The sequence below is a fragment of the Stegodyphus dumicola genome, chromosome 7 (genome assembly GCF_044657685.1).
Source record: "Stegodyphus dumicola isolate Sdum_Otavi_A_Nest chromosome 7, ASM4465768v1".
Classification (NCBI taxonomy): Eukaryota; Metazoa; Arthropoda; class Arachnida; order Araneae; family Eresidae; genus Stegodyphus; species Stegodyphus dumicola.
Window position 1 is genome coordinate 14,863,915 of NC_140774.1, and position 144,179 is coordinate 15,008,093.

A 144,179-nucleotide genomic window follows, 5' to 3' on the forward strand; every position below is an offset into this window, starting at 1 on the left:
ACAAAAACAAGCAATTCGGACAACGGGCAACAAGGCAGAGTTTTTGGTGCACAAAACTGAAAGCTAACTTTTGGTCTCACGCGGCCAAAAACACTGAATATGCAGAAACTGACTTACTTTACTGTTCTTTTAAGTTTCAAACGCAAACAAATATGGATGCTATGGTAAACAAAAATTAGGCTTAGCCGCACTTAATTTTAAATTGTTGATAATTCTACAACTATTGCATGCAGATAAATTAAAGGCATAAGCAGCTTAACCGGAAGATAGGAATAACATAATTCAATCATTTTTAAAGCAAAAAAGCACAATTTACCAATAAATAAGAATAAAAAAGTTGAGCTCACGAAGCCGATATATATAATATATGTATTTGGTGCTGCCAATTGCAACCAAAAAGAGAGATGGACAACCACGTGTTATAACACTCCTATATACAAAATTTCAACATTCTGAGGCTACTCGTTTTTGAGTTATGCGGGATACATACATACATATGTACGTACGTACGTCACGAAAAAATCTGTTCTGAATCCATTAAATCAATTTTATAATCCGTTTGGGGAAAAATAGTCCTTTATTCTGTCCTTACGTACAGATGTCACGCAAAAACATCGTTAAATTGCATTCGATAGTGGTCAAAATGAATATTTTCATTGAAATATGATACCCGGAATTTTTCGGGATTACAATACTTCCTTTACTTCGTACAAAGAAGTAAAAACGGACGATCTTGCACTGTCTTTGAGAAGGAACTGACTAGAGTGTGGGAAAAAAAGAGCAATTTACTGTAAGGTAGGGAGGATTTTTTTAAATTTAAATACACGGAAAATTTGTAAGTTATTTTACGTTTATGAACCAATTGTTATGTTCTAAGTCTTTAATATAAGTTCTCCTACCGTATTCCTCGCCAGAATACAGATGAGGTGTGCGGTTTTCATCTGACAGCTTTGAAGGTTTAAAAAAGAACTTCTTGCAGCCACTTCTTCCTAGCGTCTTGCTAGCCGATGCTTCCAAATACGTATCGGTAATTATCTAATCCAGCTTAAGTTATTTGTTTTATAGGTAGACTTAGACTACGTTACCTACACTGAATTTAATTTTTATTATATTTCTTTAAATAGCCGCAAGTCGGGAAAGTTCTATCTGCAGCATAAGCTCTTCCTGCTGTGTTCAGTTTGAGAGAACTAAAATGGTTATTTTAATCCTCCTTAGTATTGAGTGACTGGTTTCAGACCCAGTGACAACTCGCTTTCAGTCTGATATGGTCTCCAGGATTTTATTACAAGCTTCCAGTTACAGTAGGACCCGATAAATATCTGTTACTGAATTAATACATGCGAAACGCTTTAAAAATGTAATGTGAACATTAGTTAAACAGTACATGCAAAGGCTCTTCGCTGTCCACTTGTGTGTCACTGGGTCTTCTGACACCAAAATTGTGGCGTGCGTACGGGTTCGTGGTGGATTGAATGCACGCAGAACCGATGACAGCTTCATAAAATTAATTTTTCCAAAAGAAACACTTTATAATTCTGGATTTTTTCACGGAAGTTCTCGTACAGTTCTTCACAGTAGGACAAAACACAATCAGTAGTTACCACTTCACACTACTAATAATGATAAACACAACGCAATGCAAAGCTTGCACGAAAATCTCTCAATACTTTGAAGTCAGCTTTGAACTGAAAACTGAGAACTGATGCTCTTCTGTCTTTTATAGTTTGCCCCAAGCCAGTGAGAAAACTCTAGTACCTTACATTTCGGGAATTTACTGGAAAGCATATTTGGTTAAAAGTACAAATAAGGGCCGGATACGGTTACAGTGCCCCATAGGGATCAATTACAATTATTCAATTACAACATCAATTACAATTAGTTATGCAGGGACCGGATCCAAATGTCGCCAAATGTTTGTCAATTTTGGCCACTTCTGGCTATTTCCCGCCAAATTTGGCATCAACAATTAGTCGCAAAAACCATCGCCAGCATAGCGATATCTTGTCCATTTAGGGAGATAGACATTTACTCAGCGTTAAATAGACTTGTCCCTGGATTCTTATTTTTCCAGCAGAGCACCGTCTCTTTCAAACTTTTCACGCTGCATTATGGAAAAAAGTAGCACAATTTCACATATAATTTCACTAAAATTATTCACATATATTCGTAATCCATAACAATATAATACTTTACTACTGGTCTTTTGCGCGAAGCGCAATTTTATCAGCTTAGATGAAGTTTGGACCCTTAGAAGTTTGGACCCAGCTTAGATGAGGTTTGGACGCTTAGAAGTTTGGACCCAGCTTAGATGAGGTTTGGACCCTTAGAAGTTTGAACCCAGCTTAGATGAGGTTTGGACCCTTAGATGTTTGGACCCTTAAAAGTTTGAACCCAGCTTAGATGAAGTTTGGACCCTTAGATGTTTGGGCCCAGCTTAGATGAAGTTTGGATCCTTAGGTGTTTGGACCCAGCTTAGATGAAGTTTGGACGCAGCTTAGATGAAGTTTGGACCCTTAGGTGTTTGGACCCAGCTTAGATGAAGTTTGGACCCTTAGGTGTTTGGACCCAGCTTAGATGAAGTTTGGATCCTTAGGTGTTTGGACCCAGCTTAGATAAAGTTTGGACCCTTAAGTGTTTGCACCCAGCTTAGATGAAGTTTGGACTCTTAGGTGTTTGGACCCAGCTTAGATGAAGTTTGGCGCGTGCCATTGAATGTTACTTGAAAGTTCGTTACGTAGTAAAAGAAGCTTGAATAGATGGAATACTGAGAACTGGTACTGTCTCCAGTCTTATATAGTTTTCTGCTACCGCCGAGAAATTTCCAGTACCTTCGATTTCTCGAAATAAGTGGAAGGTATATGAGTACCGGATACAGTTACACTTACATGTATGTAAATCAATTGGAGTTATTCAGTCACAATATCCATTACAGTTATACAGGGACCAGACCAAAATGTCGCCAAGTGTCGATAAGTCGCCATATTTTTCCGGAAGTTTGGCTACGTGTGGAGATGTTTCGCCAAATTTAATGACGAAAATTACTCGCAAAAACCATCGCTTCAATTTAGCGAGATATTTATTCATTTACCTCACTGTCAAATAGACTTGCACGTGAAACCTTATTTTCCAGCAGAGCTTCATTTTTCAAGCCTTTCATGTTACATTCTAAAAAGATACTACAATTTCACTAAAATTATTTGCATATATAGAAAGTTAGTAACAATACCAATAAAATGTTTAAAGTGATAAATAGATAATTTCGGAATATCTATAATTTACGTCTTACAGCAAAAATCAGTTTCATGGATAAGTGTCCTTTTAAGTGTACAGAAACGGGTTCTACTTTTAAATTAATTTACATTTTAAGAGCTAAATCATTTTTATTAAGAAAAGACGGAAACGCAATGTACAGAATTCTCATGTCTTTCGCATAATTCTGGCACCCGCGTCTTCCTGTTATTTCGGTGCAGAAAACTGAAAGTTTACTTTTCGTCCCACTCTGCAAAAAAACGCTGAAGGTGTAGAAACTGAATTCTCTATTCTAAGTTTCAAGGCAGATTTTCCGGTGCACAAAACTGAAAGTTTACTTTTGGTTCCACTCGGCAAAAACACTGAATGTGCAGACACTGAATTCAATATTCTGCTAAGTTTTAAATGTAAACTATGGCTGCTATTGTTAAAAAACCTTTAGGCTTATCCGCCCTTAAACAAATTTTAATTTGTTGATAATTCTACAACTATTTCATGCAGATTAATTAAAGGCATATTCAATCATTTTTAAAGCAAAAAATACACAATTTACCAACATATAAGAAAAGCTGATCTCAAAAAGCCAATATATATATATGTATATGTATATATTTGGTACGGCCGATCGCAACCAAAATGATACGTGCACAACTACATGTTATAACACTCCTACATATTAAATTTCAATGTTCTGAGGTTACTCGTTTTTGAGTTATGCGAGACACATACATACATACGTACGTACGTACAGACGTCACGAAAAAAATCTATTCTGCGTATATGAACTGCTTGTTCAAATGAGGAGAGAAATGACAGCAACAAAATTGACTAGTTTTCACCATACTTTCCAGACAAACTTTCATCAAGCTATGGATTTCACTTTGACAGGGAAACAGAATAAGTTCATTATTTGGCGTACTTTCAGGCAATTTAATTACATGGCATCAGATAGCTGTAGGCAGAATAATGCAGCTGAAACTAATAGTAGCTATTTGTAGAATATGTAAATCAGCATTTATGACAATTAAAAACTCACACCGCCCAACCGGTATAGCCAGCATCGTTGACTGTCGTGCCGAAGGGCCCGGGTTCGAGTCCCGGAGAAGGCATGAATGTTTACTGCATTTTATTTTATTTCGCCAAGCTAATAGTGTTACAATTTATAGAAATGCTGCGATTGCAGCAGATTGTGTGCAAAAGAATTTGCAGGCAGCGTAAGAGAAATACAAAATTTAGAAGCAGACGATATTTTACTTCCTTTTACGAAGCAAAAAGGAAGTATCGTAATCGCGAAAAGTTTCAGGCAGCATATTTCAACGAAAATATCCATTTTGATCGCTTTCGAATGCAATTTAACGATGTTCTTGCGTGATATATGTGCGTAAGGACAGAATAAAAGACTCTTTTCATCCAAAAAAATTATAAAACTGCTTTAAAATGAATTATGAAGAGAATTTTTCGTGGCGTCTGTTCGAACGTACGTATCTCGCATAACTCAAAAATGAGTAGCCTCAGAATGTTGACATTTTGTATATAGGACAACTATAACATGTAGATGTGCACCTCGTATTTTGGTTGCAGTCGGCCGCGCCAAACGTATATAAATATATTTGTAAATATACCCACTCTGTTACCCGGCTCAGTGATCCCAGTTTCTTTACTCTTATATGTTTGTAAATTGTACATTTTTTGCTTTACAAATGATTGAATTATGTTGTTTTTATCTTCCGGTTAAGGTTTTTATGCTTTTAGTAAATCTCTACGCAATATTCTTAGAATTATCAACAATTTTAAAGTTGTTTAAGTGCCGCTAAGGCTTTTTTTATGGCTGCCATTGATTGTTTACATTTGAAACAGCAGACTAGTAGATTTGTTGCCAATCTAGAGAAACTTAGCTTCGCAACAACAAAGATAACGCCTTCATTTATTATTGCGAATTAAATCGTGCTTAATCCTTTCTGGAATTTTTTCGAGGAAATAAGTGTTTAAGATTTACTTCGTAATTTAAATACAGATATTTTGAGTTTTCATGTATTTTTGCCTTGTCGCGAAGTGAAAACTGAATTAATTGAATGAGAAATATTCAATCGTCTGTGAAAAACTGTTTCTCTTTTGTTTTATTTTCTTAAGTTCTTTTATACATTGTTCTAGCTTTATTATAGTATTTGAGTACAACATGTGGCAACAATTAGATAATTCTTTAAATGATATAAATTTTGTGCATTCTGAGTTATAATATGAACGAAATATAATACTGTTAAGTGAACCTAGCGCCGGAGTGTCGGTATTGTAAACAAATAGAGTGAATTTTAAAGAATGCATTTATTCTATTGTGGTTTATGCGCTGTCGGCGAAGTAGATTTAATTCAATCCAATAAGTTTAAACGAAATGCAAGAAAAAATGCGTATAACTTAATATTCCGTAGAAGGAAGTCGTGGTGTACAAATCCAGATTTTTATGATTGGTGTAGTTGTTAATGAATTGTCAAGATTTATTCATCCAACTGCTAATTCAGGATACTTGAAGATGTTCTCGTTTAGTGCATTGATGTAGTATTCTGAGACTATTTTATGGATCGATGAAGAGTTTACTGCAGATACAGACGATCCTATTCTTATGATGGGATATTTCAATGTAGACTCCAAACGAAATGAAAAGTCATCTGATTTTATGAAACATCATTTTGATCACAGTATGGTGCTAAGTAACTATCCAAATACATTTGGCAATTCATTTGTAGATTTGACATTTACCAGGAATATTACTGCAGACATCTCCGATTATGTATCTTATTTCTCATATCATCGACGAATTTTACATAGAGTCATTTTGAATGAATAAATGTAATAAATATAAATAAAATAAAATAAAATACATTGTGTGTGTAAAATCTTTTATTTATTTTATCTGGTCTATAACATCCTCACACTTCCATTAGTGATCCTACGCATTAAACGCCAGCACTTCTTTAAACTAAAAGAGAAACGTTCCATCAGCTTTCTATTTCAGTTATTAATAACTTCAGTCTTTTGAATTAACAATCATATTACATAATTTAAAAACTGTTTAGTTACTTTCATTTTATTCGTAACAAAGCACAGCGTATCGACCTGAATTCACGGTATAAATTCAAGACAGAAAACGGGTACAATAATGTCCCCTATTTTAAGAACTGTGATAAGCATGACAGATTTCAATATATGCGAACTTTATTTACTTGTTGTATTATTTCGCATTCGGAAATGAAAATATGGATAAATGAAAGTACAGGTGAAAGTAGTTGATAAATAGTATATCATTGTAATTCGATTAAGGAATGACAGAAAATATATTTTTGCATTTCTAAGACATTGTTTCGTCTAATATTTTCCCACCCTTTTCGCATTTTTGTTTTAGAGGAGAAACAAATAACAAATAGGGTCTTAGCCTTTTGAGGATTGATTCACCATCTGCTGAAATCTGCTCTATGCGATGCGTTCTTTTATTTAACAATCAAATTCTGCAAATAATGAAACAGATTTTCTGTAATATAATATCATTCATACTTTGAAAAGCTAGATTTGTATAAATAAAAATGTACACATTGCACCTAAAAGTGAGACAGTTCTATATTTCCCATTCTGCTGGGCCGATTGCCAAAATTTAACTTGGTATTGTTTTTCCACGTTTCGAAAGTTCGACTTAGGATATATATAAGATTTATATATAGTATACCAATGTTTTTCCATACTTCGATTCTACAACTCAAGTGAAGCCAAAGCACCAAGTTTTGTAAAAATTGCACGAGTAGTTTTTAAAAAATTAGATCTAAAAAATTTAGCTCCTCCATGTTAATTGAATTTGGTATATATTTATTAATTTCTCTTTTTACATTAAACTTATTTGATTCTTAATTTCATATTTCGAAATTTAGCTACATTCCAAATAAAATTCGTCCATTTATTATTATTTATTTTTAAAATTTGTATATTTAAATAATTTTTACAAATTTTTGAAAAACTATTTTGTAAAACTTTTAATATCATCTTAACGCAGATGTATTTCTAAGCATACGTGCAAAAGATTCAGAGTTTGTTATTCATATTTCCTAAGATATACGTGAATTTGCATATTGGCGCGTCTTGAAATTTAGCATATTTATTATAAGCGGTAATAACGCCCAATACTGTTTACTCCCTTTGTTAAAATTATTTGAAAGTAATGAACTCGTGCACAATGAAAAAAGTCTGATGTATGCATCATATGACTTCCTTGTACGAAATATTAAATTATACGCGTTTTTTCTTGCATTTCATTTAACCTTATTCGATTGAATTAAATCTACTTCGTCGATAGCGCATAATCCGCAGTAGAATAAATGCATTCTTTAAACTATATTTGTTCACCTCACATTTTCACTATATTTGTTCACCTCAGCGACACTCTGGCGCTAGGGTCACTTAACAGCGTTACATTTCGTCCATATTATATAACTCACAATGCACAAAATTGATATCATTTAAAGAATTATCTAATCGTTGGTACATGTTCTATTCAAATACTATAATAAAGAAATTAAGCAAACAAAACAAAAAAGAAACAGTTTTTCACGAACGATTGAGTACTTCTCATTCAATTAATTCAGTTCTCATTTCGCGACAAGGCAAAAATACATAAAAAGCCAAAACATCTGCATTAAAAATTACGAATTAAATCTTAAACACTTATTTCCTCGAAAAAATTCCAGAAAGGATTAAGCATGATTTAATTCGGCACAATAAATGAAGGCGTTATCTTTGTTGTTGCGAAGCTAAGTTCCTCGAGATTGGCAACAAATCCACTATTCTGTTGTTTCAAATATAGACAAGCAATGGCCGCCATCAAAAACATTATTAGGCTTAGCGGCAATTAAACAAATTTAAAATTGTTGATAATTTTAAAAATATTGCACACAGATTTACTAAAAACGTTAACCGGAAGATAAGAACAACATAATTCAATCATTTTAAAGCAAAAAATGTACAATTTACAAACATATAAGAGTAAAGAAACTGAGATCACTGAGCCGGGTAACTGAGTGGATATATATATAAATATATTTATATACGTTTGGTGCGGCCGATTGCAACCAAAATACGAGGTTCACATCTACACGTTACAGCAGTCCTATGTACAAAATTTCAATGTTCTGAGGCTACTCGTTTTTGAGTTATGCGAAATACGTACTTACACACGTACGTACGTACATACGTTCGTACAGACGCCACGCAAAATTCTCTTCAGAATTCATTTTAAAGCAGTTTTATAATTTTTTTGGAGGAAAAGAGTCTTTTATTCTGTCCCTATGTACAGATATCACGCAAAAACATCGTTAAATTGCATTTGATAGCGGTCAAAGTGGATATTTTTGTTGAAATATGCTGCCTGAAACGTTTCGCGATTACAATACTTCCTTATTACTTCGTACAAGGAAGTAAAAAGGTAAGGGAAAGAGGTTACCATAAATTAAGAAGTTCGCCAAGTGAATTATTCTTGGCGCAAACTGAAAAAAAATGCACCAAGATAAAAATTTACATTTCTCCAAAAATGTCTCCCTTAAAATTATAAAATTTAATATCTAGGCATAAGTTTAGTCGTAGAATCGAAATATGAAAACCGATTGATGTTTTATTTCAGAAAAAAGAACGATTTTGTGTAAAATACCTATTTTAGAACAATGTTATATATAAATCTAATATACAGGGTGATTATAATTAAAGTTTAAGTTTAAAAACGCTATAAAAAAAGAACCACTGATGAAAATGATGTGAAATTTGAAAGGAGTATTATTGAAGAAGGCGGAAAGCGTATGGCAGAAGAAAAAATTTAGTTTCAAAAGTTAGCAACAGATGGCGCTGAAAGCGGCAGAATCACGACGAGAAACGAGAAATTATTCGTAAAACAACGGCTAAGGTGGAAGTTACACATTAAAACACATTGATAAATTAAAATTGTTGAATACTTTTATTTGCATGACTGTACATATCACATCGAAAGGGACAAATCGGTTTCAAGAGTTTTGCGGCGACATACCGCATAAGAACCATTCATCAAAGAAGTTCGGAACTGTCGCGAGACTGGCGCAAAACATGTTCAGTATGGTGTCCACCGTTGTGTGCAACAAGTTGAAAGCGAAAAACAGCATGTTCCACAACGGATCGCAGTGTCTCCGGGGTGATGTTCAGAATGTGTTGCGAAATGCGTGCCTTTAATTCCGCTGAATTTGCAATTGGAGCACGGAACATAACATCCTTCAGATATCCCCACAGCCAGAAATCACACGGAGTAAGATCAGGCGATCGGGACGGCCAGGCTGTAGGGAAATGACGGCTGATAATTCGAGCATTTCCGAAATGGCGCCTCAGCAGCTGCTTCACGGAATGTGCAATGTGCGGAGGAGCGCCATCTTGCATAAAAATGATTTCATCCACACATCCACGCTGTTGCAGAGCTGGAATCACGTGGTTGCGCAAAAGAGACGCATACCTCTGACCAGTGACGGTTGCGGTAACAGGACCGGAAGCACCCGTCTGCTCGAAAAAATATGGTTGTAGGATGAATGATGCCGTAAAACTACACCATACTGTGACCTTTTCATGATGAAGTGGTACGGGGTGCGTTGCCAGTGGATTTTCTGTTGCCCATATTCGACAATGCTGGGTATTCATGTATCCTGTCAGATGGAAATGGGCTTCATCTTCATCTGTCCACAAAATTTTCCACGGCCATTCATTATCCACTTCCATGCGAGCCAGGAATTCTAACGCAAACGTCTCCCTAGCTGTCAGGTCAGACGGAAGCAACTCCTGCACATTGCCAATTTTGTACGGATAGCATTGCAGGATGTTTCGTACAATTTTCAGCACCGTGCTCGTAGGCCTGTCCAATGCTCGAGCAATTCCTCGTGCACTGCACTGTTGCACACCACCGGCCGACCCCTCCTGTAATGCTGTGGCCACTTCTTCTACCGTCGAGTGCACTCGTTTTCTCCCTCTAACAGATTGCACATCAAACGAACCTGTCGTTTCGAATTTTTGCATCATTTTCTTTAGACCTACCACACTCATTAGACCAACGCCTTCTTTTATACCCTTCAGTGTCCTGAATTTTTGCAGAGCTACTCTTGCACAATCATCATTCTTGTAATACAACTTTACCAGCAGAGCGCGGTCCTGCAGTGAAACACCCACGGCGAACGTCTGAGACGCGAAATGAGGAACAGCCTGGTACCTGGCAGTTTTATAACACTGAAATTTAACTAACATTTTAATTTACGTCTTCTTCCGCTTGCAGCGCCATCTGTTGCTAACTTTTGAAACTAAATTTTTTCTTCTGCCATACGCTTTCCGCCTTCTTCAAAAATATTCCTTTCAAATTTGATGTCATTTTCATGAGCGGTTCTTTTTTTATAGCGTTTTGAAACTTAAACTTAAATTATAATCACCCTGTACTTCCTAAGTTGAGCTTTCGAAACTTAGAAAACGTAAGCAAGTTAAATTTCGACAATCCATCCAGTAGAACGGAAGATGTAGAACTGTCCCATTTTATTGCGCGCGAGGTGTACATAAATAATTGCAGTTTCTGTATTGGACAATGGTGCTACTGGCAACTGTCGTGCAACTCGTATGTAGAGGGTGGGAAACTGTACTTGTTGAATCCAGATTGTGTAAAGTCCGTTTCGTGGAACAAGGTAGCAGTAAGGTATGCACTGGGTATTGCTTATATTTGTTTATCAGGAAAGTAGTTTGCGTATTGTTGACAGTTATTAACTATTAATGAAAGACAAGGACACAGCCTATTTGCCATAAAGTATTCGGTTTTGCCTCACGTCTGCCACTATTAGAGTGGGTAGAGCGCTCTGCAGGAAAACAAGTGCCCGCAATGCGTGAGAAAAACCAAATTTCTTTCAGTATTACCTAATATATATATATATATATATATATATATATATATTGCTATAATGGCGGGCCCTCAGCCGATTTCGTCTTGGCCACTACTAAGGCCAGAGGTGGTGTCACTCTATTATGGAGACACTTAATGGGTGGGCTACCTTTCCCTCCTACGAAGGAGCGGACAGCTACAAACATGCCTTCTCCGGGATTCGAATCGGCTCCTCTAACCATTAACAGAGTTGCTCAGCAGAAATTGAAAACAATAATTGACTACTGTACTAGCAATTCCTCTTCTGACGCTGGAAGATAGTGTTCATAAGTCTATATAAGCTAGTTCAATATGTCAGCAACAGAGTATGTGATACGTATATTCAATATGTAATTTTGTATTTATGCTGTGCCAGATTCTCATACATAAAGTTCGTACTGTATCTGAATGCTGTAATGTATCTGTACATGTTTATATCTTTTATTTGTGGTAATACTAATTTATACTAAAGATCACGCGTACCTCAATGGCATGCTTCTTGTAAACTTTAACTATCATGATAATGTATATGTATGGAAGTATATATCAATATGAATGAGAGTATGTATACTTTTATTTGCTTCGGAATATTTATGTATGTAAGTGTGTGTATATCTGTATATGAGTTGTCATTTATATGTATAATACATATATTTTGATTGTACTCTTTTTCAAGTGCCTTGTATGCACATGTATATGCTTCTTTGTACATTGTTGTACTCTTCTTCAAGTGTCTTGTATGCACATGTATATCTCTTTTTTGCATTTTATAAACGCCGTCTGCTTAGCCGGGGCTGTTCAGGGCTGCGGCCTGGTAGCTAGTGGTTGACTCCCGCCGAGTTGGTAACCAATTCTGCATGGATATATATATACCTGGGTCGGAAGTCAACTCAGCGGTTTAGCTACCCTAACCACTATACCGTCTGGGCGACGTATTACCTAATATCTGCAATCGTTTCTTCATTATTCATCTGGCAATATACAGTTATTATGCTGTAGATTACATGCTTAAGTATGAATGGTACTATGGATGATATTAATGGTACTAATGGATTATATACATAATAATATGCAAACAAAAGTACAGTAATGTAAATAAGCAATAAAATACAATATAAAACACGGAATAGAGCACACTGTATTAAGTGCATAAGATAAATTCTGTGCTAATGGGGCAGTTCCCTATCTCTCCTTCAAATGGAACGATTCACGAAATTTAACTTGCATTTTTGATGTATCGAAAGCGCAACTTAGGATAAATATTAGATTTATATATAACCGTTTGGTATATGTTTATTAATACATCTTTGTTTATTAAACTTTCATCATTCCTTCCTTCAGAGTTCGAAATTCGGGTTTCAACAAATAAATTAAGCAGATATTTTATTATTTGTATTTAAAGTTTGAATTCCTTAGTAATTTTCATAGATTTTCAAAAATTTTTGAATTATATAACCTATGAAATTTTTACCATCAGCTTAAAGTAGATGTATTTCTAGATACACTTGCAAAAAGAAGAGCTTTTTATTCAACATTATATATTGGCGAGTTTTGAAATTTGTCATATTTGTTATAAGAGATAATAATGCGCCAAATGTGTTGTTTTAAGCACGTTATTAAAATTATTGGAAAGAATGATCTGTTTTCGTTTGGTTTATTTGATTACGGCAAAGCACTCGAGGGCTAACTGTCTAAGGAGAGGGATGCATATGTGTGGGACTTTTTAAGGGAATTTCTTCGTATACATGTTACATACAGTTAAAACCACGAAATTTCCCATTCTCAACCCGTTTGCGGGACGGGAAAATTTGAAAGAATGAACGATGCAACCCTTTTTTCATTCATGCACTAGGAGAGGGAAAAGATAATAGGTTATCATAAATTAAGGATTTCTCCAAGTCATTTAATCTTGGCGCAAACTGAAAAACATACGCCAAGATAAATGTTTAAATTTCTCGTTAAATTTCTCACCAAATTAAAACAAAAACAGTATTTAGGCATAATTTGAGTCCTAGAATATTGAAATATGGAAAGAAAATCGGTATGCCCTTTCAGGAGACGTCTGAATTGGATTCAAAATACCTATGTTAGAACAATGCTATATATAAATCTAATACATATTCTAAATCGAGTTCTCGAAATATGAAAAACACAAATTAAATTTCGTCAATCAGCCAGTAGAACGAGAGATATAGAACTGTCTCTTTTCTGGAGATTGTACAAACAGCTCACACATAGATATATGAGTAAATTAATAAACGTCTTTCTTGATAATGCATCAGTATTAGTTAGAGAACTGGATAAGAAATGCGGGATGATAATAATAATAATAATAATAATAATAATATTACTATAGTCATAAAGCAAAAGATGCATATAATTAGCATGTGGCAATTATACAAAAGTTCATGTGCAAAACATGACACATGAATTCATATGTCCATGAGTGAAATTACATCTGCTCATTTGCCTTTTATTCTAAACAGATGCTATGATATTTTATAAATAGATTCGTAGTTATTGCTTCGTGTAATCATTCCATATAAACAAGAAGAAAATGGCAATTTATTATAAAAATTTACCATACCCAGCACTATAACGTAGCTGGATATATCTCAAAGAAATCTCGTATATCAAGCATTACCTCCACGGTGCACGAAAGTTCCTAAAACCGTAGGTTTCTAAAATCATTCTCAAAGTCAGCACTAAAACACGATTCAGCTAACTATCTTTTAACTGCTAATTTATCCTAGTTCTCGGAGTCGTATTTATATAGTGATCACAGGCACGGGTATGATGTAGCAAGTATTCGTAGAAGCTTTGCTCGTAGTTTTGAAAGTGGGTTTTCTAGAATTTTCCTAAAGATCTTAAAAACCAACTTAGCAGCTTTTTGCTGCTAAGTTGGTATTACGTAAATAATATTTACCAGCAAAACTTTCCACGTCTCAACAGGAAGCTTTTTGTAAATAATGTGGTATTCGTCACGAACTGATTCAAGGAACCGATTCACGTCACTGAGCGAGTAAACGTCTGATTCGCCAACAAAGAGCCATAGCTCTGTTAGAGTTCGGCCACCGAGCGTTCTTGTTGGAAGCGTGCTCCGATTTCCATTTTAGGAGAGAAAAAAATGTTTATCCACCCATAGTAAAAATGATTCTATCATTTTCCAACGGAACTACTCTGATATGCGCCCTCCAGTCGCCAAATTTCTCGCCAAACATTTTTGGAGAAAATCTTCACACTGCCATATTACTATCTAAATTTTTTTGTCTACATTTCCAACTTTAAGCTTAAAATGTCTCCAAAAACGCGGTTTTCGAACATACAAAAACTACGTTTTGAGCACACGATTTAAGCTAAAAATCCGAAACAAAAACAAAAAATTTAGATAGCAAAAACGTAACGTTTCTAACCAAAAATATTTGACAAGAATCCATGTACACAGCGACACGTTTTAACCTTCAAAAAATCTACGAATGGCACAATGTATGCAACGAACGAATCTACGAACTACGCACACCTCGCTTTAATAAATTATAAATAAATTATAAATAAATAATAAAAATTATTTCCATCTTCGTTAACTGTTCTTTGGTTCACCTCTCGTCCCCCGATCGATTTCGTCAAGGGGAGCGGTGAATCATTAAAAAAACTGTATTGAGTTCAGTGAGCGAACGGTTCTGATCCGATCCCAAAAAGAGTGGTTTTGCATATTTCTAGTATCTGCCTATATCTCACCCTCCACTTAGGCAATGTATAAAATTTAAGCGTTATTTGACTCGGAAATGAAAGATCTGCAATGTCACATAAATAAACATCATGTCCACAGTTTCGATTAAACACAAAATAAACACTAAAATGATAATTAAAAATCAACAAATAAATTAGCAACTAACTAAAACAATACGTAGTTTAAACCGCAGACTGGCTTCCGTCCCGGATATATCTGGGTATACCCATACGGAATCACAACAATACAGAAACAAAATACGTTCGGAAAAAGATTTACTTATTTACAAAATTTTACACTATTGTTATAATATTTCTCGCCATTTAACAGCTGTAAAATAAAACAAAATTATCTCAGTAATTAATTGTAAATCTCAGTTTCCTCAGTTGAAAACATCAGTCTTATGAAAATATACTCCCTCAGGGGGCTCACTTTTGTGAGTACAGGTGTGGCAATCCCGAGGTACCCTAGCCCTTCAGGGGATCATCTTCTTGGTGAGACGGGTGTCACGATCCTGGAGCCCCAGTGATCTGTCCTCTTTTCCGTCTCCTCTCCTCTTTGCTGGAACTTTTCCCTTCTCTTCTCCCTCGTGGTTTCTCTCTGCGGAGTTTGGGGCTCGTCACAAGAGACTGGAACAGCCCTTGTCTCTAGTCTTCGAGTGGCGAGAAAACTGCCCACGTGTTTGCCGTGCGTGGAGACCCGTGTCGCTGGAAAGGAGGGTCCTGGTAGTTGAGGGGCGAGGTACTGTCCCCAACACACTACTTTGGCCTCTGCTTCAGCTAAACGGGAGGCACCTTAGTCGTCCTCACGGGTGTCAATCGGCTGGTCACTAGTCCTTGTGTCAGTGGCTTGGGGTCAAGCTCTCGGGAGTACCTGCTTTCGGGAAAGCCGACTGTGGGGCTTCAGTTTGCGTATAGGTCCGGCTAGCCCTAACACAGGTATCTGTGTTCCCTTGTTGTGCTCCGTGGTGGGCGGGGCCGTCGGACCCGAATTTTTCTTTTTCAAATATGGCTTCTCTTTTCATTCTAAAAAAACCTGAACCACATGACACCAACAAAGAAATAGAAATTGTTGATAAATCTATTAACAAGAAGATATGTGCTGATGAAAATACCAAAGATATTGACGTTACTGACAAATCCATTACCAAGAAGATCCGTACCGATGCAAATGCCAAAGAATCTACTGAAAATCCTCGCTTCCTCGTTGTCTCTAGTCCTTCTGGTGAACTGCAAAAGATGTCTCTTTTTCTCGTAAGCAAATACATTCAATCATGCATAGGTGAGCTAAAGAACATAAAGCGTCTCCGTTCTGGAGACCTGCTTATTGACACCAAACCGGCCACCCAGTCTGCCTCTCTTTCTCGACAAACCAAACTTGGAGAAATATCTATAACTGTGTCAGCACACAAAACACTTAATTCTTGTAGAGGTGTGATCTCGGAGATCGACCTTCTGTGTGTTTCAGAAGAAGAGTTCGTCTCCGAGTTAGCTCACCAAAATGTCTGTGGTGCTAGGCGGATCAAGATGCGAAAGGAAGGTAAGTTGATTGACACGAAACACGTGATCCTTACCTTCAACACGCCTGTTCTGCCTAAGAATATTAAGGCCGGATACTTAAATTGTCCTGTAAGACCTTATATTCCTAACCCTATGCGATGTTTCCAATGCCAGCGTTTCGGCCATTCTAAGATGTCTTGTCGTGGCAGTCTCACATGCGCCCGATGCTCACAGATTGGCCACGATTCTGAAAATTGTACCGCTGCGCCTTCGTGTATAAATTGCAAGGGTCAGCACCCAGCATTTTCACGCCTGTGCCCAAAATGGAAATCCGAAAAAGAAGTACAGACTCTTAAAGTTACCAGGAACATCTCGTATGCTGAAGCCAGAAAACTAGTTCAAAGCACACAGTTCCAACAAAACAAATCATATGCCACTGCCGTTAAAACAACACGTAGCATTGCCACCCAAACATCAATAGGCATGCAGACTGTATCAAATAAAACCCAACCGAACACATCCAACAAGAAAACGGAAAAGTCAACTCATTTAATACAAAATAAAGGAACAGTCATTCAAAGTAAACCCAAAACTGCCACAAAAATGTATCAAATAAAAATAGAAGTTCCAGCAATAGCTCTTTTGATGAAATGATTTCTGAATCTGCGGATTCAGACACTATGGAAGTAGAGGAGGGTCCAGAATTTCCCAGGCATCTACTTCCACGAAAAATCAAAAAAGAGCACAGAAAGAACAAACACCAGTCATAATGGCCACCCTCGTCTCATGGAACTGTCGCGGTTTCTACCGAAATTTGCTCGACATCAAAGCCATAATTAATGCTTATCATCCTGTATGCTTCGCAATACAGGAAACAAATCTAAAACCCGAACAACAGGCAAAACTTCGGAGGTTTTACTTCGTCAGGAAAGATAACCTTGCAGTTGAGCGTGCTAGTGGAGGTGTAGGTCTCCTCACCTCACTGGATTATCCCTCAAATGTGCTTTCTTTGACGACATCCCTCCAAGTTGTCGCTACTCAAACAAATTTTGATATTGTTGTTACAGTCGTTTCTCTGTATTTGCCTCCAAATCAGCATATTGATCAGCAAGATTTAAATGGTCTTTTAGAGCAGCTGCCTGACCCTTTCATCATAATAGGAGATTTTAACGGCCATTATCCGCTCTGGGATAGTAAAGATACAAATTGTCGAGGAAGACAAATTGAGCAGATGATCGAAGATCATAGCCTTTGTCTCCTGAATAATGAACAGAATACGTACTTCCATGAGCCTTCAAGGACATTCCACGCTCTCGACCTTTCCATCTGTTCACCATCTCTGCTGCCATTTTGCACTTTTAGTGTCGGAAGTGATCTCTACAACAGCGATCATTATCCCATTCTTGTGTCTCTTGCACGAAGAGGAGCAAACCCCATTTCTAGACTCCCTCGGTTTATACTAGATAGGGCAGACTGGAAACTCTTCTCTTCCATTGCAGAGCTCACAGATGAAATGGTAGAAGATGCGCATATCGATGATGCTGTTGATGCTGTTACTATTATTGAGGCAGCCATGCTTTGCATTCCTAGAACATCAGGAAAAATACGAAAATATTCGAAACCATGGTGGAATCGCGACTGTCATGAAACACTGAAAAAACAGAAAAAAGCATGGGGTATTTATCGTAGATATCCTACTCTGCGAAACCTCATAGCCTTTAAAAGAGCCAAAGCAAATGCACGCAAAGTAAGAAGGCAGAGCCAAAGGAATTCTTGGATTTCATATGTGTCGTCAATAACATCCTCTACGCCTAGTAAGCGGGTTTGGGAAAGAGTTCGAAAAGCATGCGGAATATATAAAGACCACTCACTTTCCTTTTTGGAAAAAGATGGCCGAGTGATTAGCTCCATAGAAGAAATTGCAAATACTATCGGTGAGACATTTGCTGCCGTTTCTTCCAGCAGAAACTACTCACCTGCATTTCTCTCTATCAAGCAGCACTCTGAAATAAATCCCATCGCATTCAACTCTACCAAATCTGAGCCTTACAATAGAGCATTTACTATGCTGGAATTAAAGAGAGCTTTATTGCAGACACATAAGTCTTCTCCGGGTTTTGATCACATAAATTACGAAATGCTAAAGCATCTGTCCTATAAGTCACTGAGTGCCCTTCTCACTCTTTACAATAGAGTGTAGAAGGAGCGTATTTTTCCCAGTGCATGGAGGAGAGCTGTTGTCATTCCTATCTCCAAGCCAGGGAAAGATCCAAGGAATCCCTCCAACTATCGGCCAATTGCCCTTACGAGTTGCTTATGCAAACTGTTTGAAAAGATGGTAAACAGCCGCCTAGCCTACTTCTTGGAAAAGAATAATATTATATCGCCTTATCAAAGTAGTTTTCGAAAAGGGAGAACAACCGTAGATAACATGCTCCTCTTAGAGACATCCATTCGAAAAGCTTTTGTAAGAAAAAATCGCCTTGTCTCAATTTTCTTCGATATAGAGAAAGCTTATGATAAGCCATGGAGATACGGTATACTTCGCGATCTTCACGAGAGTGGCTTGCGCGGCAACCTACCAATTTTCATTCAGAATTTCCTGAACGCTAGAACTTTTCAAGTAAGAATTGGCTCTGTTTTTTCGGATGTTTTTCAACAGGAAGAGGGTGTGCCTCAAGGCTGTGTGCTTAGTGTAACCCTGTTTAGTTTAAAAATAAACTCAGTACTAAAAGAACTTCCTTCCACCATCTTGGGATCTCTATATGTTGATGATCTGCAGATTAGCTGTCGAGGGGCAGACATGAGATACGTAGAGAGGCAGTTGCAGATAGCTCTGAATAAGATCCAAGAATGGTCAAACAAACAGGATTTAGTTTTTCCAAACAAAAAACTGTGTGCGTGCACTTTTGTAGGAAGCGAGGTCTCCATCCTGAGCCTGAGTTATATCTGAATGGTACAATTATTCCAGTTGCGCCCGAAGTAAAATTTTTAGGAGTGACGTTCGACCAGAAATTGACTTTCCTTCCTCATGTTTTAAACCTGAGAAAGAAGTGTCTAAAAACACTAAATATTTTAAAAGTGTTGGCGAACACCTCCTGGGGTGCAGAGCGTTGCTCCATGCTTCGCATTTACAGAGCCCTTGTTCGCTCTAGACTGGACTATGGCTCAGTAGTTTACGGATCCGCTCGGTCATCAGTTTTGTTAAAACTCGATCCTGTTCAGCATCAAGCTCTGCGGATTTGTTCAGGAGCTTTCAGAACTTCTCCTGTCAAGAGCCTGTATGTTGACCTGAACGAACCATCACTTTATCTGAGGCGTGAGCAATTGTCCCTATTGCAATATTTTAATATTCTATCACAACCTGAACATCCCAATAAGCTGTACTTACTTGATGATGTGTGTAACACTTTATTTGAAACACGTCCATCCTGTGTTCCTACTTTTCCTTTAAGAGTTCGCCCTATCATTGAGGAACTTTCCCTCTCTGATATGCGCCCCCAAGCAGTACAGAATTTTGAATTCCCACCTTGGAAAAATGCACGGATTCAGCTTCTTGATGTTTTCAAGCATCACGTCAAGGCAAGGACCAATGACATCATTTATAGACAACTCTTCGCTGAGCACAGGCACAAATATAGCAGTTATCTTCCAGTTTATACAGATGGATCCAAGTCAAAAGATCATGTCGGGATGGCATTTGTAATTGAAGACCACATGGAGAGCAGACGCTTGCACCATGCCTTCTCGGTCTTAACATCTGAATTAACTGCAATATATTATTGTCTTTTGTACATCTCAAGGCTCTGCCACAAAAAGTTTATAGTTTATATAGACTCCTATATTGCACTGAAATCTTTAGAAGCTTTTTCTAACACTCAAAACCCAGTCATGGTGGATGTGCTCAAAATACATATAAACCTAACGAGTCGTGGATATGAAATCCTGTACTGCTGGGTTCCCGGTCATGTGGGAATTATAGGGAATGAGCTGGCAGATATCACAGCGAAATGTGCTGTTGAACTGTCCAGTCGCCTCATCCCTTGTGGAGACATCTGTTGTGTTGTGAAAGAGAAGATACGAAAAAAATGGCAGCAATTTTGGGATGTTCAGCGTCAAAACAAGTTAAGACATGTAAAGCCTAGAATTGAGCATTGGGATTTTGCTGGAAATCGTAAAGAAGAAGTTCTTTTGACTCGCCTCAGAATTGGTCACACAAGAGTGACACATGACTACCTTTTAAAAGCAGAGAATGAGCCTGTTTGTTCAAATTGTAATGTTTGTCTGTCTGTCCGTCATATTTTAATTGAGTGTCCATATTTTAATAATCTTCGTCAGAAGTATTTTAATAGCTGTGACTTACCTCTCGACCGTTTAATCGGAAGGGAGGTGAATTGTAATTTATTTTATTATTTAAAAGAGTCTGGCTTTTATCACCTAATATAATTTGTTTTGAAGATTGTGTCTTGAATTTTAAATGTGTGGTTTTAACTTCTTTTTATATGACTTCATCCTCTGGATTTGATACATTTGTCTACTTGTTTTTATTTATTGTATTTTAATTTCATCAACTGTACTCACCCCATCTCGCGTTTGGCGCACTATAATCAATTTTGGTTTTGCGCCATAATCTCTCACTCACTCACTCACTATGAAAATATACAGTTTTCCATTTTCTCGGAGAAGTCTTAATAAGTTAATAAATGAGAAACAGGAAAGTATCCCATTTATTTCAGAAAGACAATTTCCGTATAATAAGACTTCTTTTTTGTCAACGGTTGTATAGTAAGATACGAATGCATTAATTAGGAATTCTTTATAAATCTCAGATTCATGAAACTCATAACAAAACAAATCCTAATATTTTTCTCACGTCCGTTTCAATAAAATCTCTTTTACCAGCTGTACATTACTGAAGTTTCTGTTTTGATTAAAATAACACTTTTAAAATATTTTTTTTACTTCAAATTTAAGCGGATTTTAAACAGATATAGCGTTAAAGCTCTTGTAATGAAAAATAAAGAATTCACGTAATAATATTTCATTAAATTTTCTTTTCAAATATTGAATAAAAACTGAGAACGGAATTTTCTTCTTTTAGAAATACAAATTTCAATTAAATCTTAAACTTAAAATGTTTATATGTAGGCGGATGGCTCTTGTTTTTCAAGATATCCTTCGGAATGCAAGCTGTCAATATGTACGAATTTGGAATACTTCTGTGATTTCTCATTCGGAAGCGAAAGTTTAAGCGAAATTGAAAATGTTTTGAATCAATATATTCTTATGCCGTCAATATTATAAACTGGGATTGCTCAGAAAATTCTCTAAACGATTTCTTCCGATGATATATTCTTTTTTGTCCTCTCTGAGAAGTAAATTCAAACTCTTGGGTTTATGTTTTTTTCCATATATTTCTGAAAAAATCTCTTTTTTCTGTTGATAAATAATTCGGTTTGCAAACGTAAATCAAACTTAAATGACAGGTTTGATTTTTTTTATAAAAAGTATTTTCTTTTGTACATTTATATTTTTATTATGTTTTTAGTTTATCATATATATATATATATATATTCCTTTATAGCAAGGAAGATATTTCTGTTATAAAATGCTTGACTGTTTCTTTTATAGGCTGCCTGTTCAAATCTGTTGCTATTCAACAAAATGTAAGATCTCCAAATCTTTTTAATTTAACCTGTTTTTATTGATTAAGAAACTAAGCAATTTTAAAGCAATAGATGCATAATTCTGAAGAATATTACTTTTACTAATTAATCAGATTTATTTGAATGAAAAATATTAAAATACAATTAGTTTTATAATAAATTAAGAAGAGTAAAAGAAAGGGATATCTAAAACTCTAAAAGGTTTCAAATTTTAATGTTCGCCCAAAGGGCTCTGTTAGAGCTTAATATGTTTTATCAATAGCATATATCAATATGGATGGCTCAAGTAGAATAGAAAAACACGTCTTTTGCTTATTTGGAAAGTGAAAAAAATGCGTAATGTTGTGGATTCATTGGGTTATTTTGATACTGGAGACGTGAAAACTGAGCAGCACCTTCGCCGGGACTCGAACCTGGACCTATTGATTGGATTATTTAATTATGGCAAACTACACTAGGGCTATCTGCCTAAAGGAAGGGATGCCTTCGAGGAGGACTTTCTAAGGGACACTGGCTCGTATACATGTTGCCCATGGGGAAAACCACGAAAACGCCCATACAGCCAGCCCGTTCGCGAGATTCGAACCTCAGACCGAACTACCAGTGTTCAGCGTCTTTACCGCTCGGCCGTTGGTGGGCCTCCTGGAGCTCTTGAATACGCGATACGTGTGCTAACTGTTACACCACGAAGGCATGCTGGAAGTAGGGAGAAAATACCTTATATACCCCCTTTAAAGAGCGACTGGGAATGATGGGACCCAATCTCCAAATTCTCTTGTAGAATCATCATCCACCACCGTTTTTATTTCGGGCGCCATTGTAGAGACATTACGCTCTTCGAAGCAGGAAACACGATAAATGAGCACTGCCCTTGCCGGGAATCGAACCTGGACTTCTCGAATACGCGCCGACTGTGCTACTATTACACTACGAAGGCATGCAGAAAGAAAGAATAAAATACCTTACAATATAGTTTTATAAAATGTTTTTAATTATATATATCATGAATTAAATGAATTCTATTGAAGTCAATCCGCTTAAAATTTCAAAAAATAATATTCTTAAGAATTATATTCGTTGGTTTTAAATCGCCTGATTTATTAATCAATAACAAAAAGATTGCGGCCAGAAGGTAAAGTGGTTACTGACTCTAACTGTCGTACCGAAGGGCCCCAGTTCGAATCCCGGAGAAGGCCTGGATATAATTTGCCCGTGTCCTCATAGAAGGCAACAGTAGCCCACCTGTAAGTGCTTCCATAATAACAAAACGCCGCTTCCGACCTTAACAGTAGAGAAGGACTACAAACGGCTAGAGGCCACCATTGGAAAAAAATAAGACAGATTAGATTGAAAGATAAACTTACATTTTGCTGAGAGGCAGCACACTCGAATAAAATGTGAAACAACATATTTTCAGGGAACAAAATTTAAAGTAAATCAATATAAAATCGTGTTTTGAGAGTAATAGTTATTTTGGCTAAAATGTATTTAATTGTCTGTACGTGTAAGTAAAAATACTAAATATCTTTTAAATTACTTTATGTATTTTTTTAACTCTTTAAGCATGCGGAAAATAAATAACGTTCTTATGTTAATCTATACGTATATTCATATAATATCCAATAAAAAATTCAAAAATTGCATCTGAAACATTACTATTGAAAATCTCTACTGGTAAACCATATTAAACTTTAACAGAGATCTTTTTAACAACCATTAATATCTGCAACCTTTTCAGATATTAAAAAAAAATATGTTTATTTATTTTAGTAAAATTTAGCTATGCATGATTTTGCGCGTAAAGTCCTAATATAAAATACTTTGATTAAAAACATAAAAGTTTTTATGTCATCAGATAAAATGAGAAAACCGCTAACTACAACTATCTATCCACATTAAAATGAATAAATAAGTTACAGATAAAAGACATAATGATTTAAATAAAAATATTATACGCATTTTTTCTAACAACCACTAGGAAAAATTTTAAGGAATTTTTGATTAACAAACTCAACGATTTCAAAGCGAACAGTGGCAACACTGCGCGGTGTACGGTAAAATACATTTTTCTCCAGCAAGCGAGACTGTCTATCGGTTTGGTTTAGTTTGGTTTATTTAATTATGGCACATCACACTACACTGGTGTACAAAAATTAAGGACGAAGTCGAAAAATTAGCATATCAGCTGAACGAAGAGGCAGAGCGGACAGAAAGACCAATCAAGAGATTAAGTAAGGTGATGTACGGTAGCACATGCGCCGATATGCAGGTAGACGTAATGGAGGAGTATCTGAGTAGTATAAAGCATGTTGTCGGTGTAAGATCAGTATTTCTGGCAAAGAGATTGCACGCCGTATAGCAGTTAAAATCACACCGAGTTGCTGCCTCAGCGAGAAATGGCAAATAATCAATCTGTTAGACGACATCTGGATGCTTTTAGCCTAGGTCGAATGATTGGGAAGTTGGAGGAAGGCCGCAGTGTGACAAGTGTGGCTGCAGAGATCGGAATTGCTCACAGCATCGTTTCACGACTTTGGAGACAATTTCAAACTACAGGAACAGTTATCCGGGGGTTTAGTAGTGGTCGTCCACGAGGAACCACACCCGCAGATGACCGGTATATTGCCTTACAGGCCAGAAGACACAGGCGGCAGACAGCGGAAGAAATCGCTAGACACACGACACAGGCGACTGGACGACCGATATCGCGTTTTACCGTGGCCAGAAGACTGCACGGTGGTGGTCTGTTTGCACGCCGCCCTGTACGGTGTGCACCTCTAACGCCTGCCCATTGGAGAAGGCGTTCTCTGTGGTGCCGGGAACACCGGAATTGGAGAGACAATGAATGGGGACGAGTACTCTTTACAGATGAGAGCAGATTCAGTCTGAGTAGCGATTCTCATCGCATACTCAACTGGAGAGAGCGGGGAACCCGCAATCATCCCTCGAACATCATTGAAAGGGACAGGTATGGAGGTGGCGGTGTTCTCGTTTGGGGAGGCATCATGTTTGGTAGTCGCACAGACCTTCACATCTTCGACGCAGGTTCAGTCAACGGGACCGTTATTGTAACGAGATTCTTCTTCCATATGTGCGTCTTTTTAGAGGCGCTATGGGTCCGCAGTTCCTTTTCATGGAAGACAATGCACCATGTCACTGCACAGTAGCTGCCGAACAGCTCTTAGAGAGTGAGGATATTGAACGTATGGATTGGCTGGCACGATCTCCGGATCTCAATCCCATCGAGCATGTATGGGATTTTCTAGGCAGACGCTTGGCAGCTCGTACCTTACCACCAGAAACGATTCCGGAGCTTCGATTGGCGCTGCAAGACGAATGGGCAGCCATGCCTCAACAACTCATTGACACCCTCATTCTCAGCATGGGCAGACGCTGTGAAACCTGCATAGCAGTCAGGGGAGATCCTATTAAAGACCGGATGTTTCTTGCTGGACACCCATCACAGGGATGTTTCGGCCTTCAGTCGCATTGTGTTCTATGCTACTTTTTCAATAAAGCTTCTTTTTATCCCTCTGATTTCTCTTTTAGTAAGTGTTGCTTACATTACTCATGTTCTTACGTGTTGGGGATCTTACGGTATTAAATGTGTTGATTTGGAAAGCTTTTGTACAAAGTTATATTGAAAAAACCGTCTCGTCCTTAATTTTTGCACACCAGTGTAGGGCTATCTGCCTAAGCGGAGGGATGCCTTCGTGGAGGACTTTCTAAGGGAAACTGGCTCGTATACACGTTACACAGGGGGAAAACGCCCATGCAGCCAGCCCGTTCGCGGGATTCGAACCTCGGACCGAACTACCAGTGTTCAGCGACTTTACCGCTCGGCCGTTGACTATCTATCGGAAAATTTAAAGATGTACTATTTTTAATTATTTTGTGATTTTGCTGTTGAATCCAATTTTGTGTGTTGTAAGCTCCGAGAACGGGATATTTAATAAACAATGTAAACAACACACGAAACGTTAATAATAAAAAGATAAAAAAATGTTTCGTAAAGCCATCTTAGTAAAAAAAAGGTGAAATAAGAAAAGCCTGAACAAAAATAAAGTAGAAATATACCAACAATTAACTCTGCATCGGGAATTATAAATATGAGTGTAACACCAGGCTGGTAAATTGTGAGCTCACCGAGAGAGTAAAGAACCTTAACAAACACTTTTGGGCTTACGTTAAAATCTGAAATATTTCAGATTTTTTTATTACGTATTTTTATATATATATATTTCCTTTCTTTTAACCACTAACTAACTATAAAACAGCAATGAAAGACGAGATCTTTATCCAATTAAATGTTCTGCTTATAACGTTTCCGAAAAAATTACTGATGCCATGATCTTAAATTAATATACTAATATATATAAAACGTATGTTTCATCTTATAAACTTTCACAAATTATTTGTGAATGACCTTCCTCTTCGTACAAGAAAATTAAACTTTCTCATGAAAGCAAAAACGTTAAAAATAATGTTCTCAAATGGTTTATAGTAGCAGTATTTTTGACATCTGCCAGTGACCCAATTAAATGATTTGTTAGTTGCAAGTGGCAAACATCTGCATACGAGACGTGAAAAGTAGGCCTTGGTGAGTTGATCAAATAAACAGCGAAATAATTTCCTGTAAGGGAAACGTGTAAGAGGCTACGTCTGGAGGCATAGTTAGGAAAATATGCCCATTTTATTTGACTGGACGCGTGCTAATTATATGGAGCTTCAAGTGCATGTCGCTTCTCGAAGTTCGTCGTTAATTTCAGAAAAATTCTGAAAACTGCTTTTTAAACAAGAATTGTGTGTTAAAACAAACTTTATTCTCGAAAATACATGGATTTGCTCTTACAGCTGGAACATGAGTGGCAATTAAAATTAATTCTTTTACTGAAGTGTTTGAAAAGAACTGATTTCAGACGAGACGTCAAAGTCTGCAGTAATTTGTTTACAACGTTTCTTTTTGAAAAGTTGCTTTTAACGAGTATCGAAGTTAGTTTAACTTTGTCAAAGGAGGATTTAAGAAAAACAAATGTATTTTCTAGCGAAGTAAGTGATAAGAGATTATTTTAGAATTCTGCTTTTCAATAAATTTCAATAAAATTACTCAGTATGCTTTGGAAGAATTTTAAGATCCATAGAAAATAAATGGGATAAAAGTAAGAATTTGACTGCTGTTGTTATCAAGGAAAGAGTTTTTAGTTTCAGCCTGTAGGATAAGTAAAGATAAAATAAACTTGTGCTTTTGAGGTATATGTTCAGTAAGAAAAACTTCTCAAAAAACCTACAAGAATTGTAATTTGAAAAGAATTTAAAGAGAATTCTTTTGGTACAAATGTTCTCTTAAAAGTTATCGCTTACTAGAATTTACGTGTTTCTGTCCTTCAGTTCTGAAAACATTTTGCTGAAATAAGGATAAATAGTTCGTGTTACGTTTTAGGAGAGTTCAAATAATAATTTTAATTCTTTCATATTTTACTTTATCGGAAGTAATATTTTGCGCTTTTTCAGAAATATGTTCTTTTGAAAAAGAAGATATAAACTGCAATTTTAATTCGTACCATAAAAATACAAGAAACGACCCAGTGGTGCAACATTTCGGTTTCAGTATACGTGTTCTGATCCACAAACAGAGCTGTTCATCCATCAACTACGATGCCCGTCCAGGAAACTTTAGGCAAAGACAATTATTTGTTTATTAACGCCACTTCCCACTTCATACTAAACGTGAACCCTGGAAATTATTTTCGACACTCCAATTTCATCAGTGCCGTTTTTGTGGCTGCCTATGTGTTTATTTTCGTGTTGGGGTTCGTTGGCAATGTCTTTGTGGTAGGCGTTGTACTTCGAATTCGGCAAATGAGGACTGTAACGAACTATTTCATCGTGAACTTGGCTATTGCTGATATGCTGGTTATTCTTTTTTGCATTCCTGCTACGTTAACAAGCAACCTGGTGACACGTAAGTACATTTGCATTTACTCAGTATTAAATTATAAATTTGTTATTAAACCTTTCCTAAGGAAAAGCACCATTTTGGGGAAATAATTTATAAAAGTATGTTCGATAAAGATGACTTCGGTTAAGTAAACGGAAATTTCTAATAACATTATCTCTTGAGTGCAGTAGATTCAACACTGGTATAGGAGGTAAACTCAGTAATATGGTTATAAACGTTTTACAGAACTGTTCCCAACCATATTACCGAGTTTACCTCTTATAGCAGTATATATATGTAATATATAATAAAATATGATAGCTGCTTTAAAAATAATTGTCGATCTCAAAATTAACATTCTAGACTTGGTGCTCTCCCCCTAAATTCAGCTGTTTTCCCAAATTCGAAATTTTTCTATGTTATGTAACGCTACTGGGAAAGAGTAATTAAAACTAATATTAACCAATCATAGTTTGTTTCTAGAATCGCACCTACTTTGGTATAAATACATCTGACGAGCTAATTACCTCATTATTCTGCTAGCTTCCACCTTGCTAATATTTCCTCGCTTCGCTACTGTAAAATGCCTGAGTCATTTCTTGTTCAAAACCAATGTACAGAGAAAATTATCACATTTTATTATGATTGAATCATAGAAATGTATCGGATTTCATTATGATTGGATAAATATCTACGGAGGTGATTTCATATGTGTGAAAATAAAGATTGTGAATTCGTCAAGTTCATGTTTTGTTATCTTCGTCTGTAATTCTTCACCATAAGCCACAACGACTCCAAGCTCATTCCTCTTCTATACTTTAGAAATATTACATATATAAGTGATTATGAGTAAATTAATAGGCCTAAATCTTGTGCTAAAGTTGCTAAGTAATAAACGAAAACTTTATTATTAGAAAACTTTTTTTATATATTATCTCCAAGGAACAGACATTCAATTAAAACCATGAATTATTATAACAAAAAAAAATTAGTTAGTACTGTAATCAATATTTTAAATTAGTATTATCTAAACTTTTAGTGCAGTAAAATCCATGAAGTATCTGTAAAAAAAATTCTGAATCGAAAAGATTTTGGTATCGAAAAGATACCAATAACAAAAGTAAAAATGTAAGTAATGAAAAAGTCATTGACTGCAGATTAATTGACTTGTCAAGGGGAACAAATCAATCTACTTTCAATTTACAAAAACTAAATAAAGTGAGAGTGTTTTGTCTTTTTTTTTCTAAGTAGGACCAAATTATATTTCTACTACAGCTAGAGTCACTAACAATACTCAATTAATAGAGATATATTAGTCCATTTAAGCCAAAAGGACTATCATAAACAAAATAAATTTAGTAAGATTATCTTTTCAATTTAAGTAACTCGTTAAGAATATAGATAAACGAGATCCTCACTGTAGAAAAAATATTCCCCGACACTCTTTTTAAACGCAAATTCAAAAGTAAAAACAAAACTTATTCATTCTTTAAAATTAAAATGTTAAATACAAAATCAAAATTAGATTAAAATTTACATAATATTTTAAATTTAATTTAATAAAGAATAATTATTTAGGTATTTTAAGATCAATGTTAGGAAGGAAATTAAAATTAACTTATCTGCAGAATTTAAAACGAAATGTTTGGAAATGTAATTGTACTCAGTGATGGAATGTAAGAGGGAAGGATTGTCGTAAAAAGTGTTGTTATCTCTTTATATTTTCCCAGACAATTTTTGGAGGTAATTCAAAAAATATTTGAGAGCAAATTGAGGAAGCAATTATTAAATTTATAAATAAAGACTTTTCTTGACGTATTATGGCTTTAAATAAAACATAACTCGGTAATGTGGTTCATGCGGATATTTTATTAATTGCTTATTTACAGAAACATCATTCATTGTAAAACCTCTGATTAGACCCTCATATAGTCTCTTAACAAAATGTGTCAAATAATGTTGTTAGTGTAGTTGTTTTTAACACTGACTGGCAAGGCCGTACATAAATGTCCTAGAATATATTTTGTGATTACTATAAGAACGTATATATACGTGCATCTTAAAATACGGGTATAAAGTAACTCGGGCATTTTGACATTAAAATCAAGAAAATAATTCTTTCTCATGGTAGTTTTGGAAAATTTGTGCTTTTTAGAGAAGGGCTGCTTAGAGGGTTTTAAACATAAAAACAATGATTTGAATATTCATTATAAATCAGGAAACCAGATCGAATATTTTGTTAATTGTTAATTTACTGATAAATTACCCATTATCAAAAGTCTACTTAAGCCCTGAATAAAACTTGTTAATTAAATGTATCTCAAAGAATGTTGATCGTGAAAGTACAGAATAGTTGTTTATAAGTATAAAAGAAATGTATTAGAAGTTTGGTTTTAAATCATGAAAGCATAGCTAATATTTAACTAATTATTAATTCGCTGAAACATTAATCCATGTTAAATAACTATTTCTCCCCTAAAACAAAAGCCTTTTAATTAAATTCCTCTTACGTGCACGTGAACATTTGAAATGTTTGTTTCTAAATAGTGAAAACATGGCGAATATCTTTCGAATTGTTTATTTACTGAATTAAATATATAGCCATCTAATCAAAAAAGCCTATTAAGTGCATCTGAACGAAATTTACGCATAAATGTCTTGAATATATGTTTTTAACTTATGAAAGCATGGCGAAAATGTTACTAATTGCAAACTTACAAAGGTGTCATTTTTATAAATTTGTATGTGGTCCCTCAAAAATGACTGTTAGAGGCGTAAGAACGAATTTTGCACATAAATATAGTCATGGGATGTTTATTTAAATCACAAAATCAATACTAATATTTTATTACTCATTAATTTCCTAAAACATCTCTCACCATTAAATTTGTAGCTAGCGCCTAAAAGTATCTATTAATTAGGTATTATATCTCATGGAAATTTGCGTATAAAAAGTAAAGAAACGTTTCTAAATCATTAAAGGAAGCTGAATATTTTACTGTGGATAAACATACTTGCTAACCACTAGCTTGCTGTAAGAAGATATTTTAACAAATAGATTTTTATAGTTTGATTTTTATGAATTTCATTCATGTATAGTATCGGAACAATTTTCACATAATTTTAATGTTAGGATTAATATTTGAAGACATAATCAGTTCATTGCCACTTTTTCGAACATCTTGTATTGCTAAAAGAATGCAATATTTTCAGTGTCATGTCACATTTTTTACTCGTTTCCCGTGACCTACACAAAATAGTTATTCTGTTCCGCATTAAGTAACAAGATTTAGATCCCCATAGCGGACTACATTTCTTTAAGCCTTATTTAATATTGTGATCGCATTCAATATGTATGTTCCAGCCGCCATGAAAAGCTTAAATTAGACATAAAAAGATGAAGGTAAAACTATGATAGTTGAGGTGCAGCCTAAGTGGATAGGAGGGACTCAATTTGTCTTCGACATGCTGTATCGCAAAAATTGATTTTACAAGGAAAACTAGATAGTTGGCGAAATTCTCTTGTCATTTTACGTCAAAATGATGGATCTTTAACTTAAATGACAATTTTCTTTTCATGTTTTAGTAAAAAGATAATACTTCCTGTAAGGTTTCGGGTTCTAAAATTATTTCGCCCTTTATATTAACAAGAAATATTCGATTTAAGTATGAAACAGTTAAGGATGGTTAACATCAATTTCGTATATGCTAAGAATTTTGATAGCGAAATACAGCTTAAGAACTTTTATGAATCTTCGAGCTTACGTATATTCTACATTGCAAATGTTTAATTATTATATGATTCGCATATATAATGTTTCAATGATTTACGTGCTAAAACTCAAAACTTCAGCTTTCTGATCTAATACATAAATAATACAACAGCAGATTTTCCTTGCTATTATATCTATTCGTATAACAATTTCATTATTATAAAGCAATTACTTACTGATGTTACCGAGAATGATCTCGAAGGCAAGTCAAAAGATTATATACCCTGCCTGTTGTCTGTACGAGGAGTATCTTGAGTACGGCTTAATGATTTGAGTTCAGAGATTAGCTTAGTGATCGACCGAGTCGGGAGCTGTACTTAAGCGCTTTACCGTGAAGCTGTCTTTCCCGTTATAGCCTGAAGGCTGTGTTGATGATTGTTTCAGCGTGTTAGTCATAGTTTTTGAATGACTATAAACGTATTTTTAAAACTATTCTGAGTAGTATTGGGTAATAAATTGTGCTTTGATTCTTCATCAAGTGTTGTCATCAATCATTCCAAATCCACAAACCCGTAGAACCCAACCATATATATACATCTTATAAAAGAAAAGAACGTGAGATTAATTATTTAAACAATTAATTTATTTATGGCATTTATATCAACGGATACACTTTATAAAGAATGACTTTACATACACAGTCCATATATACAGGGTTATCAAAATTAAACTTCCACAACTCAAAGGCCTGTGCAGAGTGTTGTATGGGTCATAATGTGATGAAATTTTAAAAGCAGACACATCAGATCATGCGCTCGAGATTTCTTAAACAAACAAACAAAAAAAAAAAAAAAAGTACAAGAAGTTGCCAATAGGTGGCGCTGAAGGAAGATCAACAAGACATTCTACAGATGTTCTATATGTGTGCCGTGGTTCTCCACAACTTTTTCCATTCGCAAAGCAATGTGTTCTACAGCGGAACGCAGTAAGTGCACATTAATTCCACGAACATGTCGAATAATTGCGTGTTTCAGATGTGCCAAGGTTGATGGGTGTTCTCGGTAGACTCGATCCTTTAAGAATCCCCTTAACCAAAAGTCGCATGGCGTGAGATCAGGCAAGCGGGGAGGCCAAGCTGTAGGGAAACAGCGGTTGATCACACGTGCATCGGTAAAAGTTGCCCTTAACACCTGTTGAACGCAGCGAAGAATATGGGAAGGTGCACCATCCTGCATAAATATCGTGTCCTGGAGGCGGCCACATTGTTGCAGTTCAGGGATCACAAACCTTGTCAACATGTCCTGATACCGTTTTCCTGTGACAGAGCAGGTTTTTAACCCTGTTGGAGTCACCTCTTCAAAAAAACAAGGCCCAATGACGAATGTTGCAGTGAAACCACACCATACAGTTCCCTTTGGAGTGTTCAAGGGCACTTGATGGATTGCGCGCGGGTTTTCACTTGCCCAAATGCGGCAGTTGTGCGTATTCACTTCACCATTCAGGTGAAAATGGGCCTCATCCGTCCAAAGGATGTTCCACGGCCAAGCAGCATCGACTACCATTCTGGCAAGGAACTGCAACGCAAATGTTTCCCGAACTACAGGATCGCCGTCGGACAGCTCATGACGCCTATGGATTTTGTAAGGAAAATAACCGAGGATTCGATGCGTCACACGCCAGAAGGTCGTATAGGGCATATCAACAGCACGAGAAACAGTTGGCACACTGACAACACCATGTGGCGATTGGCTAGTGGGGTCCACGACCGCCAAAGCAACGTCTTCTACGCGTGCAGATTCCACAACCTGTCGTCCTCTACCTGGTAAAACTCCCAGCTCTCCCGTTCTTTCGAACTTCTTCATCATGTCTCGTAGAGCGCGTGGTGTCATTGGTCCTCGGCGTAAGATCTTCAGCCGACGGAATGCTCTTATCACTGGAGTTCTTGTCATTCTGGTAGAAACTAGAACTAGTCACTAACAGAGCTTTGTCTTTCAAAGTCGCCATTGCATCAGCGAGCTGGAAACAACTGCCTGTGCAAGGCCTGTCTTCCACTTTTGTAGGGCTCGTCTTTTGGATACGTTGCGCAGAAGCTTTATTTCTGCAAATCACGTTGCTGCAACATGCACATTACTAGTGTTACAGCGCCACCTATCGTCAACTTCTTGTACTAATTTTTTTGTGTAATAAATCTCGAACGCATTATCTGAAGTGTCTGTTTTTAAAATTTTATCACATTATGACCCATACAACACTCTGCACAGGCCTCTGAGTTGGGGGAAGTTTAATTTGGATAACCCTGTACTTTCATTTTATTCTCCCTTTCAACAAACTCATATATATTAATAAGCAAATTCTTTAACACTTAAGGAACTATATCACAGCCAATTCCATTATTATAATGAGCCATTGTCTTTCAGTTTTTATTATGTGTTTAGTATTTATTTAGAAATGCCTGGCGTTTGCCTTCTAAGCCATTAGCCTCTTTCGAGCTCACAATTTTTCTTGGTAGCAGAATTAAAACCTCGAAGTGCAGAGCACGTATTTAAATATTCTATTTAGATTGAAAAAAAGAACCCTTTAAAGAATTCCTTTGCATCTATTTGCTGTTATTAAAATTTTTATTAATTAGTGTTGTAATAAATTCAAATTTCTTTGAGATTTCCTGCTATACCATCGAAAAGAGCTAATTTAGTAAGTTCGCATTAAATGAACGCTGTTTTTATTAAATAAATGTATTCTGACTGCCCAAAAATACATTTTCCTCCTACGTAATATAATTACACGTTTATGAAACATCACTTTTATAAAAATACTTTTTCGATAACCCCTTTCAATAAAAGGATTAACTTTATAAGCATAATTTAACTATATGAAAATTTTTAATGCGCCGTTACCAAGATTTTATTTGTTACAATTTTAATTAATCTCATTTTTGCAAAGAATGTTTCCCTATCTTTCGCAGAATTTATTTGCAAACCTGGCACTAAATGTTTTCACTTTTTATCACAAACGTACGTAAACAGGTAACATAGTTTTTTTATAGCAACTGTCTTCAAAAATGTGTCTTTGAATATTTGTGTTTCCTTTCCTGTTTACCTGAAAATGGCGATGGTACTTACGTATGAACGTAACCAGCTTCAATTTGGCGATTTTACACCGATGAAAAGCGTAAGTTACATATCGGGTGCATATTGGTAGTTTTCGCGTTTTCTTTTTTTTTTTTTTAACATTACCAAACTATGTTTATCGATTTAACGATACGATGTTTATCGATATCGTTAAACGTTATTAACATATGAAAAGAAAGCATACTTTAGCAGTTTAAAATGCAAATATGAATTTTTAAGGAATATATGATACATTAAAAAATAAAACATCTACATTCTTCTTCAAATCTTTCTGTAATTTTTTGGCGCTGTTCTACTCCCGAAGTAGATGGCGATCTGTTTTCGTTTAAAAATCATCAGAGAATTTCAGAGACTCGACTTCGTACAACCCTCGGCAACAAAGGTTATTGAGGAAACGCATTTCCCCGTTTTAGAATTTTTAAGAAAATTTCTGTATTTTTGCAGAAATTTATCGCAGTTTCTTTCATTGCTGGCAACTTTTATAAGCTTGTGCTTTAAACTAAGCTTAAGGCAAAAATGGTCAAGATTTGCTTATAAAAATTTTTCAAACTTGGAATACAACAAAAAAAAGAACGCACACCAAAATGGCGACGTTGCTTGAGTGAAGGATTGTTACGAGGATAGTTGGGTGAAGAATTGGTTATGTGCATGGCTGCCAGAGTTTGGCACATTCTGAAAATCTGGCGAATTTTACTAAGGTGATTGCGTTAATGCGTAAGTACCATGGTGATAATCATATCATACTGAATGCGATTTAGTTAACACGTTATGTGCAGTAAATATTTAACATTACGTATACATTATCATTTACGTTATAATCTAAACAATACTAAATAATGAAACATATAGCGTAAGCAATGGTGGCGAAATCGTGCATCCTGGAGAATCAATTCACGCTATATGTTAGGTCTGTGGAATGTACAGTATGTTAACTGAAAAACTATTTACGCATATGGAATACCAAACACCTATGTATGTTAAGATATTAAACAAACTTATGATGATTAGAAATGTCAGTATATTCAAAGTCGGAAATACTGTCGATAATGCTACATATTTTTAATCTAATCTCGGTTGGCCTGCAGGAGTTCTAACTGATCTCGTAGGCTGCATGTGGCTTGTCAGCTAGCTGTCGCAACATCATATATGCATTCAACGGAGAGAGGAAGTTTACAAATCATTTGCATCAAAATGCATATGTGTGGCTATACTCGTGATTGCCATATGAAGAAATGACTGGGCATATTTGGGTTGCTGCACTTCACCATGCTATTTATTTCCCGTTTTCACTTAGCGTTTCTTCCTTTTAATTACGAACTACTTATTTTATTTTCGACGACTGGTTTTTAACCCTGGTAGATTTCGAATTACTAAATTAACGTATATTGCAGTAGTAGGTATGGAGTTCGAATTTACTTCAATTTCAGAAAACTCGTCTCCTAGGAACGAAGACTGTGTTTTTTGTTCTGGTGGTCTCAGCAAATGTTTCCCTTAAATATGGAAAATGTATGTAAATACGAAAAATGGAAACAGTGTAGAAATATTTGACTGATATTGAAATAAAGGAATTCTGGAAAACAATCACCGAACTTTAAATTGGAGTTTCATTTATAAAAAATTGCATGTAGCTTCAGAACTTCATCTTCATAAAAAAATATATATATATTCTACTCTTTTTTGTGTAAGCATTGCTTTTGGCAATTTTATTGGCTTTAGAGTATGTTAATTTTAAAATATTACTCAGTAAAATGCATAGATTTTGAACATGGACAAAATATTGAGGAAGATTCGTTGAAATTCCTTAACCCTGTTAAGTCACTGTGTAACTGTACTGGAACATAAGGCTCCGTTCAGACGGTGGTATAAATGTCATAGAAACACAGCCATAAGGCTCAAAATGCGTTCGCAGCAGCGAGACTGTCTAAGTCGTAGCGAATTAGAGAAGCTAAATTTGCGCATGCGTGGATATGTATATTGCTTTCCCGCTCAACAGATTTTGCGCATTGACTCTGATTGGTCGACTCTTATACCAAGTCGGCATAAAGTTAAAAGCTTCGAACTTTATGCCAATACCCCTAAACTAGTTTTTATGACGTAGCAAAGTCTGGTTATCTAGATTCGAAACACGGCTTAAAGCTTTTATGAAATTTATACCACCGTCTGAACGGAGCCTTAAGCTTCATTCAGATGGGGGCGTAAAGGGCATAAGTGGTTAAAGCCGAGCTCCGTTGCCAAGGCAACCAGTCTGTGCTACGTCACAAAATCTGGTTTAGGGCTCGTGGCGTAGTGTTCAAAGTTTTCAAACTTATGCCGAGTTTGGGATAAGCATCGACCAATCAGAGCGAAGATGAAACGAAGCGGCGTTCTACAGAAGATTTCGCTGTCACAAAATAAGTAGAGCGCACGCGGGAAGTCAATCGAACAGGAGAACAGCGCAGGAAAGTTGTAGACACATCCACGCATGCGCAGATTTAGCTTCTCCCATTAGCCACGGCTTACACCCCGTTCTCGCAAGTGTGAACGGAATTCCCTTTTTTTATGCCCTTATGACTACGCCTCTATGCCCTTTACGCCGCCGTCTGAACACAGCCTTACAGACTTATGCGCAGTGTTTCTGAACTTTTCATTCTTACAGAACCCCTAAAATAACATTCATTTTTTAAGGGTCCTGCATAGCTAAGTCCTAAAACTCTTGCGGATTTTAACTAATTTCAAGTGAACTCCCGTATAAGTATTTCATATGAATAGTCATATATTTAGATAGGATTAGCTTATTTATCATAACTGCTTGCAAATAGGAAGTTTTTGCGAAAATGCTAGCGATTTCCATATGAAGCTTGCAAATTCTCACGGAAAATTATAGCTCGAGGGAACTCTGGGTGATAAAAGTTGGTTCAGAACATACGATTCAGATGCAGTTAATAATCGATTATCCGAGAATGAATTAACCATAATGCGGATCAGCCGAACATTGCTTAAGGGGAGATAAGTTTTTATAGTGAAGGGTAGAAAAATTAACTCTTACAAACCAATAGTCCACGGAATACAATCCACGGAAAGTACAAAAGGAAACGTGTTGATTATTAGCGATGGTACCACATGATCTTAGACATTTATAACTTCTTGTTGTTGTTGACTAATGCTCACTGTTTGACTCATAGTCAACCGAAGCCGACGAAATTTGTTGTGCAAGAAGCGCAAGATTACGCCTGTCTTTGGCAGCAACCTCGAGGACCTTACACGAGATAGTGCAACTTAGTTCAGTTCCGTCCGTAATTTTGATGAAGAGCACCCCGGGCGGACGGATCCGAGGGTATCCTACCACTAATCTCTCGAGAGGACTTTCGGCTCGCCGCATAATTAGAGTGCCCCCATGCCGCACGGATTCTATACATTTACAAACATTTAGCGGGATTTGAACTCAGGCTCTTCTGCACGGCAGTCAGCGATGCTAACCGCTATACCTGTTGGGCTGCGTCATTTATAACTAGATCATTTCACTTCTGTTGCTGCTTATTCTTCGTTTATTTGTAATGTGTTTCTCTTATTTCTAATGATGATTCAAATTACACAACCAAATGAATTAATCTTCCAAATTCAGAAGCTTAAATACAGGTAAATTGTTCAGAGTCTTTTTTTGTTAATTATAACAGAAATTATTTCTATTTCCTATGTTTTTAATTTGCTCTCTAATTAACTGCGAATTTCAAGTAACTGTAATCTTCGCACACGGTATTGCGATACTGAATCTGAAGTAAAATGCAGTTTACTGACGTGACATTTTTACATTGCTTCAAAAATAATCATTTGTGTTAGAACTTGCATGGTAAATTAAACCATCATGCGTTTTAAAAAATCCCTGATTATCTTCACTTGTAAAAGGAATTCAAATCTCAGACTTAGATATTGCGAATGCTTTAAATCTACAATCTCTCATGACTTCGGAATTAAAACAATACCACTGCTTTTGATTGCAGACTTAAGCTCAGCTTTTAAATGCATGAATTGTATAAGCTTATGGTTTAATAAGCACAATATCTGTAGTTTCTGTAGCACTGCTTACTTGCTTAGGAATACGAGACCATAATAATTATATCCTCTCAAACTGGAACGAGAGCTCCAGTAATCAATTCCCATTTGAATTTCAGAGATTTCGATTCGCGTCTCGGCAATATTGACTTAAACAACCTATGTACACTAGTAACTGAAACAACATCGCTACTCTTGATTACGTTTCTCTCCTATTGAAAGCAAATTTATTTGGTAAAAGGTAACCAAGATCGCGCAATGTTTTAAAATGAGGGTTACATTATGAAACGAGTTTTCAATGGAATATAGTTTCCATAAAATAAATTTAAACAGTTACTTTTGTTATTTTCATGCATTACGTGTTATTTGTTCGGCGAGTTTCGAAATGTTGTTGCATGCATACGGGTTCGTAATAGATTACATGCACATAAAACCAGATAATAGCTTGACAAAATTTATTTTCACAAAAGAAACAATTTACAGAATCTAGAATTTTCCACAAATGTACTCGTATAGCTTTTTCTCAGTATGACAGCGCACAATCAGGAGCTACCGCAAATCTAACTCCGAACTTAAAGCTGCGAACTGATGCTGGCTCCGGACATACATAGTTTTACCTCGGCCGCCGAGAAATCTCTAATACCTTCCATTTCTCGAAATTACTGGGGGGGGGGGGCATATTCGGCTAAAGTTACTCGTATATACAAGTATCAGTTACAGATATTTAATTACAGTTACACAGGGACCGTACCAAAATGTTCCCAAATGATTCTCAGGTTTGGCGACTTAGGGTCATTTGGCGACAAAAATTAGTCGCCAAGCCACTGTTAGCTTGGCAACATCGCGCCAATTTAGCAAGGCGGCCATTTACCTCAAAGTTAAACAGGATTACCCCTGTTACCTTTTTTTTCCGGCAGAGCTTCACTTTTTCAGGCATTTCAGGTTACTTTTATACAAAAGATGCTACAATTTCATATATAATTTCACTAAAATGTTTTTGTATATATACGAAAGAATATCAACAGTTATAATGTTTTCTGTTTCTTCTTGTTTCTGTGCGCGCATAGGTAACGGTTTAAACTATGATGACATTTTTGTCACTTCTGTAGAACAAATTCTGTCGATATACATAGGTATCGGATTTTGCCCTGATGTTGCAGAAATTCACTAGACTTTTGAAGAGAGTAACGCGAAAATTCAACCGAGATTCGAAACCACTCATCTTTGAAATTTAGCTGGGCGTGTTAAACCACTCGTTCGAGAAAGTGTACATGTATATGAGATGCCAATAAATATACATTTATATATGTGTATGTGTGATGCATATTTTAGTTCTGATAAATATGATTGCAGATAGCACCTGCGTTAATGAAATGAAACCAAACAAAAATCAAATAACTTTTAGTGAAAGCAACACATACGGTATCTGGTTCGTTGCGTCTTTAGTTGTATACGCTATTTATGTTATAATTAGCATTAAATAATGTTCCTGAAAACGCGAATGGTCAAGATTTAGAATTCAAAGTACCATTGCTAGTAAATATGCAGCATTTTCTCAGTATCAGAATCTCGAAGAATCTGATATCGATATTATCTAACGATATAATGACGAAACTGTATTCCTGTATAAGTAAATAGTCAAGAATCAGAATTCAAGATAGCGTTGCTGTTAAATATGTAGCTTAAATATATTAAATATATCAATAGTATCGGGAACTGGGGTCACAGTCGTAATTCTTATAACTCACATTAACAGCTCAATCAGTGAATTTGAAATGCTAAAATTTCTGAAAACAAGAGTAATTATACTTTTGCTTCAAATTTTCCTTAGATTTCTGGATAAAATTTAGATATTTCCAAAGGATAACATACTGCTTTAATTCGTTATTATAAAATGGACTGAAAATCATTTTTAAGACTTTCCAGATTGTTATTATCTTTAACAGTCATGCAATATTTCCAAAATACTTCATAAATATAATACTGCGAACAAATGATATTTAGTTCAATACACTGGGCGCACTGCCGCCCGGATGGTATAATGGTTAGGGGAACCTACTGCGGTTCGACCTGGGTTCGAGTCCAGGATAAGTCATGGCTATATTTGTCTATCCCTTGATAGGAGACAACGGTGGTCCACCTATCATATGCTTCCATAATAAAGCGGCCACCACTTCCGGTCTTAATAGTGACCAAGCCTAAGTCTGTTAAGTACCCGCTAATGGGGAAAAAAATGGCTGCACTTTACGATATGGCATGTTTCTGTTATTTGTTCGCATAACAAGGAAGAAAGACATCATCAGAAAATTTTAAAACTCCTTATAACCAGTAGATAGTACATGCAAATTGCCAATTATTATAACTTATATTATATAATTAAAAAATAAACATGCCAATGGAGCAGTTTTAAAAGTGGGTTTCTTATGATGACTGCTTAGCGACAGTAATTGGACAAAAAGTCTCTTGTCGAAAATAAATCCGACAGTAGTCGTTATGAACTTTGTTTACAGTAAAATAATTGCAAAATGGCATTTGTATGCTTATAAGATAGACCATAACGGTTGTGCAAGTTCACCATTCAAAGAATAATTATACTTTTAAACTTTTAAAGTGACATTGCAGAGGAAAGCATCATTGTTAAAATTTAGAAAGGATTGGATGTCGACAAATGATACTTTGTAGTCGTAAAGGAGACCTCTTTAAAAAATTATTAATATTTTTCGCTAATTGCTTTAATTTATGGGTCCACCAGCGGACGGGTGGTAAAGTCGCGAACACTTCTAGTTCGGTCCGCACTAAACTATTGCAGTTATATAAAATAAATTCATATAATAATAAATTACGCGCTTTTATCTATAGAATGACATATAATTGTAAGGATGTATTAAAAAATAAAAAATTTTCAGGCTATCGACCCTTTTTTAGACTTCCATAAATTCTCCATGTCTTTTTAATAACAGGGCATAATTTCAAACATCTTTTAACTTTATCGGTATTATCGTATGTCGTTCACTAGATAACTATATGTAAATTAAGTATACGCTGTTTCATAAAAATAATAAAAATTTGATTTACCTTGCACTAAGTACTCAAGTTTTGGGAAATAATATGTTTTGAGAAAAATGCAGTATTTTTATTATTAAATCTTAACTTAAATACATAAAACACCCCATATCTATAGACTACACCTTCCTTTGCTCAACGTTAATCTTTTTTTCTTTTTGTAAACAACCTATTTGTTTTTTCTGGCAATTTTTACTTAAATTGTATAACAGCCATATATGCCTGAAATTTAAGAGTTCGTAATCACATCCATTGTTAATAAATTTCCAAAACATTGCATTGAAATTCTTGTTTGTATAACAGCCATATATGCCTGAAATTTAAGAGTTCGTAATCACATCCATTGTTAATAAATTTCCAAAACATTGCATTGAAATTCTTGTTTGTATTTTATGTTTCTCTTTAAAATCCCTTTTATAAGAGCTTCTGCTCACAAAATTTCGTACATGCAGGTTTAAAAATATTACTCTAGAGTCCATTTTCCCGTTTTCCGCCATAAGTTAAATCTATGGGGCTTCTTGATTACAAATACATTTTAATGGAACTGAACACACACCAAATACACATACGACACACAAAATACAAAATGCAAGATATTAACAGAAAACTGCTGATATCTTACATCTAGCCTTGAATTTTAATTCTTCTTGCCAACTCTAAGAAAGCATTCCGAATAAGTCTATGTATGATCAAACTGTATATTGTTCTGATTTATTGCTTTATAATTAATTTTTTGTCAGTTCCTACATTAATAATATGCCTTGACTGGATTTTTGTATTTGCTTGCGTATGTTCTTCTTAATGATGCAGCTCGCTGATATTTGCACCAAGTGTCTGGTCCAACTGAGCACTAACATTGCATAAGTTGTTTTGTACTAGAGAAAGTGTGAAAAAATGCAACAATTATAGCACTTTCCATTCTCTGATAGTACCATAGATTATTTTAATTGTAACTGTATAGAAATTTGGAGTTTGTCAATAAAGACATCCGTTACTGAGCGACATTGACCGGTCCACAAGGACTTCTTTTTTTCTCTTTCAATTTTTAAGCTCAAATTGGCTCTTCTGAATATGAGCTATGCATTCAAATTTAGTGCTACTATTTAAACATAAAATATATTTCACATCACAAGTCATTTCCAAAAAGGGCTCTACTCTTATATGCGCCCTAAGATCATCAAATGTGGCTATATGTGTTCTGCGCTGGATTTTGGCGCGATTCCATGGTGTGTAATGGTTTGGTGGACGATGTTGTTTTCAAGGGAAACGTGCTCATACCACAGTAGGTTTGTATAGCAACCCTTTTGACGTTGAAACTTAGCTCTTTTGCTGCAGTGTCGTGCGTGTTTTGAAATGGCCTATGTTGTAATGATAGACGTAGTGGGAAGGTTTCAGTCGCGTATTTTAGATTGTGTGGAAAGTAAATTTAGTATTAAAAAGTACGATGTTGGAGTTGTTAACAGGTGTTTTGTTCATGGGTGTGTTTATGAGGATCGAAGGGTATTTTTGGAATTTCTGTAGTTCTTTTAAAACGCAGTGCGAAATGCGGAGCTGCTATGAGAACTCGGACGAAGAAGGTCTTGTGTGGATTTGAAGTTAAATGCTTGCTGGTAAAGTATGTGGCTGTAAGTGGATTTTAAGATTTGGATCGTAGTTTTCGTGTAGTAAGTTAACTTTGAAGGAAGTTTTTATCGTTACTTTCGAAATTTTGAATCGCAGAAAGACATGTAATATAGCAAAATGGTGGTACTTTTGTTCACAGACGTTGCATGACTGGCGAAAATTTATTAACGAATGTATTATGGTAAGTGCATTTTATTTTACTGTTTTTATTTTGTAGAATGTTATGCTCATTGTTTTTTTTACTATGAATTTCTGTTCTTATTGTTTTTGAATTGTTTGTAATTTTAGTTATTTTCTTCACTTGTGCGCTATGCCTCTAGATTGTGCAATTCGTAGATATATTTAAGTTTAAACAGAATGCTGTGTACATGGTATTCTTTGAAATTTATTTTGTTAATTTATTATAGCGAGGTGTGCGTAGTTCGTAGATTTGTTCGTTGTCTAGATTGTGCAATTCGTAGATATTTTTTAAAATTAAAACATATCGCTGTGTACATGGATTCTTGTCAATATTTTTGGTTAGAAACTTTACGTTTTCGCTATCTAAATTTTTTGTTTTTGTTTCGGATTTTTAGCTTAAGTTGTGTGTTCAAAACCGCGTGTTTGGAGACATTTTAGGCTTAAAGTTCGAAATGTAAACAAAAAATTTAGATAGTAATATGGCACCTGGAAAATTTGTTGCTGCATTTGGCGACTTGAGAGCTCATATACGAGTAGTTCCCCAAAAAGTGCCTTTCTGCTGAAGGGCAAATTTTTAATATTGGTTCATTGGATGGGAATTTTTCATTAGCATAATCTTCGATTTCTTTCGCAATCCGTTTCATAAATATATTATATTCCGTATATTTAAGTTTACAGATTTTTTATCACCCCTTACTAAACCTTTAACTGTAGTATTATTAAAAACAATCAAAACACAGTATAAATCTAATTTCAATACGCAATGTTTCGAATGAAATTTATTTTCCTGTGGAATTGTATTGAAACTAATATACAAGCAAAGAGAAGTAAAAATCGATTTTAGATAAATTTAACATTTGGGAATTGGTATTATTTTATTTATATCACTTTCTGAGAGGCTTGAAATCGGAAGTATAAATAAATAAATTTGATATAAATTCATTATTGGAACTTACATTTTCAAATAAACATTTAAAAAAAGTTTTATAAACATTTCTGTTCTGTTTGAAAAGGATATGCTTTATCATGGTTTTCGACTATTATTAATGTGAATATGAAAGAATTCCCCTTATAAATATCTCGACAAAAGCATGCCTTCCCACAGGGGGACAGCCCTCGTATGCTTTTCCACAGTCGGTTAAACAAATATTTGAAGTTGCTGGTATGTTGAGAAAGAAGCGATTTAAAATTTCATTCTTTTTACTCTTTATTTTAAACTCTGCCCTTCTCTTGTAGTTTTCATGGTTTTCGTTAAATTCAGTTTCTGACCACGAACTCGAGGAATCCAATTTGGGTTTAGAAAGGAATTTTTTACCCTCTAAACAGGATCGACGAATTTGAGATCTGATATATTCTATTCTTTCATTCTTCTTTCTTCTGGAATCGCCAATTATTTGTTTGAAAATATCACTAATGTATATTATATATAGATAAAAAGGAATGTATGATACTTGTATCCATAAACGAGATTTTGTACGTATCTTTACCTTTTTGTTACAGCAAATTTGCACCTTGCGGTGTCTTTGTGTTACTACTGTGCAATTATTTTAGTCCTGACTATTAAAAATTGATGACTGATTATAACTAATTAAAAAAAACTCGCAAAAGTAATTACTCTTGTTTAAACATGCCACTACATTTATCTACCGAATAATAACAAGTATTTTGTAAGAAATTGTAAGAATTTAGAAATGAAATACAGGGGATTATCGACTTACCTTACCAAGTTTACGTTCATTTTGGCTTATTTGGCTACGGCAAAGTTGAATGCTTTCGTGGAAGATTTTCTAAGAGAAACTGTCTTGCATTCACGTTTCACATGGGAAGACGCACGAAACGCCCATGCAGTAAGCCTGTTCGCTTGGAATCGAACCAAGGTCGAATTACCAGTGTTCAGCAACTTAACCGCTAGGACATATAGGTAGGCGCCAAATTCTTAACTTCAGGATGTCAGTAAAAGGCTACACTGGAACAGTGAATTAGGAACGCCCTCACTTCACGAACAGATTATTTGGATAAAAAACGCCTCGGATGATGAAAGGTGTTTGGAATTACCAATACGATATTCAAAGGTGTTTTGAAGTAACCTACGCCACATAATTAACACTAAAGGACATCTGGAAGCATCGTTTTTAACTACTTAACTTTCATTAACCCTGCCTGGTAGTAAATAATTTACAGAATCATCAGTAATTCGATCGAGAGAAAATTGTGGCAGAATGAGACACAGACTAAGATTTTGAGAGATTTGTGAGGACATTTTGGTACTTACGTATTATTCCGTCTACCATGAAACTGTAGTGAAGCAGCACAATTTTAGCTCTAATTCTGGATTAGTGTGAAGTACCAACACACTCGTAACGTTCGTGCTTTCATTTGATGTAACACCGATTGATTCTCGACAAGCCACGTTATATTTTCCATGAACAAGATACAAATTAAACGCTATTGCAGTACTCTTTCTTGCATTTTGAAATTGATGCTTAAAATTTGGGACCTGCGTTCTACAGAATAGCAAGTACTTCTTTGTTCACTTGTCTTCATACTATCATATTGTAGAAAGGTCCCATCCGAGCGGCATCCTCCAGCGGCGAGCGATAAAATCGCTGAAAACTGGTAGTTTCGACCTGGGTTCAATATCAGACGAACGAACCGGCTGAATGGAAGCTTTCGTGATTTTCTCCACTTGTAACGATGTGTATACGAGCCAGTTTGCCTTAAAAAGTTCTTCACGAAGGCATTCCTTCCCTTAGGCAGAGAGTCCTAGGTGCTTTTACCATAATCATACTATTGGAGAAAATAAAACGTCAGGAATTATATGTTTAAATAATATGACTAAAGGAGCAGTGGATATGGGTGAGGAAATGTCAGCCAATTATTCAATTGCCAGAATAACAAGGAGGTGGGCAGTGGTAATTTTCTTTCCTGCACTAAATGTTGCTGTAATAAATGCTTGAATTATATTACATTCAACTGTTAATCCACCAACCAGAAACAGTAGTCTGTTTTTTGAAGGACTTAGCGTTACAAATAATGAAAAAAAGTATTGAACAAAGATCAGAGATTAATACTTTTCCAAGAAATTGACGTACTGCATGCAAAACAAAAGCAGAAGTTTCGACGAAGAATTAAAACGAATACATGAAATTCGAAACAACTAAGTATGAAAGATGTGATAAATTTTTTGCCCTCGCGCCAAGGACAGAAGAACGTAAATGCAATGTTTAAAATGTGAAAACATTCTGTGCCAAGAACACATGAATGTATTTCGTTCAAAGTGTGAAGACATAAAATAAGCATGGTATATTAGAGTTGCAATGAAACTTAGAGGCATGATGTTTATTTTTTTATTATTTTCATTTATCTTAATTTTAACTGTAAGATTATTTTGGAAATTAACTTTTTGAAACCCAATTATTATTCACTTATTTATAATACACGAGAACAAAAAAAAAAAAAAAAAAAAAAAAAAAAAAAAAAAAATTAAACTAAATAATACTATTTTTATTGTATTTTAAATATTGGGGTATGTGACACCCCACGCGCCCACTCTAGTAACTTTTCTTGGTGCGACTTCCGCCGGGTTAAGTAGTTTTCTTCCGCCCACCTGGAAATTTCTAGTACCTTTGATTTCTCGAAATTGCTGGAAGGCATGCACTGTTAGTAACATGGGGCTGGATACAGTTACATAGGATCGTATCTAAATGTCGCCGAATGGTGGCCATACTTGTTGACGATTGGTGATTTCTCGCCAAATTAGTCACTAAAACCATCGCCAGCTTGGGCTATTTACCTAAATGTCAAATGAACTTACCGCTGCAATCTTCCTTTTTATGCAATGCTTCGAATCACGAGGCCTTTCATATTACACTATACAACAGATACTACAATTTGTGTATAATTTTACTAATATCATTTACGATAAAATTATTCAAATTTTGGATAAATTCAAACAGTTCAAACAGTTTTTGGTAATAATTTTCGTTAGAGTATTTTGTTTGGTTAAAATGTTACAAAACAAAAAGTTCCTTTTTTTTAAGTAGCAAAAATTAAGTTTCAATTTTGTTATCTGTATTTCTTCTAAGGTAAAAATGAGTAAAATAATAATTTTAACAGTATTTTAGAATACAATGGATCCTCTTATGGGCACCATTTCTAAAAGGGATCAGGAAGAAATTTTACTGATAATATCAGTATACCTTGTCAGTGATAATTATTACATTGTTCTTTAAATTAATCCTTTCCCACGCCGATAAATTTTAACGAAGGTAATTTTTAAAGTTAAATATTTTATGAATGAATTAAATCTTCGACGGGGAAAAAAGAAGAAATAATAATTAATTACTTTCTTTAAAATAAAACTTCAAATAATTGCCTGCGTGTGTTTTTAAATATTCGTAGAATCTTCAGTTTGCATTTTTATATGATTATTATTATAGAAGTAAATTCTGCATGCTAAAAAATTATGTGGGGTTTTATTTGATCTGGCTATGTTAATTAGTCTCAAACTCCATAATAGAAGCGATATGAATCATCGCTATCTCTAAAATGAAAACAAGATCCTGGATAGGTTTTAATAACCTTTTATTTAAACAGAAATAGGCCCACCAGGTGCCGAGCGGTAAAATCGTTGAAAACTGGTAGTTCCGACAGGGGTTCGATTCCAGGCGAACAGGCTGCTTGCACAGGCTTTTTCGTGGATTTCTCCACGTGTAATGCATATACGAGCAAGTTTCTTTTGGAAAGTCCTCCACGAAGGCGTCTCTTTCCTTAAGCAGACAGTCTTAGTGTGCTTTGCCATGCTCAGCTAAGCCAAACCAAACAGAAATTAGAACATAAATGCACTTTGTTATGCTATCAATATCAGCCACAGTTCGTAGTGATGTAACTAAACAGAACAGTCAAATCCAAGCTAAACATGGAACAACATTCAAAGAGTAACAATTAAATTTTACTCTGAGGTGGTACAGTAATTCTAACTGAAGCATGAAAATCAAGGTGTCCGCAACATTATATCGCAAAGCCAAATAATTACAACTTATCACAGCTGCTAAAAACTAAAAATAGCGTGCATTCGCAGTCAGAAATACGCTCCGCCTTAAATCCCAAAACCGCAGTTTAAATACTAGCTATCTCCTTTATATTCTGGTTAGGAAACGTAAAGATTAAGTGTAGATCCAAATCATAAGAACTGATTAGTTTAAAATAGCAATTAGAGTTACAAATTAAATAACAATTAGATGAAATTTTATTTAAAGTTTGGGTTACTTACGTATTATACTGTTTACCGTGAAACGTTTACCCAAGAAGAGCGATTTATCGCCAGGTATGGCATGTTAAAGCATAGCATAACAACAAACTCAAAGCATAGCATAACAACAAACTCAAAGCATCTGCACATTCGTTTGATGCAAATCTGATTAATTAAGCCTTTGGTTTTAATAGAGAAGGTTATAAATTAACTATTATTTCTTTTCATTTGAGAGAAAAGATTCAAATTTTTGGGCCTGTCTTCTATAGAACAACAAGCAGTACATTATATTCAGAGTTATGGTATCCTTTCATCAGAATTGTATGGACACAATATGGCGGACAAAACCATAGGTTGCGGACAATTACCTGAGGGAAGTTTGTAGCCAGCGTACTAAACAGAGCTTGCACTAAAGTCGGAGCTTCTAACAAAATAGTGGAAAGCGGCGAAGTCTTTTTTTTTTTTTTTTTTTTTTTTTTACGAAGCGCGAAAATTAAGTGGATCGAATATTGATTGTCTGTTAAATAAAGTTGCATCAGCTTTTCAGAATTCCGCAGGAAAAATTGACGCAACTTTGGCGGACCTCTGCGAAATTTCCTGGTGTAGCCAAGTTTCACGGCCGACGGGTAATATGCAAGTACTAAAGATTATATTACATAACTTTGGTTATAAATAAGCCTCGCTAATTTAAAAAAAAAAAATGTGTGCCACCGTTGTAGAGATCATTTGGTGTTTTTGAACAGAAAATCTGAAAAATCAGTAGCTGCTTTACCAAAATTCGAATCGCGGATAATCCAGTTACTAGCTTTATGAACTAGAACTTCCACTGCGAAAACATGCGCGGAAGGAATAAGAACTTCTTATTTGCTGTTCAACTTAAAATGGAGGGAGTGTGAGACCCTGTCAATGAAATCTAGTTGGTGACTGATAATCGCCTATTTTATTTGTTTTCGGGAGTCACTGTACAAATTTAAATGGACAATAACCTTAGTCAATCTTCTAGACCGCCAGATGAATTCTTGTTCCTCCTTTACGTGTTGATATCAGAATACGAAGTAAATACAATATAAAACAACTAAGGATTCAAAGAATCTTGTTGTGTTGGGATTTATTTGTCTGACAGTCTGATCTCATTTGTCAGAACAAGCACACGAAATTCATCGTGGCAAGAAGAGAAAGTCATATATGCTCTCTTTGCCACAAGTCATGTACAAGTCATATACGCACCTGTCGTTGGCAAGAACCTTGAGCACCATATAGGTGATAGCACGGCGTCGCTCAGTTCCTACCCCCCCAATTTTGATAGAAAGCATACCCGGTGGGGACGTTTCCAGGGTCTCCCACCCTTCCTTCCCTACCACTAACTTCAACTTTTCGAGAGGTTCGCCACATATTTAGTTTAGATAGCCCCCATGGCGTAATAACACTGTACACTGAGTAAAAAAAAAAAAAAAAAAAAAAAAAAAAAAATATCTATATTTCCCGTTCTACTGGGACGACGAAATTCAAATTGCGTTTTTCATGTCTCAGAAGCGCGACTTATAGGATATATAATAGATTTATATATATAGCATTGTTCTAACATAGGCATTTCGACACAAAATCGGACGTTTTCTGAAAAAACATACCATTTTTCCTATATCTCGATTCTATGACTCAAATTATGCTTAGAAATTAAATTTTATAAAATTTGGTGCGGCATTTACGGAGAAATTCAAAAATGTATCTTGACACAGTTTTTTTTTCCAGTTAACGCCAAGGATAATTCACTTGGCGAACTCCTTAATATATGACAACTAATTTTCCTTTGCCTTCCATTATGTTGGAGCGGAAAAAAGGCACCTCGTTCGTACCTTTTTACATTGTGCATGAGCGGTAAAAAAAGTCACACCACTCCTACTTTCAAATAATTTTAGCAAAGTGTCTAAATCACATTTGATGTTTTATCGCTTTCAACAAATATGCCAAATTTCAAAACGCGCCAATATATAAATTCTCGTATATCTTTTCGTAAATTTTGAATAAAAAAACTCTTAATTTTTTTGATGGAATGCTTGGAAATACGTCTGAAAGTGCAGGACAGATCTTAATATAAGTATATAAGTGTGTATGTGATTATGGCAAAGTCTCGAGGGCTATCTGCCTGAGGGAAGGGATGCCTTCGCGGAGGACTTTCTAAGGGAAACTGGATAGTATACACGTTACACATGGGGAAAACCACGAAAACGCCTATGCAGCTAGCCCGTTCACGGGATTCGAACCTCGGACGAACTACCAGTGTGCAGCGACTTTACCGCTCGGCCGCTGGTGAGTAATATGTGATTATGAAAGCTGTATAAAAGAAGAAAAATTCTTGCATATTCGTCAGGCAGCATACGATGGGCACCTGCTTGAGGAAAAGGATGTATAAGTAACAACTTGTTAATTAAAATAAACCTTATTTAGTAAGGTGTAACATAATGCAAAACGAAGAAATGTTTTTCATAGGAAGCATGTTAAAGCGTTTTGTGGAAATTATTCTGCATTGCTTCTTTCCTAAAATGCATCCAAAGATAGCGCAGTTATTCTCTCAGTTGTCTATGAACATAACATTGAACTCAGAAGGGATTTAAGGCGAACATGTGCAAAATATTCAATAAATCACACGTCATCTACATGTTTTCTGTAGATTTCAAACAAACGATTTCAATCTTATACTGCAACCCATTTTAGAAAAAGGTATTTGGTTGCGTAGCTATTTTTAGCTAATCTTTGGGGCGTAGAGAAAGGACCTGTCAATCATGAAAAGAAAATTCTTACCAGAAGCATAAAATATGGAAATATGAAAATTTAAATGAAAAAGAAGAATGAATTTTGAGTGAAAAGAAGAAATTTTCCGCTCAAAACCGCATCATGATGAGGTCGTAAAGGGATTTCGATCAGTTCGTATGTTTTTAGAATGGAAGTTATTATACTGCAGAGTTTCTCAGATCCAATGTTGACTGTTTGGGACTATCAAATATTTATGATGCAAATTTGAAAAATTCTTAAAATAAAGTCATCTGAAGATGTATTGTATAGTTATTCCGATTTGCAAATTTCCATAATAGAAATAAAAAGAACTCGTTTTGGAGATTTAAAAACTGATATATTTTCTAATATGCTTCTGTTACTGTGATTTTTTAATAAAAGAATTTCACTTAAGTATGAAAAAAAAAGATGTATACAAATAATGGCACTTACTTTTTGCCACTCTTGATTTTAAACACTATCATTCTAAATATTTTATTCCACGTATTAATGAAAATAGTCTTAAACGAATTTATAAAACACTACGCTGAAAATTTTCAAATGCTTTTCTATGCTTAGTTTCCCCCCTTACTAGCTGCTTCCGCGGACAACGGCCTAAAATAGTTATCAATAAAAATAAAAATATATGATGATTTTAATGAGTCCAGCTAGTGTAATTTTATAAAAAGTATTTAATATTAATTTCTTGTACGAAGTAAAGGAAGTATAGTAATCAAGAAAAATTTCGGGTATTATATTTCAAAGAAAATATACATTTTGACCACTATCGAATGCAAATTAACGACGTTTTTGCGTGACATCTGTACGTGAGGACAAAATAAAGGACTCTTTTTCCCGAAACGGATAAGAAAATGGATTCAGAAGATATTTTCTCGTGACATTTGTACGTATGTATTAATCTCGCATAAATAAAAAATGTGTAAACTCAGAACGTCGAAATTTTTATAGGATTTATTATAGGATTGTATAACATGTAGTTGTGCACCTGTCTCTGGTTTAAACCAGCCGCATCAAAAGTGTGTATATATATATATATATATATATATATATATATACATATATATATATACTCATCCTGTTACTCGGTTCGGTGAGCTCAGTTTTTTTTATTTTTATATGTTGGTAAATTGTGCATTTTTTACTTTAAAAGTGATTGAATTATGTTGTTCTTAAGTTCCGGTTAAGGCTTTTATGCCTGTAATTAATTTGCATGCAATAGCTGTAGAATTATCAACAATTTAAAAGTTTTTAATGTACGACTAAGCTTAATTGAGCAGCCGCATTTGTTTGCATTTGAAACTTAGGAGAATAGCAACTTAAGTCAGTTTCTGCAAATTCAGCGTCTTTTTACCGAGTCGGACCAAAAGTAAACTTTCAGGTTTGTGCACCGAAACATCTGCCTTCTTTCCCGCTAGCCGAATTTCTTGTTTTTGCGCAGAAACTCTAATTTTACTTGTAAAAAATGTAACTGTTTTTATTGTGTTTGGTGTTTTATATTTTTCAAATTTTAATGAAGTTGCTTTTAGAATTTATGTATTTTGCCTTTGCCGTGAAGAGAGAACTGAATTAATTCAATGAGAAATATATCTCTAAGGAAACTGGAGGAACTAAGTTTAAATGAAATGCATCAAATATTGTGTATAATTTAATAGGCCCTACAAGGAAATCCTGTGGTGTTCACATTAGAATCTTTTAATTAGGCGTTTCACGATTAAAGTCCATTTTCATTTCAATTAATCAGGCTAAAAATTACAAAAAATATGATCAAGAACTACTTTTATTGCTTTTAAATCGCCCTGGGTTTTTACTGAATATCAGACAGATTAAATCTGAATGCTAAATACTTACGTTTAATTGAAGAATAAATACTTTGGCGCATGGAATGTAGTAGTAGTAGTAGTAGTAATAGTAACGGACGACGTGAGCCCCACCCCTCTACCATTACGGTTAATCGGTTCTGCTCACGTCCTCCCTTGTCTAGTGTTTATTAATAATTCTTAAATTTTTACATTGCCATATATTGTTGCGCATGGAAGGTAAATGTATTTTACTTCAGAAACTGGTAACACATATCCTTTTAATGGCGGAGTTTGATAACTCATTGATTTCCGAGCCCACCAGCGGCCGACCGGTAAAATCGCTTAACACTGGTAGTTCCGTTCGAATTTCGAATCCTGCGAATGGACTGGCTGCATGGGCATTCTCCATGCGTAACGTGTATACGAGCCAGTTCTCTTACAAAATCTTCCACAAAGGCATTTCTTCCTTTAAGCAGATAGCCTCCGAGACTTTGTTGTCGTTCAGTAAAGCATAAGATAATTAACTTTCTAATTTAATCTGTGTTACTAAGCAATAAAGGAATAAAAACAATGAAAGCAATAAAATCAGTTCTTAGAATATTTTTCCGGATATAACACTGATTGATTTAAATAAAAAAAATTATGTACACACGACATGACTTCCTTGTACAACCTATTATATTATACACATTTTTACTGCACTTCATTTCAACTTGACCTTCATTTAAACTTCATTTAAACTTGATAAATAGAAAATTTATCTCCTCGATTTATTTTAACTTAATTAACCGATGTCTCAAGGCAAGTTATGAATGACATCAAAAACTGTAGATTTTGAAATTAAATGCCCCGGTCCATTATTGTGGTACGGCAGTCAAACTTAGAATTATATTTTATCATAACGAACTTTGCAAAATATCAGAACGAGGAAACCCCTATTAGATGTTACATTTAGTTAAGTATCCAAAATTAATATTTTAAGTTTGGCATTTCCCAAATATGAATATTTCGTAATTTAAAACGCTTTTTTTAGCGGAGGTATATGACTATGATTAACGATTGCGAAAATGAAGGCCAGGAAAAGAAGATAGGTGTATATTTTCGCGCAATATGCTGCCTAAAACTAATCAGTTATAGGTAAGAAATAAGAAATTTAGAACCAAATCCACAAAGACATGAAATGAAATTCAAAACTAGTAAAATACGAAATTCCCTATAAGTATGTAAGAAATAGTCGAAGTCCAACCAATAGTCATGAAGTTAGAAGAATTATTTATAGTTCTTATATTTTAAATTCAAAAACTATAAAAAATACATATAAAGAGGAATGCAATCAAAATCTGATTCAGCGGTATCAAGAGGAGGTAGATCAGATTCAATTGAAGACATTTCTCTAGAAAAATCCCTGTATTTCTGTTCACGCAAAATTCGTTTTTTCATAATGCGAGAAACATCCATACATGGATATGTACATACAGATTCTCCATCATTTATTAATTTTTCAAAAACACGTGGAGATTACATTTGGTGGCAATGATTTGAAAGGTAATACGGCCAAAAAATTAGTTGTGTGACTCTAATGCTAAAAAAATTAAAATTAAAAAAGGAAGGTTAAAAAAATACTGATGGACAACATCTGGAGGAATAAAGAAGAATGAAATAATAAACTTCGAATTCCAAAGTTAATTGTTTTTTTACATATACCAAAAAGTATTGGATTTGCTTTAACTACGGCTATCCAGAAAAGGGTGAAACCATCAAATGAAAAACCACGAAAATGCGAGCTACTAGTGTTCAGCGATCTTACCCATGCTGTGTGTGTGCGTGTGATTATGGCAAAGCCTCGAGAGCTATCTGCCTAAGGGAAGGGATGCCTTCGTGGAGGACTTTCTAAGGGAAACTGGCTCGTAAACACGTTACACATGGGTAAAACCACGAAAATGCCCATGCAGCCAGCCCGTTCGCGGGATTCGAACCTCGGACCGAACTACCAGTGTTCAGCGACTTTACCGCTCGGCCGCTGGTGGGCCCCCTTACCCATGCTGAGCCCGCGATCGGCGGAGTAGTTAAGACCTCTGAACATTAGTTGTTAGGCCCAAGCTCAAAGTTCAATGACCAGACTGGTTGTTTGGTAATTTTTACAGTTTCCTCATACGTAACTGAATACAAGCTAGTTTCTTAGAATGCGCTTGATGAAGGTAGCTTTGCCTTGTAGCAGATAACGCTAGTATGCTTTAAATACTCCTAATTTTATGATGACTGTCAACGGTGAACCTATAGCAGTGAAATAATTTTGTCGTTTGTCCTTTGAATGATTGCGTGCGATTTATTCATATAAAATTTCTTTTGGAAGTTTTATGGTGACTCAATAAGACAATAAGCAACATATTTCTCTGATATTTTGCAATGCACCAGTCAGGGTATTTCTGTAAATAGCAAGTTGGAGCCCATTTTCGGAGCTATTTGGATCACCATTTCCTAGGAATATATCAACGTAAGAGCTAAGATACGTAAAATTAATTAATGATTTACAGTTAATGGATAATAAACAGTACTCTGTCTGCCTGTAATGTAATAATTAATATATGCATTTGGAGTTAACATGGCGGTAATGTTATAAAAAATATGTTTATCTGGAATGATATAGCAATATAATGACAGCTACACATTCATGTCGAATAGTGTAACAGAACCAGAACTGTTATTTTATTTCCTTTGATATCTTTTCCATATTGAAGGTGTAAATCTGCCTCATTCAAAAGTCTTTGCAATATTTTTACAAATCCTTGGAATATTTTTAAAACATTATTTACATACAGTACAAAGATACGCGTATAAAAAATACTTCATGTTCAATTATTCATTAATTTATGAATTTTTAGACAACACATAAGAGTTTAAAATGAACCCGATCCCTTTAAAAACATACTACTTCTAAAAGGCCTCTGAATTTTTCATAGTTTGAAAAATTAAAGATAAGCTTGCGGGAATTCCGGCATACTTTAATGAAATGCTGTGAAACGCGTCAGCGTAAAATTGGGAATTTCTTTGAAGCTGCGAATAATATGAGGCATCCGAAAACTTTTAACAGGACCAAAAATGTTCGGAGTACTTTATAAATAGATATGATGTATCAATTCTTATACTATCGAATATTTAAATGAAATCCTTTCTTTTTTGGAGTTTCTTTTTCGTTTATGTATTTCTTTCCTTTTTTGGTACATGTACACTCTGAAAAAGAAAAAAAAGTGTGGCAGTTAAATATTTTCTGTTCTACTGCGCCGAATGACAAATTTAACTTGTGTTTCTCATACGCTTGACTTATCCTATATATTAGATGTATGTATAGCATTGTTCTAACATAGGTATTTTAACACAAAGTCAGACTTTTCCTGAAACAGCATATCTATCTTTCTGATATTTTGACTAGTCTAATTGTACCTAAATATTAAATCTTGTAAAATTTGGTCAAAACTTTTATCTGGAGACATTTTTTCAGTTTCCGCCGAGAATAATTCACTGAGCAAAACTCTTAATTTACAGTAACCTATTTTTCTTTCATTTTTTCACTGTGCACAAGCGGAAAAAATGTGAATCGTTCAATCTTTCAAATAATTTTAACGAAGTGCGTAAACCAAATTTCGCATTATTATAGCTTGTACCAAGTATGTCAAATTACAAAATGCACTAATATATAAATTTACGTATATTTTGCGAAATTTCGAATAAAGAACTCTTAATTTTTTGCAGGTATGCTTAGCAATCATCTACTTTAAGGTGATGGTAAAAATTTATAGGTTATAATTCAAAGTAAACTTAAAACACAAATTTTAAAAACAAATCAGGAAATAGCCGTGCATTTTATTTAGATTGAAACTAAATTTCGGACTGTGAAATAAGGAATTAAGTAAGTTTAATAGACATGAGATATTAATAAATTTATACCAAATTCAATTAAAAATTAAGAAGCTAACATTGTATGGCTAAAAAAAAAAGACTTTTAAAAACGACTTGTGCCATTTTTGCAAAATTTGGCATAACTTGAGTCGTAGAATGGAAAAAAACATAGGTATGCGCCATTTCAGAAAAGTCCGATTTTGTGTAAAAAAATATCTATGTTAGAACAATGCTATGTATAAATCTAACAAATATCTTACATCTCTCTTTCGAGATGTGTAAAACGCGTTAAATTTCCTCAAATGGCCTAGTAGAACGGGAGATATAGAATTGTCTTCATTTTTTTGTGCAAGGTGTATGTTAGTTTTAACTATATAAATTGTGATATTAATACGAAAATACGGTTTTTATTGGAAATTTATTTAGAAGTCATTTGTTAACATTCTGGTTTTATTTCTCTCCCTTTGGATTTTATTTTTCTATTACTAATAAAAGGATTATACTTATTTCTTCGGAGAATTTTTAATTATGGAAATATAGATTAGACGCATTTTATGTTTTGTCTAAACTAAAGCCAAGTCTTGATTAACCTGGTTGCAGAATACCTGGGTTTTATTTTAAAAGGAAATTTAAGTTTTTTTTTGTGGTAAGATAGAAAATTTACAGTCGCAAACCACGACTATCACCATAAAAAGGGAAAACGTTTAACTGAAAATACAAAAAGGAGACAAAAGCTCTTGGAACCACAGGTAGTGATAGCAAATGACGTCTACAAGCTCCATTAAAAAGGTTCTTTTTCAAAAATATTGTCCTTTAATGCCATTCGTAACTTAATTTCTTCATTTTTAATAAAGTTATTTGCCGTGTATTTTTAATACTGATTTAATTTACATAATTTAATGAGTTTATTCTAAAGATTAAACTGCTTGAAAAACAGAAGTAAATTGTTAACGTTGTTTTTCTGCTGATTAATATATTGATTATTGTTTTCCCCTGTGGTTTTTTAAACTAAATTTTTAATCCTAATTGCACTGTTTTTCAATCAGAATGAATGTTTTGTATTAAAAAGTGATATACATTTTTTTAATTATCTACTGTAAATATGCGTTTTGGAACATCTGAAATTTCTTTTAAATACATACATGAAAAAAGGTCAGAACATAAAATTCAAAATAAAATTATCACTAATTAACTACCAACATTCCAGAAATTACATGTCTTATTGTTCTGCACAAATGGACACAAAATCTACACGCTACCCCAATGAATGGTAATTCGATATAACACGATACTGACACCTCCCCTAACCCTCTTAAAAAGACGCTAAATTTACGATAATTCATTTGAAAGAAAGCAAAATTAATAAACTATTAACGGCTTCAAGCGCACTCTTTTTCACTAAAAACTAAGACAGTTCTTATTTGCCTAATTTTCCTCCTGGTAGTAATGCTTCTGACGGCGGTGCAATGTCTGATTTGAATTTGACAAGCATTGTCTTGGTGCTTAAAAATTAAAATTTAGGTTTAATTAAGTACAGTTGACGGTAAATGGAGACACCATCAATCTACTAATATTTTAGGTGGTTTTGTCTAGCGTTCTAGCAACAGGAAATATATCAAATAACATTGTGTAAGGTATTATGTCACTCAGAGCATGATTTATAGAACTATTATATTATTTCAGGTATTCAAATTACTTTACAACAAAACATACGCTTAGAACGTTGCTCATTACAAATACACTTTACAAATTGAATTTTAGAAACATATTTTGCGGGGCATCGAAGTACAGTAGCAGTGCAGAAAGTTAGACTTCTGAAAACAAGCTAAGTAAATATCGTTACGAATTTTGCACATATATAGATTATTTTAGTGCAGTTGTATGTGAAATTGTATTTTTCTGTGTAATGCAAATCGAAAAATTTAAAGAGAGAAGCGCTGCCGGAAAAATAAGAATTCAGGGGCAAGAGCATTTAACATTGAGTAAATGGGTATCTCGGTAATTTGAAGATAACGATTTTGGCAACTTTGTCAACAAATTTGGCGATAAATTGCCGAACTTGGCAACCATTTGGCCGCATTTTGCTCCGGTCACTCTATCACCGTAATTATTTGTAAAAAACTAACGCTCGTGTATGGCAATGTAACCCACTTTTCAACTAAAGATCTGAATTAACTCCCGAGGCGGCATCTTACAGCTCCAGGGAGTTGTTGCCGCTAGATAGTAGAGGACATGGGACACATGCCTTCTTACCTCTGGAAGTCAGTAGGCGTCTCCGTCCTCTGTCACCTGTATCGCTGTAATAAGTATTGAAATTGAATAAATGTAATTGACCACTGTGTTAGCTGTAACCTAATTCCCCCCTAATATTGCTTTACAGTAATTTCGAGAAACAGAAAGTACTAGAAATATCTCGGCGGTCGGTTGAAAAATATGTAAGGCCGGAGAGACAGCATCTATTCTTAGTTGTTGTTTAGTTGTTATAGTTGCGAGTAGTTAATTCAGCGTGAGATCGGATTAGCTTTCTCTTTAGATGCGTTTTCCATTGCATTGTGTTTAACGTTCTTAGTAGTTTGAAGTGTAATTACTGATTGTACTGTGCGATACTGTGAAAACTGGTAGGAATATTTCTATGGAAAATTCGAGATGTCTGAAATATTTGCTTTGCTAAAAATAAATTTTATTAACCTGTATTCGGACCTGCGTGGATTGAATCTGTTACGAATCCGTACGCACGCAGCAATATTAAATTCTCACAGTTTGTTGAACTGTCTGTAGGAAGAATGGAGACGAAAAGCGATAAATGCTTTTTCTAGGAAACTAAAACTTGATGCAATCAAGAGACTAGAAAAAAGAAAGACAATACAGAAGTTAGTTGACGACTTTCGCGTTGGACGGGTGACAGAAAGAGACTGTAAAAAGAAGTGAATAGAAGCAGAAAAATGTGCTGCAACTGTTACGGAGTGTGGACTGAAATAAAGAAAAACTTTGAAAAATGTGATTTTGAAAAAGTGAAGTTTTGTGCGTTTGGTTTACACAGTTCAGGCCATAGACTTACTCGATGATGAAATATACGAAAAAGCATGGGCAAAAGGATCTTTTTTTTATCCGAATACGATGAGGGTTTGTATCAACATATTTATTTTAAAATCATCTAGATATAACCATTGCTCACAAAGAACTTTATTTGGACCTTTCTGGATCACGAATAATATTTAAGCAAAGAAAAGTTTTCATGATGAAGTAAATGAAAGACATTTGATTCTGGACAATACTAGAGAAAATGAAAATGTCTTAATCCTGTTCTAAGTACGGAAAATGTTTCGTAGCTTAAGACACTCAAAGGAATTACTGAACTCGGAAATTTGATGTTTCCTCCCGTTAAACCTTTAAAACACTTTTGTCGAAACTGTGTAGGGTTTCTGGATTTTAAGGTAAACAAATACTATAATCCTCTAACCATTTATTATTTCTTTGTTAATAGTAAAGTTACTAGTTTAGTCATCTAATGTTGTTCAATGATTAGACAATTAAAAATCATTTGCGATGCCAATAATTAATATGTTTTTCTTAGACGGAAGCCTCTATTCTTTCAATTCGATATTTTTAAATACTTACATAGAAAGATTTGAGTTAATATTCAGGCAATAAGAAGAAATAAGTAATTCATTAGTTAACAGTTTCTAATTTAAGAAAATAAAAAATTCGGCTTATACACATTATTCACAAACGTCCTTACGCTCTCTTTGTTTTCGCAACCGTTGGTTATAGACATGTACTTTCAAGTACAGGATTACAGAAGGTGTTTACTTATTTTTAGGAAAAACATTTTTACATAAACAAGTAAAATAAAAAAAAATATTTTGTAATAAAAATTTCTGGCAACAGTTTATTATTTGAAATTAGAAATCCCATCTGTTACGTTTGAATTTATTCTTTTTTCAAAAAATCCTCCTGTAAAAAATGTTGTGGATTGAAGGATCTGTTTTTTCGCTTTCTGGAAAAAAAAATTCTATTCTGTTATTCAAAAACGTTGTAAAATGCCTGTTATTAAAATTTCTAGCTGTAAAATAACCAAAATTAATCTGAAAGGCAAAAACCGTCAATCGTTATTTCTACACGGAAAGAAGATTCTAAACGAATGCTCGAAAAATTACATTCTGTTTCCAAGTATTCTGTTCCGTTAAAGTTAAATTGGGTAACAAGAGAGCCTCCGCCGACGTAGAAATCACTTTCGATTCTTTAAACTCACCTGTAGCAATGATAAATTTATATATATATATAAAATTAAAGTGCCCTACTCAGGCCTACCTTATTCAAAATTTGATGTCTCTAGGTTACCGCTCATTTTTCACAATACGAGAATCATACATATACAATTACTATAAATAAGTATTTGGACACCCATGCAAATGACGATATCCGTAGTCCTAAGGTACGTCACGGACTCCCCCGGTATATATCGTGTAGGAAACAGCATCGGCTTTAGGCGCATGCAAGATGCCTCACAGTTCGGAGCTCTCTCATTTCGGGAAAGGTATAATTATCGGGTATCGAAAATGTGGCCGACCTTAGGAACATATCTAGGGATCTGAAGTATCCAAAATCGACAGTGGCCTATGTTATTAAGAAGTGGAAGGTGAGCGGTGATTGTCGGCATGTGCCCCTAGTCGGCAGACCAACGAAACTGGGAGATAGAGACCGACGAGTGCTGTCCAGAGAAATTCGGAAGAACCGCACCCAACCGATGGCCCTCATCCGCTAAGAGTTTCAACAGGCATTCGGGAGTATTGTTTCAATGAATACCATCCGTAAGGAAGCACATCTGCTTAGTTTTCATGGCCGTGCTGCTGCCCATAAGCCTTTGATCACAAAGTCCAACCGCGCTGCTCGGTTAATGTGGTGCAAAGCCCATCGAAATTGGAGCGTAGATCAGTGGAAACTGGTTCTTTGGTGTTACGAATCAAGGTTCACCCTTTACCGTTCGGATGGCAGGGTGTGGGTCTGGCGTCTACCTGGAGAACGTCTCCTGCCAGAATGCATTGTGCCAACAGTCAAGTTCGGCGGAGGTGGAATTATGGTCTGGAGGTGTTTCTCCTGGTATGGGCTGGGACCTTTGGTCCCCATTCATGGTAAGCTCAACTCCGATGCCTACTGCTCTATTTTGAATGACAATGTGCTTTCTACGTTGTGGCAGATTTACGGGTTGGACCCCTGTTACTTTCAGGACGACAATGCCAGTTGTCATGTTTTGACGTTAAACAAGGCTTGGTATGGTGCCAATGGAGTTCATCGAATGGACTGGCCTGCGCAGAGTCCAGACCTGAACCCTGTCGAGAATCTCTGGGACGGGTTGCATCGCCGAATTCAGGGGTGCACTACCCGTGCAAAATCGGTGAAGTAATTTCTATGTCTTTTCCAAGCCGAGTGGAAGAAAATACCACTAGCTGTCATACAAAGACTTGTAGAAATTATGCCCCGGAGGGTCCATTCTGTAATTACCTCTCGTGGAGGCTCTATCAACTATTGATTTTGAATATAGTTAGTTTTTCTTTTCTATCACAGGTGTCCAAATACTTATTGGTAGTCAGTGTATTAATGTAGATTCTTCATTATTTAATTTCTTTAAATATAATGCAGGTTTCTAATATTTTGTGGCAATAGTTTGAAAAGTGAAATACCGTTTCATAGTGGACGCAAAATGCCAAAACGAAATTAATTGCCCTTCTGGGAAAATTGACCCTTAGGGCTAAACAGATTTAAAACTTAAAAAAGCTAAAAACACTTACGTTTATGACATTTTTTGCCGAGGCATGCAGCTCAACGCGGAACAATTTGTAGACGATGGATGAACGAAAACAATTGATCAGGAGATAAATGGAAATACATTGTGACCCTGGGTTAAGCATAGAATCCTATGCTTCATCAAAGGTCACTGTAAGTGACTGCAACAAAAAAAAAAAAAAAAAAAAAAAATTATTGCCGAAAACGAGGAACACAATTGTAGAAGCCTGGTTCCGTCAATGCAAAGAAAGGTTCATTAAGGATTTTGTGATTCTCGCTTGATTCTTTGACATTTGGAAATTTAAAATATGAAAAGTGGGAAACAATGTTAAAACCAACTCAACGTACTATCAAGAGAAAGCTTTATGTCTGATATGTACAAAAGGAATTCCATTTCTTTATCCCAGTGATTTTCAAAGAATGAAACTTACCGGGGCAAAGCAACGAGTCATTCCTTTAAAGGTACCATTGCATTCCTTGAAAAAATAAAGACTGATACATGTGTATTGCATATTAACCTTTTTATTGTTTTTCTCCAAAATCCCTGTCGTTTCACTGATGAACTATTTTACATTTCGTCTCTTGAAAAGAGCTGCTTCTAAGCGCAAACCCACCAGGATTGATAGACGTCAGAAGTAGTGGAAAAGACTGGAAATGGATGCTTTTGAAATTTTACGAAAAGCCCTTCTATTATGAAAATCGTGATGAATATTTATAGTAAAAAAGCACTATTGGATCGAACATTTAAAAAATTGCTCTTTATATTTTAAGTATAAATCAAACGGCCTCGAAATCTAAAAATATGTAAACTCCCTCTGTATTTTAAATGACGCTAATATTAATATCTGGGCTTTTTAAAATTAAAAAAAATCAATTTCATAAGTATTAGAAAATGAAATTTTTTATACTTTTTAAACTTTTTTTAACTTCGTTTTTATATACTTTTAACTTTGTTTTTTTATACTTTTTAAACTTTTTTAACTTTGTTTTTTTATACTTTTTAAACTTTTTTAACTTTGTTTTTATATGCTTTTAACTTTGTTTTTATATACTTTTTAACTTTGTTTTTTATATTTTTTAAAACGTTTAACTTTGTTTTTTTTAAACTTTTTATACCTTTTTTTTTAACTTTTTCCTCCGTTACTCATACTTAAGTCCAATAAACATTTGTAATTACAAAAAATTAAACAAAAATAGAGAGACTGTCATTCGACAAAACCTGGCCGAGATATTTAATTAGAAATTTGGGGATTATATTCCGAAAGCGTATGCAGAAGGAATGGCGGAATGTTTTCATTTGTATGTAAGTTTGGAGTTCTAGAAAAAAGTGCTGGCATACTTCAGTATTGGCATTCGTAATATGCTCATTTGTAATATTGTGATGAATGTTATATTATTAAGTTATGATTCTAAAGCAATAAAGTTCACGAGAATATTAATAATGTATTCCTATGGTTTGAGAACTTAAGAATTATTAAAATATTATCTGAACATATAATTTCAACAAAATTATAAATTTCATTAAATCACAGAAGCCTCTCATTGCATTTATTTAACAAGAAAAATCAAACTCGAAAGATTAAAGTTTTTAATCGACACTGGATTGGGGGATATCTGAAGGACACTAGATTGGGCGATAATTTGGGATATCTGAAGGAATGACTCCAGATATCCCAAATTTTCCATATGGAGTCAATGTTTGTCACACAGGATATGACTGTGTTTAAATTTTACATTGTATTTTAAAAGTTTCTTAGATCCCTATGCATTACATTCCTCTAGGTAGCATTTCCTTAAAATACTTTCAGCCCTCGTTAAATTTCAAATTAAAGATGGAAAAGAAAAAGATGTTAATACGTCAGGTCCATAAATAAAACATTCGGTAGTACCGTGTATATAGTATGAATGCCCAATGATGATTTTCTGTTTTGATGATTTTCCGTATATAGTATGAATAAAATTAAAATATACGTGTAATATACCGTATTTATGCGAATCTAATGCGCCATCGAATCTAATGCGCATCCCCATTTTAAAACTTTAAATAATAAAAAAATTGTTTGTCGGCGAATGTAATGCGCATCAATGGTATGAGGAATTTATTGAATCTTATTTTATACAACAATGGATTTGTATATAAACTATCAATCAATGGTATGATAATTTTATTTAAATTTAGATACCATATTTTATACAACAATGGATTTATACATAAAGTAACAGAACATAGAATTTACCTATTAGTGGGCTATTGTTATGTGAAACAATCATTGTTAATTACCACTACCGTATATACGGTACATATCGTAAAGTATGAACATGAAATAAATGGTAACATTTTAATCTAGCTAACAGTTTCTACAATCAGTGATTAATAGTAAACGTCTTTATTCACTATTTTGATGATAACTTTTTTAGTCCCCTTCTCCGTAATGGTGTAGTTACGAGGCATATCAAACCAAATTAGCGTCTCGTCAGCGTTGCCAATTTGCCCCATTGAAAAATTCTTTTCCTTCCGAATTGTGACCTACCGCTTCCGAAGTGTGATATACCGCTAAAATGTTAGCAGTTTTCCTTCAAAATCTGCAGGAAGCTTTTGGCATATTGTTGTACGGCGTCTTAGAAATAAGCCCATCCGCTTCATAAACCGATCCACCCATCGACGGCTAGCTTTAAACTCTCGTTTCGGTATTCCAAGAACTTCAGCCTCCTCTTTTGCGTTATTTCTTATAGTGTCGCTAGTCACAGGTTGTCCATTCTTCCTCCTTTCACGTACAAATTCCAAAACTTTTTCTTCAATTTTAGGGTGTCTTCCTTTGCGAGGGCCAGTGAATTTCTTTCTACTAGTTTTAGTTGCAAACAGTGCCAATTTCTGTTGCCGCCACAAGCGAACATTGCTCTCAGCTACGTTGAACTCTCTCCCAGCCTTTCTATTGCCATTTCTTTCAAGATAAAGAATTACTTTACGTTTGAAAGTAGCGCCATATGACATTCTTCTCTGCTTGCCCTCCATTTCGTGACTACGTACTCTGCAGTATGCAATAATGTGTCAACGATAAATGTAACGGTAAATGTAGTCGAGAAATACAGTAATCCATTGTTACGATTTAAATTCGGTTGACGTCATCGGCGAACTGCTGACGTCATCGGCGAACTTTGCACTCGAATCTAATGCGCCATCGAATCTAATGCGCACCCCCAATTTTGAGTACTACATTTGGCCAAAAACGATGCGCATTAGATTCGCGTAAATACGGTACGTGTAATTAATAGTATTTCAGCTATAATGTATCTCATTTCATTGAACATTAAAATCAAAGCAAATTATTATAGTTAATGAATAATTAACATCCATTTCAATACCAAATAGTTAAAATTTTATTATAGTATTAATTTAATAAATTCTGTTTTAAATATCTGATACAGAACGTACTAGAATTCCAAATTCTTCATATTTATGACTAATTTTGGATGGATTTTGGGGCTAGATTACGTTACCTTATAAGTACAGATTACCTCCGAGGATACATATCTATCTATAGAGGGTTGCCGTTGTGGAAGAATTTTATAAAGGAGGGGATTATTTGTTTTATTTAATTGCTGCAAAACGCATATTAAACTGTGGGAAAGGCACCAGAGCTATGTGAATATGGAGGATGTTCTAAGTATATTTAGTTCGCATGCGAAAAGAACAATAACCTGACGCGGCTTGCGTGTTGAATCGCTGGTAATCTATCCCAGTAGAGATCTTTATCTACTCAGTATAGCCTATCTCTTAAGTCTTTTAATACTGCAAGCTGCTGGGGCGAGTTAGATAAAGCCGAAGACTACTGATAATTGTACAACCTACTCTGTTACTCATGATTTAATATTAATTCAGGAGCAGTGATTTTACGTTATGGGATGGAGTATCTTTGATTTATTAGATTGTTTCAGCTATAATTTACAATTAAAAACTTGAAGTTCTAAAGTCCTTAAGAAAACGCAAGCATAGTGTTCTCTTCTAAGATATCAGACTAGCGGCTCTAATGATTATCTATTATTAATTAAATTTAATATTTTATTAGTGTCCCTTTTTCTTTCCCCGTCTCGGGTTTATTTATACTAAATCAATATTCCAGGCAACTGATTTTTACCATATAATTCTTATTGACAGGACATTATTCTTTAAATATAATTCGTAATTTGAGAGCTCATACTAAAAAATTAGACATTATGTATATTGAACTACAAAGACATAATCTGATGTTTAAAACTGCAAGAAGGTATTTTTATGTTTCATTCAATATTGCTCACTATTATTATATCTGAGAAAGAAATTTACGGAATGTAAGTATATATAATTATAATTCTTCTAGTTATTTATTAGTTATTCCTTTACTTTATAACTGATTATTATCTTTATACAAGTAAATAAATAATAATGATTTTATTAATAAAGGCAATTTTTACATCTGTATATTATTATTTATTTTTTATCTCTAAAATGTATGGTGGTAATTAAATGCACATACACACACATATATACATATGTTACCGTGAAAGACCACCGAAATCTGCAGTATGTCGACATTCTCCGGTGAAAGTCAATAATCACATTGTCGCTTGGTGTATCCGTATTTCTCACTTTCACCAGCAAATGTCGACATTAACCAGACACTGATGGTGAAATTTTGAATAATTTTTTTTTTGTTTTACGTTTTTGAATCATATTTTCTATTAACACGTTTTGATATATGTCAAAATAGAAGAAAGGTAAAATAAGGGAACATGTAAATTAACTGTTGAACTGAGTACAAGCGAACAATAAATGAGAGAAGAAAATAACACCAATAATAAACTTACTTAATTATGGGATTGACATTATACAACTTCTTTTATTGTAACAACTTAAACTGTAATGATACTTTGAATTGCAAAAGAGTCCCTTGCTGTTACCTGGCTTCGAATCCAGGCGAAAGGGCTGGCTGCATGAGCGTTTTCGTGGTTTACCCTATGCGTAACGCGTATACGAGCCAGTTTACTTTAGATAGAGAACCTGATAAGGAACCTGAACCATAATAAACTAAACCAAACCAAACCTTGCTTTTACGATGCTTTTCTGCCTGTCTTCTCCTTTTGGCCTCCACACGAGTATATGTATGCTTGTTAACTTACACTGGTTATGGTCCAAATGTGTAAGAATATGAACAAATATTCGATCTTTTAAGGGCGTGTTTCATATTTATTGACATTCTCGTATTTTGGTCTTTCATGGTAACATATACATGAAATAACTTCCATGCTAAAAACATATGTTGATGCATTAGCGGTAGTTGCATTCATGGGCAAGTTAACACATTTTTTTCATTTACTGAGTAGCTCATTTTTAACTCGAATTATATAACACTAATCGTTCTTCACTGTTATAACAATTAATTTTGACTGAGTAAAAAAAAACGCAGTAGCAGAAAGCAAGCAAGTTAACAGGAGGGAAGCGAGATAGAGAAGGCGACATATATATATAAGACGAATAGGTGATGTAGAAAGATTTAGTTACCGATATCTGCCTTGTCTACTATTAGGTTTCAGTTCCCGACGCTGAAACTGTTATTAATAGGAGCGTTATGTAAGTATCTGCGTCAAGAACATTATATAAGAACCACGCGAGGAATATTATATAAGAACATTATATAAGAACCACGCGAGGAATTCGATGTGATGTATTTCAGAAAGACTTATCCTCAGCGTTTACTATTTCAGGATGGAAAGACAATATAATCCCCAAAAATAAAGAGTTTAAGGAATATTGCAAATTAAAATTAAAATTTTTATTTACTTACATTTCATCTTATATTCATAAGTTTATATATTTACAGTAATTAACAGAAATGCGTTACAGGCATAAAGAAAGTTCCCATTTATGTTCCTATATAGTCCCTATGATTTTAGATAAGGATGTAAAGGATGTCACGTGATTCTCTACATTGAAGAACAGCTGACAGAATAGAAATGGCCTTGTCACAGGCTCAAGCGATGTGGCAGCTAAATGTCAGTCCTACTGTCGTTGATGAACTACAGAAGCATATTTTTGGCAAATGCACATTTTCGAGATGAAACATTTGAGGTACACCACCGGTGATAACTCTTGAGAACCGTTTCCTGACTCATTCAGTTAGTAAACAACAAAGAACGGCGGTGTCTCAGTTTGTTGCAGATGATTCTGTAAACACAAAAGAAGAATATCTGTGTCTGGTGTGAGGAGGAGATTGCATATGGATAAGATAATGTACCAAAAGACACACTGTCTGTATTCCATTCACTCTTTCACATAGGGCAGAGTAACAAGAGCTTGTCAAGTCTCAGTATCCTTCACAGATTTGTCTCCAGGTGTTACCTACAGTGCAATCTGAACAAAAGTGAGGAATAAAATGCAGCGAGATAGTCGAAAACTGTTGGACGTGTCGTCTGGAGAGGGCATGGAGCTAGTCGAACGTTGTTGAATATGATATGCCTATAGAGATGGAAATATCCTCGTTCGGGCACGCATCAGTTATTCAATCACACTGGCCTATATTTGTTTCCTGTGGATTTCCTGCTGCTCAAACATGTAGGAATGGCATCCTCAATCATTAGGTAAGATCTAATGTGGCCGCAGTTGGTCATAACCCTTTTTCAATGGACGGTAATACCCGTTTTCATATTGCATGTAATCACCCAATATCTTTAAGAAACGTGTATTCAACATTGAATTGAAAGGCAAACTGATCACCAAATCTCAATCCAATTTAGAATATAAGGATTAAGCGGTAGCTGCTTTATGTCTCCTTCCAACATGCTTAAATGAACTGCAGCGTTTTAACGAATAAGCTCTAATGTGTTGTGTAATATAACTTTAATGTGTTATCTTCAGACATGACTGAAGAGCGGAGAGGCAATTATATATTCAAGCAAGAGGAAAATATGTTACGTATTAAAACTGCTCTTCTTTATTTCAGGGAAAACACGTTTACTCAATATTTCATTAAATCTTGTGTTTTTTTTATCAACATATTTTGTTTTTCTTTCCGGAAGTGTAAGAAAAGTAACCTTTGTAGCAGGTAATAAGTAATTCCGTGTTCTACACTATCTGGTCAGTATAATTAGTCAGTATGTGAAACCTCTGCTTGTATTAATGTTTTATTGTATTTTATTTCCCGAATGATGCCTAAAATAAAGAACTTTATTAGCTAGCCATGATTACAGCTACGTTTTTACATATCAGTCCCATCATCATGTTCTAATTAACCACATGGTTCGTCACATATATAAAGTGATTAGCTTCTGCGTGCAAAAACTTCAGAGAGGATTAAGTCACTGAAAACCTTATTCATCTGAGGATCGGGATCAAGTATTAATGCTCCAACTGTAACATAAATCTGACATAGGCGTCGCATTTAATCAGGGATGTTTTGAAATATTCACAGCCTTTCTCAGACGCACACAGCTTCGCAGATACCTGTGGCATGATCCTCTTCACTGTTACCGAGTGCGTCGTACACCAGACCTTTCATGTGATCTCAGAAGAAGGTATCCAAGAAGGATAAGTACAGCGGTCGTGCAGGCCAATGGATGAGACAAACATATCTGATGCATTATTGTCTTTTGAAAGTCAGAAATCAAATGGCTTGGTATTACTGTACAGTCATTATATTTTTTATGCTGGAGACGAGGCAAGATATGTGCTTATTAAGTGATCCCCCCATAATGCTGTATTAAACGCTAACATGAAACCGGTGTTAATTATGAAAAACCTTCTCTGGTGATGTATGCCTTATCTAGAATAAGACGGAAGTAGGGAAGAAGGAGAACGCCACATACTGTTTCAAATGCAATTGATCCATACTACATCAATAATGCAAGCATCATATTCCTGAGAGTAATTTGAGGAAGACAGAAGTGAGTAACGATTGCTGTTATGCTAACGCTTGGATTGTCTTCTGTATAACGAAGCACCAACTCTTCGACTTCAAGAAGGTTTGCCTTTCTTCCCCAATTAATGGCACATCTGTCATAAAAGCTCATTCCATATAATCTTTGATGTAGCCGTGCAAAATCTGGTAGTTCAGAATACGCCTCATCATTTAACACTTTCGGTACAGGAGCTTAGGTTAATGTGACACATTCCATCATACTGCATCTGCAGATAGTTTTGGAATGAGTTTTTTGCTGTTCGGACGTTTTACTAGTTCCCTTTCATTTCTCTCGATTGCGTATCTGACCCAGCACTACTATCTATTCCTAATTCATCTAAGTAACTTGCATATTCAAGAAGTTTGTACATGCTTTAGCGAATCACTGTGTACATGTATGCCATTGATATCTAAATGCATATTAGCAATAAAATACATTGGATTTAATATATAGATTATTATATATATATATAGATAGATAAAATATAGATAATATATAGATAAAATATATATTGTAGTTAACATTTTATTATTTTGAAAAATATACTTGTAAAAATAAGTGATATTTTAGAATTATGTTTTTCTTCTCACAAATAAAATGTGTACATAATAAACTTAACACTGGTAATTCAGTTGCATCTCTCAAGTTGATGTGAAACATAAGTGATTTTTCTGTATAGCTTGGATCCTCGGTTTGTTCTTATGCAAAGCCGTGGCGTATCTTCAAGGAGTGTCTGTCTGCGCTTCAGTCAACACTTTAGTGTCAATTTCAGTGGATAGGTAAATAATATATCTTTATTAATACAAGCAAACATTTCCTATCAATGTGTAGATAATTAAATCTATGTTTATGTAATAAATTTTGAAAAATTAGAATGCTCTTCCAGAATTAATATAAGAAGCTTCGGGAAATCCATGTTAGATGAAATTTAAATGCTTTTTAGGAGATAAGGCTAGGTATTAGAGGATTGAAGATTAAGAAGAAATTCATATGTGAACAAAATTTTGAATGTATAAAAAAGATGCATATTTGATATTATCAATGGTCTGCGAAAAATTAAAGACGAAGTGGGAAAATTAATATAATACCGAATGAGCAAGCAGAGTTTATCAGAAGACAAATTAGAAGTCTAAAATTAGTTATTACTAAATTTATGTAAGGTTCGGGTGTGTATTTGTATGCAACTTGGGGTACTGTGGGCCGGTTAAAAGGATATAAAGTACTACACAGAAATAAATTCAGCATTTCAATGGAAAAAATTGCACATCGGTTTGAGGACATTGAGCTACTGTCATGTACCATACGTTCATAAGGTAGTTTTGTTGACAGTTTTCTTTTCCTTAAGATTAAATCAATGGAAAGGTGGTAGATTAGAGTGCGGATGTGTACGGATGAAGATTTCGAGATTGCTCTCAAAAATGTGTCATGAGCTAGTACAGCATTTCGAACGACAGAAATATCGAATAGTTCAGTCCTTGACGTAAGTAAACTCAGCGTTAGATGATCTGTATCTTGTCCTACGCATGAGTATAAACCAACGACACGCAACAAGTAAAACCATAGTTCTCATGCAACATTCTAATGGACGCCGATATCGGTGCATTTAGAGAGAGAGAAGAACACAGTCATCCATGGTTTCATTTGGTGAGGCATAATATGCTTCGTATAAAGATATCTTGTTTAAGACGTATGTCCACGTCTTCAGGGAGTTCAATCACTGGTGGCCGCTATCGTATAGACATTTTCTTTCTTGAATAAGTCTTTTTCAGACCCTGATTGTTGTAAGCCTTGGAATTCTCTTCATAGACGACAACGCTTCACCTCTTCTTACAAGCCTTTCTTATGTCTGAGCTGTTGAAAAGTAAAAATACTTGCTGAATGTATTGGTTCGCATGCTTTGCTTTAATAGAATCCAGCACCTATGGAACGTTTTCAGTAAAGCCTGGCAGTTTGTCGCCAGATACGCATTTGCGATTTCGCGAGCCGCAATTAAATACCTATTTAAAAGGTATGCAAAAAATGTATTAAAAACTTTTTTTACAGAAATTATGTTTATTGACAACATATAAATAAAAGTACAAAATATGTGTATTGAATTTAAATATTAAAAATTAAACACATTTATTTTATTTCTCTTGATAAGTTTTAAAAATTTGGTGACAGCATTTCTCAGTAATTCTTTCGAGATGCTGGTTAGTTAATACTGATCGGTCTTTGGATTTTACGAATTTTAAAGTGGTATTTTAGGTAAAAATGACCAGCAAAGTACTTCAAAAACCTTGGTCTTACTTACACGATCTTCAAGTAAGTCAATTAATAAGGCTCCTTATTTTTTGCTTTGTATTGTGTTTACCTCAAACATTATTTAAGAACAGCTCGTATGATATGACAGCTACCTAAAATCCAATAATAATCTCTAAAATTTGTTCTCATCAACTGAGTACTAGTATGAGATGAGTTTAAGCGTGTATTAAAAATCAGACTGAAAACAAAAGGATGGTTATGTTAATGCAAAATTGCTGGATGCCAAAGATCCTTTATATCATCTTTATAAAAAAAATCTTTTTTTCTGAATCATAAAATACCATCTTCATCGACTGCAGGCGAAAATAGCGCGAATCAAAACGTAGCGGAGAAAACGACAGGCGAAAACATCGTCGTACAAAACATCGTAGGAGAAGAGAAAGCAACGAAAAAACATGGTGGTCTAAATCATTGTCGTTGAAAATATCAAGTTCAAATTAAAGCAACTGCAAATCATGGCATGACGAAAATTGCAGATATGTGAACTTCAAGCTTTTAAAGTTGCAAACTAATTAATCTTGCATAATGATTCGTAAGCTGAAGTAATATGAGGAATATTTTTACCACTATAGTTCTTAGATTAATTAATATTTTTGTTGCCAAAAATAGCAAGTAAAATCCTTTAGCATTCAAAGCTGAAAATGAGTAGAAAATCAATGCTACGTATAGGAAATTATAGAATTACAAATTTATATCTTTATGTATTAAAAGTGAATTATTCTCTTTTGCAAAGTAGTATTGGGAGTTTTTCATGCATTATTGTTCATTATATGCATTATTGTTTTTCTCTCCATGTACACAGCGATCAGGTTTCGTTTCAGGGAAATTCAGATAATAGCACAATTGACACTGCGTACCTTAAATGTTATATATATATATATATATATCATAAGATGAATTACTCTTTTAGATATTCCCGCCTTTCGTTGTGAAGCATAGAAAAAACACAAAATCACTCCTTTCCACCATGACGTACACAGACGACGTAGAACTCAGAAAGCAATTCTAATTTTGCGCTTTAAAGACAGTAGTTTTACAATTAATAAATATCGTTCAAAAACGCACAATTCGTAGCCACGAGAGAAATATTCCACAATACCAATAATTCGAGCTATCCAAAAAATACAATTGCGAAAATGAAATCAATATCTGACAAGGAAATCGCCATTATTTGTTCTATTTACCTCAAGATTCGAATTAAAAATTTCTGTTAATAAAAGAAATAATGAAAAAAAAATGTCCCTTAAGATTTGGAATGCATTTCCTAACTCTTATCCAACCATTATTAGAAAGAGAGTGGATGAGACAACATGAAATAAGGTTGTTGTGCTATTCAAGGCGTCACATTCAGATCAAGAAAATTTCAGTTCTGTTAAGATGAGAAAAAGTTCTTCATGTCTGTATTAAACGATCCAGTTTTGAACATTCGCAGTTTTGAGTATCTAAATCCATTGTATCTTGAACATTCGCAGTGCAATACTTTGCATGACTTTGCATGTGCTTGAGTTACAAACACGAAAAAAAATCTCAAAAATACAATAAAACTTTCCCATTTGAAACCGAAACCAGAGAGACTTTGTTATTCTTAATTCTGTGTTTGGGATTTTTCTCCGCCGCTCACAAAAAAGTTGTCTCTTAGTTTCTCCGAAATCATAGAGCTATACTTTTGACAGATACACTTTCGACTACCCGCGAAAGACACTACTTTCACTACACTTTCGGAGACACTATCGACAGATAGTCGAAAGTGTCTCCGAAAGTATAGAGCAGTGTCCAGTCCGCAAACACTATCCTCCGGCTGTCCTAAAGTTCCACAATTTTGTATATGTAAAAATTACTAACCTTTCCGGTCCGCGGAAAAACACTGAAATACAGGGTGTTTCGAAATTCATGGGCAAAAATTTAAGGGGTGATAGAAAATACCTAAACAAGCAATTTTCACCATGCGGCGTATGGGCGGACAGCAAGCGGTGAACCGCCAGACGGCGCTGTAATGGAAAGCATAAAGCGCGAGTTTTCTATACATCGTCATTTCTAGCGTGGATTTCAGAAGACATGTCGACATACACAAATCAGAAAACGTTAAACATGCATTTTAGGTATGCTCGTACGAATGTAAATGCTCTGGAAGCCGAAAGAAAATACAGGCAACGTTTTCCGAGAAGACACGCGCCAGACCGAAAAATGGGCGTGCGACTGCATTGGTGCCTGGAATGAGATCCTTTGTCATCGGCATGCATGATACAGGGTGTGGCAAGAGTGTGCGGACGCCACAAGTTGTAGAGGATATTCTGCAAAGAACGTTGGAAATTAGAACTGGACGGTAGAGGCCCTGCTTTTATCGCCTATTTTGGAATTGTGCCATGCCCTGGTAATTGATTTTCACAAACTATAAAAACGCTTCGCCATATAGCTGAAATAAACATAATCTTTAAAAGAGTGGAAGATCGTCCGGATATCAGCATGCCAGAGGATTCCCGTGCTGCCTTACATGAGCTCCACTCCGTTGTTCGGCGCGTATTAAGAAACACCCCTACCATGTATACAAAGTGCAAGCCTTGATACCTGCAGATTATGCCCCACGTGTCGAGTTTGCACTTTGGTTTTTGCAATAGCTTAGCAGCGCAGCCTGATTTCAGTGCACATGTGTTATTCACGGATGAATGCACCTGTACTTGTGAAGGCATTTTTAATGCGCATCTTTATCACCCCTTAAATGTTTGCCCATAAGTTTCAAGATACCCTGTATACCAGAACGTTATAAGACGGCTTGGGAAGGGACCCCTTTTATTGCATTGATTCTTGCTCTCTCGTATTTTAATTTCTTTTTTGTTGTTGTTTAGGATATTGACGAACTTATGGTGGTTTGAACAATTTCGTAAATTTTAATTAATTCATGTTCTAGAAAAGATAAATAATATTTTTCTTTCTTCCATGTTATATTTATTCCTAAGAGTGCCAACGGAATAAAATGTAATTTATATAAGAACTTCTGGAACAAAATTGATTTTCAAACAAAAACTGCTTTCAAAATGTGAATTGTTAATGAATTTCCTCCGCATGCGAGACAAATATCGAAACGATCCTTTAGGAGACGGTTTTCGTGCAAAAAATTATGCATACACGCAAAACTGAGTTTAATAAATTAAAAAATAAGGCAAGTAGCTATTTAACGGGTAAAATCTGCATATTCCCAAAAAATGCAAATATGGCGTTTCTTGACTCATTTTCAAAAGAACCTTAGGAGCTGCCGAGCGGTAAAGTCGCTGAACACTGGTAGTTAGGTATGAGGTTCAAATTTCGCAAACGGGCTGTCTGCATGAACATTTTCATGGTTTTCCCCAGCTGAATTCTAATCAGTGTTTCCTGCCTAGCCCAGCTGCAATATGCGGCGTATTCTACGACTGCGAAGTTCCTTCGCGCCGTACGTTTAGTTTTATATTTACTATACTCACTGATACGAATATATGGCAATAAAATACACAGTTTATATTGCATGTTTTAAGTCTGTTTATGTAAATATGAATCTGATAGCAATACGTTGAGAATTTTATTACTTCTGTATAACATTATACATTTCGCATACATTTTCTGTTATACATAGATTAAAATTTACGTGCATATAGTACACGATAAACAATTTTTGCTTTACATTTACAATTTAGATATTTAACTGTTGCTTAGGCTGCTTCTGCAGACACGTTTCCTATATTTATTACGTTTCGCTTTTCAAATTGTTGCCACCAAATATAATCGCCCTGCATTACATTTAAAGAAATTAAATAATGAAGAATATGCATGAATGCATGCATGTTTCTCGCATTGTGTAAAACCGAAGATACCTGAAGCCATCAAATTTTGAAAATCTTCTCTTCGAATAGGGGCATCTGGACGTCCGAATTTCGAATTTATTTTATTATCTATTTCATATTCTGTAAAACGTTAACGAATTTTTGACTAAAAACTTTCAGAGCGAGCAATGACAACACAGTACGGAAAACAACATTTTTATCTCCAGCGTGAGGAATTGTCTATCGAAAATTCTAAACATATGCTGTTTTTAAATATTCTGTGATATGGCCGTTGAATAGAATTTTATGTGGTTTAAATACGAAGGACATAATATTTAATAAATAGAGGTAACAGACAAAACACTAAAACAAAAGCCCGTTTAGGAGATATAAAATCTTAAAGCTTTCGGATTTTTTACTTTTTTATTCTATAATGCGTTTTATATAATTAAAACTTTCTTGTACGGCAAACAAGACAAGGCTATAATTATGTGAAAAGTATAAGAGATGAATTTAAATTAAGAATTGTATTTTCTTATTTTTAGTTCTTTTTTTTTTACGAAGCTGTATCTAATGACTTAAGCAAGTGGCCAGAAAATCTTTAAAACCAGCAAAATATACCTGAGCCGTATTTTTGCCTGTAGACAGACAGATGCCATTCAAATGCATGCAATAAAAGGAGTACCGTGCAAAAGAAAGTAATGAGTAAATGCAGAAAAAATTAATTGTCCTTAAAACATGGACTGGAGCTTGGAGTTATTCTAATTTCTTAAAATCATGTATAAATGTTTAATAATTGCGCATCATATTCTTAAAACGATCTCTTCTTGTAACATAACACATATCCTATAATGCTATTGGAAGTATGAATAGAAATTTTAATAGATTTTTAGGTCTAATTTTTTTAGACAAATTTTTTAAAAAGCAAGTAAAAAGATAATTAAATTCATAATTTGGCTTTCGAAATAAGTTTTTAAAAAAATCTAATTTTTCAGCATGGCGTAAAAGCCCAAAGGCGATTTTCTTTAACGTTTTGTGCGTTACCTTTATTTATAAAAATCCTGTTTTCTGCACTTAAAGCATAAAATTCAATTCAACAGCAATATCACGAAATAATTTAAAAAGAGCATATCTTATGAATTTCCGATGCACAGTCTTTTGGTAGCAACAATCTGAAAGGTTATACACCGTTTAATCGTGATTCGACACAAAATGCCAAAAATAAATTAATAGCCTTTCTGCGCTAACCCCCTTTCGGCTAATAATATTCGAAAGCAGTTTCATAAAAGTTATTAAAATTTAAAAAAATATCAAAATACATTTTAAAATTAAATTTTTAAAAGTTTCATAAATTAAAAGAACAGAACATAAATTATTAAAAATTAATTTGAAAATATATTAAATTGAGTAACTCGTCTCCACCCTTGCAAGTACAGAATACTGCAAGCCATGTTAAGAATTATTAAAATCTAACACGATGGTATACTTTTAAAATCATAATTGATTATAATAAAGCAGTAATCAATAATCAAAATGAAACCTTCTCACAAGATGAGCAAAAAGTAATTTTTGACTATTCATGCATCTGCTGAAGAAAAAGGAATTTTAAGAAAGGTTAGCGAAACAAATTTTGTAAATAAATAGGAATTTATCTCAAGAAGATCCTATTGTGGTAATTTCAAAGAACAATATTTTCATTGACGTAATTCAGGTAGCGTACGTCAGATCAAAGTACGCCACTTGAAGTCGTAAAGTAAATTGTACATGATGTCTGCAAACGTCTGTGTCAAATGAAAATGGGCATTAACAACAACCAAGGTGAACGAAATTTTGCTTTTGGCATACTTGAACTTCTTTGCTTTTGCAAATCTACAGTAATCTGCAGAATCTTGCGAATTTCACTAACTAAGGGTAGAATCAAGGTACTTAATACAGCTGAAGAAAATATCCTTACGTGTAGATTGGTTTGGTGACAATGCTGAATGCAAACATAGCTCGTAGTGATGTATAAGTGAATATTTATTTAGAGTTATAAAATCACTTCAGATTAATGACGAGGATACCATACGTGATAATAGTGGCTATTACGCTTAAAAACGAAAATTTCCTGAATGAAATAATTTCGCATCCCGATAACACAAAATTTGGTCTTTGCATTATTTTTTCTCCCAATGGATAATTTTCTAAACGTAAATACTCTCTGCTGTCGCATATCATATTAAAGTGAAACCTCAACTTATCCAACTCGTGGGGCACTTTGTCCGGGATAAAACATAACAGAGCCAAGAATATCAAGGAATTCAATAAAGAGGTAAAAGGCCTCACCCTGTAGAGAATTAAAGTTCTTGTTGGTATACTTTGCGTTAATGCATATAAAGCATCATAGCAGATAAGAGAATTGGATGTGAAAAGGCAAAATGTTACCTCTGAGAAAGTAGTTTGGATTTCTTGCAAATAGTGGATGATTCTGAAATGCGATCTTACAATGCGAATTTGCTCGTTAACCGAAAATGCATTTGATTCAAACGTCTTTACGATTCTTGTCAATTGGTTGATTGATCTAGAACAGCGATGGCACAACGCACAATATAGTATAGTTATTAAATTATTGAACGTAGGGAAGAAGAGCACAGTGAAGAAATACTGAACAAAAGAAAAAGTGTTTCTTAAAATGACGTTTTCTATTGGAATACCGAAGGAAAAAAAGTAGATACTTTCAGCTGTCTCGTCAGTCTGCAACAGCACAAAAAGACAACAAAGCAAAATAGGTAAAAACAGTATGCATGAAACTATATAACTGAGACACCTATGAAGACGTTCCTCATTAAAATTCAGCTTAGCTTTTAAAAGGAAAGATACTTGCTGTCTTTTGTAAAGCAGCAGAGTGTAAATAAAGACGCTCATTATTTCAGGGATAAGATTTGCAAACACAAATTTCCAGCCCCGTGCACTATTAATAAGAAATACGGACCACAGCGCAAAACGATAAATCAGACGTACGATCACAAATATTCCAAAAAGGTATCCGACTACTCTTTTCTTCTTTGTAAAGTTCGAGTCTTCCACAAGACCCATAAAAAGTAAAACTTTGAATAACAAGCCGTACTGAGAGACGCAGTTATTGTCCTGGTACAACATCCTACTTTTGTTCCTTAAATTCAATATTATGACAGTTTTCTTATGCTTATCTTAATCGCTTTTCAGACTATTTTTTTTTGTCTCTGTAAAATTACAATCCCTTTTTCCTCTATACTACATGCACTACTCCGTGAGAGATAAACTTACATTCTGAAGTCTTCAGGAAAGAAACAAGATACATAGTGTATTCAGAGACAGTATGTCAATATTATCTCAAAAAGTGACACTACAAATAATCGGAGCAAGTTAGATCGAACAGGAAAGTAAATTACTTAATTGGGAAGTCAAAATAAAAAGAACAACGATAAATTAGTGCTTTATAAATGCGCCGATAAAAGTATAAAAATTGTTTGAACCCTTTTACGAAAATAGCATTTTCTCGTACTGCTTAATTTATTATGGTATCAATATATCTATATTTGAGAAACTGAATAGGATTGCTGTTGTTAGCATATTTTCTGTTTAGTAAAAATTTATCGATTTCCGTAAGTTTTATGTCCTAGTAATAATTTAGCCATTTGCAACCCATTATACCATTTTGAGACATTATGTAGATTGCTCGAACAAAAACAGTTATGTTACCTCCCATTCTATTTAGTCAATCGCAAAAATTTAAATTGTATTTTTCATGTCCAAAAGCGATATCTTAGAATCTATTATTAGATTTATTTTCAACATTTTCCCAGCTGGTACAAAAGCGGATATTTTCTAAAAACGCTCTTCAAAATTTTCCCCATTTCAATTTTGCATCTGAAATTATATATAAATACCAAGTTTTCTAAAAATCATATGAACACGTTTACCAAAGAATCACTTGCATACAAACAGTCTTGGAATAATGCGATGAATTTGCAGAAATTTGACAAAAATCTTAGGTTTGATGCTGCAATATTCATATCGCGAATATCTAAGCTATGTCATTTTTCTGTTCTTCAAAGAATAAACACAAGTTTCTGTCTCTCAGCAATTAAGTTTTGTTAATTTCTATAGATTAATACATTGAAGTATCACTAAATTAGAGATAGACAGCGTTATGCAAATATCACAGAGCTTCTGCACCTGTGAGAATACTGGCATCACTAAGCAACAATATTAAGTGGTATGATGGGGTACAATCTGCGATTTGGACGCATTCGACCGAAGGCAAAATTTAGGGGCTCTTAGATTGGGCCATTCAACTTCAGAAATAGTTCGAGGAGTTGTTTCGTTTCACTGTAACAAGAATTATTGAAAAACTAAAGAATAATTAGACAAATTTCAAAGGCAAATAGCTTTGAATTATAGTGATTTTCGTAGATATAGTCACATAAACAGTGACGACGGACCTTTGCTTAAGTAACCACCCAATTGAATGAAGATCTAGTTGCATAATCTGAAGATAATGTTTGGCAACGCTCACTTCACCGTACGAGATTAAGAAGCCAAAGCTCCACAAAAACTTCCATGCTCACTTTCTGACAGAGTGAATAGTCAAGCTTTGGTATATATGTTTGCTCTGTAACAAATTGTATCGACTTCAAAATAAGAAAACTAAATACACGCAACTCTATAAAACTGAAAAATGTTTTTCCAAAGTTTCTCAGGAAAGTTTTTGTCAACTTATCTTTCGCAAAGATGCAGATTGACACTCCTTGTCAGTATAATATATGCAAAATACATTTTCCTGTGCCAAAAGTTCTTCATAAAGAATATGAGCTGTATTCAAATGAGATATTTTAGGCTTATTAAATAGGCAAAACGAGATCCGATTGTTCTTCTCTTTTTTATAAAATTCAACTTTTTTACGAGAGCAATAAAGACACGTCATTCAACAACGGCGATTGGAAGTTAACGGTATGGAGTAAAGATTCTCTATTCTGACTGGGATTAAAGTGATAAGTAGCAACGAATATGGCTTCAGTCCCATGAAACCAGGGATTCAGTTTGCTAAGTCGTAACTGAACAAGATGATAGGGATTCAACTATGGTCTGGTATGTTTTCTGTTGCCAATGTGTTGGAACGTCGGTATTTGTATCAAGCACATACTGTATCGAAGTCCATACAATAGGCTGAGCGATCATACACATATCTTTATAATTTTCTGACTTTCAGATGATATCGGAACGTACTAATAAAACAATTGCTCCTGTCACAGATCTTGTTTGGCTAGCATCTGGTTCGGGAAACGTTTTAAGGAATTCTTTCTGAAATGACCACTGAGAAGGCTGTCTTTAAACATCATTCGAAGAAACTTAGGTATATGCCAACAAAAAGCGGACAGGCTGTTATCCACCACCAGAAACTTTGTACAGTTTAAGAGCAATACTAAAGCATGTTTACCTAGGTAAACTAGCGGCGTAGCTCCACAAACATGTCACATCTATGCTTCTCCGTGTGGCAGACTGTCTCGAGGACAAAGATGCTGATTTTAGTTTTTCCGTACCGAGTAACAAGTTGCAGTAATTATATTTAGATTTTTTACTTGGTCTTAATAATCTAGGAGCACTTCAGTCTATAAATGATTCAACGGATTTCAATACACACTGGTTTTAAAAGCATTACGCTTAAAGCAATAACTGATACATGAAACAATCAAAAACTTAGAACTTTTCCTCCCATATAACAAATTTTATATGTATGCCTTATCTGTCACACAATGCACATTCAGTCTTTAGTCGAGTTAAGACAGCATCTTTTATAACATGCCCTCAAGTGTGACAATCTAGAGCTCTGATTTCTTTCTTGGATGGTACAACTTGCAAAAAAAAAATTGAAGGACAGTTCTATATCTCCTCTTCTTCTAGACCGATTGACGAGATTTAGTTTGCGTTTTTCTTGTCTCGAAAGCGGAACTTAAGATATTTATCACATTTATATGTAGCATTGTTCTAACATAGGTATTCTGCCACAAAATTTGACTTTATCTGAAATGATATATCTACTTTTATCCATATTTGATTCTAAATCTCCAATTATGCGAAAGTATCAAGTTTGGGAAAAATCATATAAAAAGTTTTAAATAATTATCTTTCAAAATTTTAGCTCCTCAATGTTAAATAAATTTGGTGTAATTAATATCTCTTTTCTTATTAAACTTGTTTGATTCTTTCTTTCACAATTTAAAATTTAGGTTCAATCTAAATAAAATTCGCCGCATATTTTCTGATGTTCTTTTAAAATTAATATTTGTTTTGTAATTTTTATAAATTTTTTGAAATATAAGCTATACAAGTTTTGCCATCACATTAAAGTAGATGTACTTGTAAGCATACCTGCAAAAAACTAGAATTTTTATTGCATATTGTGAATACATATAGTGGCGCATTTTGAAATCTGGCATGTTTGTTTTAACAATAATACCGCCAAATATGGTTTAAGAATCTAGAAATAACAACTAAGATAAAAAAAAATGTAATGTAAAGAAAATTGTTTGAAAGAATGAACGATGCAGCTTTTTCGCCGCTTGCGGGCAATGAAAGGAAAATAGGTTACCGCAAATTAGAATTTTTCCCAAATAAAGTATTCTTGGCGCAAGTTGAAGAAAGTGCGTCAAACAGATTTTTTAATTTCTCTATAATTTTCTCACCAAATTTTAGAAATTTTAATATGTAGGCATAACTTGACGGTTATGAACGAAATATGGAAAACGAATAGGTATGTCATTGTAAAGGAAAAGTCTTAAAAAGGAACTAATTTCCGTTAATATTCTCCTCCTGAATTGCCTACCAGTGCCCGAGCGGTAAGGTCGCTGAACGCTGGTATTTCGGTCAAGCGCATGAGCTGGTTACATGAGAATTTCGTGATTTTCCTAAAAGTATACCAGGAATATGTGAATTTCCTGAGAAAGTACTCTACAAAAGCATCCCTCCTGTTACGCAGATATGCCTCGTGCGCTTTGGCGTAATCCAATAAATCCAAATCCCATACTGACATATTATGTAACTGACTTTCGTCATAACCAACAAATCGACATCCAAATAATTGATTGAATGGTATACATGAAAATGTTAACGGTACTTTAAGAATAAACTGAAACAGAACAAGATATAATTTTCACTAAAACAATATCAGATTAACAAATGTGAAAAAAATAATTTGATAGTTAACTAAACATTTTTATAGAGGTAACCTCATGCAATTATTTATCTTCCTTTTTCTAAAGATTTTTAGACTGTTTTTTTATGAAGTTATCAGTAAAACTTTAAAAAAAAGATTAACTTATTAATGGCCTTTGTTAATGAACTATGTAAATTTAAAATTTTATTAAGTGCTATAAGCTGCATTAATTTTCTACTTATTTTCAATTTTTAAATACTTAAATTTTCTTCTTATTTTTTCAGAAAACATTTATTAGTTTATTCAGAAATATGAAATATAGAGAAAAAATATCCCTCTTTCCTTCTTGCGCACCCAAACCATTATACGAATATCCCGGCGGAAGTTGCACCAAGAAAAGTTACTAGAGTGGGCACGTGGGGTATCACAAACCCCAATATTTAAAATACGATAAAAATAGTTTTATTTAGTTTTAAAGCTGTTTTTCTTGTTCTTGTGTATTATAAGTACGTGAGTAATAATTGGGTTTCAAAAAATTAATTTCCAAAATAATCTTAAAATTAAGATAAATGAAAATAATTAAAAAATAAACATCATGCCTCTAAGTTTTATTGCATCTCTAACAAACCATGCTTATTTTATTTCTTCACACCTTGAACGAAATACATTCATGTGTTCTTCGCACAGAATGTTTTCACATTTTAAACATTGCATTCACGTTCTTCTGTCCTTGGCGCGAGGGCAAAAAATGTATCACATCTTTCATACTTAGTTGGTTCGAATTTCATGTATTCGTTTTAATTTTTCGTCGAAACTTCTGCTTTTGTTTTGCATGCAGTACGTCAGTTTCTTGGTAAAGTATTAATCTCTGTTCTTTGTTCAATACTTGTTTTTATTAATTGTAACGCTAAGTCCTTCAAAAACAGACTTCTGTTTCTGATTGGTTGATTAGCAGTTGAATGTAATATAATTCAAGCCTTTATTACAGCAACATTCAGTGCAGGAAAGAAAATTACCATTGACCACCTCCTTGTTATTCTGGCAATTGAATAATTGGCTGACCCCATATCCACTGCTCCTTTAGTCATATTATAAAAACATATGATTGCTGACGTTTTATTTTCTCCAATAATATCATCTATAGTATGATCGTTATATAATGTTGAAAGCATAAGAACAGTTTTTCCTTTTTTAAGAACATTAGGAATTAATGTTTTATTTTTTTCGAAACCAAAACAGTGTAGAAAATATTCCTAGTTTCATCTTCAGTTTCCGAAATGCAATCTTCATCGCTTTCAAATATTTCTAATAAATCTCACAGGCGTTGCATCTCCTATTCATAGGGAGTCATTCTTTTTACGATAATGTGGTTAGAAATTTTCAAGAATTTAATGTCAAGTACTTTAAAATCACTTGCGAGTAGAAACATTTACTGTTACACTCCAGAAATAAATTTCTGAACTAAATATTCGGTCAGAAAAACACTTACGCGGATAGGCGCGTGGGGTGTGCAATACCCCAGTTCCAACAAAATACCGATAAATCTTTTTCTGAAAAACACAGGCAAAGAAAAAGCGATTCTGAAAATCAACCACAACTAGAAACTCAGCTACTGAATGCAGCACAGAATTTCAGTTTCACAAGTTAGGAATATTCCAATTTTATGTAGGGGTGGGGTATGACACAACCCACGCGCTTTCCCGTGGGATATATACATTTTCAACTTTTTATAACTTGAAAAACGAATGCGTGCGATGTTATCGTCATGCGATGATGTGTAAGTGCTTTATTTTTTTACAGCGGTATAGGATGATGTTTTAAAACTGCGATGTGTTTAAACTGCTTTACTTTCGACGGCGATGTTTTACAACTACAATACTTTTCTTTGCTTTCTTATCTTTCACGATGTTTTGTACGACGGTGGTGCGTTTTCGCCTTACATTGTTTTTTACACCAGGTTTTCTTTTACTGTGTTCTTGCCAGATGTTTTCGGCAGACACTTCTTCGTGAATATACGGATATAAACTCGGTAATATAGAATCGTCCAAATCAGCATGTGGAGTTCCAACCATTTATCTAACAACTAAGTGTATAGGAACTTCGTGAAAAGGTAAGCGAATATTCGCTTTAGTTCAGAAACAGATACTTAAACCTCAAGAAGTGTTATTTACCCTTTATTTCTCAAAATAAGAACTTAACAGTCGGCTCCTTACTCAAAGCGTACAGCAAAGCCTCCACTTGGGCTTGAACTCAAAGAAATGCTTAACTAATGCTGAACTCAAAGATATAGTCGAAGCTATCAAGATTTCTAAATAGTTGACCCCTAAGTATCAACTAAACTGGACTAAACCTAAAACAAACAAGCTATCAAGAGCCTGAAATAGAGCCGAGAGTAGTAATAGCTTAGAAAGAGGGTAGCGAAAAAGCAAACGCTCGATAGTCAGAATATCTGGCTTTCTCTAAAGAAGTCAGTGAAACTTCGATTTAAATACCGCTCTTACTCATTTGCATTAACCGCGATTCTAAAAACACATTCTGGTAGGAAATTGTAATCTGAAATTAGGAGGGATAGGACAGTAGCTTTAACTAAAGATAACTGTTAAAAACTTAGGATAAACCTTACAAGCAATTATTTCCTTTTGAATTAGTTGAAAGTTAAGAATTGAAGAATTAGTTGGGTTAGTTCCTTTTTTCAGTTGCTATGTGCTTCTCGCAAGACAGATCACCATGGGTATGTTCATTTTTTAGGAATTTCTTTTTGAATAGTAAACTACAATCCGACATACGCGCTATGCAAATGTACATCGCAAGGTGTTTATAAACCTAGTTTAACGCATTTTTTTTTTTTTTTTCATTTCCTCCGAGAATTCTTGTTCATTTGCTGGAATACTGGAATTTAGTATATTCCTTTACCACTGCGGACCTTCCAATCATAGAGATATTAAAAATCACTTCATTTCACATCCTCAAACGATTAATCACCAGGATTCTGATCATTTTATATATGTTTTCATTGGTCTAAGGACGCCAGTTTTCTTATTTCTCTTGCTCTGTTAAGTTTATCTCTGTTCATCTAGGCAGATCCAAGTAAGAACTGTCGTTGAATCTGTCCAAAAGAAAGATTCTATAGCTTCCAATTTCAGAGCTTCCATTACAGACTTATGCAGCTTAGCTGCAGCTGCTATCATCACATCCATTACTTGACTAGCAAAGACATGAAGTTCGTAATGTTTTTTCTGTAAAATTTCAAACTTTAATTGCATGCAGATAAAATATCGTCTATTCTCTCCGAGTTAAGGAAATTTTTGCCACTTTCCTCGATCTGCTGATCTTTTCTACTTTTGCGAATAGTGCCCTGTCTAGCATGTCAGATATGGTGGAAAATATGATCTTTGATTTCAAAAGGTCTTCTTTCAAAGGTTCAAAATTTGAAGGTCTAAATTTCTGATAGATTAAAAATGGATTCTACATTTGAATTATAAAGCAAGGAAATATTTGTCTCAACGATGTTAAAATCATTGTTGATTTCCGCGACTATTAATACCAGTTATTGGCATCGAAATATATGTAAATAATTTTAAACAACAAGTACAAAATATATCTCCCGCATGGTTATTTTCTTTTTGATACAGAATATTAAAACGAGATAGATTCTACTGATAGAATAATAGTATAAATTTTTCCTTCATAAATTTTGTTAAAGCAATGAAATTTTCTTTATTTAAATGTAAATTCTGTTACTGTAAAGCGAACAAACATAAATTCCGGCAATAAGATTCAGATGCATTATTTATTTAAAAATAATCATATGTGGCTGTTTGCCAGTTTCAGAATTTCAGAAAAAAATCTGAAAAGTGATAAAGATAAAAGTACTGAAAAACGTCCAGCACCATTTTGAAGAATTAGGCAACATCTCAAGAAGTCAACACCATTTTCAAGAATTAGGCATTGAACTTCCTGTGTTTTTAAAAGCCTGTCTTTTTCTCGTCTCGATTTCTTTTCTTTCTTTTTTTTCTGTTTTTTAAGAAGAAAGCAGAGAACTTCTCTTGAACTAATCTGAAGTTCTTTTCATCCACTTAAATGTTTTCATTTCTTCTGCTGTCTGGTTTTAAAAATATTTAGTTCTTGTCCAATAACTTCATTCTACAAAAGATCTAGTTCCGTACAGCATCTACGAGTTCTGAAGATCTTCGCTTCTTCAACTGGAGTAGTATTTTATAATTTCTGTTATTATATTAAGTTTCTGACCTGATTCAATATTTCACTAACTTTCTAATTCTAAACTTGGTTTCTCTTCGCGTTTTACTTTTCAGATTACGTTCGAGACAAAAAAGCATATTTTGAAAAACTCTCAAGCTTTTGTCGGTTTCCATTTCAATATGCGATTATTGAGTCTTCAAAATTTCATTCGGAAAGAGAATTTTTCTTTGAGCTCCTGAAAGTCATGTTAATTGCTGTTAAGATTTTAAATTGTCGTGGCGATCCATAATGAGGATATTAATGTTTAAAGACCATTTATAATTCTGGAAATACTTGTTTGATTATTGTTGAAATCTTTTAATATTTTGAAATTATGAAAAATTTGTTCTCATTACTCCGATTCATTTTGCCTGTTATTAGTTCTTTGGCATGTTCTTTTGCTGCATTATAATCTAACAATTCTTGATGCAGTAAGACAATTTATATATGTGTGAAGTTTCATTGGTAGATTTAGTATGGAAATAGCCCATGCTTACGTATCCTTAATATTTGCGTAATTTCTATAATTCACTGAAAGCTAGAAACCTATTAGCTTCATGTCATCATCATTTTCCAAAAGAGGATGGCTGAGAAAATCCTTTATAATCATTTTATTTCGTTTCTTAACGAATGCCCTATTTATATATTTTCTTCAATAATCCAACGTTTAATGTAAATGCCACAGCATTATTCCTGTATAAAATACAAACAATTCTTTTGACAATAATAATGCTCAAATAGAAAATACCAATGAGCTTTTGAATCTCATGATGTCAGGATGATCTCATGATGTCATTTTTTAGGAGCTAAAAATATCTAAATGACTAAGTTGGACATTCCAGTGATCGTTGACGAAGAAATGAGCGGCATCTTTTCTTGGCTGTCTTGCTGCTGCACGCATCAGACAGCACGCCAGCGCTCCTATCTATATTTGTCTTCTTTCAGTCAGAAACATGCGCAATGTACTCTATGCATAATTACACAACGACACCACCAACACAAAAATAGCATAGCATTATAACTCACATCACACCCATCTTCCCAAATGCTAAAGTATTCCTCCAAGCACACCAACAAGTTTCAAACTGCAACACCTAATTAATTGCAACATGTTATCTGCACCCTGATTCCTGTATACCAATATACCTGTACCTCAAACTATCTGTACCCTAATTTATCTGTATGTGTGTTCTTCTTATCTAAATAACTGGTTACTTTAATGTAATTTATTATGTCAACAGTGTAATGTATTGACCTGATGTGTAATCTTTTGTCTTTATATTCAATAATTGCCAGAAAAGGTTAGTGCAGTTGAGCAATGCCATTTTTGTCTATGAGGATGTTGTAGTGCCCCCTGCCCTTTTTTCTGTCCTGTATCAGCATCTAAATGGATTTTTCTCAAACCCTTCACAATGCTGGTATCTTCAATGACTGCCTAATTAGCATAAGTTCGGACAGTTAATCATAATTGCCAATCGTGATATACGATAATTTTGCACTGTCATCTGCATCCGCAGTGAGTTTCAGCCTCACAAATGAAACTGTCCGTTCAAAATTGCTAATTTACATGACGTGTTCAACTTCTGGCAGCCAGTGTATTTTAGTAACATTTAAAAAATACATGCGTTTTATTTCACATATATTATTTATTTTTTATATTCTAACTAATATCCTATTTGCTTCCAGATTTCTTGCAATTTGCTTTCCAATGAGATGCCAAATAACGTCACGTGGATGCCGTGTCATCATAACTGCTATTTGGTTGTTCAGTTTCACAATCACCTTACCTTGGACAGTGTATTTTAAGCTTCTTCTTATTGGCAGGACAGAAGATAATGACCAACTCTATGTCTGTCGAGAGATCTGGCCCACTGAAAGAATGGGTGTCATATATTTTATAGTCGCCAATCTGGTTCTTTGCTATCTTTTCCCGCTCACTATTATCTTGCTGTGCTACATTTTCATCTGGAGGACAGTGTGGAGAAGACAAATGCCAGGAGAAGGTGTACACAACAATGGAATGATACACAGGTCAAAGATCAAGGTTATCAAGATGCTGTTTATAGTAGTTTTGGTGTTTATGGGATCATGGTTGCCGCTGTATGCTATCTTCACTCGAATTAAAGTTGGAGAACCCTACCAAGAAAACAGCATGGAAGAATTTATCATCCAAGTATCATCCCCTATTGCACAATGGCTGGGAGCCTCCAACAGCTGCATGAACCCAGTGTTATATGCTTTTTTCAATAATAAATTCAGGGCTGGTTTCAGAACAGTGTTGTTTCCCCGAAAGCCGTGCTTTGAAAATGCAGGAAATATAAGAATGTTTTCTTTGAGAAACCAAACAGTGGGTACTTCTGCTAGGACAAGAAGGGCAAGTTCTTTGCAGAAAGATAATGGCAAAACTAACGCGATATAGTGGGTGTGCAGGTAGCATTAGCGGCTCTGTGATGTGTATATTCATGTATCATATCATTAGTGTTAAACTGCAGTCATGTACAGATGTCTGCAACTGTTAAATAGAAGGTCTCAGGTGCATAACGAGGCCGTTGACAGAGGATAAGGACCATATTGTTGAAACTGTTAATTTTTTATGTAATTTCATTAAAAATGAGGTAAACTGACGCTAGTTAAGTTTTAAAATATCATGCATATGTTACCGTTAAAGTGAGAATAATCGTTATAGGACGATCTATTATGATAAGGAAAATTGCTTCATCTCACACATTACCCAGGAAACACATAATCTGCACTATGCTACTAAGCACTTATTTAAAGTGAAAATAAGATCTTTGCTCGAAAAACAACAACTTCTTGTACTATCAAATAATACTCAGGTAAACAGTTTCGCAATATTAACTGTAAAAGTACCATATAATTTGTTCCACAAAGTTATAAAGTAGTTTCATATTTTAACCAGCAGATTGCAAGTCACAACTTCTAATTATTATTAGTGATTATTAGTGACAAACACGCTTTATTTTTTTCTATAAAGTTACAGGTAATTTCATATTACCTAGAAAAATATAAGTAGCAAATTCTGATTATTATTAGTGATTATTAGTGAAAAATGTGCTACACTTTGTTCCATGATATTAGAAGTGATATGATATCTTAACCAGCACACTGCAAGTAAAAATTCTGATTATTATTATGAGTGATTGTTAATGAAAACGAGCTATACTTTACTCCATAAATTTGCAAGTTGTTTCATGTATTAACGAGCGAATTGTACAAACGAACGCTGGTATACAAACAAACGTAACAAATGCTGATTATTATTGAAACATATCTGCTATTTATCAGTCTTACGGTAGCTAGAGAAAGAAATTGATAGATATGATCTGTCAAGAGAACATGTCACAGAATAATTAATTCACAGAATAATTAATGAATAAAGCAAAATACAAATAATAGTCAATTAAACGGTTTAAAGGCGTTATTGCAAATAAGAACGTGAATTTACGAAACAGTAAAATAAAACTGTCCTTTCTTATTCGTATAATCTAGTGACTGATGACGTTTAGAATTAGATAGCGCCTAACTTTTGCAACAAATTGTGAGACAAACTATTAAATAAATTATGAGAAAGTGATTCCGAAAACAAAAGTCAGAGACACAAATGTTAGAAAGTGGAAAGAAAGGAAGAGTATGAGAGGAACGAATGTTTTCACTTTAGTAGAGGACTACTTTAACTTAATCCGGTAACGTTTAACACATTAACTTTACCCTTAATTTTAACTTGAGACGGTCAGGCTACTTATTGCCGCATCCGTTAAATTATGAGATTTAAATAGAACTTTTTATTTAAAACTTTAAAGTTAACAAAGACGACATAGCTTATTACAAACTAAATTTCGCATCTTGCGGAATTTCAGATAGCATAAAATATGAATTGAAGTTAAAAGTAGCTTAACACTGAAGATTCGCGCACGCAAACAACTGGCAAACACTGGCTCAGTTCTAAACTAGTTGAATTAGTACTTCGTCTATTAAAAGGCTAACGCCTGTCTACAATAATTCACAGAGCTAGACAAGAAAATAGCAAAACGGTTAATGTCGCTGCCAAAGCTCAAAATCTTTGTTCTTATGTAAACATATCTAATCGGCAACCAAGGCTGGATAGTGGTTGGTGACCCTGATTGCCTTACCGAAGGCCCCGTTCGAATCCCGGAGAAGGCATATGCTTGTAAATGTATACTATCTGTGTGCCACGGTGGCACTCAAAATACGCGGCGAGCCGAAAGTTCTCTCGAGAGGTTAGTAGTAAGGGAAGAGGGGTGGGAAACCCTCGGACCCCTCCTCTTGGGGTGCTCTCCTTCAAAATCAGGGTCGGAACTGCGCAAAATCGTACAGTCGCCTGTATGATGCCCACGTCTTTTGCCAACGACAGGAGAAATCTCGCCTCTTGACACAATGCATTTCATTCGCTTGTTCTGATATCAGACAAGCGAAATTACTCACAACAACAATATTTCTTACTTGCATTCTGATGAGAGTTGACGAAAAATAGAATTTATACAACATATAAAACAACAAGGTAATGAATTAACATAATTTTAACGATTCGTGTTAATGACAACAAATGCAGAATACTCTTATTTTGCAGATGATTCCTCTCTTTAATAGAAAACAAATCGGATAATTTACAAATTAACCATGTAATGTGTACATTATCGGTTTTTGAACTTTAACGGTAGCATGTACATGTTCCAAGATTTCTGGTTGCAGAATTTCTTTGAGTCAATAAAGTACAAGTAACGCTGAAATAAAGCAGAGTAATTTAAATACTTTTCAGAAATGAATAAGGGGCTAGGTAAAGTTTTTTCCCCTTTTTTATCCTGGCACTTATCTTCTGCAAACTGAATTTCTCAAAAGTATGTATTATTTTTCTACAGACCTAAACGCAAAAATTTTCATACGTCGCTTAATTAAAGAAACGTGATTTCTTGGAATGACCAATTAAATTTGAGTTTGAACATGCACAAAATTGAGGATCCTGTAATGTTTCTGGTTAACACATTGATTCTTCCTCTGTGTCTGTATGTCATTTCATATCACATTCCTTTTTTTCTTACATGAAAAAAAAATTTTTTTTATTAACGCATTCTGTATAATAACAAATAAACGGCTTGTACTGGCGTTCAATTCCAGGCTTGTATTTCAGTCCAAATGTTAATTTATTACTTCAGTATGAATGTAACTTATACATAATAATGAAACAGACGTAAGTTTTCTCATGTAAATGTCTAAATTAATGCAAAATGGATAAATGTTGTAATTTACATGTATATTGTTTTTGTATCAAAGTGTAAATCTAAATATACTACTACTTCAAAGGCAGCAAATGCTTATATACCTCTGTTAACACATATTGTTTATTTTTTGTAAGATACAATTTATCTAATTCTATAGGTTTCATAAGCTTCTAAACCTTGATGTTGTCTGAATATTTTAAGAAACTTTTTAACTTATTTAAAAAATATATATATTGTGTGTGTAATATTATATGTACTAGTAGGAACTTTGGTTAATTTTACCCTTCGTCTTCGTTAAAATCAAAATAACTAAATGGACAATATTTTCTTTTTGCAACTGGCAACATGTCATCACAATTTTTCAAGTAATTGTGGAGACTGATTAATTTTACCATTTGATCTCAGAATTTTCTTAACAAAAGGCACTCTACTACCTTGTACAACGTAAAGGAAGTATTACAATGGCAAAAACCTCGGGCATCATATTTATGGATATTCATGGATAAACTACCGGTAACTATGATGATAGCATTTGCTTCAAAGGAACATACATTCCAATAAGAATGCATAGTAATGCCAACATCACAATATCTAAACAGATACCTTCATTTCTGCTTTCCTGTATCTTGAATCTCGCAGGCACTTGTTGTTTGCAGCTACTCTCAGATCATTCAATGCTGTTGTGATTATTTTGGGTTTGCTACAACGTATCACTATCATCACCATTGTTATCGTCATCGTCACTAGCCATTCTGTTGTCACTTGTGCAATGGTTTTCGAAAGCATCAAGAGCATTCGATATATCTCAGTTTCTGTAAAGCTGTTCACTATAGATGCTTCATCATTCTGAGCCCATGCACTCAAAATCCACGAGCATATCATTTAGTAAAATGAAACCAACCACTATGTACAAGAAGTCATTTTAAAGTTTGGGAGAGCTCGCTTTCTTGAGGAAGGGGAACATTCCGTGAATATTAACCCTTTCAGGGGCTGTGGTTTCTCCTTGAAACCGCATTTTCAACATTTTTTTTTAATTTAGAAAATTTGGTTTCATTTTCTCAAAACCGCTGCTAAAATTAAATTACTTCTTAAAGCTGATAACAGATGGCAGCACTAAACCTTTTTGGGCATCCATTAATATATACGAATTGTTCAAAAATACCTTGTTTTTGTCACTGTTCTTTTTGGGCTATTTTAAGGACAAAAAACACAACAATTTTTAATTTTTCCACAATATATTTTATAAGCAGGCATCAATGATTAATGAAATGTCCTTAGTTCACAAAAAAAAAGAAAAAAAGTAATGGAACCCTTTTAATTTTGAATGTTTTCAGCGCGGTTTCAGTATGAAACCACCGCCCCTCTGAGACATCGAAAAAAGGATCAGATGACGCAGTCGCGAGATTTTTTACAGCTGTGTTTATTGCTTTCGGATCACTGCTGTAAGCAGTTGCACCATATCTTCATTTGAGTGGCTTCAAAGATGAGGTTTTATGGAGCTTTTGAGAGAGGGAAAACATTTATTATTTTTTACAGAGACACAGAGCACACTGAAGAACACTCACAGTTGCGTTTTTATTTTGCTTCTACTTTTTGTCTCTTCTTGTTTTAAATTTTTTATTTATAATTAAAAATGCGTGTTTATGTAAATATTACTTACTTCATTAGTTGTTCAGTAATTTACTAGTATAATCTGCAATGTGGGTTACTTTCAAATACTTTCCAGCAAAGTAAAGATAAATAAGCAAATGCTTAGTCTTAAATGCTCTAGACGGGCGCTGGTTTCAAGGCGAAACCGGTCCCCTTTCCATAAAGGGGGACGAAAAAAAATTTTTTACACTCATTTATGTTGTCTATAGGACCTTTGCATGTCATTATGCTTACTTTTTCATAACTTTTAAAAAATTATAACATTGCGTCCCTGAAAGGGTTAAAAAATTCTGATGTGGGCACCACTTTCTACTGACCATTAAATTCTAATTTTTTTTGTTCATTTCAACATATTTCCTGGAACAAATCAAATTTAATAAACATATCTTTCAAGAAACATTCAAAATCACATTAAAAATTGCAATTTTTTTAATAAATATCTCGTCAATTTTTGTCATACGGGAATCAAACTTCTTAAAATTTTACTTTTTAATAACGAGTGTAAAACTTTCCCAAATCTAAATATAGGAACCGGAAGACTGCATTTAAAGTTAGGCTTCGTTATTTGTCAAAAATTATTTAAAAAGCAATTCACATTGCAAACACATGACAATTTCGTTATTTAAAATACTTCTATTTTTGGAAGTACATGATTGTGATCAACGATTGCGAAAATAAAGGCTGTGTAAGGATTTTTAAGCCGGATAAGGAGGTAAAGGTATATATATATATATAAGAGAGAGAGAGAGACATATTACTTTTAGTATTGCCGATTGCAATAGAAAAAGGAGCTGTAGATAGCAGTCCCTTACACATAATTTCAACCTTCTCCGACTAATCGCTTTGGAGTGAGAGATACGGATATACAGACATTATGAAAAATCCATTTTGAATCAATTTTACAATCCGTTTTGGAAAAATGATTGCTTTCTTCTGTCCGTATTTACAGCTGTCTCGCAATTATACCCGAAATTTTTTAGATTACAATACTTTTTTTTATTTCGTATAAAAAAGTAAAAATTCAGAATATTTCGCTTAAAAGCTGTGGGACGGGAAATGCGACGGAGAAAATACAACAGTAAATACTTTATGCAAACTGAAATAGATTTTAAAACTTGTAAGAACCACTTGCCTATCTTCTAAGTGACAACTGTACATATAGTAAGTGCGTATAGGAACTATGCAGGAGAAGAGTTAAAAGTATCCTTTATTAAACTTCTTAAAATTCACAATACGCCAACTTGACGCTAAAACACTACGCCTCTCTCGGGCGGTAACTCAAATCACAAGATCTAAACTAAACACACAAGAACTAAACTAAAATTCCAAGACATTAACAAGTAGTAGGAATTTCGCTACGGGGCTCAGAAAACTCCTGTTACTTAAAAACCACTTTGAAAACTAGTGGCAGCAAAGCGATAGCTGTTATGCCACGTAAACCAGCAATAACTGCAGAAATAGAAGCTCAAGCTACAGAGGTGATGGCGATTGCCCAAAACTTTCTAACTCCCCTTCTAAAACTCAGTATTTTAAACTATTTAAAACTTTCCTCCTCAAGGTGAGATTTGCACTTCTTTTCCCGCGCGCTACCAAATTTAAATATTCTGAAATTGACAATTAGAGGAATGAAAACTTATAGGAAAGAAAGTAAAATTAAACTAAATTGGTTATGTTAGATAAATATAAATCCCTACAAACTTATATATATTTTAAAGTACTAGCAATTCCTACAAACTTATATATATTTTAAAGTATTAGCTTATATTTTAAAGTACTAGCTTTAAAATGTAAAGCGTCTGATGAGCCTCTTTACTTGCTTTGCACTTTTCTTTATTCTTAATTTACAAGCCGTTTTTATTATATTTTTCCTCATTAAATTCAAACAAAAAATCAAACTTTAATTTAAATAATTGCTCGCCAGTTTTATAAAAAATACTGCTTTAAAAGGAATGTGAATTTGAGATATGTAACGCATGCATTAATACTCTGAGCTAAGTGAATAAATTACCGCATATTTTCGAATATAAGCCATGCCATATATATATGAATTTTTGAAGAAATTTGGCCAAGAATAAAACTCCATTACAAACCAGATTAAAAATTTCTGAAAGTGATTGGCAACTCCTTATCCATTTGAAAAGCACAGAGGCTCTTCGTACATGTTTTAGACGAATTTCATTGTATTTACAGAAATACTTTACCTAAGGGTTTTGTGATTTAAGCGTTCCATTTGATAGCACTTATTCTTCACTATCTTTGTCCACCGTAATTTCCAAGACAATTAACCCTGCAGTGCTCGCGTGGCGTATTGTTACGTTGAAGGTCGCGTGGCGTCTAACAGACGCCAGGTATATTTTTGCTGTACTAACATATACTTAGGTTATTCAATTTAAATTTATGAATGCAAAGGCATTATTGAAATAACTCACATAATATTTGTGGTATCATATTACAAATGCAAATAACAAAACTTCAATTTACAATGAGACTTAATTTTATTCAATTTAACTCAAATACAAATGAAAAATACAAGTAAAATTGTCTCATTTAGTTAGTTACACAAACTAGCAATCAACGCATATTTGCTGAGCGTTTTCTAAACATAAAAATGTTTACAAGTGCGGTATTTGTACTTGGTGTACCTGTTCTTGGAACGAGCACATTCATGACATCTCTGCCTTTTAGTAGTTCAAGGCTCCATTGTAAGCTGAACTGTACCCTCATCTGGGAAAATGCCCTGAATATCCTGCTTGAGGTTTCTAGGTAATGATGAACATTGAGAACGTCTCATAAGCTACCCAAATGTTTTAAAAACTCACTGCGCCGGGTGCTGATTGATAAGTTATTTGCACGATATATTATTTGAGCATTTATAGCTGCTACATTCATCATACTATAAAATATGACCATAGGGCATCTGTTCGTTTTCCTGGCGACATTGTAAGTGCTACACAACTGGTCAACAGTATAAACTCCTGATTTAGTTGCATTATAAAAGGTTATCATCATTTGGGCTTGTTTCTTCACATGATTCATCAATTACATCATCATGATGCATAGTGGAGAGAATCAGAACCAACTTGTTTCCCTTAGTTACGTAAGACATTAGAGTCATTCTGAAACCCAAACAATGATGTTCCTACTTCCCGATTCTTTGCATGTGTAAACTCTAGAGAAATTTCACTCTTATTCTTTCTCATAGTTCCAACCAAAGTAAGATTAATTTGAAGCAAAAAAATCGCTATTGTCGAACCTCAATCAATATGAAAGGAACCTAAATCATTTTCAGACATTATTAGATGGCATAACTCAACACCTATTTTATCAGAGGACCATATAATCCTTGGTATTTGCATGACTGTCCTTTCTAGAAGCACAAATGTGTAATACGCCTAGAAACACTTTTATTCCAATTATGTCAGTCCAATGCGCATCCCTTTCCCGAGAATAATTTTCCTGTACTGTGGGCATCTTTTCATTTGTGAACTTAACTGCATTAAATAGCATGCCATTGTCAAAAAATTATGCCCAACATAAGGTTGCTCACGCATCCGTTTATAAAACAATTAAAAAAGAAACATCCCTGGCGTCTGTGGGACGCCGCGCGAGCAGTGCAGGGTTAAGCCTTTTTTAGTATTAAAAAAGGTATCTTATACCATTCCTCTTGAAAAACGTTTCAAAGGTGGACGTTTTGACAATTAGCTTTATAGAATTCCAGAAGCGCAAAAATTCGTGGATGATACATTAGAAGATTTAGTAGAGATATGAGTGAAAGGTATGGTCTTGATACCTGTTTCATTTTTTACAGGAAATTAACAGTGGAATTGGACTTGTGTCTGCTTGCTTTGTCTTAATGCAGTTCGACTTGATGATACTGTCGTTAAAGAGGAGGTATTTCATATTTGATAATTGGATATAAAATGTGTTTCTGATAATATGTGGAGTTGACTTTAACAGTTTTCTGTACTGTCTTTAATTTTCATTTGTCTTTATATCAAAAACCAACAACAATCATAAATCCACTTGAAAAATTTTCTTTAGATTCTTTGAACCGTATTCTAAGAGTTTTTCCCTTCTCTTTGATGGATAAAATATGTCATATTTATTGCAATCATTTAAATATATCCAGATTTATCTATTGTGACAACATTTTCCCAATTTTGTTCGAATTATTTTTTCTCATACAGAATTCTGCAGCGCGTTTCTGCTTTCAGCGATATGTCGTTGAAAGACACGATGCACAACACATGTTTTCGCTCTTTTAAGATTCAAATCAGCATTAATCACTTTGTTGAAGCTGGTAAAGTCAATTAATGTAGGAATAAACAAGATAAAAATATTTTTTATAAATTTTCAATTATTTCAATTATTAAAATGTTTTCAATTATTCTTTTTATTGTAGAATTTTTGCTATTGAAAAATGATTTTTGAAAATTAACCCTTTGTTGCATACAAATAATGTAGAGAAATTAAACGAAAATGTTTGTATTTTTTCTACTCAAAATAACCTTAGCAATAATAAAAAAAAATAATTTTATTCAAATTTCGTTTTAAATAATTGCTACAGTTTGTTCACTACACTGGACAGCATGCATATACGTACATGCATATAAATTTCTTCCTAACGATTTACGGTCACTGCATTTGAAATCATTTCCTGCCTTGTTTGAAGTGATCTTCTAAATGGTAAATCTACAACTGACTTGTACATACAGATTCCCTAAAATACCTTCATTTCATCGATTGTAATTGAATTCATTTTGCTACTATTTTGTAACCTGTACCTATTGGATTCAAATGTCAAATGTTCTATAAATTCCTTGCCAAACATAAACATTTCCAGTGGTATTTTGGATCGATAAGCAGTACATTTGGGTTTCAATTCACTCTTTACGGTAGATCTTTATCTACCCACTCCACAATTTTCTCTATAACTAATTATGAATTACTAATTATTATGAATTACATTACTAATTATGAATAAAAAATGGCAGTATAAGAAAATGTAAGCAATATTATATAATGTTTACTATGAGAAATTGTACTAACTTGGAAACAGAAGTAACAGCCATTTTCCAAATAGCAATGCTTTATTATTACTTGTTATTAGTGATGCTATACAGCCATTTATGATAGACAGTTGAAAGTTCTAATAATATGGAACAAATAAAAACAGGAATGGAATCTGTTAAGGCATTTAAAGAAGAATAAAAATTTAATAATTTAAACTTTTGTCTTCTAGAATGGACATGATGCAACAAAGGGTTAAAAGCTTTCATATTCACCGATCGATCGGGCAGTGCAGCGGAACCAGAATTTCGGATTTCAATCTTCGTATTAAAATGGTGTTCCCCATCTATTAATAATAAATAATTTACTTTTATATCTATAATTAATAAATAATTATTATTTTAAATAAAGTTGATATGATCGTCTTCATTTTCTTGATGTAAAGCAGTGAAGCTACTATGCATAGTATGTCTCTTCTAAGTCTGAAAACGAAACGTTGTTCATATGATTAAACTGAACAAAAAGTTTCCGAGTGTGATAAGACTCGATCAAGAAATATTTCTTTTTTGTACTAGGATAGAAAACTGGTATTTAGAAATGTGATTTATATAGAGCAAGATGTTGACATATCCGAGACTTCATCAGTGCATGAGCATAAAGTACAAAATTATGTATTTATAAATCGTGTAATGTATTTATTGTTCTTGTTATTTTGTTTGATGTGTAATAAATGTTGTTTTGCAAGAATGTGGACTTTTCGATTCTCTTTAAAGTTAATTTGCTACATGCTCCAAAGCTATTATTGCCAAATATTCAAATACATTGTCTGCTTTATAATATGCAAAAATTATTTTTTAATTAATTATAAAAGTTTAATGTATTTCCTCAGCTACACATTTATTAGCTGATTAAAGTACAAATAGTTTCATTAAGCAATAATATATGTGGAATAATGTCAAGATTTAGTGCTTTAAATGTAAATTAGTGTGTTTAAAACAAAGGTCTGCCTTCTGATTAGCAGTTAAGATCTTTTAAAATTTCTGCATGGGTAAAGTTTTAAATTTCAACTTTGTCATGTAATAATCAAGTAGGAGTTTTCCTGGAGAAGGTTCGAATCCTGGATGTTTCTAAATGTATAGTGTCGGGGCGGCATGGTGGCACTCTAAATATGCAGCAAGCCGAAAGTCCTCTTGTGTGGTTTGGTGGAAGGGGAGAGGGGTGGGAGACCCTCGGACCCGTCCCCCAGGAGTGCTCTCCATCAAAATTGGGGGCGGAACTGAGCTAAATTGCACTGTCATATGAATAGTGCTCAAGGCTGTTGCCAACGGCAGGCGTAATCTAGCGCTCCTTGCCAGGAGGAATTTCGTGGGCTTCGGCTGATTACGTCAGACAAATGAGGAAAGTGACGACAGACAAGTGACAATTATCTCTCCCGATTCAGGTCCAAGATAAAAAATGAGTATTTTTACACTAAAGATTAGAATTTATTAAACACCATGTAAAGACTTTTCTCTCGAATCGCATGGTTTCATAGTGTAAATGGGAGAATCTTCAGCTGGCAATCAGGAGGTACGAAGTTCGAATCCCGACGACGGCTTCATTTCCATTCTCATGTCTCTGCTCCAAATTAAACTTAATGAAATTATCAGCTTTCCTATTTACCTCTAGAATAAGGAACCTGATATATTTATGATATTAATTTCATTTTCTTCAAGTAAACCGAGATAACATTCCGTGCAATTTTTAACAAGGAATATTATTTTAATGTTTTTCTGTTCCCTTAGTGGAGGTTATTCATATATTGCATACAAAAAGAAGTACAAAACACTTTTACTTGAAAATGCAGTTTTGTGTAGCAGATTTGTATCCATTAAATAAAGTTAATGTTGGCAACATCCATTTATCATACCACTGAACTTTATAAGTTTATGTTATTACAGGTAGTGTTTAAAAGGAGACACCAGGTGTTTCTTTTTCATGAAAATATAAGAAAAATAGAAATTTATAGTTGGAGGAATGCACATGTTTGAAAGAAAATTGATCAGGTGTGTTTCCTCTTATATTCTTAGTTTGCACATCTATTCCAAATTGACTCGTCCTATTGTAAGAATACATGTAATCAGTGCTACACAAATACAGAACCGGACGATGTTGCCAGAAACATTCGCTTTCTTGTACCATCCCGTTTCTTATTGGATTCATTTTACAGTCACTGTAAGCCTGAGTATCCAATCAAGGTAACTATATTCCAAGGTTTTCTCATGTATGACATCACTGACTCTTAATCTAGTAAAAAGCAACTTCTTTCCTGTTCCCTTTATGCCTTCATTTCTGCCATTTCTGTAAGTAAGTGACGTCAGAGTCGAAAAGAGACTAACCTTATTTTATCTACTGACATTGTATATCGAACACTGCTAACATGCTGAAGAAATTTCACTTGAAAGAAATTCTTTCGAATATTGAGCATGTTAGAAAAGTCATTTCTGATTTTAAAGAATCACGTCTTTTTTTTAATAGATTTTATGTTCCCCAGATTTATTTTCCTATGCATACTTTTTTACTATTTATTATGCGATGTTAGTTTATTTATGCGAATAAAAGTAAGCATTTAATACTACCACCAGTAAGAACTCAAATTCATTTGTTACCGAAAATGAAAAACATACTTACAAAATTCTAATTTCCCAATTCATATAATAGCTTAAAGCTTCTGAAACACTCCAATTCATTAGCAAGATAATAAATACTGTTGGTGCCGAACTAGCTACCTAGCAATGCTAACAATAAAGATACCATGAAGAGATCTCTCACAGTATGTGGCTAAAATTACCTCGCCTTCAACAAAACACGGATGTAATTACATCCTCAAATAAATACACAGTTTTTGAAAATAAGTATGTTGCAGAGTTCAAATATTCCGATTTCCCTGCAGGAAAACGTAACGGGAAAACTGATGACTTATCATTTTTAAAACTTGAAATCATTAAATTTGAGTACTTGAAATCATTAAACATTGGCACCTCTTCGAATGCTAAATCGATATAGGACATGTAAGATACGAAAATATATCTGAATCAGGAAATGTGATTTAAATAAAATCTTAACAACATAGCTATCAATTGTGCATCTAATTGCAACAAATACAAATCATTTGAAGTATCAAAATGCTTGGCAAATTAATGATTTGCTTAGCAACATATATCTCTTATTTACAAATTTTTATATTCTATTTTGACCTTATCTGGTAATTTTATTTTTTATTTGGCGACATTATTTCAGTTTAAAAAATTCATTATTTTTGTTATATTAACCGAACTATTATCACAGTAAGCGACGTATATTTCATGTTTCTCTAAATAAACATGCAAGACTTTGGCAAATCTATAGCAATACCCAAATGATAACATTGACTGCAATTATATCAATCGGTGCATAATATGTGTAGCAGGCCCACTAGCAACCGAGCGGTAAAGTAGCTCGTCAGTCCTGTAGCAGTATTAATCAGTGTTAAGATCAGTATTATATCAGCCTTTTATCAGTTCTGCATCTGTCATATTTGCCTCAGGAATGTACCAGTAATGTATCTTGAATATTAATCTGTAACTCTGCAGCATGTTATTTTGTATGTCTTGTCGTGCACGTTGAATACCTTTCAGGTCGCATTATGTATTTTGAAGGGGTGCTATAGATAGTGGTGGAAGTGGTACTATACTAATTAGCCGTTTGATAAGGGGTCCTCCGTTCTCTCTCGCTCTCTCTCTCCACAAAGGCATCCTTCCCCTTAGGCAGATAACCGTGGTCTTTGCTGTAATCAACAAATGCAAACATGTATAGCTTGTCCAAGGACACATTAAAGTTGATATATTAGTTTCAAAAAAGAAGGGTTAAAACTTTTCTTGCTTGCTCATTGGAATGCACCAGACATTCGCCTTAGGAAAATCACGAACGTGTTAGTATGTCATATGAGGTTATTTAGAACTCTGAATTTGGCAGCTGTTGTCATTTAGTCAACAAATTCGCGCATAAATTGAAGGTTACTATTTCATTATAAGTTTAATGTCATGAATGGTAGCTCAGCAAATTGAATTTCATTCTGCAGTGATAAGCAGTCACAGTAAATAAACCGGTTTGAAAAATTTTGTTGTCCGCTTCAAGTGTAGTTACTTTCCCTCCTGACGCTGCATTCCCCTCTCTACGAAGTAGGAATACTGTTATGCTAAACTACACCCTGCCGTATCCGCACCCAAATAACTTCTAAAGCATCGGAAGCACCTGAAGAAGAGAAAGTTAATTTTGTTTAACAGAACTTCCTAAAATTGAAATTTCCTACGGTCGATTCATTAGTAGTGCTGATTGCTAGCTGTCGCTTTGATGGGGGTAGCAAAAAGTAGGCTTTGCAGTGGAAACTCGAGGTATTGACTTTTAAATCTCAGGCTAATCATGTTAAGATTTAAAGACATCGAGTATCACTGCATGATGTTTTTCTCATTATTAATTTATTATCTAGATATGATTTAAACTATTTTTATTGTTAAAATTTCTAACAGAATATTTATTTTAAATGTTTTATGACGGTAAATTCATTACATCTGTAGCATTCAATGGCTCTAACTGCATCTTCCGCAATTAATCACTTCCATTATTCTATTAATGTCGACCTAGCTTAATTTAATCATTTCGTCGTTCCTTTGAGTCGTTATTTACTCTTAATTCAATTAACAGGGGGTAACTTATTTAACGTATTCTATGTATATTAATATTAATTAAAGAACTTCATTATGAGTTTCAAATGAATGGTTAAGATTTTATTTAAAATCGGAGGAAGCAATCCTGGTTTAATTTGCGATGCGTACCATGCGTTAAAATTATTTTAAGGGAAGACATATATGGATATAAATACTGTGATTATTAAACATATTAAGGCTTCCCGAATGAATACTTCGCAATCAATTCTTATTCAGACAATTCTTGTATATTACTAAATGCGAAATCGTATAATTTTTGATGAACAGAAGCTTAGATTCAGAATTTAAAAACGAAAATCGCAGGCTTCGCCAGATATGCAGTTTCTGACTCAAAAATTAATGTTCTCGTAAATCTTCGGAGAATAGTTTGAATTTAAAGAAATGAAGAATTACTGGGAAGCTCAAAATTTAAGTTCCTACGGAAGAAATTCTAGTACATAACTTATTAAATGAAGAGATTTTTAGACAAGATTTTCTAAGCCTTCATATTAAGAGCCCTAGGAATGAAATTCTAAGATTCACGTAAGTCATTGCCTGCACAAAGTTATTAAATTTTATGAAAGTTTATATCACGAAAAATTCTATTTATTTATTTTTATTGGACTTTCGAATGAACTTCAATTACCATATATTCCGGAAAATAGCAAGCACTTTTAGTACAAAAATTGAGATCGAAATTTACGGATGCGCTTCATACACTGGATATAAAAAATTATACATTTAAGTAAGTTGGGAAAAGATGAGCATATAATTATTTGACTTCAACATGTACCTAAATTCTGTTATTGGCAATTCTTAAGATTTTTTAGGACCTATTAGTTTGTAGCACGTAATTCTAGGATAAACCATATCATGGCTCCTTTCCGCATTCATTCTCTGAAGATATTAATTATTTGTGGTATCGTTTTTCTTTCACTCACGTATGGAGCTTTCATCAATACCAAACATCTGTACTGCGTGACGATATCCATTTTTTTCCGAAAATTGAATGACGTTGCATCTGATCCATTATGTTTGTTTCGTTTGGCAAAAGCTATATTTGTTACTAAAAGAAACTCTAGATATTTCAGCTCAAGCAAATGCGATTTACTAAAGTTTTCGATATTCACTTCAAAATCATGGCTTCAAATGACTGCAGATAGAGTAAACATTAGAGTAAACATCTAACCCCTAATTCCACGAATTCGTTTAGTTCGGAAGTACATTCGTATCCTAAACTATTTGTCCCTTTCCGTGAAACCCTGGAATAATATTCTTGTGCACACCTGCATTGAACACTACCCACCAATTTTGCATAATTATTTCTACCCTCAAGATTCCCCCAATGCACATATTGTTCCTCTTATTGCTTGTCGTTTCAGTATATCATTATTAAAAAACCTGGGAAAAGTCTTCGAATGAGCACTAACAGCATCGCACATGTACCTTTCAGGTTTCTTCGAAAGAAAAGAGCGCACGTTATAGGGCGAATATACCTAAAAATTAAAAAAAATGTAACTTGAAATTACTGGTGCACGTTATACAATGGCGCGCGATGCATGCCGAAATATATGGTAATTAATTTTCTAGGTACTTTTCGGTTTCGAGGGCCGTAAAAAATCGCCAAACTAATGTTGATGCCAATGCTGCCAAAAATAATTGCGGAAACCCTAATAATTCCGGCAAGAGAGGAAGTATAATAGTAAATAACTATCTAAGATTGATGTTTTAATTTAGATGAAAGGTTAATTTCATATAATACTTTTTTATTATTTTAATTTATATGAAAAAGGCTAAACATGACTGAATGGAAACATAAGAGTAAATAACTATTTCAGATCATTATTATAATTTATATAAAAATTGCTAAACATAACTGAATGGATGCCTGCATCGCTATTTCGCTACCGACTTATCGCTAAAGCATAATTTCATCTCGTTGGTTGGTCAAACGTAATTTTCTATCATGAATGATGGCTTTTCTTTGAAAATATTCTCGGTAAAATGCAGAATCGCTCACTTGTTTGTTTGCCGCTTTATACAAGGGTAAAAACAATTGGATTTTTGTCAATTTTCTTTTACGTTTTAAGTGAAAGTAGGTGGATGTGTACATAAATAAAGTCAAGAGTGTGCGCAGTGCCATTTTTGTAGAATTCTAGGATTTTTTTTTTAAGTGAAAATAGGTCGATGTACACATGGATACCGAGTATGTGCAATTCTTAAAAACGCGTCAAGCAGTGGGTGATTCTGCACTTTACCCAAAATTCTATTGCCTAATTTTTGTCATGGGCAATTCCCAAATTGTTAAATCCATAGGATATCAAAAAAAAAAAAAAAAAAAAAAAAAAAAAAAAAAAAAAAGGATTTAAAATAAAAAAGGATTTAAAAATTAAACTAGTATTTCAATGGCGTCTTAAGAAATATAGAACTATATAAACTTACGCAATCTGAAATCAACGCGTACGCTAGATTTGGCGCGCTGTTAAATGGGCGCGTTTGCTAGATTTGGCGCTTTTGCGCATACATTTTCGCTTTTTTACGGCCCTTGAAACCGAATAGTACCATTTTTTTTTTTATTATTATAGTGTCAATTCAAATAAAGTTTCCATTTAGCAATTTCTGGTTTCTATGAGCCCTATGTAGTTACCTATAATTAATACATATTCGATTAAAATTTATGTTCAAGCTATCAATTGTTGTTACACTTATTAGTAGTATGAGTATATGCAATGATTTCTAGAAAAGTAAAGATGGGGAGTTAAACTTAATTTCTGTATCATTATAGGGAGTAACTGTAGTAGGGAGTAACTCAATACGTTAGTTGACATACAAAGCAGAGATAAGATAGGATTATATCTGTAAGATTTTGCCATTCAATTCGGAGATTTCCATATAAGAAGAAATAAATCGGTTATTCATTTACATATTCTTCTGACTTTATTTTGAAATGGAAGACGAGTAGTCTTTTCTACATGTATTATGATAACTACTAATTGTCCATTACTTCATTTAAAAATCAAACATTCTTTATATAGTATTTGCATAATCGAAAACTTTTTTGCTTTTGGATCATTCGTACACATTTTTCCCTGACTAGCTATTTCATACATTAAAATCTTCTTTCTATGATGGAGTGCTATATGTATATGATCTCGGCATTGTCCCTTTTGCAGTAAACATGTAAATCTTTAGCTGTATTTATCAGTCTCACTAGTCTTGCTTCCCGTTACTCGTCTGTTTCGGACGAAAGGGCTTGAGCAGTGCGTACTTGAACGTTTCCCAGTCTTGCTTCCCGTTGTTTATTTGTTTCATGAGAAAGTGCTTAAGCAATGCGCCCTCGAACATTTCCCATAATTGCTTTCCGTTGCTCGTTTGTTTCTGAAGCTCGTGACGCCATTTTCTTACGTGCTTGACGTGTAGATCGAACAATCAATTTTTATTTTGGTGGCATAATTGATATCACACTGAAAGTAATGCTTTGTGACGACTATTACAAATTTAGTTTCAAAAAGAAAAGAAAATGAATGTGATGTATGTTAACTTGCATGTTAATACGTACGTCTTACTGCTTGAAAAATTAAATATTTCAAGATTTGCTTAACGATAACACACTTTGGAATATTTTAATTTGGGCAGTGGCAATACATTGGTATTAAATAGCCAAGTTTGTTTATTAAATTCGCAACAAATTAATATAAGTGCTTTTTCCCCAATGGCAATTTTTTTTTATATCGCCGAGTTTTCTACTTAAATTTGAAATATATATATATAATATATATATATATCTTACGATTTGAAAAGCGGCAACGCGAAGCTTTCAAATCACGGAGTTTTTATTCAAAGGTTCGTTAAATTTGATAAAACATATGCATATAAAGAGTTTGGACCCACCCGCTGATTTTTGAGAAATCTTATGTAGACGGTGAGCTTTCTGTTGTTTCGAAGGCCGAGTAAGTTTCATAAAGATCGGAATTAACTGTAGATTTGCTTAAACGACAAAGAAAGATTCATATATATATAATCATCCAGATTTATAAGAAATCTCATCTAAGACGTATTATAAAATTTACAAAAATGTTAGAATTTCAAATTCAAATAAGATTTAAAGAGTTCGCGCTGGGCATTTATGAAGACAAATTAAAAAGCTTATGTTTATACAGAACATATTTGTCTTTTTCTTCACTTTTTAAATCCCAACTCTAATTTTGTTTTAGGAATGCTTTATGAAATTCTTACTCCAGGTACTTAAAGAATTCCTATGAGTTACACTAAAATGCACTTTTAGCAATGTAAACCCCTGCTTATTAAAGACATACAAAATTGAATTAAACAACACCCAACATCTGAAAGACAAAAATACTGTCATTAACCTAAATTATGTCTAATTAAATACAGAAAGTAAACAAATTTATATTTCGTCAAGCTGGATTTCATTCCCACTCAACGCAAGAAATATGTGTATGTATGTGTGTGTGTATTGAGAATACGGCAAAGCACACTAGGGCTATCTGCCTAAGGGAAGGGATGCCTTCGTGGAGGACTTCACAAACATGTTTTTATTGTTTGGTGCATTTATAGTTTAATGGAGGCTGACAGAAAGTCATATGAAAGTAGAACAGAACTAATATAAAAATAATTAATTAGTATTAAGTAACTAATAATAATAAATATTAAAATAATAACTAGTATTATTTCATAACTAAGTGTAACTGTGAATTAAACAGTTTATTGAAATAAAATCATCTAAAAATTTTTTTTCGATCACTCTATTCTTAAAATAAAATGAAAGAGATACGTAGTATTATTGCTACTGTTTTTAAATTTCCTAACCATGGATTAGGTTAGAAAACAAATTCACTAGTTTTAGCGGGACCGAGAAAGGTCAGCACCAGTCTTTGAGCAACTCTTTAGACAATTTATAGATTACAATGCAAGTTGCCAAATCCATCCCAATTCTGATGGAGAACTCTCTAAGGGGAGGATATTCTGTTCCTCCTTACTTCTTGTCGGTTTTGATAGCTTTTGGTACCACGGCATTGTAAATGTCCTCATGCTGAAAAAACACTATGATTTATAAACATTCATACCTTCTTCGGGAATGAATTCGGGCCCAAAGATATAGCAGTTAGCCCCACCAAACACTATATTGATCAGGACGATGAGAGTTCATTGACATCTTCTTCATAGAAATCATTGCAAAATCTGTCGAAGAAAAATGATAGTTGGAGAAAATCACGAGCTTATAATGAATTGAAAATAATAAATAACTCAATTTAGAATGACGCGAGAATTTTCCTTTGATTTGAGACTGCAAAAACAAGTTAATTTTGTGAGTAACTAAGAACTTAGAGAATGTGGAACTTCGAGAATTTGATATGATAAGCGTAGTGACGTGTTATCCAAGTAACGGCTTAAACACCTGTAAAACCTGTTTTACTGTCTTATCCGACGCTCAAACGGAATAGCGGTTAATGTCTCTGAATATCGTACCGTAGGGTCTGGGTTCAAAACCCGCAGAAGGCATGGATTTGCGGAATGGAAGCACTCCAAATATATAGCGTGCCGAAAGTTCTCTCGTGTGGATTGGTGGTAGGGAAAGAGTTATGGGAGATCCTCGGACCCACCTCCGCGGGGGGGGCAGTCTTGTACTCTTTGCTGTGATAACTTTCGTAGGCTTGTTCTGAGTCAGACAAGCGAAATTAGTCGCAAAAACAATACTGTATTATCCGAAGTTTTACTAGGGAATTCCTTTTCAGTTAAACTCCACCTTTTTCCTTTTCAATACTTGCTCAGACCAAAATGATTATTGCAGATTTAAAAATAAGCCACATAGTAGAGGGTTAGCCTTAACTGTAAGCTTATTGCTTTATGTTGATACCGTGTTGACAGAAGGGAGTACAGTTAATATTGAATTACTTCGGTTAAGTTGCTTTACGAATTGGGATATGGTAATTCACCCAACTAGGTGTTGAGATTAAGATATTGTTGTATATCACTTTAAATCTGTCAACTAGGTGAATTGTCTCTTTTTATGTTTTCATAAAGGAAAGAAACTGTTTTGATTTGCATTAACATTTACGTTTTAAAAGCTACCAAGAGAGGATAACAAATATTTATTTGATTTTATAGCGGGAATTGTGTGTTAACCCTTTGCGGCACAGTGTGTCCAGTCTGCACACACCTAAAAATTTCGTTCTGCACGCACAGAAAAATTAAATGAAAAATGATTTATAGGTTACTATAGGTTACTCTGAACCTTCTTTATTTATAGTAGATGGCAGCTGAACACAAACCAGTCCATATATTTTAGCCATGTTTAGTTTTTTAAGACCTTCATTTTTCAAAGAAATCTTCCAGACTTTTTTAGTGTATAAAAGGAATTGTTTGAAAAGAAATTTACATGTTATTTTTTAGCTGTTTGCTAATCTCCTTATTCTATATTAGTTTTAAATTTTTACCTTCAAATCTTACCTAAAATGAAATGGCGAACCCTAGGTGTGCCTAGACCAGGCTCACCGATACTCTAGGACAACTGCGAGTCTGTCTTCTTTGTTTATCCGCATCTCATCTGTTAGTTCATTGAGAATAATGCTCGTTTCAGCATTCTTTTTGAAGTTCTATATTAATCAGTGTGCCACCTTGGGCACACCCACAGAATTAAAACGATAAGTGCTATCTTCAGAAAATTTTACTTGTGTATTCCTCTAGGCCTAATTAAACTGCCTACCTTTCTTTTTCTTTTCTTTTATATATATATATATATATATATATCAAAACTCCGACTTTAAAAGGTAGCGTGCCGGAAAGGGTTAACAGCTAAAAATCTATGCAGGCCGTTTCCTCGACAAACCAGTTAATTTAATCTATGGTTAGTCGGTAAATTGTAATGTCACCTTTAAGTTATTTCATACCACAGAAATTACAATATAATTTTGTTAAAGTGCTGTTTGAGGAATGGAGCTGAAATGACCATCAGAATCACAAACTACTGCTTACATAATATACTGAACTGTGACGGGCATCTGACTCTATACCAGAGTGCAAAGAACTGAAGGGAAACATTGGTGGAAATTCGACCCCCTTAAGCGTAGTTGTTATAAAGTTTTCGTTACATGTAATTATGTTGAATGAACCACCCTTTACCTTCGGGGTCTTTCCGAACACGCACGTGTAACCAGAAATTGAGTAAATATCCATTATTGAATTTCGCGGTCTAATTTTGGTTTGCATCTACGTGGAATGAAAGCAATCAGAAACGAATTCATTTGCCGTTTTCCAGTTTTTGACCTTGAAGTTATTATACAAATAATTTAGTAACTAAACACCGTTTAAGAATTACAAGAAAACACAAAAAATAATTTTATATATTTCTATCGGAGGATTTCAAAATTCCTTTTAAAATATCTTTTCTTATTTTTATGGTTAGTAAAATATCCAATATATTTACACTAATAAACATTTCCATGTGTTTTATTTATTTGAAACTGGCAGAAGCTGCCAGCCTTCGTCTGGCTTTTAAATGCACCGGAAAAATGGCTGAAGGGAAAAACGTTAAATTTACAACCTGCGTAGAATTTTACTCTGCAGAAAAACTTCATAAAAAATGTTATTTCTTATAACAAAATTACAATGAAATAAGCAATATCCCTTAATACAAATATTAATTATCCTAATAAATAATCCTTTGCAAAATTTTAAGAACTCAAATGGTATAAAGGAGATTAAGAACTTTGTTTCCTGAAAAAATTCACTCAAATTTTTCAATATCTTAAAAACAGTGAAATGAGCAATAAATAACATAAACGAATACAAAAAACAAAAAATTCTGAAAAGCAAAGTATAATTAATGATATTTTATCTTATATTTTCGAGAGAAAAAAAATTACAATGAAATAAGCTATATCCCTTAATACAAATATTAATTATCCTAATAAAAATTTAACCAACTTTCCGTTGAAGAAAATAATCATGCAAAACTTTTCAATATCTTACAAATAGTGAAATAAGCAAAAAATAACATGAAAGCAACTCAAAAAACATAAAATTTGGCGCAGAATTTTACTCTGCAGAACAACGTTATAAAAAAAATCAATAAAAATATATATATATGTAAATAAAATATAATATATGTAAATAATAATAATCAATAAAAATATATATATATGTCAATAAAAATATATATATATTATATATATATATATGACAATGAAATATGCCTATCTCTTAAAAAGAGTGACATAAGAAATACGATGAAACATTGTTGCCAAACCCATATTTCTAAAGGAATTAAACTATTCAAAATGATGCGATTTCATCAAAAATCTATCAACGACAATAAGAAAGGAAAATTGTTGCCAAAATCACATTTTTAAAGATGTGAGATGTAAGAAGTATACTCGGAAGCTTCATTTCAAAACAATTTTTAAAATACAAAATATTATCATTTTTCCAAATTTTTTTTTTTTTTTGTTTTAAAAGTAGTCGCAAGGATTAAAGATTAACATGTCCAAAAATCAAAGAAAAATAAACTGTACATTTTTAAAAATAAACTTTTTTAGAAAAAATCCCGTTGAAAATGTGTTAAGCCCTCTTTGTTTAATAAATTCGTATTTAATCGATTTATTGAAACACGAAATTTATTTTAAGTTCGTAAAATAGCTAAGTGCCTACGTTTCATGACGATGTGAAAATGGAATGTGTAGAGTAAAATCTCGCTTTCCTAGCCCATTATGTCTCAAAACGACGCGATTTCGTCACAAAACATGAAATTAAAAAAATTCTAATTCAAATTTCGAAAAAAAAAATCGCTTCGAGGTGTACTGTCTCTTGTCTAGATGCACCTGTGTACCAAATTTCGTAGCCGTGGGTCTATTAGCTTAACGCGCAGCGCGAACGATAGACACACACACACACAGACTCTTTCTTTTATTATATGTAGAGATTAGATGAGATCATTTAGATCTACTAAGGATAGTTTTTATTTGAGTCTATTAAATTTTTTGCTTAACTTGTTATCAAATAAGTTCGTTGATCGAGAAATATGTAATACAGTTGCAACTTAGTTACAGTCGAAGCAAAACTTGTAACTAATATACTAACAGAAAAGTAAATCATATCTTGCTAATAATTATTGAATACGCGAAGGAAGAAAAATATCAAATTTTCTTGAATTTCTATCTGTAAGGCAAGTTAAAATAGAAGAATCGATAAATAATATTATAGCTCATTCGATAAGCGGGAAAAAAGTATGATCTAGTAAATTAAGTATCGACGAGCAAACTTTCATTGCGATAAAGAAGAATTCTGTTATTTTGTTTTATCTATAATAGCTGTCAAACATTGACTTGCATTAATTTTAACAACTACGAATTGTATTCCATTACTTTTCAATAATACAAAAATATTATCTGCACTTTCTGCTCATTTACATTTGAAAGTTTTATTTCCTTTTCTTATTATTCTCTTTTTGAAGTGCAATGAAATACAGATAATATGAGGTTTTCAACTTTAACAATAAAACAGTTTTTTCCATATATTAATTTTCGAATGTCATTTGAACAAACAGAACAACTTAGCATAAGCTTTTATTTAGTTCACTAATGATGTCTGTCGCCAAAGATCAAAAGTTTGTCATCGATTTTTAAGCTACTTTCATGATAAACTATCGAGCGCAAATTTTGCGTACACTCTGTTTGTGGATAATAATGCATTGTAGTGAAGCGAACTTTAACAAATTTGATTTAAAATGCTTTCAATCTAATGTTAGAACGGTTTACTTGCGCCTGTTTTTGTTTAAAAACAAACTAAAAATCGCAAAGGCATAAGTTTATTGTTTATAGCATCGAGTAAATCGTTTTAATGAAATTTTCAGGAAAAAAAGCATAAAAATCTGAAACCTTTCAGATTTTATATTACTCCCAAAGGGGCATTTTTTTAACGATTTTTGTGTTACCTTTATTTATTAAATATCATGTTTTTCGCACTTAAACCATAAAATTCATTTCAACAGTAATAGCACAAAATAATTTTAAAAAGAGCAACAAAATAATTTTAAAAACAGCATATCATTAGAGTTTCCAGATACACAGTCTCTCACGCTGGAGATGTTTTTTTTTTCCCCTTACAGTGTAGCAATTGCTCACTTTTGTTTCTTAATCAAAAATTCATTAAAGGTTCGCAAAATACGAAATAGATAATAAAACAAATTCCAAATTCCAAATTTGGGCTTCCAGATGTCCATATTCAGTGGAAGATTGCAATATTCAAAATGTGAGGGCTCTAGGTACCGTTGTTTTATCACAATGCGAAAAACATACATATATTTATGCAGATTCTTCATTATTTAATTTCTTTAAATATAACACAGTACGATAATTAAGACACAATAACACGCCGAATAAATACTAATTCAGAAGTCAAACAACAAAAATCAGCGTTAATTTACAAAATTTTCACAGTGTGAAAATTTTGTAAATTAACGCTGATTTTTGTTGTTTGACTTCTGAACAGTACGATAATATTTGGTGGCAACAATTTGAAAAGTGAATCAGACATTTACAGTGAACCAACGCAATATGCCAAAACGAAATAAATAGCCCTCCTGGGCTAAGGCCGTTTGGGCTAAAAATAATAAACTTTTTTTTTTTTTTTTTTTTTTTTAAATCTGAAAGGTTTTAGACGTAACTGTCGCCCAAAAAGATTTTAAAAGTTTTTTTATGCTCTCGCTCAGTTCGTAGCCTAAGAGTCTGTTGTTACGCTCAGTTCTAGTAAGCCTTTTTTTTTTTTTTTTTTTTGGTCATTTTAGCTTTATCATTAATGAAAGTGAATTGGCCTGTGAACCAATTAGCTTTGTGGACGTAAATATGATAAGGATGCTGTTATTGTTTCTTTACACATCAATTATAAATACCAACATATTACTTTTTAAAGTTTGTTGGCAAATGAGGGAAATAATTTTTTAAAGAAAAACCTTTTAGAGAGCATTATTTTAAACTAAAAGGATTGATCTGGAAAGAACTTTATCAATAAAAAATTCACTGTATCCTTTTTGCAAAAATATTTGTTTTCAATAAAAAACCCGAGTAATTAGGATAAAAAAAAATTTAAATATATTTTCTCAATTGCCTCTCAGGGAAATAACACACTTTTGTTGACGAGATTTTTAATATTATATAATGTATTTAGTAATAGAGAGTTTAAAAAGAACACCTAAATCATTGCTTTTCCGATTTACATACATGAGTCTGATGAGCTTTCTGATACTCAAGTTCTTTCCATTACATACTCATTTAAGTACACTCAAGCGAATTAATATGTAAATTCTGAGAAACTATTGTGGGTTTGCTAACAGCGAAATAAGAAATCCGTTATGCAGGGAAATACGGGTAAAAAGCTTTACGAATATACCAATATTTAGTTAGTGCTGCCATCTGTCGTTAAAGCACTGATTTTATGAAACACATTTACCATGCAGCGGGGAACGTGCTCTAAATTGTTACTGTTATTGTCACTGTTTTTATTCTCTGGTATTAGTGCTACATCTATTATGTTTTGCACTATTGTTGTTGATAACCGATAGATGAACATTCATTTTGAAGTTCAAGTTGAAGATGTAAATTTAGATATCATTAAGAGACTACAACAATATTCTCAAAGTGTGGATCACTACCTATCAATGGGGTCGCCGAACAATTTTTGGTGTTTCACGGAAAGTTTTGAATACTTTTATTGTATAAAAATATCTGTATGTAGTTAAAAATTATCAATTAATATGTAGTGATTATCTTTCAGGGTAGCCAACAGTGAAACAGCTTTCAAATAGAAACAATCGTCTGATTCCAAACAACCACTCAGTGACTATTTGCCTTTAGCTTATGATGATGCGTCGAAGACAGCGCGAAGGTTCATGATGTCTTGGTTTTCTCTAATTCCAGCTTGATGCGATAAAAAGTACTTTTAATTTTTAAATACTACGATTCTTCCGTGATACCTTTTTATAAAGTTTGATCTATTACAGCTCTGCATTACTCACGAAACTTCGTAATATTCTTAAATCTGTGCCACGATGATTCAAATTGTTTTTCTTCTACCTCAAGTTTATCCCTGTGACTAATCTCGCTTGTCTGATATCAGACGAAGTCCACGAAATTCATCGTGGCAAGGGGACAAGATTGCTGCGCCTGTCTTCGGAAATAGTCACATTCAAGGCCGTCAAGAGGACATTCGGCTTGCCGCATATTTAGAATGTCCCATTCCGTACAGACACTATACATTTACAAAAACCCATGCCTTCTCCGGCGTTCGGACCGAGCTCTTAACAGGCACTGACCACTATCTCGCTCGCCTATTAATTCGCCTACATGCTCGTTCCAAACTTCCAATCGCAATATATTTCTCATCATTTCGGACGTCGAATCAACTTCCAAATTGTTTTCAACTTGTATCAAATTTCTGTATGACATTAAACATTTCTGATGCATTTCATGCCCCCCCCCAGAGATTATCCTAAATTGGTGAGATACCGACAAGAATTCATATTTAGTTTCTACTGTTACTCATACTCATCATTAAAGTATTCGGCAGCTCCTTCCTGTAAAAAGCATCCATAAGCATCCATCTATGAATTCGTAAAGCATTCACAAGCAAATATTTTAAAGATTTCTTCGCAAAATCGTTTGAAACAATCCGTACAATACTTTTATATTTTTTAATGTTTTGGAATAACATTATTATCTTTCTTAGCTAACAAGAAATGAAATAAAATAGTTACTTTAGGACACTTATCAGTTTAAGTTTACTACGTTTGCAAAAAGTAATAAAATTAATTAATTACTTTCTTTTGCACATTGAATATTTTTGGTTTACTATATCTCATGCGTAATGTTACGAATTTGAATATATGTAAATAATTTTAGTTAAATTAGATGTGAAATTCTAGTATTTTTTCGTATAATATAACACGGAGACGCGAAGCTCTGCCGGAAAAGTAGGTTTACAGAGGCAAGCCTATTTAACGTTGAAGTAAATGGCTATCTCGCTAAATTGGCAAGTCATCGACAAGCTGGCGACGACTGTGGCGACTAGTTTTTGCCACAAGACTTGGCGAGAAATCACCAAAGGTCACGAAATTTGGAGAGCATTCGGCTGCATTTGGTCCCGTACTTGTATAACTATTACTGTAACTGAATAATTGTAATAAATCCTTATATGTAACTGTAACCGCATCAGATCCTTATACGTAACTTTAACCATATATGCCTCCCAGTAAAAGACAAGATAATAACAAGAAAGAAAAATAAAAGATAACAATATCTCGTCGCCGGGAGAAACCATATGAGATTGGAGATAGCGAAAGCTTTCAGTTTTTCAGTTCAGAGTTGACTATGAAGTACTGACATACAGTGGATGGACAAAAATATGGAAACACCTTGTGAAATGCATGTCTGAAAAGAAAAATTTATTTTAATGAAATATGTAGGTGCCACTGGCGTTTTTGACTACTGACGCCACCTATACAGCTTGGTAAATGTGCTAAACAGTTCAGTTGTTGTCGGAGTACTGTTATGTGAAGTTGTCATTGCATTATGTCAGAGTTAACAGACTTCGAACGTGGGCAAATTGTTGGAGCACGTATGGTAGGTGCTTCCGTAAGCAAGGTAGCCGAGGTGTTTAGTGTTTCAAGAGGTACTGAATCGAAGATTTATTCCGCATATTTGAAAAGCGGAAAAACATCATCTGCTAAATCACAGCGCGGACGAAAGTGTGTCCTGAGTGATCGTGACAGACGATCATTAAGGGCAATTGTGACGAAAAATAAGAAGACCACAGCTGCAAAAGTTACTGCTGAAATGAATATTGTGTTACCGAACCCTGTGAGTACCAAAACAATTAGAAGGGAGCTTCATAAACAGGGAATTGCTGGCCGTGCTGCAATTGAGAAGCCACTCATCAGTGATGCTAATGCCCGTAACAGGAAAAGGTGGTGTTTAAGTCATAAAGCCTGGACTATAAAGCAGTGGAAGCGAGTAATATGGTCTGACGAGTCTTCTTTCACATTATTTCCCACTTCTGGCCGAGTTTACGCTGGAGAACGCCATCTCAAGCTTATAATACAGACTGCTTGTTGCCAAGAGTGAAACATGGCGGGGGTTCTGTTATGGTTTGGGCAGCCATATCGTGGTTCTCTGCTAGCCCCATGATAACTGTGTCAGGGCACATGACTGCCAAGACTAATGTGAACATTTTGGCCGACCAAGTTCATCCCATGGTACAAACTTTGTTCCCCGATGGTGATGGTGTCTTCGAAGACGACAAAGCCCCTGTTCACACAGCTCACATTGTCCAGGACTGGTTTTCTGAGCACGAGAATGAGTTGTCCCATCTCCCCTGGCCACCACAGTCACCAGACCTGAAGACGCTGCAGTGCGAACAGTTGTCGGACTTTGAGAAGGGACGTAGAGTAGGCCTCAGAGAAACAGGTTGGTTGAACAAGCGTATCGGCGCCACCACTGTCGGAGCCATATGGTTGTTGCTCGGTGTTGGTGGCAATGAATCACGGAAGGGATAGTCTACGTTGCGGAGTGTGAGATCTTCCAGGAACAAAAACCAACGCGAGGATTGCGCAATCATAAGAGCGGTCACTTCCGCACCAACAGCATAACTAGCATCAATTCGACGCCATTTCTCGCATGCCAGGCATCCAGTGGTATCAATAGAAACCATTCGGAGACGACTGACAGACTTTGGTTTTTGCTGCCGACGTCTGTTAAGATGCCTACCACTCCCCCTCATCAGAGGCCTCATCCTCATCCACTGGAGTTTTGAGAACTCAGGCAAACTGGAATGTGACCAACTGGAGGAAACCGATCTTCAGCGATAAATCCCGATTCAGTCACTGTGCTGATGACCAACGCGCACGCGTGAGAAGGCGGCCAGGCAAGTAGTCCGATCCGGCATTTGTTGTCCAGTGGCATACGGCGAGCGCAGAAGGTGTGACAGTGTGGGGAGATATTTGGTTGGAAAAACGATCACCTCTAGTCAGTCGTCCTTCAAGGCACTATGACGGCTCACAGTTCCGTGGACGACATTTTAACGCCAATTGTATTGCATATGCTATAAATTCGCCCAAGTGCCATTTATCAGGAAGAAAACGCCCGTCCACATACTTCGCGATTCTCCGAATAATATCTGCAAGGATATGATGCACTCCCATGGCTTGGACATGCTTGGAAGGCAACGGAAGCCGTTCCTGAATATTGGTGAATTAACTATCCAGTTGCAAAGATTATAGCATCAGGGTGTAATAGGTTCGAAGCCACGCCATGTTTCAGCATGTATAGCTGCCAGAGGTGGCTATATTACTTACTGATATGTGACCTTTTTCATGCCATAACTTCTTAATAAAACGACCTTTTATTGTGAATTTGTAATTTGTGTACCTCCTGATACACTACATACACCTTAAGTTTCATAATAGTAATTTGTTCCTTTATGGGTGCATATATACTTTTTTTATAACAGAGTGTATTTGGTTTGGATAACAGACTCACCACTCGCTTGCAGGAGCAGCTTTTTGGCCAATTCGTTTATTCATTATTAATTTATTATTGCATAGCTTTCTTTTAGAAATTCCTTTCTTCACCTCCTCTTCTTTCCATAGCTATTCATGCGGATGGTATAACTGTCTTTATATGCATTTAGCTGACAAAGCTAAGTATTTGGGAAACATTCCGCTGTACATTTCTATTTGCTTGTAATTTTCTTAGCAATATTTTTCTTTCTTCTGGTTTATTTCTTTATCAGAATGCAGTATTGAGATCACAAAAGATGTGTGTGTGAGTTAGATATAAAATATACAACTCAAAATTATTAAGTCCAATTTGCCAGCAGTCCTTTTCATTCCCCATTTTAGTTGAGCTATCTATCTGGTCTGTTCTAAAACTAATAATTGCTTTAATAACATTCTTCACTGCATTCTTTTGTTCCGTACTTGCTTATGTAAACTTTCTGCATCGCGACATTTCGTAGACAAAGAAATCAAGTCTATAAATGTCATTGCTAACTAATGAGGAACCTTTTTCACCTGCTTCTCCTGCTTCTAGCCATGCATAATTTGCTGCTTCGCTTCGTCCTGTGCCTAAAAAGATGTAAGCCGTACAAACTGTGGGATGCCTAGCGCACTCATGAATAATGTTGTGGGAATCTATTTATACGTATCAAGGTCTTCTCTATTACGGAGATAAAACAGTTTTGAAATCAACCGACCATATCTACAAGCGTTTCTCCTTTGTTATGTCTTAAGTATCTACGCACGTTTTTTACTAAATATCAAGATATCTATAAGCTTACGATTTTATTGATTTTTAATCCTGTTTTGAATTACTTTCATTAGCATTAAAAACTAGCTTTCATTAACATTAAACCCAATAAAATGTACATACGAAGCTAATTATTTACACTAAAATGTAAATCTTATTCAAAGATTTGAAGATTCAAAAGATAAATACCGTCAGTTATAAATTTTTCTAATAAGAACAAACTCTGGGAATACATTTATATATGAATAGTTTTTTGTTCCGCAATACAATACTTACTAATTAAGTCTTGAAAAAAAATTCTGAAAGCTTTAAGATTTTATGTTATGCCCAAAAGTGCGGGTTTTTTTTTTTTTTTTTTAATAAAAAACATTTTGGGTGTTAACATTATTTGTTAAGTATCATGTTCTTCGCACTTAAACCATAAAGTTCAATTCAACATCAACATCACAAAGTATTTAAAAACAGCAAAACATCATATATTTAGAATTTTGGATACACGGTCTCGCGCAATGGAGATAAAAAGGTATTCTTTCCGTACACTGTTGCATTGCTCGCTTTCAAATCGTTGAGTTTGTTAATCAAAACTCGTTAAAGTTTTACAAAATTTGAAATAGATAATAAAACAAAAATTTGAAATAGATAATAAAAAAACTTTAACTTCAAAATTCGGGCTTCTAAGTGCCCATGTTCGGTTGGCGGACTACGTTATTCAAAATTTGATCGCTCTAGGTACCGTTGTTTTTTCACAATGCGAGGAACATTCTTGCCTTCATGCAGATTCTATAAATATGATACATGGCGATAATATTTAGTAATAACAGTTTGAAAAGTGTACCAACCCAGAAGGCGAAGTGACGCAAAATGCTGTTTTGAGACTAATAGGCCCTTATGTCTAACACCTCCTTTGGGATAAAAAAAATTTTGAAAGGTTTCAGATTTTATATTAAGCCCAAAGGAGCGTTTTTTTAACGTTTCGCGTGTTACCTTTATTTATTAAATATCCTGTTTTTCGCACTTAAACCAAAAATTTCAATTAAACATAAAATTCAATATAATATAGTTTTTAAGTAGCATATCTTTATAACTTCCGATAGCTAATAAAATAAATTCCAGTTTCCAGTTGTTTATAATCCAGTGGGGGACCACGTTATTCAACGTTTGATGTCTCTAGGCACCGTTCTTTTTTCACAGCGCGAAAAACATGCATACATTCATGTAGATTCTTCATTAAACTTATTTAAATATGATGCAGGGCTCTAATATTTGGTAGCAACAATTTGAAAATTGAAACGCGGTTTATAGTGAGCCAATGCAAATGCCAAAACAAAATTAATAGACGTTTCCGGCAAATTGCCTCTTTGGGCTAAAGAAACACCCAAGGCTGATTAATGAACGTCTGTAACTTGTGATATGGATAGTTTGTAATATAATTTCTCCGAGGCTACAAACTTTATCGAATCGAAAGGGGTGCTGTAGCTGAACATTCTGCTGCAAAAAAGGTTTTCATTGATTTATATACCGTTATATATTTTTTTCTGTATGAGTCTCAGAAAAATTAAATGAATAAAAAAAAGAGGAAAGGTCATCTTTATTTATTCTTATGTTTTGCCACATTTGCAAAGTTTTCGTCCTTCATATATTTTTAACTTATGTGAGTTATTTAATGCTTAATTCAAAGCATTTTAATTTCTGAAATAAATGTCACTGTGAAAATTTCATATTTAGCTCTCAATAGGTTTGGGGGTCCACCAGCGGCTGAGCGGTAAAGTCGCTGAAGACTGGTAGTTCGGTCCAAGGTTCGAATCCCGCGAACGGGCTGGCTGCATGGGCGTTTTCGTGGTTTTCCCCATGTGTAACGTGTATACGAGCCAGTTTCCCTTAGAAAGTCCTCCACGAAGGAATCCCTCCCCTTAGGCAGATAGCCCTCTACCATACTTAAATACACCAACAAAACACACCAACTCAATAGGTTTGGAAGCGTAATTAACAGAAATTCCTTGAGATCCCAATTTGATTTCAGACAGAAAATGAATACTCATTTTTATATGAATAACTCCTACTATTTTTCCTACGCAAATTGATCAGCGCATTGATAAACCATAAATGGCGTTGGAAAGATATACGTAAGATAATATTGCCGCAGTAAAACATGTGCAAAGGAGACCATTATAAAGGACCAGTGCCACAGGACAGCACAGTGAAGGGAAAATTGGAATTACAAGTTTTCAACGTTCCCGCTTCCGCAGATGATAACGCATTGCATGCGAGATATTGGTGACAACTAGGACGAACGTAACATAGCAGGAGGATCTTGTATAATTTCACCTTTTATGGCATCTTTTCAATTCTGCAAATTCTCGTGAATCTGATGTGCACATCTTAGATTTCAAATAACATCAGAATCAGTAAACCTTCGGAGTGAAGTCGGGCGATCGCGGTGGCCACAAAACTGCAACGTTGCGGGAGATAATGCTATCTTGAGACGTTGTACACGTTGAAATCTTGTAATTCCAATAATTTTTCCCCCTTTCCTCTTTCGTATGGACATTGGTCCTTTACAATGCTCTTCCTGGCGAAGGTTTTAAGCCGATACTTTTCGTCAAACGTACATATTCCAAACACCATTTACGTTTATTCAATGAGCTGATTTAGTTTGGGTAGGAAGAGAGTAGGTGCTACCATTCGAAAATTTCGAACTTTTTTCCCCATAACCGCAACCGTAAGAGTTCTATCATTTTAAATCACTCCGATCTCGAATGCATACCTTCAAATAACAATATCTGAAATTTCATTTGGATTGGTTGCGAGAATAGGCCGCTGGGTGTTGATATGTTGTGGAAGTTTGTTATGACCAGCGTGTACAAAAGGTTCTGAATTTGTGAAATATTCTACTCTCAGAAATTTGTTGCTAATAAAAGGGGTAGTGAAGACACTTAAACATAGTTATCCTCAAAGTCCTTCGGCCAATTGTTATTGCTTCGATATATCTTATCGTTTGTTTTATGGGTAAATGATGTACTCCGATAATATTCATGTTTACTAAGATTTTCTTGGATTACTGTTAGATATGTTTTTGTTCTATTTACAACTGGGAAATGGTCTAGAAAGAGCAACAGGCATTCAATCATGACTCGATTACTGAGCCTTTACTGTAATTACATTTGTTAATAATAATTCCAGTAATTAAGTAATGCTTAGAAAAAATTCTGCAATTTAGAATGCACTCGAAATCTTAACTAATTTCCTGCAAAGCTGAATAACAGTTCACAATTATGTGAAAAATTTGGGTATCAAATTCTGTGTCCTTCCGTCTGCTTTGTAATTGAATAAAATATAATAATAGATGCCGCCCAAACGGTACAGTGGTTAGTGTCGCTGACTGCCGTGCTGAAGAGCCCGGGTTCGAATCCTGGCGAAGGCATGGGTGTTTGTAAATATATAGTGTCGGTGCGGCATGGTGGCAACCCAAATATGTGGTGAGCCAAAAGTCCTCTCGCGTGGCTTGGTGGAAAAGGGAATGGAGACCCTCGGATCCGTCCCTCCTGGGTGCACTTCATGAAACTTAGGAGCGAAACTGAGCCAAATCGCATTGTCATCTGTTAGGTACTCAAGGCTGTTGCCAACGACAGGCGTAGTCTGGCGCTCTTTGCCACAAAATTCCCTTGCCCTCCAAACTCGTGTGCTTGGGCTGACTACGTCAGACAAGTGAGCATAAGCAGGGACAGGGAAAAAAGTGGACGGAACATCAGAACTTCGTCAGTGACTTACAGGTATTGCTACGCCTCACTACTGTACCCACTGGGCGTTCGATTGGCCCGCATCAGAGACCATCCTAGAAAGACATTTACAGGGTTACTATGAATATACGATTACAGTAACACGGTATACAATTATTACATTAAATTGGATACAAGGTCCTCACCTCCAGTCGAGGTATCACCGGAATGTGGCTCTCACCCCAACCTGATCCAACAAGACGACCTTATTACGAACATCGACCAGGCACTTCCAGGCACTACTTTGCGAGAGATAGTCGTGTACCACCAAGACTGCTCAAGCCCCCCATGTTGGGTAGCTGGCCACATCTCAAGGGTGGGCCCGTTTTGCCCCCCCTCCACACCGAGAAGGACCCTCAGAGGGCTATACAATTATTACAATGAAATTAGTCGAGTAACAAAAATTGGAATATGACAGATTAATATAACAAAATTACTTCGAATATACATCATACAAAAATTCATTGTACATCAGATATTGTACATTGTACATAATACAAACAATACATTTACATTAGTATATTTAATTCCATAGAATTGCATTAAACATCTTTTTAAGAAATTAATTAGAGAAGAATATTTTGTGCACAGCATAATATAAGATAACTATTTAATTAGTACCAGGGTTTGGGAATATTGCACCGAAAGAAAAGGTCATAAAATAAATTTTTGCCACACATAATAATTTATTAACTGTTCTAATTTGTCATGGCTTTATGATCTACGATTCTGACTAGCGGTCAAATAACTCAGTAAAGAAATTGGAGTAAGCCGCGTTAAGTGGATAGAGTGGTCTTGGTATTATCTTCAATGTCCTTTTTGTTATATAAACTGAATTACCGATCCAGGTGAAATTTTAAACCACGGCGGAAAGATTTAAGTGGAAAGTCAACACCTTTTAGTTTCGCGTAATCAGTTTCGATTTTTTTACGCGAATGAAATTGTTAAACATTTTTAGGAGGCAGTAAGTTTTAACTCATCTCCTTCATCTAGACCTTTCTTTGAACTAAAAAACTATGTAAATAAAATTTATGGCGTACTTTTAATATTTCACGCATTATGATGACAGGCATTACATTTATTTCTAAAATTAAAAAAAGGATCAGTTACTTTAAGGAGTTAAATCAAATGGCATTGAAGTTTTACATATTAATTGGAGTAATTTGTGCTAAACTCAGAAATGTATTCAAGAAGTAAGAGAAAATAATATGTAACAAAAATCTGAAAAGTCGAAGTTGATTTTGAAGGTCGTCCAAAAGGATTGGTTAAGGTTTTTCACGCTCTCGTTGAGCTCGCACTCTATCTGTCTGCTGTTACACTCACTTCTATTAACACTTTTTATGTCATTTTAGCTTTATTAAAAGCATAATTTTCTACAAACTTAACGCCATGTACTAGTTTCAAAGCAAAATTACAAGCATTTTAAAAGCAGTATCCGTTTAGAATTCCTGACGCAGAGTTAAGTGTGGGCTTATATTTTTATTTTTTATTTTTTCCCTCCATAATTTCATTACATTTTGTCTTTTCTCAGTTTATCATAACAATGTTCAGTTTTCGTACAAAGATGGCTCTAGAAATTATCTTTGTTATTTTATTAACCTTTTGTGTGTTTACGTTATTTATTAAATATCCCGTTCTTGGCGCTACGTCACATAAAATTCGATTCAACGGCAAAATCACAAGATATTACACACACACTGGCCAATGAATTAGAAACCCAAGTTCAATATTTTATTGGACCAACGTTTGCACGAATAACTGTTCTGATTCGTTTGGGCATCGAATTTACAAGTTTCTGGTGTGCAGTTCCGTCTAGAGAATACCATTGTCAACCTTTTAGATCTTGTGAATTAGATGGAAGAGGAGAGTGCTGTCGGATGCGTCTTTCAACCATGTACCACACATTTGCTATCATATACCATATTGCTTGGGTTGAGAATTGGGCTATGCGGTGGCCAGGAAAGGTGCTGGAAGTTAGACTAATGTTCAGCGAACCAATTTTGAACACTTCTGACACGATGTATTAGTTGCATTATCTTCCATGAAGTATCCATCTCCATTAGGGTAAAAATCCGACATTGCAGGTTGCGCTGCCAGTAAATTATAGTTGTTTGTTTATCCTAGAGGAACAACGGGACATCACTTCCATGCCAGCAGAACATACCCGATATTATGATACTCCCACCAGACCCTTGCATAGTGCGAGTAAGGCAAGATCGTATATCATAGCTGTTTGTTTATCCTCGAGGAACAACGGGGCATCACTTCCATGCCAGCAGAACATACCCGATATTATGATACTCCCACCAGACCCTTGCACAGTGCGAGTAAGGAAAGATCGTGGGGTTCTCGACAAATTCGACTTCTTCCATCAATGAAAAATAAGGTGCAGCGTGATTCACTCGACCACATCACCCGTTTCCAATTCCCAGATGTCCAGTGTCTTCATTCGCGATATTACTGCAAACGAGTTCTTGGATGTCAGGCAAAAATGAGTGGTTTTCTTCACAGGCATCCGACTGTGCATTCCTGTCCTCTGAAATTCTCTGCGCATGGTTCGAGCTGAATCTGTTTGGAAGAGTCTTAGTTGACGATTTGTGTCAATTGAAGCACAGTACAGTCCCTGTTCTGCCGTACAATTCGTCGGAGACTACTTCGATCACTCTATTGGAACACTGTGCTCGAACTGCAGTTATGTCTTCTAGAGAAGGACTGTGGGTTCTGATTCCAACTTTTGATATGGCTGCTTTGAAAACCTTTGATATGGCAGCTTTTGAGAACCCAATGACATTTGCTGTCTTCGAAATTGAGGCCCCTACTAAATGGGCACCAACAATAAGTCTATTTTTAAATGGTGAAAGAGCTGCGTTTTCCCCATTTTACTTCATTCATCGTGAAAAGCACTCTTATACCTTACTTATGCTAGCATTCTAACCACGTGTAATCCACGTCATAAAAAACATTTTGTGTCAGAAAAAAATTATATAGATGAGTGAAACCAAATAAGAGTATTACAAATTAACCTTTATAGTGATGAAGGAAGGATTCGTCTTAATTCTCTGGCATCTGAGTTCACACTGTAAGTCACATTTTTACATTAGCCCCCCTTTCCAATCAAGTACAGGGTGGTTAGAATTAAAGTGAGCCTATTCAGACCCCTCTAGAAGCTGTTCTACTTATTGAATTTTGATGAAATTTGGTATATATGTTATATGGACCATAGGGAAACGATTTCAGGAATAAAAATAGTTCGACATGGGCCCTTTTCTCAGTTTTCCTTTAAACGACGATATTCACACAATGCAGATAAGCTGTCGCTGCCGTTCTGATAAAACAATTTTGCCAGTAAAGCTCGATCTTTCTTCTGTAAGGGCACGATTAACGATGACAAAGGCACGCAGAATTATTTTCTGGCTCTGACTGCAACTCTGTTTATAGGTTTGACGAACTTGCATAAGGAATTTTTGAAAACTGCCATCTGGTTATCAAAATGTTAACTATTTTTATTTTTTATTGCAGAAATCTTTTCCCCATAGTCCATATAACGTATATGCCAAGTTTCATCAAAATCCGATAAGCAGGACGGGTTCTACAGGGGTCTGAATAGGGTCACTTTAATTATAACCACCCTGTACATGCTTTGTTTGCGAGTTTTAGTTTTTGTTTTAGTTTGCGAGGCTTTCATTCTGATAAAATATCTAATTATATTTTAATTCATTTTTTACAGAAATCTGATATCGCTTTGATCTCATCGTACTAGAGCTAATTCAAAATATTAGTAATTACAAAGCTTGTAGTGCAGCTCTGTAGGCTTTGGTCTTGCGATTACCATGAAAGCCTCTGTGCATGTCGGAGTTTGGAACACAGCTGTTCCAGACTCCGAAAAGTTAGGTTAATACTGCAATCTATCCGAAAAATTTAACTGTGCTTCGGCAATGCATTTAAAAAAATGTCATATTTTTGGATTATGTTTATAATTAAGAAGGATCAAACCCCTCAATAAATAATCTGAACCACAAGTGTCTACCTAAAATAAACACACATTATTATGAATTATTCCATTAGTTGTATTATAATCATCACAAACGCTTTGTACGGTTTAAATTAAGTGAAAATGTGTATAACCTCAATTTTAAAAAATGCGATATTATATAAAAAAGTAGGTAATTAAAATTGAAATTTTAGCTTTTCCTTTTTTTATTGCATTAATTCAGTAAAATATTCAATGAGGCAAAAGCAGTTCTTTGTTGCACAGCAGTTAATGCAACAATCATAATTTTAAGAGCAACCTATGATCAAATAGGAAATTCTAACTCCAGCGTCTAAATGAATTCTGTTCATTTCGATTATTTGCTTTGAGATGGATGTTGATCAAATATTCTGGAAACACCTGGAAATGAAATAAAAGTAAAACAGAAAAATGTCATGGCTTTCTAGACTTAATATTTTAGAATTTAGTTTATGGACCTACTTCTGATAACTACAGTTCTTGTTTTCAATTAGCCTTTACTTATGGTACATTTCTAAGGTTCCATTATGTGAAACTAGCCCCCCGAGCGTTACGGGTTTTTTCAGAAAACGACGTAAAAATAATCGTATTTTCTTACCAGGACTGTCGCAAAAGCGGCAAGCATTTTTACTCAAACTGCTTCAAAAGCGGGCCCCCCTTACCATGTGGATATAATTAAGCTAATTCTCCCCTCCGTTGAATTTAGCGAGTGAAATTAGTTTTTCTCCCTATGGTATCTTCGTCACGAGACTGGTTGCTAAAATAGTATTTTATCTCTTATTTGGCTACTTTATAATTTGCACACTAACACATATGCTATACATTACTCGTACCTTAAATCAAGATGTGTGCCGAATACAGAAAGTTAGTCAATATACATCAATAAGAGAAACTACGTAAAATGCTTTAAATTTTCAGTTTCTTTAAGGAATTGCTTCGATAATGGTGAAAAATTAATCTTGCATTTTTTTTTATCCTTATTTTCTGAGGAAATACTTTTTAATATACAAAGGGAATTTGTGAGAATTTTTTTCTCTCGTGTTCCAAATTTTCGAATACAAATTATTCGCAACTTATTTTAGTATTATGTTTATATTTAATTTTCAAATATTATAAGTTTATTCCAGTTTAAAGTGTTAGATTTAAATGATTCTTTAGATTGCATCATAAATTTATTAGTAGTTAGTTATTTATGACACCGTTTTGACTTGTGAGAAATAAATAAAGTATTGTAATTGCGAAACATTTTGATTTTCCTATTTCAAAGGAAATTTCCATTTTGAATAGTTCCATCATGACGTTTACACGTACGTATGACGCATAACTTAACATAAAATGTTGAAATTTTATGTTTGGGACTTATGACTACTTTTAGCGCGACGTATGTCTGTACGTATGTATGCATGTATATCGCATAACTCAGAAACGGTTAACCGTAGAATAATGAAAGTTTCTGTATGGGGCATCTGTATAACATCTAATTGTGCACCTCCCTTTTTTATTGCTTTCGACAGTGCCAAAGGGTCATTTTGAAATGGAAGATCATATCTCATTTTCAAACGAAATAGGTTTAAATGAAGTTTAGCAAAAATTGTGTTTCATTTATTTGTCGTACAAGGAAGTCATGTGGTGTCCGCATCAGATTTTTTAAGATGTTTCAAAATAAATAAATATATGGTTTGAATATCAAATGATCTCAAATGTATCAGCTTTATTTGTTTGTAAATATTCTACAAGGAAGTCAAGAAATAATCTAAATAGCATACCTTGAGAAGAAACACATTAAATACATTTTCTTTTCAAGGAAAGTTGAAATTTTAAAGAATAACTGATTAAATTTTCTTTAAATCCTTTTATAAAATATTACATATAAAACCAGTTACGGTTTCCAGAATAACAATTTAAGGAGGAAAATATTGTTTTAGAATGCATATCGCACAATATTTCCACCTTAAATTGTTTTTCTGAAAAATGTTTGTGTAATATTCATTCTAAAGTAATATTTTTACTCATAAATTTGGTATGCTTAAATTTATGTTATCTACCTGTATATAATATAAGCAGTCAGTTCAACTACAATGTAACAATGATACAAGCTCTGTGTAAAGATCGATTTCTATCATCTATGTCCGTCTGTTCTATAATCTATTTCTAACTCTATAATCAGCCAAAATAGTGTTATAATTATCCTTTTGAATATTGGAACGGGTAAAATATATCAATATGAAATATGCGATCAAGTAAAATTATCTCATTGCTGTTACAGGAGGATGTTGTGTGTAAAATGTCCTTTAAAAGGTGGCAAGTGTTTTAGGTTTAGTTTTATTTATTTGATTTCGCAAAACAAGTATTCGTAAGTATTATCTGCCTAATGAAGGCATGCTTTCGTGGAGAACTGCTTAAGGAAAACTGGTTGGCACTGACGTTAACACATAAGGAAAACCATGAAAGCCTCCATGGAGTCAGCCTGTTCGCCAGAACTAGACACTGGCTCGAAGTACTAGTGTTCAGAGATATTACCGCTGTATTACGTTAGAATTTTAAATCTATGTCATCTTTAAGTTATTTAGCAGATACTATGTAACAAGAAATTACTAAATTCTCAATGACTTGATTCAAGTAATTTTCTATAAAACTGGGCCTTCTGATGGCCGATTGGATAAGCCCAAAGAATTTGAGTTTTCGACCTGGGCCAGAATCATGGCAAATGCCTGGCTGCATTTGTGGATTTCTCCATAGGGAGTACAAATGTGAGGTAGGTTTCCTTACAGAATCCTTCACGAAAACATTACGCTCTTTAGGCAGATAACCTTAGTATTCTTCATCGCTTACAGTTAAATCAAATGAGCTTCCGATAAAGTGCGATATAAAAGTAGGACCGAGGAAGTACGATAGTTCTCTATATACATATATCGTTCTGAGGAAGTACGATATACACACACAGAGAAAGTATGACATAAAAAAAGGCAGTAAATACATTTGAAGTGTTGAAACTTTTTTCGAAGGAGAATAAAATGCAAACAATATTTTGCTTCTAGACACACTTTCCAAGCTGGGATAAATCAGAGTGCAGAATGCACTTAAAACAAATTAGCTTGAATAATTTTATCAAAAAACTTATTCATGAATGACAAATCATAAACACAATTTTTGTTATTTTTTACGTTCTAGAGACATTAGGTGTTTTGGAAGCAGAAAAAATGAAAAATAAGCAATGCCGGGAAGCGAACCATGGACCTTTCAATTATGCGCTGAGCGTGCAGACTACCACACCACGAAGGCATACCAAGAAGGTGGGATTTGGCAACTGGGTTTTTAGGTCACCTAATCCAGGGGAAGGAGAATCATCATCCAACAACCTTTTAGTTCGGGCGCCACTGTAGAGAAATTAGGTAATTTTTGGAAAGCAGGAGTGATGAAAAATATGCTACGCCTTTGCCGGGAATCGAACCCCGGACCTCTCAAATACGCGCTGAGCGTGCAGACCACCACACCACGAAGGCGGGAGAAATACCTTATAATGTAATGAAATTTATAAGTATTAAAAATTTTAATACAGCTAAATTAAAACTGTATATAAAATTAACTGCGATAATTCGATTCTTCGGTTATCGCCTTTTCAATTACGCAATTTTAATGTAATAACATAATTACAAAATATTTTTGCCGATTTTTCAGCCGCCTTCTAAAAAAGGAGCATATGATATGACGTGATTTTCTTCACTGCTTAGTTGTTCGATATATTGCTCATTAGCTGTTTATTTATCTGATGTCTCACTATATATGTTATTAAATTAAGCAAAACTTTACGTATAATGCAACTTAATATTTGCCTATAGCAGTTCTGTTACAGATCGGGCATACGTACATATTATTTTTCTCATCGGTATATCATATACCTGGGAGTCTAAATTACCTTTTCTCATTATTTAAAATCTGATAAAATTATTACCTTTAAGCTGAGGTAATCTGGAATACCTTGTCACGCAAGGAAATTTCCCTTAAATTGTGCATTTTACATCCATTCGGTCGTTTTTTTTTAAAGTCCAAAAGTGCAGGTTGGCTCTGAAGGACTATTAATTTCGTTTTGGCATTTTGCTAAGAGGCTGAATCGCTTTTGAAATCGTTGCCACCATGTGTTATCGCTCTGTCTTATATTTAAAGAAATTAAATAATGAAGAATCTCAATAAATGTACGTATGTTTCTCGCATTGTGATAAAACAACGGTACCTAGATCCACCCAAATTTGAATAACATAATTTTCCATAGAATATGGGCACGTGGAAGCCCTAATTTGAATTTGAAATTTATTTTATTATCGATTTCAGATTTTGTAACCCTTCAACGAATTTTTGATAAAAAAAACGAAACGATTTTAAAGCGAGCAATAGCAACACTGTACGGGGAAAAAAATTATCTCCAGCGCGAGGCTCTGTATCGGAAATTCTAAAGATATGTAATTTGAGATATTGCAGTTGAACTGAATTTTATAGTTTGAGTTAGAATGCAATTTCCTTGTAATTAACTATATAAGAGTTACAATGCAAGTATTTATATACTACGTGCATTATCGAGATGTTAATAGAAACAAAAAAAAAAAAAAAAAAAAAAATTCTTTGTAGCAAAATTGTTAACGATATTATTTCTCCAAGACATTTACGAAGGTGTGTATTCTTTTCATAAATGATGAAAAATAAGTTAACAGTTTTCCGAGCAGATGCTCCAAATTATACAGCTTTGAAGATTAAGTAATGAAAACATAAACTCTTATTCTGGTTATGTGCTGAAAAAGATATTACCCTTTTCAAAGAAAACACCTAATAGCGGAATCTCCAAGTTGACTTCAACGTAAATATAGCTCCAGGGGGTACTGAACTAAAAGCTTACCACCTTTGTACATTTTCTACTTTGTATGGGAGACCATTACCTTTGTGCAAGGACAATCTGTAATTCTGATCTTTTTCAGTTTGTTCCTTTTGTTAACTATGACAAGAAATGGAGCTGCCGTAAATTCTAAATTTATTGCCTCTTCCAAATTTATTGCTTCTTCTGACTCTGATTTCAAGTTGTGTATTTGCCGTCTGTTAGTAATTTAAGCTACCCTGGCTTTAAATTCAGAAACATCCTTTCATCAGTAATGACAGTACATATAAACACAATATCATTATTTAAATTCAGACTTTAAAATCTTCATCTATGTTAAACTATAGAAAGCGCAAGCAGTTTATTTCGTGAAAATTTATCACATTTTTCGTAGGAATTATTAAAATGGTTTTGTATGTAAACTATATATATATATATATGTAAACACGCAGAACAAAACACTGTGTATACATATGGTGATGTATGTTTGTGAGCATGAGTGCGCGTGTATGTTATATTTCCCTATTATATATTAGTATTTTATTGAAAGTAGTTGTAGACGACATTTAATTAAAAAAAAAAAAAAAAAAAAAAACTGAAAAGTATAGTAAATCTCAAAATGCCATTATGAAACTGAATATTACATGAAATCGAAAATTTATGTGAAGCAACTATGGAATGAAAATAAATTCTAGTTAGGTTTCACAGCATACAAAATAACACTTTAATCTAACCACTTGAGTAAAACGAATGCCAAGAAAATATCCTGAAAATGTATATCGGTGAAAAAAATCTCCGGAAAATGCCTCACGGAAAATATGCATCTGGTTAAAAATATCGCTAGAATAATAAACAATGTAAATCTTTTTATCAGGTACATATACACATGCACCTTGAAAAATATTTGTAATTTTTATACTTTGTAGAGATATATAGAGGATTCTTTAATATTAAATATATTTTTCATTTATTTATTACAAAATATTCTTTCTTACTAAAAATATGCTTAATGATTACATCGTTTATATATCCTAATTAATTATAAATATTTTTTTAGTTTCTTGTTATTTGTGTTTCGTTTCTGAGAATTGTTAAAATTCAGGCAATCTGAATTTTACACAAAAATAAATTCTTTCCTTAGTAACAAGTATAACTTTTGCATTAGAAATTATTCACGATAAATGCAATCTTGCTTTTTCGCCAACAGAATGTTTTGGCTTATTTGACTACATCAAAGCATGCTAGAGCTGTCTGCCTAAGAGGAGGGTCTCTTCGTGGAGAACTTTTTAAAGGTTAGGTTATTTAATTACGACAAAGCCTCGAGGGCTATCTGCCTAAGGGGAGAGATGCCTTCGTGGAGGACTTTCTAAGGGAAACTGGCTCGTATACACGTTACACATGGTGAAAACCACGAAAACAGCCTTTCAGCCAGCTCGTTCGCGGGATTCGAACCTCGGACAGAACTACCAGTGCTGTTCAGCGACTTTACCGCTCGGCCGCTGGTGGGCCCCAGGACTTTTTAAAAAAACTGCTCGTATATATGTTATATATGCGGAAAACTATGAAAACGCCCATGCAGCCAGCTCGTTCTCCTAGAATCGAACTTAAGTCAGAACTCGGTATTCTGCGACTCAGCGACTTTACCGCTCGGCTGACAGTGACAGAATGTCTGCTACCTATACATTAATCTACTACAGAGGTATATTTGTTTCCGAGAAAGAGATGCGAAACAGAAAACAGATGCGAATGTGCCAATTGGTAGTGCTCTATTTAAATGGTCAACGTGTAAGTTAAGTGGGTGGCCAAATCAAGTAAATGTTTTAATGATATATCTAGCATCTAGATATGATTCGAAATTTTTTTGAATTGGAAAGGCAACCATCAGTTTACAAACAAACTTAAAAATAATTGAACAAAATATTCATTTTCAAATACTATTCTATCTAATTTTCGAAGTTAAAATACCCAACAATTCATATAATTAATGCTATCGTGCTAGTACATTTATAAAGACTTACTGGTTTACCTTGCGTCCTGTGGTGGTGCAAGTAGTAGCAGATCCAGCTAGTAAAATTGGAAGATCTGTGGTTCGAATCCCGGTCCTTAAGGGAGGAGAATATAAGGAATGATCTTTTTTTTTGGTGGGGGCTGCCCTTGTAAGGTAAATTGACAGCACGTCTAGATGAATAAGTTTGGAGATTCATGATTGTGATCCAAGCCTCATCAGTGGTTAAGATACACCTTTGAATACTGGCAGTTCGACCTGTTTTGGGTTCGATCACAAGCGAACTGACCGGCTGCATGGTTGGTTCTTGTGGTTTTCCCCCTGTATAATATGCTAGTTTCTCTCAGAATGTCCTCCACGAAGGCATCCTTCCTCATAGGCAGGTAGCCCTCGCAGCTTTGCGTTATTTAAATAACTGAATCGATCATGATTTTTGATACTTCCAAGGACGTTTTGAGTTTACCTGTTTCATGGCTTTACTATTATTAATGAATTCCTCTCAGGATGTTATCCAAAAATATATTAACAACTCAGATTATTCGAGAATTTTTTTTTCTATCCGAATACCCAGTAAAACACCTTTGTTATGCATGAAAACTATTATTCATCAGTTTCCACTGAGGGATGGTAATTGAAAGAAATATGATTATTTTCTAACGCTTAAACGTGAGCTTTAGTATGGAAGAAGAAAGATACTAGGATGCTGAAACAATTAAATTTTTATTAATTACATAAGAATAAACTGGCGGTTCTAGCTTCATTAATCGTTCACATTATGCTATTTGTAATTATTCAACTTAGAGTGAATCACTTAGTTTTAAAAAAAAAACAAGTGATTTATGCATTTACAATTACCAGACAAGGCATTTTTTAAAGCATACATATAATTAAATGTATTTTAAAAATTGAGTTTGTAATCAAGCTTCGCTATCTAGGAATAAGATATAGCGCTGCAGTTAAGTTATATTCTTTCTTAAAAAATATTTCTTTTGTTCACCTATTAAAAATAACAATCAGCAGCGTGTGTTTTTGAAAATATCCCTAAATGCAACAAAAATACAAGGCAGATTTCTTTAGGGAATCCTTTACGAAGACATTTTACCACTTAGGTGGAAAACGTTTTGCTAAATTAAACTCTAAATTTACAAAGGCGATTTTATGAGAAAACAGAAGGACATTGGACTAATAATTAGCAAGTTGCTCATCAGGAAAAAATAATGGCAATCTTGGATAAAATAAAAATCAGAACGATATTATTGCAAATTCTTCAATAAAGCATCTAACATACTGCAAATTAAAAACTTAAAAAAGCGTTCTTTATTTTGTGAGTTTATTTGTAAAACTATGTGAGAAATAACCTCATTTTATCTTGTAATATTGGAAAATGTTTTCTGTCATTATCTATCACAAATTAAATACTTTGAAATTGGATTCATTTTAAGCTGTTTAAAATATTATTTGTGTTCGTGCTTAGGGTGAAGAAATGTTTGTGTGCTGTGTTCATTCATAAATATATGTATTTCGCCAGGACTTTGCACTTCCCAATTTTTATCAAATAACATAAAATTAGCATTTCATGAAAAAAAAAAAAAAAAAAAAAAAAAAAAAAAAAAAAAAAAAACATTTTTTGTTTATATTTAATTTAAACAGCAAAGGGATTAGAATTTTTGTTACTTTGCAAAAAGTACTTAGTAAAAAGATGGATTTCGAATTTGAAATGTTTTTGCTATTTGGTTAGTAAATTAATTAATATAATATAGTATACTACTTAGTTAACTATGTTTTTATTGGGGGAACCATTTAAGGACATATTATAACGGTGGAAATTACTTTTTTTCTTTTTGAAGTTCCTCTATACATTATAAAATTAACCAATTGATCAAAATTTGCATTATACAATAAAATAAATACTGTAACACAACAACAACGATAAATAGCCTTCTTATATAACAGCTCCAATTAAAATTGCAAACTAACTAAAAACAACGAACGTGGAGACATTTTTATTATGTAGTAAAGTAAGCTTTAAAATATTTTGGAAGAACTGGTCATAAATTATGTGAAAGAAAGTGAATTCAATTTTCATTTAAAAAAATTTTCTTATAATGTGTCAGCTTATTTTAAGCCATTTTATCTAGTAATAACAACATGATATTGTTTCAGATTAAAAATAATGAATGCGATATCATCCATATTTCGAAATGGGCTTATTTAGTTATGCTGTTATAACTACTAATAACTGTTGATGAAACATTTCTACAGCAACATAATTTTGATCAGCTATGCAAGTTTATTTATGTGCTTATTTATTTAATAAATATTGAATCGCCGAATGTAAAAGAAAGCATTAATAAAATCTTTAAATGCCTGTCTTTGAGTCTGAGTTCGAACACAGCATATTTAAAACGAGAGACTATTACAAGACTTTGCTAGGATCCTGCTAGCCGCGCAAGACGCTTTGTTAGAAGGAAACAACTGATTGAAAGCATGTGTTCAAATATCACATCTGTCATTTATCTGTCGAAGAAAAGGTAGGACTTTTGTATGAGTGTGTTTCAAAGCTTATTTTTCCGTTCCCTAAGTACGCCAATCCCCAGGGGTGTAATTAGTCTTTTAGGACAAATCTGAACTACTGCAGTTCTTCCGAAACGTGAAGAGAATATACTTACGATGACATTACTGAATGATCTGAAAGCCATCTGCTATTCTGAACTATTTTGTACTTTCTTTAAAAATGCAGAAGGTTATAAGTACAGGTTTTTTGCGCATCTACAGTTATTGTTTTCAAATTACTGTCATGTAACATAAATGCAAAAGCATTTAATATTTATTTAGTCTTTCACATAATATGTCAAAACAAATTTCTCTTAAGTCATCTGTTTATGGCTGAAGTTGCTATGTGTATTTCTTTAATTTATGCTATGGAAGTTAAAAATACAGCAATCAATAAAAAATATAAAAATTCTGCACATGTGAAAATAAAATTATGGTAAAATGCTTGAACACCATCTCCAAAACAAGAGACTAAATTTAAAAAAAAAAATCATGTTTAAGCTAAAATATTAATGTCTTGCAAAATCTTTTCTAACATACGTGAGAATTTTCTATAGAGGGACAAGCTTTTTTTTACTGCTTAGACCTAGAGTACTTTTTTTTTACTTCTTACTAAACAATCATAGATCCTTTCCCAGATTTTACTAATCAAGTCTTGCTGGCCTAAGATGTAATACTTTGATAAAAAAATTCTAAAAAGGTTAGCTTTTTATATTTCAGTAATTCTAAATACTTTTAAAAATTTGGACTACTACACATTTTATTAAAACTCATACTATGATTCAAAAAGGTGCTTCAGACCGAAGTTTTTAAATTGAAAAGAAACTGTATTTGATATGGTAATGAAGTTAAAATATCATTGCACCTGCTTAGACAGTATTCAATCTAAGAATGCTACTATTTTAGAGAATTCTATGCATTTCAAATAAAATATAGCACAAATAATTATTATATATTCAGATTATACACGACTACTGCGTCATTCGCCAACAACATATATTCAAAAAACAATAAAAATAAAAAAATAATAATAAAAAAAAAAAAAAAAAAGTCCAAAAGGACATTTCTTTAACGTTTTGTGTGCTACCTTTATTTATTAAATATAATGTTCTTTGCACCTACACCATAAAATTCAGTTCAATAGCAATGTCGATAATTTTAAAATGAGCATATATTTAGAATTTCCGGTACACAATTCCGCGCGCTAGAGATAAAAAGGTTTCCACCCCCGTAGAGTGTTGCTATTGCTTGGTTTGAAATCTTTGAGATTGTTACTCAAAAATTCGTTAAAGTTTCACGAAATATGAAATAGATAATAAAACAAATTCCAAATTTCAAATTTGGTCTTCCACATGCCCATATTCGTAGGAGGATTACGTCATTCAAACTTGGATGGCCTTTTTTCAAACCTTTTTTTTATCACAATGCGAGAAATATACATACATTTACGCAGATTTTCATTATTTAATTATTTCAAATGTAATGCGAGACTAATAACATTTGGTGGCAACAGTCTGAAAAGTGATTCGCCGTTTCTAGTGATTCAACGCAAAATCGCAAAAACGAAAACTGTATTAGTATTTAAAACAATAATCTCTCACGGACTATTGTTTTAAATACTAATACGTCCCTTTGGACTAATAAATAAAAATATGAAAGGTTTCAGATTTTAAACTGCGTCAAAGGAGCGTTTTTAACGTTTTGTGTGTTACCTCATTAAATATCATGTTCTACGTACTCAAACCATAAAGTTCAGTTCAACAGCAATATCTCAAAATTATTTTAAAATGACCGTATCTCGCGCTGGAGATAAAAATACGATTTTTTTCGTACGGTGTTGACATTACTCGCTTTGAAATCGTATAGTTTTTTAATCAAAAATTCGTTGAAGTGTTATAAAATATGGAATCGATAATAAAACAAATTTCAAATTAAAATTAGGGCTTCCACATGCCCATATTGTATGGAAGATTACGTTATTTAAATTTTGATAGCTCTAGGTACCGTTGTTTTATCACAATGCGAGAAACATGCGTACATTCATGCAGATTCTTCAATATTTAATTTCTTTAAGTATAATACAGAGCGATAATATTTAGTGGCAACAATTTGAAAAGTGATTCGCCGTTTATAGTTTTCAATGAAAAATGCCAAAGCGAAATTAAAAGTCCTTCAGGGCAAATTGTCCCTTTGAACTAAAAATAAAGTAAGTAAATATAAAAAAAAAAAAAATAAATAAAAAATAAAATTTCGTGCTTCTTTTCTTAATATTATTTCGTTTTATTTATTTACTGCGGTTTTTTTTTTAACTGAAATTTGTTACTTTTAGAAAAGTTGCGGGTTATATTTCGGACATTCAGTTGTTAGGCTGTCGGTTGGTTATTTTAATAATTTATATAGCAAAATACAGAAATTTTAACACACCTTTGCCTTTATGCTTGTAGTTATTTTGCGTTGAACAATGCAATTACAATTATGTAAGAAAATCAAACTCATTGAATTTTTTCTAATAAAAATCGCATTGAAATCAATGTACATAAAATGATTTGGAATATTTGAAATGAATTTGAACAGAACTTCATCAAACCAGTATAAGCCACGAATATTGTTCCAAAATGAATAAATAATTCGCCATTATTATTTTTACTATCAAATTAGATTATGCTTCATAAACCCGTTCAAAATACGCTTATTATAAATTACTGTTGATGGCTAATTTTTATTTGAATTATTGCCTAATTATGTCATTCTTTACATGTAATTATATATAATTCATATTAAATGCAGTATTAAATTAAATGCAGTAATTAAATGCGCTTCGTTTCGCTCGAATAATTAAAATTTATAACTTGTCGGTTTTAATTATGTATCTATATATCCATAAGTAAATTTGTTTTAAATATTTCCTAATGCTATTTTTTAATTGAATTCACGAGCATTTCGCATATTTCTGAACATTCAATTTAAAAACTAAAGGATATTTTATGAAAATGTTATCTGTTTAAAGAGAGTATTGAAAAAACATGCTTACATGCTACTTTTTTATTTCGCGAAGAATGTCCACGTTTGTTTGTTTTTATAAACCACTACATGCTCAAGCGTTTTCTTGGCGATTAAACATATCGGTCTAAAACGAAAAAGAGCAACCCTCTTTGCCTCCTACTGAGAACTGTCATTTAGAGATCTCCAGGGTTCCAGAAATAAGGGGGGCACGAGACATCTGCACGGCCGCTTTAAGGCGGTCATAACGCTTTCGAGGTGTTCACCACTGACCGCCTAGAACCGTCAGTAACGCTTTCGAACACTTTTCCAGTGACCGCCTAGAAGCGTCCGTAACGCTTTCGAGGTAGGCCGTCTTGACCGCCTAAACCCGGTCATAACGCTCAGAGGGCTAGTTAGTTATTGTGATTTTAGATCTTTACTATCATTTCTCCCTTCCGTTTTCCTAACAAAATGCAAATTAGGTTAAGAGTATTTAAAAGGTGAGGTTTTTGGATTGTAAGACAGAGCATGTTTCTGCTTCTCAAAGCCAAGTTACTAAGAGTCTGCTAACTCTGATAAGATTATATTTTTCGGCTTTGTATCATAGTTGCCGACATTTAAATTATTACGGAGGTGAGAAGTTAAGCCAACTTCGTTTCGTGAACAAAGTTCATGGTTGTGGGCTCCTGGGAAAAATCCCTATCCCAGAGCAACAAGTAGATAATTTTTCGAATATTGAATAGCATAAATGAAGGCTGAGGCAGATGAGTTGTAGATAGCAATATTTTTGGCATATCAGAAGCATTTAATGGCAGTTGTAGAAACTTCGTATGAAATGCAATTGAGCGATGTAGCAGAGAGTTCGTAGGATAAGCAATGAGAAGTGTAGAAGTAAGTATACGACGTTGAAGCGCTGTTGGAATGATAAATACTTTCGTTAGTTACTCAGCGAAGAGCAGTGCAGGCATCAGTATTGGAGTGTAGTGGCTGAATGGAGTCAGGAGGCAGGAGCAAGGTGACAATCTTCAACTTACGCCAAGGTGAGAAGCTGATTGGGTGAAATGCGAATTTGTGTGCTAGGGGGAGGGGCTAAAGGTTCTTTCCAGTCCATACAATTTAGAAGGGCAGCTAAGTAAGGAAGGGGAAGGGTTTCATTTAGAATCAGTACGTGCTGAACTTTGAATAATTTGTTAAAATTCTTTAGCTTTGATAATTTAAGCAGAGCTTGGATAAATTAAGTAGAGTTTTTAATACCTAGATATTAAATTAGCTACATTAGGAGATAATCAGCATCAGAAGTGGAACATGATAAAGATAGATTTGATTATTCTCCTTCTGTTTTTATATATAATTAAGTATTAAATGCTGTATACTTTAGTAATTGCACTATTATTCTTATGACAGAAGCAAGTTGCGTCTTTTAACGTTAAATGTTAAATTAAAACTTATTTAAATAGGAGCCAGTAAGCTTCAGACTGTGTTACTAGATGGCAGCACATTAGCTGCATATAATTTTTAGACGTTATTGCGACGAAATGTAGATGGCAGCACATTAATTGCGCTTTTTTTTTAAGTTATTGCAATAGCACATAGATGGAGCCACGTAAGTGCTTTAAAGTAGAGAACTAATAGTAGGGCCTGTGGCCTTCTTCTATTTTCTGTGTCGTTGACATTGTGCTCCAATGTTGGGATGGTGGGGTTGTTAACTTTGACAATATTTCTATTGAATTTTGCTACTTTTATCATAAAGTCCACTACAAGTGGCGTATTAGTCTCAGAGTTAATTGCCTCATTTCGAATATACCAAATACTATTGGTAATTTGTCTCAATGTGATATTTTGGAGCTGTTACAGTTTAATTAAAGAGGTATTACAAATATAACACCAGGAATATCGTTCGTGTATAAATTGAAAGGAAATGGTGGGGCAAGGGACCCTTGCGGCGTTCCTGCGGAAAGTTCACGTTTAGTAGAGTAGGTTTTGTTTACACGAACGATGAAGTATACGTCTGAAAGATAGGAATAGAGTGTTGTTATGATGTGCTCTGGGAAATCCAGAGTGATTAGCTTGTAAACGAGGCCATCGAGCCAGACTCGATCAAATGCCTTAGCTATGTCGAAGAATATTGCAGCTGTATGCCTTTTCTGTTTTAGTCCTGTAGATATCAACTCAGTTACTCTGAACAACTGATGAACTGTTGAGTGCTTGCTTCTAAATTCATATTGCTGTGGGATGAGAAGTCCTTTGCTTTTCACTACTGTTTTGATTTCTTTTATAAGGATGATTTCAGCAATTTTGCTACAGGTAGGCAACA

At 34.2% G+C, this 144,179-nt stretch overlaps 1 pseudogene across 1 annotated transcript; it reads left to right on the top strand.

Moving 5' to 3' along the window:
• Window positions 1–26,719: 26,719 nt before the first annotated feature.
• LOC118185076 (neuropeptide SIFamide receptor pseudogene) lies at window positions 26,720–101,377 on the top strand (annotated as a pseudogene). The gene is made up of 3 exons (XR_015042378.1): window positions 26,720–28,045; window positions 71,890–71,989; window positions 90,405–101,377. The product of XR_015042378.1 is annotated as a neuropeptide SIFamide receptor pseudogene (transcript).
• The last annotated feature ends 42,802 nt before the right edge of the window (window positions 101,378–144,179 follow it).